This window comes from Notamacropus eugenii, chromosome 3, assembly GCF_028372415.1.
Source record: "Notamacropus eugenii isolate mMacEug1 chromosome 3, mMacEug1.pri_v2, whole genome shotgun sequence".
In the NCBI taxonomy this organism is placed as follows: Eukaryota; Metazoa; Chordata; class Mammalia; order Diprotodontia; family Macropodidae; genus Notamacropus; species Notamacropus eugenii.
Window position 1 is genome coordinate 478531806 of NC_092874.1, and position 110548 is coordinate 478642353.

The 110548-nt window shown below is 48.9% G+C and overlaps 1 protein-coding gene and 1 long non-coding RNA gene across 4 annotated transcripts; one reads left to right on the forward strand and one right to left on the reverse strand.

Moving 5' to 3' along the window:
* Positions 1-3262: 3262 nt before the first annotated feature.
* Positions 3263-91683, reverse strand: BICD2 (BICD cargo adaptor 2). 3 transcript variants are annotated; one of them, XM_072599069.1, is made up of 8 exons: positions 91014-91683; positions 31504-31716; positions 18926-19078; positions 17119-17577; positions 15177-16199; positions 12660-12811; positions 8317-8507; positions 3263-5519 (listed from the first exon to the last, which is right to left on the reverse strand). In XM_072599069.1, the coding sequence occupies exons 1-8, from the start codon at positions 91251-91253 to the stop codon at positions 5509-5511; spliced, it is 2442 nt and encodes an 813-aa protein (XP_072455170.1). In that variant the 5' UTR covers positions 91254-91683; the 3' UTR covers positions 3263-5508. The 3 variants fall into 3 exon arrangements, with proteins under 3 accessions (XP_072455170.1, XP_072455169.1, XP_072455168.1); XM_072599068.1 differs by having other exon boundaries at positions 8297-8507; XM_072599067.1 differs by having other exon boundaries at positions 3263-8507.
* Positions 83390-89033, forward strand: LOC140497738 (uncharacterized). The gene is made up of 3 exons (XR_011964835.1): positions 83390-84016; positions 87241-87363; positions 88655-89033. It is a non-coding gene; the product is annotated as an uncharacterized lncRNA (long non-coding RNA).
* Positions 91684-110548: the final 18865 nt, after the last annotated feature.

Here is a 110548-nt window from a genome sequence, read left to right on the forward strand (position 1 = left end):
ACAGAAAGAGCTCTGGAGTCTGAACGCAGATCGAAGCAGACTATTTTCACTTTGTTTTTTCTTTCTTACAGGTTTTCCCTTTTGCTCTGATTCTTTTACAACATGACTAATGTGGAAATGTTTAATATGATTGTACATGTATAGCTTATATCGGATTGCTTGTCTTGGGGAGGTGGAAAGCTGATAAGGCAGGGAGGAAGAAAAAAGTTCAGAATTCAAAATCTTATGGGGTGAATGTTGAAAACTACAAAAAAAATTTTAAAAAGAAAGAAAAGGTTGTTGGCTTTGGCAACTAAATAACCTTGGAGGGAACAGTTTTGGTGGATTAATAAGGTCTGAAGTTAGATTGTGAGAGGTTGAGAAGAGAGAAGGTATAGGGAGCAATTGTAGATGACCTTTTTGAAGAGTTTAGTTTAAAAAGGGCAGGTGAGAAATAGGATGATAGTTAAATAGGGATGGAAGGGTCAAGGGAGGGTTTTTTTCAGGATAGAGAAGATATGGGCATGTTGTAGGCAGTGGGAATGAGCCAGTACAGATACAGAGACTGAAGTTAAGGGAAAGTGTGGGGGGACGACAGAGGGGGCAATCTGTTGGAACTCGGATAAAGTGAGAGAACTTGGGTCCGTGAAGAACTCAACCTTGGACAGGAAGAAGGCCACCTCATCCTGGGAGACAGGGGTGAAGAAAAATGTCGCAGAAGTCATCTGAGTGATAAATGTGGAAGAGGGGAGTAGAGGGGGCTCATGGCAAATGGTCTCAACTTTTTTTCTGTAAAATACGAGGCAAGGTTCTCAGCCAAGAAAGTGGGGGCAGGGAGAGCCATGGGAGGTTTGAGGAGAGATGAGAAGGTTTGGAACAGCCTCTGTGGAGAGTGTGAGAGTGAGCCAATAAGGAAGGCATAGCAGGATTGCCTTGTAGCAGTGAGGGCCCACTTGAGGTTGAACAACATATACTTGTAGTAGACCCAGTCAGAACAACTGCATGATTTTCTCCACTTTTGTTCAATGTACCTGTGTAGAAGCTAAGGTGGTGAATGGTAGGAGTGATCCAAGGCTGAGGTGATATGAAGGGATTTCAGAACTCTCGAACATTTGTGGGTGATGGCAAGATCAAGGGTAGATCTTTGTGCATGGCTGACGTGGTGTGAAGGAGTGGTTTATGGGAGATCAGTAAGTTGAGGAACTTAGTGGTTAGTGTATTTGAGAGAGGATTACTACACATGCTGAAGTTCCCTAGTATGAGGGCAGGCTTTGGGGAGGAGAGAAAATTTTGTAAGTCAGGTAGCAAACTCATAGAGGAAGGAAAGTGACCTGGGGTTCTGGAGAGAACTACAGACGTTGTGATTGGGTGGCAGATAGGAAGAGTGTGAATCTCACAGGAAGAGATTACTAAGTGATGGAGGAAGAGGGATGTGGCCATGGGGAGCAAGGAATACTGCAACTTCCCACCCTGGACCAAGGAGCTGAGGAGAATGAGTGAAGGCACAGTCAATACTGGAAAGTCAGGGCTGTCACCAGGGGGAACAGCCTACAGGGTAGACCAACACACATGTATATGTATGTATACATATGTATGTACAAGAGGCAGTTAGAAGTGAGGAGGAAAGGGATTTCAAGCATGAGGAATGGGAATACGGACCAAGTTGTGAATGGCTGTCAATGGCAGGAGAGTTCTTCCTATTTGACCTTGCAGCTAATAAGGAATGATTGGAGTTTACTGAGCAGGGGAGAGATTTGGTAAGATGTTAACTTTAGGAAAATCATTTTGACAGTTGTGTAGACCAGTGGTGTCCAACTCATTGAAACAGATGCTTGCACTCTGCAAGATGGTTCATCCTTTGTTCCTGAAGAGGACCAAGGACATGAGGAGGTGATGTCTCAAAGTGAAGTGGATTTAAGTGAGGCAGGGCTGTGCAAAGGCATCAGCCTCATTCTCCTCTAGAGTCATCAGAGTCCAGTAGCAAGGCATAGGTTAGGACTCCCAGATGCAATGGGAGACCTTGGTCATTTTAAACTAAGATCTTTCCCAGGTTTCTGTCTGAGACAACACCCATTCAGTGAAAAAAAGGCTAGGCAAGAATTGAGGGAAAAGATGGCCTAGTTTGCCTTCACAAAAGATTCAGTCTGGGAGGGGAAGACCCTAAAAGTTTCTCATACTCTGCATATTGACTTAGAAAACCACAAATGAACATTATCTATATTGGATTGTAGGGCACCCAGGTGTTACAGTGGATAGAACAGCAGGCCTGAAGTCAGGAAGACTCCTTCCTGAGTTCAAATCTGGCCTTAGACACTTATTAGCTGTGTGACCCAGGGTAAGTCATAGAACCTTGCTTGCCTCAGTGTCCTTACCTATAAATTGAGCTGGAGAAGGAAATGGGAAACCACTTCAGCATCTTTGCCAAGAAAACCTCAAATGCAGTCATGACGTGTTGGCCACACCTGAACAATAACACGTTGGATTGTATTTTTATTTGTTAAACACTTCCCAATTTTATTTTCATCTGGTTCAGGGTGCATTCTACATCTCTGGTGTCAGAAGAGGGTTGGAGTGGGGGAAGACTTAGGAGGAGACTAATGAATGAGGCAGCTACTGCAGGAGGCCAGGAAAGGAGAGGGGAGCAAAACGAACAGACATGAGAAAAGACAAGCACGAAGTCTTGTGGGGAGAGAGACAAATGGTGAAGGAGCTTGGTGGATCTGGGTCCCTGAGGACGGTGCTGCCCTTGGCAGTAACAGGGAAGTTGGGAAGGAGGACCCATTTGTTGAGAAAGATGCTTGGGACATGTGGAGTTGGAGATGCCTAAAGAATGTCCATTCTGAAACGTCCGATAGGCAGTTGGTGATGACCGTGTGGAGGCCTGGGAAGAAAACGGATATAAAAGCCAAGTGCAAAAGTAAAACATTTTTTAAAATTGGGGTAGGAATGTCTGGTTTACTTCTGCATTCTCCTGGGTACTGGCTCTCTTTTTAAAGAATGGATTTTCTTTTTTCTTCCGGTGTCTTCCTTACCCCATCACTTGGGTCTGTGGGCTCACTGGGAGGTTCTCCACTTACTGCTGATATCACCCTCTGTCTATCTCTTTTCAACCTGTGCAACTCTCAGGCATAAGTTTCCTAGGTGCTTCATAGAGAACCATCAGGAAAACGGGGCTGGTGGATGGACCATTAGGACTAGATAATCTCTCGCTTGCATCTCCACATGCAAAGACTCCTAAAACCACACTGCCCACAGGTCCTTAACAAAAGAGAAGCAAGACACGTTTTAATCTTTAAAAAAATTTTTATTATCAATAACTGCCAATGTGACTCTCTTTACACAGGCCGGCTGTTTCCTATAAATAATGGTTTTGGATTAATTTAAAAGTCATACTTTTGTACCCCCTAGACAATGGAGAGTTACCCAATCATGAAAATTCTACTCGTAAGAGTTCTCGTCCTCATTCTTTCTCTTCCTCTCTCCAAAGAATGAGGACGTTTTTACCTCTTTGGGTCTGTGTAAAGGTTCCTTGGCAGGAGTACATGCATATGACTTTAAAATAAGGACCAATAATCCACCGCTAAGGGTAATGCACAGAGAACAGAATACAGTACGCAGACATTATTTCAAATAAATACCCACATAGAGACAGATGAAGTTATTTTAAATGCAACAATATTTCTTATAAATCAATACTGTAACAGAAGGTGAGAATAGAGAAGCCCCCACATCGAGGAATAATAAATGTTTATTCCAGCAAACAGAACTCATGTGTTCCTGCCATTTATATTATTACTATTTATTATTATAATTTGTACTTTTTTGAGGAAAAAATATGTGTTCTTTTTCCTCCCGAAGTACCAATTTAGTCATTCACACTCGCCTCCACAGCAGCCCCGGGGACTTTGGGTGACGGCCTTTTCTCCCTGCTTCTGGTTCCTGAAATTACAATGATTAGATACCACATGCAAGAGAAGGTATTAATGTCCTGCTTTCACATTCACAAAGAATACTAATGGTTAAACCATGCCCACTGCTGCTGCCACAGAAAGCGAACATAATATCTACCGCTAACACCCATGGGTGCTGCCACCAGAAATGGCCTCCTTCCTTTGCACAGCTTGCTTCTCTGTTCAGTAAAAGTCCATTTGGTTCCCCAAGTGTATTCAACGTTCTGTGTTTGCTTTTCTTTCTCGAGCCCTGAATTTGCCAGGATCTGCCTGGTAAAGTATCACTGACTAACAGAATTTTGCACAATTTCTCATCTCTCGTGGGATACGAAGAGACCCATTTCCAAAGCCCAATGAGCTGGGGCGCTGGCTTTACTTGTTTATTGCTCCACTTCTTTCCAATTCCCAACCAGCTCGTCCCGGTTCCTTTTTTTCGAGACTAAACTATATCCTAGGATTCTCCCTCAAATTAGCAAAGGCACTACTGGCAACAATGAATAACAAAAAGGCGTTGAAATTGAACACCCTAGAATGGACAACTTTAGAATTTTTCTTTCTAAATGTACCACAATTTGGCACAACAAACAAAGAGGTAACGAAACAATTCCAATTTGGAATTTCACTGGTACAGTTGTAGAAAATTCTGTTAATCAGCCATGCTTCCCAACCTCCTCCAGTCCAGAATCTCTGGAATTCGCAGGTAATACTACTGCTTTCATCGCTTTCATTTGATTTTTCAAGTGCCTATTACTGTTTTAACCAGAGCGAAGTCAAGTTTTCTTCTTGTTACATTGAACTATTCCTAAGAATAATAATACAATATGAAAAAACCCCAGAATTTGAATACCCTGGATTTCTTAATGAACATGGCAGTTAAAAATCAGTCATTTAAAACATAAACCATAACATTTCATAATTAAAAAAGGCTGCTGGAGCACAGCATGTAACAGTTTAGCAGAGCTACCCCCTCAGAGCTGGGGCTCTCATCTAAACAGAGTCTAGAGCAAAAATAACCCCCAAAAGTTGACAAATTTCTGCAACATGCCTCTGGAGAAATCAATAAGGACAAATGCATGATGGAGACCCACTGTGCGCACAGACCATTGCATTTTATAGATCTTTTCTACATGAGGAATTAAGGAAGCTAATACAATATCAAAATATCAAAAGTGCACAGGCTTAACAATCAGATAAGCAAGGAATATAGGTAACAACCAAAAAAAGGCTTCCCCCGCCATGGGGCCCTCCCTACCCCTCAGCCTTGTCTGAACATTTCTAGCAGACTCATTGTTGGTTTGAAGGCAGTTTCTTCAGCACTTGTAACAAATTTTTCCTGCAGTAACATCAGCACATGAGGTGTGCAGATTTTCTCTTTCCAACCCAGGATATGCGATTTTGAAAATGAGTGCAGGTAGCAATATTCATGACAAAAAGAAAAAAAGAGAGAGTGGAAATTTGGGATTTCGTCCATTCCTTTGGGCAACCAGAGCTCCCTGGGCTGGTTTAGCCACCACCAGGAGCAGTTTAAGAAAGTTGCAATTTGACCGAGGGCATTGAAGGTCAATTCCGTCTCCAGGTACTACTCTACAGCTGAAAATGGGGGGGAAAATGAAATTGTGTTAGAAAAAAACAGGTTACTCATCCCATTCAGAGACTTGACATCTTAATACTGACAGCACTGCTGAGAGCTACAGAGCAGGTTAGTGGGGTGGCGAGAGAGGACCCAAGTGTTGGTCTGTTAGGGGGGCAGCCCCTGAGCTGGGGGGGCAGGGGTAGGGGAGTTGCCCAAGCACTGGAAGCCAAGAGGGCCAGGGAGAACAGTGCTGGGGCATTTGCTGAAAAAAGATTTCTTACAAGTACTGAATGGAGAGGCTGGAGGAAGGGGAAGAAGCATCAGAAGAGTTTATCAGTGAAGCTAAACGGTCTCTGGAAAAACATGCAGGAAGTGTGGGTCATGCGGGCCAACGCCGAAATCCAGCTGATAGGAGCCTGCTCGTGGAGGTAGGTGATGGCTGAAGAAATTTCCCATGTTAAAAATCCACAAAGAGCCAAGTAAGGAGAGGCTAAGATTGGACGCAGACCAAGCCCAGGAGAAAAGAGCGAAGAACGTACAAGCCCCGTAGTCTTTCACAGAGCATCATCTACATGTGCAGCTACACTAGCAGGATAGATTCACTTTTTCACAACTGTGACACATACTACCTCCATTTTGGACCCAAATATAAACATTCGGTCACTACTTTGAGAAATGGTGGAGGCTGGAGACAATCTGAAAGGTTTTGTTTTTTAACCTATCACAGGGCATGGAAACATCATCTTGAGTCCTCTGATAACACTGATCCCTTTTTAGAAAAATCTCAAGGACTCTGAAAGCCCCCCAGGCAGCAAGTCTTATCTCCTGAAATTTGTCCCTGTACCACTAGGCTGCCCCTTAGGGACAGAGGCCCTCTCAGATTGGGTGCAGGTGGGAGCAGCTTCCTGCCCCAAAGGGAAATGCACCGCGGTGCATGGAACAAGGAGCCAGTGGCCACTGGAAGATCTACTATGCAAGAAGGAGGAGAAAAATAGAGGCTGACTGGGGCCACGGTGGCAGGGCATAGAGAGGGGAATTGGTACAGTGGCAGAATTGGTACATTTGCTTCTAAAGCAACATAAGCTGCTCATTAGCCAAATTGAAGTCCTAATTCATGAAAATGGGCACTTATAGGAGACAGAACATATATGTATATATATGCTGAGCTTTCTCAGTCTTTTTTTTCTGGCCTCAGCTATTTTCCAAGAAGAATTTAGTTATTGAAAAAAGAAAAACCAAGACAAAGCCCCCCACTTCTCCAATGTGCTTGTCCTAATATCAGCCTTGAAAACCACATGGGCGATTTTCATTCTTCAGCATGTTCCAGATGTAAAAAAAGAACAGGGCTCCACATAGAAAAGGAAGGGAGGGGTGTCAGGCACTTTTTGTCAAAGAAAAGTCAAACCATGTGCCTCTTCTGCCACAACAATCCCCCAGGCCCCAGCACAGAAGCAGCAGCTTCCAGTGTGCCTTCCGTCCTTGTCCTCGACCCTCTTCCACATCCCTTCAGGCACCAGTCCTAGATGGCCTTTTGTTTGGTTTTGGTTCTTGGGAAATTGGACTCAAATGTCTAAAAGTCTGAGTCACCAGAGTTCTCCAATGGGCTGACAGCCTTGGGAAGGAGTCAGCATCAGCAGGATGAATTGGTCTAATGTCCTGGGCCTACAGCTCTCTCTGCTTGCATAATCAATGCGTGCGCGCGCGCGCGCGCGTGCGTGCGTGCGTGCGTGCGTGCGTGTGTGTTTTAAAGAATTCCTTCTTCCACAGCTTAGAAAACCTGCTCCATGTGTGTGTTCAGGTAAAGTTGAGCAAGGATGGTCACACAGGGATCTCGCATACATTCCTACCCACACTGACCTAACTAAGCTCATGTGTGGATGGCCTATGGACACAGCATTTCTTTCCCTAAATACCACATGCTGCAAGAGACTACCTAAGGCTGGCCCAAGAGCCACTTTGTCAGGTGAGAGACTACACGTCAATACACACCTTACTATCTTACGTCATATTCCCGAGTGGGGTCAAATTGCATAACTCTTATAATATATGTGTATATATAACATGAAATGTGCAAGTTTGGGAGAATCAATCTACCTCCCACCCACCTCCTGGAAACTGAGTCAAGCCTCTTTCCCTCCAATGACTTTTATTGCCAGTGGCCCAACTTCTACTAAATAGGCAAGTCAGGAATCTATTTTTAAATGCAGGCCACAGTCTTCTGTGACAAAAGTCTGATTTTCCATGCTGTCCTACCATAATTTCTGGGACCACCTCCTCATCTCCAGTCTGCCTGTTGGTTTGAAAAGGAGGCTGGGAAATGTGGTGTGTGCTTAACGCAGCCCAGGAAGGGGCGGAGGTCACGTTTGTGCTCTACAGACTACAGCTAATGCACCCAACGTATACAGATTCGAGGACACGCTCCCTGTAATAGAAAAGAAAAAACAGGACCCCCTCTATCCGTCTTCATGGTGGAAGGGGTCCAGTCCCCACTACAATAACCGTGCAACTAGTGACATCCCCTTTACGCATGAATTGCTTATCGTCAAGACCAGCATAATGCAACGTGTATGATGCGGTTGGTAAGGACAAACTAGCGATAGCCTCCATCACTGAGACATTAGTGGGGCATTAAGCAGAAAACAAAGACAGCGGACGGTTAGATGTGCATCCTATCCCACGCAACTTCCCAAGAGCCTCCCTAGTCACAGTAAATCTTATACTTCTCGCTGCAGAACACCTGGCTGCCAAGCACGGCCCCCTCGGGCCTGTCTGCACAGGACCGCAGGTGACTTACACTGGGGGTGTTGGCCTTGCCTTTGGAGGCTGATTTGGTGCGGCCCCTCTTTGCCTGCTCATGGTCGAGCTCCAGATGCTCCAGTCGCTGCGTCAGGGCCAGCTTCTGCTGGATGGCCATACGGAGCAGGGAGTTCAGGGTTTTCTTCTCGTCCTCGGCGGCTGCAAGCTGACGCTGCATCTCGTCCAGCTGGGTGACGTACTCATCACATCTGCAATGACAAGGGACCAGAAGAGCCTTAAAAACGGGCCACTGCTGCCCACAGAGAATTCCCTGAGAGTCCAGCAGGTGAGAAGCCTGAGCTAGGAAGGTCCAAGGGTTAGCTCATGACATAGTGCTCAGTGGGAGTGGCCAGGCCTCCTACATCCCTCTTATACAGCTAATAAGGAAGCAAGCCCTCTGACCCCTAATCCATGATTCCTTTCCTCAATCCTTTACGGGTGGAAAGGCCGTTAACACTGGGTGTAGATGCTTTCTAAAGGTGGGCCTTGCCAGTCACAAGATTCTGGAGTTCTCTGAATCACAGAATCTGAGAGTTGAAAGGGATCCCAGTAGCCTCTAATACTGCCCATATATGAAGGAAACTCCCAGATAAATGGTCATCCAATTTCTGCTTGGAGCCAGGTAGGTGGTGTAACCAGAAAGACGAGTTCAAATCCAGCCCCAGTCACTTAACTAACTTTGTGACTCTAGGCAAGCCACTAACTTTTAACTTCAAACTTGCCTCAGTCTCCTCATCTGTAAAATGGGAATTACAGCAGTTAGCTCTCAGGGTTATAGAGAGGATAGAATGAGATGAAGCATTTCTTTTTTGCAAACCTTAACGTATTAGGTAAATGTTGGCAACTATGACTGTTATTGGAGACCTTCCAGGGGAACCTACCAGCCCTTGGGGCCATTCCCCTCTAGGGTGGCTCTAAGGTTGAGAAGCCTCCTAAGCACCAGGCTAGTTTCCTGTTCATAAAACATTCTCAGGTTCCCAGGCCCCACTCAGGGTGTTTAAAACAGCATGATCCCGACGATGACCACTGGGGGTGGGGACGGGGACACAAAACCCAGCTGTGTGGTCAACAAAGGGTCAGCACAGACTGGTTTTTCCAAAGTCCGGTCTCACTGAGTTCCTATTCTTTGATGTTAACCTAGTGCTTCTAAGGGCTTAGAGGGCTATAGATGGAGAAGGTCGCCCAGGATCAGAGGATCATAGATCCAGGGAAGGAAGGAAGGCAGGTGTCTGAGGCTCAGAGACCTCAAAGGCAGTCAGTCAATGAGGCAGGATTTGATCCCAGGTCTTCCCGATGCCAAGTCCAGTGGCTCTATCCACTCTATAACGTGTTCAAAGTCATATGAGTAAGTCAGTCTTGGGAAGACACAGTCCATAACACCACTTCACTTTTCATTTCTTAGGAAACTCATCATGCTTCCAAATGTTGCCACAACCGGCCTGTAAGAAAGGCACGCAGTACAAGTATGTCATCAATTATCCCCATTTTACAGATGAGAAAAGAGTCTCAGAAAAGCTGAAGTTTTCTGAGGCCTCCTGACTCCAAGTCCAGTGCCTCTTCCTAAGGGTTGAGCCGAGAGAGTGCCTTCGCAGGGGGTTTCCATGGAATGTTTACTTGTTCTCCTAGGTCAGAGGGGATGACCTCTTCTTATAATCCTTCACAAAAGTGGTTTCTGATTGCGAGTCCCAATCTGGAAGCTAATTTAACTAATCCATGTGTCTGTTAAGATGGGAGAAGTCCAATGGTAATTAAAATGCCTTCCCTGTATCTATTGCATATGTGTATGTATGTCTATGTCAAGGGTGGACAACCCAGAGAACAATTAACCTTGTGGATACACCACTTTGTGACACCTCTTAAGCTACTGTCTTAAATTGCTATCTGCAATACTCATATGTCTTTTGTCCCAAATTAGACAGATGACTTTCCAAGTACTGTAACTATGCCTGGTTTATGTTTCTTTGCATTAACCAGTCTAGTCCTAGGAACATGTTGAGAAAACACTGAAACCAAATCAGAGAAGGACCTGCTGTTGGCCATGATGTTTCATTTAGAAAATGAATGGTTTCTAAAGGTCCTTGCAGGCCCAGCGCTTCATGAGACCGCAAGTCTATGGATCCTAGCTCCAACACTTCCTAGCTGTGTGATCAATGTCAGGTTATTTAGCAAGTTACCTAGAGTCAGATGACCTGAGTTCAAATCCTGCCTCCTCTCACTGACTTCCTGGTTCCTGAGTTGGACTCCATTATCCCAAAGATCCCTGCCAGCTTAGACTTAGGATTCAGCGATCCAAATAAATACCACGAACATTCATCTGTTAAAAGAAACTTCCAGATATCTGTGAGCATTGGACTCCAAATAGCTTCTGCTTACAATGGATGGCCAAGGAATGCAGACTGAGCTCTGAGGTGGAGAGGCCCGTTATGGCAGAAGGAAGGCCTCAGAGAGGCTCCCAGGGAGTCTGCAATCAACAACATTGGCATCTTTTCTGCAGTTTCTACAGAAGATCCTTTTGTACCCTAAGAGCCACTCACCTCAGAATTTCCATTCCGGCCCCATTGCCAGCATCAGACATAACATGAGGTGTAAGAAACATCTCGGCAGCAGGAAATCCCAGCCCGGTTCGACCTACATCTGCTGACCCACATCCAGGCCCCGGCAGCTGAGCTCACTAGGATTCACGCTGCATTCCAAACCTAATTAGAGGCCTTTGCCACCTTGTGAAATCCCAGGACAGGGCTTTCCCTTGTGGCAGATCACAAGGAGAAAGGGCCTCCTCTGGTTCTGAGCTCTGACTCCCCTCCCTGCCTTCCCCTTGCTTGTGTTACAGATGATGGGATCACCTGATGCTCCAAGCAGGAAAGCTTTCCCCTTGGACCTGCCTCAATAACTGGAATGTGAGAACAGGATTAAAAAAGAAATCCCTAAATACTCTCACCTTGGCACCAGATGGTGAGAATGTTTCTTTTGGACCTTTCCCTTGCCCACCTCCCTCCTCCCATCTGCTGACATCTAGTCTCCTGGGGCACCCTGATTTGCCTTAGGAAGGCCCAAGGCTCTCAAGTCATCCAGAGGAGGCACCCAGGCCCTGGCTTCCCTCCTTCCCATAGTGTTGCTAAAACCCCTGTCACTGGTGGCTGGAAGCAGCAACCATGGCCATGGGGCAGGGATAAAGGGCACCATCCCAGGAAGCTCTCCGCTCTACAGCTTGAGAGGCCTGTTCCTGTTCCTCTAGGGAGCTGTTTGTCCATGAGAAGCAGACAGGCTGGATGCCAGGTGTGGTCCCCAAGCTCTGGGGCATCACCACCTGTCTCAGCCACTTGTTGAAGTAAATTTATGTGGCAGAAAAAAGGCAAGCTCTTTGGGGCAGGTAGAGCAGCCCATTTCCCGAGGTGTCCTCCTTAGGGTCTCCCCACGGAGGTGACATCATTTCACCCCAGAAGACCAGGCCAGAATCTAACTTTTCTCTTCAGACTGATGGTCGGACGGCTTCCTGTGTTACTGCTTATAGGGACAGAAGAGAGGAAGAGAGCCTGAGGACCAGGCTCCTCTTGAAGAAAAGTCAGGCAAGCAAAGATCAGCTTCTTCCCTGGCAATGACTAGACATAGCTCATGAGCCAACTGTTGCCTGACCAAATGCTCTGGGAAAATACACTCCCAACTGAGCTGTGCATGGGCCTTCCAGACCTACAACTGGAACTGCCTCACGGATGGTGAGATTGTGCTTTGAAGTTCACACACACATGCGCGCACATGCACACATACACATGCACACATACACACGCGCATGCACACACACACACACAGATGCACACACATATGCACACATACACACATGCACGCACCCCACCACTGGCCAGGCGGCCCCCTTCTTTTGAATGGCACAGAGGAATTGGAATCAGACTTCAAATCCTCGCACTTTCGCAGTCTCAGTTTTCGTCTTCTGTAAAATGGGATAATAACAGCCACTTCACAGGGTTTGGTGAAGATCAGCCAAGTTAACGTACGCAGAATGCTTTGGAAGCCCCAGAGCGCTGTATAGACACGGCTGCTGGGATGACTTATGGTTTCTCTGTTGATAAACAAGAGCAGTGACCTCTCTCGAGGCCTTGGCATTTAGAGAGTAATTTCCTCAGAGCTGCCTGGGAAGATCAAGGGTGCAAGTCTACTGTCTCCATTTCACAGATAAGGAAACCAAGACTCAGAAAGGAGTGGCTTATCTCAGGCATCAGCAGAGCTGGGATTGGAGCCTGGCTACAAGCGCCTCACTCCCACACCCAATGTCTCAAGATTCAAATGAGCCTTGTATGTGAGGCCCAGGACCACTCCAGGGTGGAGGGGAGGGGAGAAGAGGAAGTTACCTGGTAGCAAACATGGCCCGCAGAGAAGAGAAGGTTGCGGCGTCCTCCTTGAGGGCTTTCAGCTCATTGCGGAGTTTCATCATGGTCTCCGTCACCATGGCCTTCTCATTCTCGTATTTGCTCTTCAGGTTGGCTAGGGCTACTTCAGCTGTCTGGGGACGACCGAGGGGAGGAGAGATATGGATAAGTGATGGGCCTGTGGCCCTAGGAAAGTCGGATGTCTCTTGTTTGCTCCTCCCCACCAGGCAGAACCCTCACTAGGCAGCAGGTACCTCATCCTCCCCAACCTGAGTGGCCCAGATCAAGGTCCCAAACTCACAGCACCTCAGAGCCAGGAGGGATCCAGCTAGGGTCATTCCCACCCCACCCTTGGAAGAGCCCTCCTTACAAGCTGCCCTGAGGTGGGATCACCCAAGCCTCTGCTCAACAGCCTCCAGTGAGGGCAGAACTTTGAGTGGGAAGCCTGCTTCTCCAGGAATGCTAAGACAGGTCGGAGAAAGGACTTTAATGCCAGGAAATCTCTGGGGGAGGCAGGGGGAGTGTGAGTGTGTGAGTGTGTGAGTGTGTGTGTGCGCGCGTGTGTGTGTGTGCTTAGTCTGCCTTGGTGAGGCTCTCCTGAATACCTCAGTTTCTATGGCAGTGGATCCCCTGCCAGTGAGGCCAGGAGCAGCCAACCTGAGATTCCTCTCCCTGTTTCTCTCACAAACTACAAGTCTTCTTTCCACCCAGGCTTTGAAGACCAAGCAAACAAGGATTTGTTGGGCATGGAGCTGCCAGCCAGTTGGAATCAATGGCTCTGTTGTCCTCAGGATTTCCAGTTACCCACTCCTGCTTCTTCTGATGGCACCCCTGGCCTCAGGATCATGGGGCCACTGAGATGGGGGACCCTACAGGCCACTGTGTTATCCAACCCTCTCATTCCATAGAAGCAAAGTGAGGCCCAAAGATGAAAGTTTCATAGGGCCTCCTGGTCCAACCTTCTCACTGAGGCCCAGGGAGATGAAGGGATTTGCTCCAAGTCCCCCAGGAGTTTCAGAGGCCAGGTGTGACGGTGGGCCCTCTGCCTGTGGTGCTACCCTGAGTGCTCTCTTGGTTATATACTCCAAAAGCCACACTTACCTTGCCTGTGCCTTATTCAAGATGCCTTACTTTTATACACTTTATTTATTAGGGGAAGGGAGTAACAAGTTTAGATATAAAAGGACAAAAGTGGTCACCAGCAGGTGGTGCCCATGCTAATATCCCATCACATTGGTCTGGATTCCCCGCCATGATTCCTCTGGTTCTTGGCATGCCAAGTTCAAGCATCCATGGCTCTCTACCATACAAGAGAGCCTGGGCTCCCTTTTGGCTTAACCTTCTCAGACCCAGAATCACTCTATCAAGAAGGCAAGAATCCTAGCCCTTTATGTTTCACCGAGGAGTCTCGAGTTCCACTGTGCCATCCCATCTGTCTATACTGGCCTTCAGTCTCCACCATCCAGGTCTTGGAAACCAGATCCTTACCGATCACCATGTTGTCTCTTCCTCCCCTAACCAATAGAATGGGGACTCCTAGAGGGCCAGGAGCAGGGCACCATGCTCTTCTCTGTATAGCCCCAGCCCTTCCTAGGTACTTACAAATGTCTGCCCAATTTAACTGAAGGAGGGTTTATCCATTTCCCCATTACTCTCAAACACTTTCCCTCACCCCCTGGGGAAGACAAAACATTCTCCACAGTGACGACAGACATCAGGTTCTTCAATGTGTGTATTTAAAAGTAGACTTGTGCCCAGCACACACTAGGCCCTTAACAAATATGTGTTGGTTAGTTAAGAGCAGCAAAGAACTAGAAATAAGATAGACAGATGTCACATCAGCTGGAAATCAACAAACAAAAGGCTGCGTGCGGATGCCCAGGGATGCTCCTGTGCTGTGAGACAAGACGAATGAGGAGCATGGGAAGAGGCCTGGTGCCTCCTCAAGATGAGGTGCCAAGGCTCTGCTCCACTGCAATCTTCTGTTACATGGAGAGGGGCTTGAAAAGGGACCCAAAAGACGGCCCATTTATCCCCCATGAACCCCTCAGTAGATGCATTTTAGGAGGCTTTGAATGATAGGGGGACAGAGAAGACAGAAGGCATGGCACACGTCATGGTGACAATGGCATTGGGCACTGAGCACCTGGGGCCTGGGGGGGTTGGGGAGGAGCCCAAAAGAAGAAAGGGAAACTGAGGCAAACTCCTTTAGCTCCATCATTCTTACTCCTTACCATGCCATGACCCAGCATTCCCTTTCCCAAGCAGCAAAGACTGGCCATGTTGGTGCTTTGAGGGGAGAGAGCCTGAGCACCCTCAGCAAGGGAAGAGAAAAGCCTTTCTCTAGACCACTCTGAGTGGGTCTGGGTGCCAAAGATGCCCAGAGTCACCCTTCAAAAGGCAGCTATTTACAGAGACCAGTTCTGGTCCTATCAAGTCTCCTGAGGCATGAGCATCTGTCAGAGTTGCAAGTGCCTCTTGCCCAGCCCCAGTCCTTACCTGCTTGTTGGCCTTCAGCACAGTCCTCAGAGTGGCAATCTGCTCCCTCTTGGTGCTCAGCAGAGACTTCAGCTTTAGAATCTCCTCCATCAGGGCCTCCTTGTCTTTGTCTGCAGCTGGCCCCAGCTCCTGTGTAGCCACACGCTGGCGAGAGAGCTCCACTGTGCGGTCCACGGCCGCCTGCAGATGCTTGATCTGGTCCCGGATTATGGCGATCAGGTTGTAAATGTTCATGGGCTCCTTGCGGGGGTCTGCCACAGGGGATGGCAAGGAGGAGCTAGGAGAGGGCGAGCTGTCACCACTCCCATTCTCCGCCTTACTCAAGTCGATGGCCAGGAGCCCCTTGGACAGCAGGATGGGTGAGCGCCTGCCTCTGCCCTCGGGGCTGGTGCGTCCACCACCCTTGCCCTCCTTGTAGTAATCCAGCATCACCCTGTTGGGTGTCTCATTGTTGCACATGCAGACATGGTGGTAAAGGTTGGCCAGCTCCTCACTGAAAGTCACCAGCTCATCCTGCGCCACGCTCAGGCTGCCTTGTGTCTCCCCAGCCACATCGCTCACCTTCTTCAGCTCCTTCTCCAGCCTGGCCACATGCTCTCGGTCCAGCCGGCTGGCCTTCTCCAGCAGCGCGATCTTCTCTGCCAGGGCTCGGCCTTCAGTCTCGTAGCGGCCCTTTTCCTCTGCGTACCTGGATGTGCACTCCTCGTAGCGGCCCTTCAGGGTCTTCAGTTCCTCCCGGAGGTCGCCCATCTCTGCCACGGCCACCTTGTACTTACACTCCAGGATCTCGGGACCGTTGATGTCCACCTCATAGTAGTCGCCGTCTTCATGGCTGTCACGCTCCTTCTCATTGTCCAGGGCCGACTGGCGCTCCTTGCTGACCTGCAGCCTCTTCATGGCCGTGAGGTTCTCAGTGAGGCGGCTGACCTTCTCGTGTTGTTCAGACAGGGCTCCACGAGTGGACTCAAGCTGCTTCTGTGACTCCTGCAGTGTTGACAACAGCGTCATCTTTTCTCGCTCCATCTGAAAAAGCACAAAATGGGACCGTGATTCTGTGTTGGCCATTTGTCTGGTCTCACAGGCACAAGGTGCACAGTCAGTCAGTGGGCCCCAGACAACCAACGGTCCCATTTCTACCTCAGAAGCAACACAATGGAACTTCAGACACAGGGCCCACGAGCCTTCCCATGTGCCACCAAAAATAACATCAAGCGGATGTTCAGAGTACTTCATGAAGGACCCACCCATCTACTGGGGCCCCTTGGTAAGCTTCCCCATCCTATCCACTGGGAGACCTGGAGCTAAGCAGACCTAGAGTAGCTATCTGTATGGTGCACTGCCTTTGTAGAACATCTCCCTGGGAGGTGTGGGCCAAAGGGACATTCACTTGGTGCTAATCGAGTAGTCACAGGGCATATCATCACTTTTATTTCATAAGCTGGAAAACCCAGGTCTACAAAAATTCAGTAAATGTGACTTTAAGTCACTCATCATTCCAGTGGCAGTGACCCTGGGCTCCCCAAACCCCCACAAAGGTTGGGGCACTACACTGACCAAGGGTGACCTCAGGTCACTGAGAGTGAGGCATGCTGCCTCTGAGAGGTGGTGAGCTACAGGTGTGGAACAAGGCATACATCGTCAGATTTGTTTTTCTGTTATGTTACAGAAGAGGGTTTTCCTGGTGATGGCGATGACATTGGGGAGGGTGGGGAGTCATCTGAAACGATGGGGTTTTATTTCACAAGTACAATTAATTCACATTGCTGGCTTTCTCAAATTTAAAAAGAAAAGAATGCTAAAAATAAAAAATGATCTCTTTAAAAAAGAGGGAGCGATTGATGATTTTAACCCCCTGCTAAGCCAACATGGAACAAGGAAGCCTCAAGGGGCGGGTGAGGAGGGCTGGGATGTGGGGGGGCCCATGCAAGGGAGGCCCCCTCACCTGCACCAGCTGCTGCTTCAGTTTCTGGATCTCCGAGATGTTGAGTTCACTCAGCAGGTCCGACACCAGGCTGGGTGCCGGCGGGAAGCCCTCCTCCTTCTTGGGTGTGGACGTCTTGTTGCTGTCACAGGCCGCCATCTTGTGCAGGCCACTGTGCTCGAAGCCATTGACCACGACATCGTCATTATTGGGCTCGGCCGCCTCGTCGCTGAACTTGAGGCCGTCCAGGGAGAAGCTGAGGTGGCCGCTGTACATGGAGTCATTGATGTTCATGTAGTGGGACAGCTCCTTCCGAAGGTTGTTCTTCTGTTCTCGCTCAGTCTTCAGCGTCTCCAGGGACTCCTCCAGCTGGCGCTCAGAGATTTCCTTGAGGCGGATCGCGTCCTCCAGCTGGCTGTTCAGATACTCCGTTTCCTCTTCCAGCCTTTTGATCTCATGTTTGAGGCCTTCAAACTCCACCTGGGAAGGAGAGCACACAAAAAATATCATGTCAGACCCAGAAGCCCAGATACCTCCCCTGGGCCTCTGGGGTCCCCTCCTCCTACCGAGGGCATCCCGACACCAAATGCCTCGTGGGCCAGGCCCCTTAGAACTGAGGGAGAAAGCCAGGTAAAGGCCAGCTGGGGGTCAGCATGGCCATTCTGAGTGAGAGTCCTGACATGGCAGAGACAGGAGTAAGCCCTGAGGCCCTGGTGGGCACCAGCCTGGCTTTGTCCCTGGCTCTTCTGGGAATCCTTGTGGGTAGAGTCTGGACTTAGTTTTATGTGTATGTGGGAGCTTTCAGTAGGAAGTGAGTTTCTCAATGGCAGGCCTTGGGTTCTACTAGAGACAGCCAAAGATTCAGAGATAGGGGTGTGAATGGGAGAGAGAATTCATGTAGCAGACGGGTCAGTGTGTAAGGAAGCAGGAAGCTGGGAGCCCACCCTCCCAGGCTGGGGCAAGCCCTGGAGCCATTTCCTCCCAGGCTGGGGGACTCTGCAAACATGCTGTATAGTGCTGCAGCTTAGCTGGGTGTCATGCTGACCAGCAGGCAGTGGCTCTGAACCGCAGAGTCCTGGGGGTCGGGCCTCAGGGGCCTTTCCGTCCACCCAGCCCTGGGATCTTTAGCCTTGTCCTGAATCTCCAGTGAGGGTTATTTTAGTCGTTGCTATGCTGTCACTAGTTTTTCTCCTGACCTCTAGCTCATCCTCCTTCTCTGCAGTTTCTGCCCTGTGTTTCTGGCTCTGTTCTCTGGGACCAAGCAGAATATAAAAGTCCTCCAGATGGGAGAGCCACCCTTGAGAGGTGGGTGTCCCCTGCCGCTCCCCACCTTGGAGGCCTTCAAAAAGGACCTGGGCAACCAAGGTAAAACGAATTCCCTCCATAATGTCCTATGAGATGGCGTGGGCCAGGGGTAGGGAACCTGTGGCCTCGAGGGCACATGTTGCTCTCTAGGTCCTCAAGTGTGGCCTGACTGAACCCAAACTCCACAGAACCAATTTGTTTGGATCTGTTTGTATGCACTAGGGCAATCACCTCTCTTAACCTGGACACTATGCCTCTGTGAAACTTGTGGTCTACTAAAACCCCCAGATCTTTTTCATCTATCTGTTGTCTGGCCATGCCTCCCCAGGCTTATCCTGGTGAAGCTGATTTTTTGGATACACATACAGGACTTTACTTTTGTCTCTCAGATTTCTTCTAATTAAGGTTTGGCCCCATATTCTAGCCTGGTCGTTTTCTGGCCTGCCAGTGGAGGGAGGGACAGCAGGCCAAGTTTCCCTCCATGAGGGCCAGTCCGTCTGGCAGACTTCCTTCTGCTACTTACTTGGTTTTGCTTCAAGATGGACACTTGTTTCTGGAGGCAGATGTTCTCCTCCTCCAGCTCAGTGTAGTCCTGCAGCAGGCGGGCTTCTCTGAACTTGTACTCCTTAATGTCGTCCCGCAAACGCGCCCTCTGGACCTCCACGTTCTGGTTGATCTATTAGGGAATCAGTAGCACAAGCAGGTTACCGAGAGTCCAGTGTCCTCCCCAGCCCCTGCTTTGGAGGGGCTCTGGTCATATGTTGCCTCATGGAGGGGAGGGGAGGGTGGTAAAGCTGAATATATGCTTTGTATACGTTAAGGGCTCATTAAAGGTAACTAGTTCAAATGACCAGGCTGAAAAAAAGAAAAAAGGCATCACAAAATATTTTAAAAAGCAAACCTTGTGATCTAACCTTTCGGCCCCATCATCTGCCAGGACCCCGCCCCACCCTGTTCCCCTGCCCCAGCAGCCTGAGCAGCCAATGCCTGGGTGACAAATCTGCCCTGATCTGATGCATAAACACAACACTGTCTAAAAGCATAACGCTTCTCATTTATCCATCAGTCAAAAGTTATGTGGCCATTTAAGGTCTGCAAACGCTTCTGCTATGGTGCCTTCACATTCATCTCACTGTGACACCGCTGGATCCCTGACCCTGGGAGTTTGGCTTCAGCTGGCAATCCCAGTGATCTGAGTTACCCGAGTCTGCAATCCTCTGAGTCATCCTCTGCTAGCTCCTGCCTCCCCTCACCCCACTCAGCCAGCTGCCAAAGCTCCTTGGTTCTCTAGGCCTCCATCTCCCCCTCCCTCCCCACTTTCCACAGAGCCACAAGTCTCATTTAGGCCCCATCCTTCATAGCCTTATCTTAGTAGCCTCTTCAATGAAGACAGGTCATGTCAATCCCAAGTCTTGTATTCTTTCCAACTCGACCTTTCCTGGCACATGCTTCTCCTCTTACCCCTTAAACATGGAGTCGGTCAGTCCTTGACTCCCTCTGTCCTATGTCCACTCTCCCTCGGAGGGCTCTTCCTGTTCCATGGATTCAGCTATCACAGGGTCTATGCAGATAACTCCCCAATGCACATGGCCACTCCTGATCCCCTCAGAAAACTGCCAGAAGCCCCCACGCATCTCAGCCTCAGCATGTCCATACTGGAATTCATCACCTTTCTCCTTAATCTCTTTGTTAATAACCCGATCTGCCCTTGTCCCAGACACTCAAACTCGACAAGGGTGGCCTTGTAAGTTGTCTCTAACACATTCTTGTCCATTCTACAAACTGGCCTTTGGCCAAGCTGACGGGCAAGGTGATGCCTGCCTTCCTTGCTCCTGCCCCATTCTAGCCTGGTTCCCTAGGAATATGGCTTTTCCCTTATTGTGTAAAATTTAAGCTCTAGAGACCAGGTCTATTGGCACCTTCAACAGCTGGCATATTCCACATGTCAACAGCACATCAACTTTAAAAATACCTACTATGTGTCAAGGCCCGATGCTAAGAACTTGGGGGAGGAGTTTATAATCTGGTGGTGGGGTCTACACAGAGAACTAGATCAGAGTGAGTCTGGGAAGGACAATGGAGAGGTCTTCTGTCCAGAGCCGGTCTAGGCAACACCTCCTCTAGGAAGTCTGTCTTGACTCTTTCCTCCCAAGCCCCCCAAGCCTCCTCCCCCAATAAATATCCCACCTTACCTTCTTCCAATCTCTTCTGAGCACTTAATAAAAGTATAGAATTCTAGGGCTAAGAGGGATCACATTTTACAGATAAGGAAACTGAGGCTGTGAGAGAAGAGACTTGCCCAAGGTTACAACAAAAGCTAGTGCTTGGTAGAGACGGGGCTCAGAATCATCCTAAGTTATAGCCAGTGATAAGCCAACGTTGTCACAGATCCTCTGAATTTCGATATTCTGGTTGATCTGGGCAAATGGTGGCCCACAATGGACAAGGCTGGGGTCCCAGCCCATGCAGGGGGCTCAGGTTCAATAGGCTCCTTCCTCCCCTTCAATCCTGACACTTTGATATACCTTCTCCCCTTCCCCCACTCCCCCTGAAGCATCACAATGGTCTTCTGGGCCTCTTAATCTCCAGCCTTTCCTTTCTTACCCATCTGGTGCCAGCCTCCTAGCCCTAGCTTCCCTCTCACCAATCCATTCTTCAAACACTGTCCATATCCAGCATTGAATCTTTGCTGGCTCGTCACTGCGGGACCCAGGCCATACTCCTTTACCTGAATCTACAGGTGCTTTGTGACCCCAGCACTCAGTATGTGCCTGGCACATAGGACAACTTACTAAATGCCTGTGGACTATCTGTGAGGAGTCACAACAACCTGGCAGAGAGGCTCTCTGTATGTGTCAGTAACAAAAGGAGCCTGCAGTTGGAAGTGTTCTCTAGCTGACAAAGGGCTCCATCTCTACGACATTGTTTGTTTGGCCTCATTTTCTGAATGGAATGATCCCATTTTTCTTGGAGCCTCTAGAAACTGTCTCATTGAATCAGCCACATAAGCTCAAGGCCAAGGATGGGCATGCACAGGAGCTGCCATCTTGGGGGAGCAGGTACATGCAGTCAGCATCACCTGCTGGACTCTCCTGGGTACAGATGATGGGTCGGTCTCTTCCCTGGGAAATGCCTCAGAGTCCCTCACTTAGCCCAAGGCGTGGCTGCTGGCACAGGGGGATGAGCTGGGGCTACTGAGAAGCCCCGAGATGGGCAGCTCCTCCCACGATGGTGCACTGGGCCGTCATGTCAGACCCAGGCCAACCTCTGGAGGGGCAGACTGGCTGACCCTCTGAGGGCTCCCTTCTACATACTCCTTGTAGAGATGACAAATGAACACTTTTAAAACCTAGACTGGAAAGCCAAGCCAACACTGCTAGCCAAGGCTCAGCTCTCTGCTGGGTCATCAGGCTAGAGCTGGGAGGGATCCATCTTACAGGGGAAGAAAGCTGAGGCCTGGAGAGGTCCCGTGACTTGCCCAAGCTCACACAGGGAGTACAAGGGACAAAGCAGGAAGACTCACACCCAAGTCCCTTGCCTCCAGTTCCAGGGTGCCCCACTGCCTCTCTTTATATAACACAAGAAAACTCAGAAATGGTAGGAGAGAAAGTGAGCTCATCTTGTGCCCCAAGCCATGGTGGGAAGTCTGTCACCTCTCTGTCTCTGGCAGCACATGAAGGCCCCACTTGTCCTTCAAGGCTCAGCTCAGGATGCCTCACCCCCGCCCCCCCCACTTCGCTCCCTCCTGTGGGGGCACCAGTCAGAGCCTGGAAATAACTGGAGCTGGGAGGAACCCAGCTCCGGCCATATCCCACCTCTTGGCTCCTTTCCTTTCTCCAGAGGCCCAGGTTTCTCTCCTCTCTGCACCCTATGCACTGGGGCTTGGGGTCAACAACAACTTTCTACAGTGCTCTAAGGTGTGCAAAGCGCTTGCTGGCTATCCCACCAGAGATGGCGACTAGCTGAGCTTCAGAGTCCTACATGTGTCCCACAGGCCATGTGCCCCAGAGGCTGTGTGCCCGACAGGCCGTGTGAGGCCACCTTACAGCTATTACCCCATTTGGCCCTCACAACGCTGGGAGGGAGGTGCTGTCATTAATTCTGTTTTGGAGATGAGGAAACTGAGGCTAGGAGTAGTTAACTGACTAGGCTTGGATCACACAGGTAGTAAGTGTCCAAAGCAGGATTTGGCTTCCAAGTCTGGTGCTTTACCATGGGGGCTGCATGGAGGTGAAAGGAGGGCCCAGGATGGGCATGGCCTGGAATGGGAGGCCCCTAGGGCTTCTGGGGCTCCCTGGGTCATCACACGGCCTTGGGGGCAGACAGGAGCTATGGGGCAGTGAGGCAGGATGTGGTTAAGGCAGGAGAGATCTGCAAGTGCCCAGGCACCCGGCCTGGCAGCAGAAGTCCCGGCTGCTTCCCCACAGGCCGTCTATATGGCCTGCCAAGGGAGGAAAGAACTGGGAGACAAAGGACGGGATGGAAACCCTGCACTGACCAGAGAACGAGTCCCAGACAGGCTCCTCTTTCCCCAAGGGAGGGCCCGACATGCTTTCCCCTTGTGAGGTCACAGCCCCAGCCTCTGCTGCCACTACAGCCACCATCCTGCAAAGCAGAACACGGATCTGAGCAGATGGGCAGCAAATCAGGGCTGGTTGGGGCAACAAGACACAGCATCTGCTGGGCCCTAAGCAGAGCCAGTCAGGAGGGGCTGGGCTGAGTGGCTCCCCAGCCTGGGAAAGACCAGACAGACATAATGGCCTGCCTCTGGGTCTGAATGTGGGAGCCTCTGGTCCATATTCCAGCCTATAAAATAGAGGTAGATATGGGGCGTGAAGAAACCTTGAGGTGATCTAGCTCAACCCCTTCATTTTGCAGGTGAAGGAAGAAACTGAAGTGTCATGACTTGCCCAAGATCGCACAGGTTCAGGGCCAAAGGTGGGATCTGTGTTCTGGCGTCACACGTGCACATCTGCTTAAAGCCTGCTTTTCTCAAATGATAAAGATGGGTCTGAGAAAGGCACCCAGAGGAAGAGAAGAGGTTCTTGGGAGGAGAGGTCAGAAAGTAAGCCATGTCTTCTCACCAAGTGGTGGGAACCCACAAGGGAAGGAGGCTGCCTCCACAGCCACACATATCATCCAAGCAGCTGCCTCAGGCTCCTTCCCTAGCAAGGGTGACCAATCCACCCACCTTGGCACAGTTCTGCCCACTCTGCAGCTGGGCAGGAAGCCTGCCCTCTGCTGTGTCTCTAATTGATCCCGAGTGTACCATGTCTGCCTCAGACTGTGAGATCTTGGAGGGCAGGGGCCATCCTTGGCCTTTCTCTGTATCCCTGGTGGTTAGCACAGTTCCTGGCACAGGCAGTAGGCACTTAGTGTTTACTGTTATTTAGACCCAGCTCTCCTGGCTCTTAGTGTGAGAAGGCACCTCAAGGACCAGCTAGTCCAGGTGTCTCCATTTACAGATGAGGAAACTGAGGCCCAGAGGGGCAAAGAGATCACCCTTGACCTCCACTGCTCAAGGCTAGCCTGACTGCCAGGTTGAGAACCAACATGGAAAGGAAAACACCAGCAGGACCCCAACACCTCAGCCCCACCCTCCCCACTAACACACCTGCTCATTTCATGACCTGTCAGACACTGGGGGGAGGGGGACTTGGCTATGAGCCAGAACAAACCCAGCTTTGGTGGTGGCTTCCAAATGAGCATCTCATTAAAAGTTTACTGTTTGACCAAGATTTCAGTTTTCCCCTTTAACTCTAATAAAGGTGTTGGGCCTTAAGGAGGTGAAGAAGCCGGTGACCTCATTTTCTACTGTTTCTGGCTTCTGGGCTCAGGGTCAGAGGCAGTGCTAACACTCACAAGGGAAGCTGGCTTGAAGGACAGTGGGTGACACCATCTTCCACAGGCCCTAGGGTGGGACCTTGTCGTCAGCCAGTGGTAGTCCAGAGCCTTCCCTGTGTCCCCAGACACTCCTCTAAATGCTTCTGTCTACTCCCAGTCCCAATTGGAGAACTCCTGACAGATGAAAACAGGCTTAAACCACCTCTGCCAAGTCTGAAATACAGGCGTGGGTGGGGGGGACTTTGCTTGAATGGCTGTTCAGATGAGATTTGCATGATTAAATTAAAGACTTTAGCAAAGGTTTTATTTGTTTAGCTCATAAGATCCTGGACATACAACAGGTTCAGCCCCTCTCCTCCCATCCCTGCTTACCACCAGGGGCAGGTGGCCTGCAGTATAAGCTGCCCTTGGTCCTCAGAGGACAGGGATGGAACCAGAAGCCTCTGCTCCACTGAAGTGGAATCCACGGGGCCCTTGGATAACATGGTTCTGTCTTTCCTTCCTTCTACACGCCAGGCCCATGTATCCTTTGTCTGGGGATTACTCTGGCCTGTGTCTACCCTAGGGGGGAAATATAACCAAGAGGCAGCAGGTCCAGTGAGTTGAGCCACCTCAGGCACTCTGTGACCTTGGGACCTCAGCTCCCTCTTCTACGAGGGAGGTGGACCAGATGGTCTCCAAGGTCCCTGCCAGCTCTGAGCGGGTTGGAGCCCCACACACAGGGTTGTTGTGCTGGGCACCCTTGGCGGGGGGGGGGGGGGGGAGTCCCTTATAGGAAACAGGTGAGCAAGGACCCTCCAGAAGCCACAGTTTAGCAGGAGAGACAGAAACCAAGGGAAAGGCAAATGCCATCCAGGGGCTAGAATCTGCTGTAGCAGAGGGGCCACCACACAGTAGGGCTGGAGAACCTGGGGGGAGGGGGAGGAGAACAGTCGCTGGGACCTCAGGGGTTTAGAAGGACTGCAGGCATAGGCCACAAGCTGGACCAGGAGGTCCAGATGGGGGACAATGGCTAAGCTCAGATCCCACCAAGGCTGTTCACTCCTTCTGGTAAACGGAGGCCCGGACTAACCTGTGAGTCCCTTCCTAGGCAGTCTGTGACTCTAGTTATAGCAGTGGAGCCTAAGGCTGGAAGGGTGATATGGGTCAGATGGCAGCTGGCCCTGAATGGTAACCATCAGAACTTGCTTCTCCAAGCACCAGAGGTTCATGTGCTGGGGGGAACACGTAGTGATGTGCACATGTGTGCATTGCGGCAGGGGTAGGGTGTAGGGCAGAAGGTAGTGATGAAGAGAAATTAGCTGGGAAGGAGGCTGGGTTCTGCCAGGATCATTTTGGCATCTGTCTTCAGAAGGTCTCCATGGAAAAACTATCAAGTGTGACCTTCCTAGCTAACCACAGGAGTCATGGTAGAAATGCGGAGTGGCCAAGGCCACAGGAAGTTTGGTTTTAGACACGTGCAGTCTGAAAAGTGAGAAGGCAGCCAGGGTATGCCTGGCAGCTGGAAACCTGGTCCCAGAGATCTGGGCATCAGTGCCAGGATGAATGCAGCATGCAGGAGCTTGGACAGATGAGAGAGACCCTGAGTCTGGGGAGGGGAGGGTGTCCAGAACTGTCTCTGAGAACCAGTGCCATGATGGTGGCTGAGTATCAGTGAGCAGGACAGCTGGTCAGCTCTAGACGGGCAGGCTGAGGAATGGTTTTGACGGGCACATCTGGGGAGAAGGCAGCATGGGGAGGTGCTGTCAGGACCCAATGCACCATGATAAAGCACGGGCAACCTGAGAGGAGCTGGGCTGGCAGAGATGCTAGGCTTGCCTTGACATGGGGCCTCCAGCCCCTCTGGAAGCCCCCGAGGCAGACAAAGCATAGCTCTGCCCCATTTCCAATCATCCCTCCACAGAGCTGGGCCTGCCCAGGTCAGGGGGCTCCCCTTTGCCTCCAGCATCAAACACAGAGCCCTGGGTACCTCTCCCAGCTTCCTGCACATTCCTCCCCATGAGCCCCTGGCCTCTGCTTCCTATCCTCCCCATGTGACATCCCTTCTCCCCTCCTGAGCCTCCTCTCCCCCCACCTCCACCTCTTAGCTCCTGAGGTCTATCCTGACCCTCCCCACGCTGACAAGTTCTTCCCTCAGCCCCAGGTTGCTGGATCTTATTTATGAGTGTCTATGTTGATGTCTGCTCCGTGGCCCTGTCCTTACAGGCCTCTCTCTACCTGGTATACAGCGATTGATGACAGTGGAATGAATCTCCTCAGGGTGCCCTTGAATAGACTCTAAGTCTCAGCTCACCTGTAAAATGAAGGACTGTTAAGTTTCCCTGGGGACCTGGCACATAGTAGGTGCTTAACTGATGCTTGCTGGCTGAACAAATGGATAAATGAAAGGGACCTCCCTTCTCGTGGCATCGGTCGGTGAGGGATGCTCCAGCTGGGGACCTTTCAGTGCTAGCCAGGCTCTGGCCTTTCCCTTCTCCCAGACCCACCCACCTGCCCGCTGCAGAGCTGGAGCCTGGAATCTGCCAACACACAAGATGGCCCCCAGATCTGGGCCAACTCATGACTAAAATCAGCATTTCCATTTCTGTTTTCTCTTCCAGGTAATCAAGTCTTGGGATGTAATGCTTCTGTCTCAAAATCTAAAAACAAAAGCCAGCCATGGCTCCTGGATGAGGGTGAGGTCAGGGCCATAGCCAACAGCCCAGGCTGCAGCCTGAGGGGAAAGGCAAGGGGAATCAGCATTTACTAAGTGCCTACTACAAATAGGACCTCATCTGATCCTCACAATAACCTTGAGAGGGAACTGCTGATATTATTCCTATTTTACAGTTGAGTAAACTGAGGTCAAGTGACTTGCCCAGGGGCACACAGCTACTTACTAAGTGTCTGAGGCAGGACTTCTGCTCAAGAAGCCCACTGCCAACCACTATACCTGCCCTGAGGGCCAGTATAGTGGTTGGCAGAATACCACCCCCTCCCTGTGTTACCATTTCATTTAAAAGCACCTTAAGACCTTGCTGGAGAGTGGAGACACAGGGTACCTACACCCCAACTTCTCCAGAATCTGAGGGGGTATCATGCTTGGCTCCCAGAAGGGCAGAGTCCTCGGTCCAGAGCTCCTGCTGGGGGGAGGGGGCAGGTCTGATCCTTACTAAACAGATCCCAAGGCCCCCTGGCTCCCCACAAAACAGGTATCCCAGCAACAGAACTGGAGAATGCGAACTTGGAAGTGCCTTCCAAGACTGCCTGACCCGAGCTGACCCCAAACAACAGTCCCCTCAGCAACCAGCCCCCAATGCTTTCTGAGGGAGGTCCACCAGAGTGGGCTGCATCTGCCCCTAGGAGCCCGGCATCTGCCAGTTATTAGCTCCAGGGACCGGACCTGGGATTTACCTGAGTGTAGACAGGTCCCAGGTGAGCAGGCTGACACCTGCATTGCAGTTCCTGGAGCCGTGAGGACTGAGGTCCTTCCTTAGAGTCACATCACACAGACAAGCCCTGAGTTTGAATTCCACCAGAGTCACCTTGGGCAGAACACCAAATCTCATAGCCTCACTTTTCCCAGTGGCAAGATGGGGGTAACAATGGTACCTATTTCAACAGGGCTGTGAGGATCGATTTTTCCTCCAAGTGCTTTGTAATCCTGCAAGTGCCACAGGTGGCTCAGGGGAGTCAGAAGGAAACAAGTTCAAATCTAACAGTACAACTTATTAGCTGAGTGATCCTGGGTGAGTCATGTAGCCTGCCTGGCTCTGTTTCCTCATCTGTAAAATGGGGATCCTAGCACCAACCTCCCAGAGTTGCAGTGGAATGTGCTCAGCACAGCACCTGGCACAGAGCAGGCACTTCATGGGGAAAACGGCTGGTAGCTGGAGCACTCGTGAGATAGTGTCTACGAGGCACTTTTCAAGCCTGAAATGGTTCCTCCCTGAGCCTTACTCAGCTGAGCACCTGCCCCCGGAGGCCTTTCCACAACAGGATTTCAGGTCTCATCAGGCATGCCCTGATCTGATGTCTCAGCACGCCAGGCCCCAGAAAGCCGGTGCCAGCTGGGCGCTGCCTCTCAACACTGGCTCTCCTGCTCAGACACTGCCCGTCTGGCTCCAGTCAAGGCCCGGGGGAGGAAAGAGGAGGGGGGAGCTCGGAGAGCACCCTCCGTGCTGGTGATATTTCCTTGCCATGGGGCCTTTGCAGAGCTCAAGCAAGGCTGGCCAGGACATGTCTCCAAAGGACAAGCCTGTTCTGCAGCTGGTGATGGGGATTAAGGAAATAAACCAAAAGGGGGGGGGGGCGGTCCTGTGGAACCAGAGGCCATGTGTCAGATGGATGCAGGGGCAAAGGGCATGTGTCGGTGCTGAGGGAGAGAGGGAGGGAGAGAGAGGGAGAGGGAGAGAGGGAGAGAGAGAGGGGGAGAGAGAGAGAGAGAGAGAGAGAGAGAGAGAGAGAGAGAGAGAGAGAGAGAGAGAGAGAGAGAGAGAAGAGGAGCGGGGGGAGGGGGAAGAGGAGTCAGACAGACAGACAGACACACACAGAGAGAGGTGGGGGTGGGGTGCTGGCTCATCTCCTGAGAGGCCAGAAAAGTCTGTTGCTGTCCCTTCATGTGCCCCTCCCCACCAGACTCGGGATTGCACAGGGCAGGGATGACTAGATGCCAGGGCTGGCAGCTGCCCGGGCCTCCCTGTGTTCACTGTAGGACACATGAAGTCATGTATCACTGGAGGATGCTGCTGGGAGGCCTGCCCCTGTGGCTTCACTGAGAGAGGAGGGTGGCTAGGTCAGCCACCCAACACCCAACTGGACTCCAAGTGCTGGGACTAACCTCTGACCTCCTCCTGGAGGGCCAAGATTCTTGGTAAAAGGCTAGCCCTGGCCAGGAGGTCCAGGAGGAAGGGGTGGGGGTGGGGAGTTGGAGAAAACAAGTCTAGTGCGGAGAGAAGTGGCAGAGAGAGATGGGGCAATGGGGGGGCAGGTGGTTCAGCGATGGAGGAGAGGCACGAGCCTCCCCTTCCTCAGGGGCCTCTGAGATGAGGAGAGAATGTGGATCTGCGGAGAAGTCTCAGGAAGCCATCAGATCAGAAGGCCAGGGGGCCCTGAGGAAAGGTATTCCACATCCAACCTCTGAGGAGGGACACTTGCTCCAGAGAGCAAGAGCTGCCTAGAACTCTGAGGAGTAGATGTCACAAGCAGGATTCGAACCCAGGCCTTCTTCACTCTGAGGCCAGCTTTCTGTCCACTAGGCCACACATTCCTACCCCCATCACACTGGCCTGTTTGCTGCTCTGTACGCAAGATGCTCCTTATCTCCTGCCCCCACATATTTGCTCTCACAGTCCCCCATGCCTGAAATGCCCTTCCTCTTTTCTCCTGCCTCCTAGTTTCCTTCCAGATTCAGCTCAGGTGCCCTCCCTCCCCTAATTCTCCAGGAGGACTTTCCTGGTCCCCTGAGGCTGAGGTTCCTCCTTCCATCTCCTCTGAGCTCCTCCTTTTTTGTGTTGTTGGTGCCTAGCATGGTGCCTGGCACCCTGAGCACTAACAAAGGCTCAGGACAGTAGTGTCAGAATAGTGTCCCTGACAAAAAGAGAACTACTTCCGTAAACAAATGCCACGGACATGTGGATTCTAATTCTGCGTTGCATCCTTACTGGCTAAGTGACTCTGGATGCTAACTATCTGTATGACCTTGGGTGAGTCACTGAATTCCATCTGTAAATGAGAGAGGGAGGGAGCTTGGCTTCTGCTGGCCCTTCCAGCCATAAATCTGAGAGCCTAGGATCAGAAATCTGGCACTGGTGGAGGAGGAGCAGGGGACCACTGCTGGTCTCTGGCTGGCACTGATGTACCAGAATGTCCCAGGAAGGCATCAGTAACTGGAGATGCCGAAGCCAGGATGTCTGCCTGGGTCATGTCTGGTGTTATTACAAGGGATGGTTATTTCTTAGTTATCTCCTATAGCCTTCCCCACCCTCTGTCCTCCGTAGGTCCTGGGTCAGCGAGTGGATGGGGCCCAGGCCCCTCCGGTCCTCCAAAGGATGAGGGTGGGGGAGGGGGGCAGTTTCCTCAGTCATTAACTTCCTAAGCCCCAGGTCTAGACTCACCCATGGTTCATAAAATAGACTCCTAGATCCAGAAAAGATCTTTGAGATCACCCAGCCCACCCCAGCAAACTGTGGGTGGGGAAACTGAGGCTTGGGGGGGGTCCCCTGTATAGCCAGAGGTGGAGCAGGCCCCCAACCCCAGATCCTCCTACTCTCCCCCTAAATCAGTTTTATTTGCCAGCTTCTCTGAGATGGTGCCCATGGGGGCCGAGGTCAGTCTGCCTGTCTGTTCTCCTCAATGGCTGGGTATTCACGGCCACCTGGAAGGCCTAGCAAATCCAGGACCTCAGCTCAGTTGTGGAGAGGGGTCACACCTGCCCCCAGAGGACAAATGAGCCTTTCCTGAAATCCAGGCAAAGCCCCTGTTTCCCAGAATCCCTTTCTCTCATGTGAGCTGGCCCCTTGTCATGGCCCAATGGCATAATTTTATGACAATTCCAGAGGAAAACTGAAGGAGCAGATTTAGAGTGTGGAGAGAGCTCTGAAGCCCCTAGGCCAACACCCCTTTGTTCTACAGACAGGGGCATGGGGCTGGCACTTGTTCCAAGTCACGCAGCTTGGAAGCCTCAAGTAGGATCTGAACCCAGGTTTTCCTGCCTCCAGGGCCAGAGCTTTCTTCACAGCCCCCTAGCTGCTTTTGAACCCAAGTGTCTACCCTGGGAATGTTCCTCCCCCACACCATGGGCCTGGGATTTCTCTTGTGTAACCCCCTAGGGGACATCTCATCTCATCAATCCATGGCTCCCCGATCCTGCTGCCCCCAGAGATGGGTACCTGTACCATTCCCCTCGGAGATGAACCCAGAATGCCTACCTGAGTAGGCTCAGATCAGTGCCAACCACCAACCTCTGTACATTTGGGATTCTAGTCACTTTGGCTGGAGAGATCCTGCCTCTTCCTCTACCCAAGAGGCAGCCAGGGTGGGCCCAAGGGGGAAGAGGAGCACGAGGCCATGCTCAGGGCACCTCCAGATCCATGGTTCTAAAACCTCCCTTTATCTGGTCACCCTCTCCTCACAAACATTCAGAAGCTCCTAGCTGCTGAACAGGCTTGGCGGGGCAAGCCTGGGTCTCTCCTCTCCTTCCCTGCCAGTCTCCTATTCAGAGGGTTAAGGCCCGGACTCTTTCTGAGGTGCCCGCCCCCTCAGCCCTGGGGGGCTCACCTCCTTCAGCTCTTGGGCCACAGAATTCAGCCTCTCATTCTCTGACTGCGTGTTGGTCAGGACGTTGCGCAGCTGTTTCAGCTCTGTCTGCAGCTCCAGGACCTTGCGCACGTAGTACTCCTCCTTGGTGGCTGACTCCTGGATGAGGGTCTCCTCGCGGCTCTCACCATCTGCAGCTACCTTCTTGTGATTGGTGTGAGCTTGTCCAAAGGCCTGCAGAGACAGAGGAGATAGACCCTGAGCAGAAGGTCAAAAACAGTGGGAGAGCCGCAGGACCTTGACCCCTTGGCCCCACGGTGGCTCTCCCCTCACATGGAAAGCAGGTGAATGTATAAGAACATATACAGTAGGTACAACAATAAAGTTTAGGGGTGGGAGTGGGAAGCCAAGTGTTCCAAGAAGTGATATTCCAGGCCAAGGAGCAGCCTATCCCAAGACTGAAAGACATCCCAGAAGACAGTCTGGCTGGATTCTGGAGGGCCATGAGACAAGACCAGGGAGGGAGGCTGTGGGGGAGGCCTCAATGCCCAGCAGAGGATCTGCATGTGATCAGAGGAAGCCACAGAGTCTGTGGAGCAGGATAGTGACATGGTCAGACCTGATCAGGTGGACGGGGAAGGAGAATAGACTCGAGAGAAGTGGTGGCCCCCACCCACCCCAAGAGCCCTCTCCAGTTACAAGGAAAACTAGGTAAGTGAAACCAAGGGTCTCAAGGATTACCAGGACAGCATCCCATACCTGGAGTTCCCCTGCTGTCTTCAAAGAGGAAGTGGTGGGCTCTTTGTCTGTCTCCAAGGCCAAGGCTGGCCAGTATAATCATCCTGAACCCCACTTCCTTTTCCTAGCCTGGCCTCATCCTCCTCCCTACACTTCCTCTTCCACGTCCCATGACTAGCCTACACCCGGTCAGTATCTTGACCCAGGAAGGGGGCCGGGGCCCTCTGAGACTCAACCTCAGCTCCCCTAGTGAACACCCTTCAGGAAAGGGGCCTCACCCCAGGCTGGGGGGACAGGTTTAGTGAGGGACCCAAAAAGTGCTCAGCCCTAGGATTAAGGAAGGCTGATTATGTTGGACACACTCACTCAACACTTGACTTCCTTTGGAAAGGATTAAGGCCCAAAGAGGAAATCATTTTGAAGGAGGGTCTTGACCCACAAAAGGGGCAAGTTTCAGCCACTTGTTTCTAAAGGGAAAAACTAGGATCTTACTTTTGTGTTTACTTTTTAAAAATAAGAATAGGGAAAAGATGATCTAATGAATACAACAGCTAATTTTTGTTAATGGACCTCATTTCTGCATCATTTTAAAGGAAGTGCTTTGGAAGGTGGAACCGAGTGAGCGGCAAGGCGGAAGGAAAGAAGAGGCAGAGAGTATGGTCCACCCAGCAGACAAGGGCTGGTGGGGACATGTCACAGAGGCCGCCGCATTTAGACAGGAGGTGATCCAAGGGGCCCTCTGGAGAACAGTGCCTGCAGGGGGCAGGAGGCCACAGCCTGGTCTACTGAAGGGATTGTGCGTGCTACTGAAAATTCATTTCTGTTTTATCTTCTTTGTCCACATTGTCAGCCCTCAAGAGAACACCAGCGCCTAATGGGTATGGGCTGCTTCTCCCCAGGGCTTGGTTTTAATAAATGCTGTAGAACTGAAGGATACCCCCAGAACAGACCACAAATGACTTCCTCCTAAAACGGGAAGTGAGATGGCAAAGCAGATTTAACCCACACAATTCAGCAGGACACTGTCTATGGCTAAAGACTCCACTACTCTCATTTCCTTAGAGCAAGGGCTCTGGCCTGGTTATTACATATTATTATGTGATATGACAGATGGACAACTATTTCAATAAAATTCTGAGAAGAGTACGGCCATGCTCCCCCAGACTGCTGCTAAAAGGAGCCCTGCCACAGAAAAGGCGAAGACCCCTTGCCCCTTGTGTTCCCTCTTTTATGCATTTACACTAACCTTGGGGGGCCGGAGCTCTTCCTGGCTCCTTCACCAACCATTACCCCCAAGTTTAGAAAAAAACGAAGCAAGCAGATTTGACTTGGGTGCTCTCCCGTCCCCTTCACTGTCTTCTACCTTCTACCTCATAGCCCAGGCCCTTGTCCATGCTCTGTTCCCATGCAGCCTTCACAGAATTTCAGAGGAGCAGCCATCATCACCCTGGTCCAATCAGCACTGAACAATGAAATGCCCTCTGTGGCATCCAACAACAGCATCCCCACCACCATTTACGTACCACTTACTGTATGCCAGGCACTGTGCTAAGTGCTTCACAAAAATGATCTCATTTGCTCTTCACAACAGCTGTAGGGAGTAGATGTCATCATCATTTCCATTTTACAGGCGAGGAAACTGAGGCAAACAGAGGTTTAGTGACTTGATCAGTCACACTAGCTGGTGTCTGAGGTCCGATGCCAATGAGCATCATCCAGCTCTGGGGCAGCTCCAATTGGAAGGTCAACCTAATCTGCCTCTCTCTATACCCCCCCTTAAAGTTCCTGGGTTTGCCCTCTGGAGGCAAGAAGAACAATGCTCTCTCCCACAGGGCAGCCTTTCAAACACTTGATGGGAACCAGCCTATCCCCCCACCCCCCAGGTGTAGCCTCCAGTCCAGTCACTAAGGCCAGAGAAGGAACTCATTTCAATCCAGGGATTTGGCCATAAAAGGGTCCAGTTTCTGGCTACTTGTTCCTTAAGCAAGAAGCAAAAAAAGTCCTCTGCCTTCTCTCTACAGTGGGCCAGTGGCTTCTTAAAACGCAGCATCAGAACTAATCCCAATGAGAATGGCTCATCATAGCTAATGTTTGACAGTGTTACCAGGTGTGCAGAGGGCAGCAAGGTGGCACCACAGTGCAGAGGGTGCTGGGCCTGGAGTCAGGAAGACGCATCTCCTGAGTTCAAATCTGGCCTCCTACTGGCTATGTGACCCTGGGCAGGTCACTTCACCTGGTTTGTCTCAGTTTCCTCATCTGTAAAATGAGTTGGAGAGGGAAACATAAAACCAGTTCTCTGCCATCTCTGAATCAGCCAAGTGCACCATTAATACTTCATCCAAGCCATAGACACAAGCACGGAATGGAATGCGAGTGAGAGGCTCAAAGCTAGGTGGCCACAGATATCCTCCCCTCGAACTGAACGAACTCAAAGAGACTGTCCCACCAACCCTATTTCTCCATCTCAGCTCCAAGGACATCATGAAAATAATGCCAATGCCTTTGATAAAATCCAGTCTTTGGAATTCCTGCCAATCAGAATGCAAACCAGAGGCAGAGAGTCTTGGGAAGGGCCAAAATATCGATCTGGGTTTTCAAATCAGTCCTAATGAGAGGGAGGGCAGAGATTTCAGTACCTACGCCTACTCTGGCCCTCCCATTTTCATTTCAGAAGCAACTGGCACATCAGGACTGACCCCACTGGAGCTGCCACACAGGCACAGGGGTCAAAAAGGATGAGGGGACCAGCTTGACCAGGGTCACCGAGTCCCAGCTCCCACTGTCATCCGCCAAGAAGCATATTGTAAGTGTCTACTTTATGCCAGGCAAAAATAAGAGGACCTATTCCTAACAAGCTTCCGTTCTACTGGGGAGACAATATGTACACATATAAACAAAGGATCTACCAGGCAAAAGTCACAGAGAAGGAGTCAGGAAACGTTTCCTGGGGAAGCACTGAAGGAAAACAAAGGATCTTAACAAGCTGATGGGAGGGTGTGCATTCAAGGGATGGGGGATGGCCAGTGCCAAAGCACAATCAGGAAATGGGGAGCTTGGCATGGCAAGAAGGCCAGGGCCCTTCTGACCTGGGTCATCAGAGGGTCAAGGTTCCATGCCCATCTCAGGTTCTAGATGAAAATTCTCTTGGGCAATGGTTAGTGGAGTCTTGGGGACACGGAACACAAGGGTCATGTTTTGTCAACCATCAGAAAGAAGGATCACTTGAGGTCCATGTGTCTGATTCCTTTCCTGCCCTTGGAACTAGTAGCTACATCTGATTTCTAATCCATTTGGTTTCCAGTCAATCCAATCACCATTTTTCCTTGAGGGCAAGGATTGTTTCATCTTTTGTATGAGATGATTGAGATTCATTCTGATGAGTGTCCTTTAATAAATGTGTTGATTGATTGATCCGGCCTGCTACACTCAAGGCACAGAGGATACAAATACAAGTGAATCCATTCCAATTTTCTTGGGAGGGAGGTGAGGACAATTCAGTACAACCACAGAACTTAATCTCCAGGCTCTGTCCAAAGCTTGGGGTAGGGGGGGCGGGGCATGGTGCATGACCAGGGAGCTCCTGTGGTCATTTGCTAACCCATCAAGGCTTCATTTCCAAAGGCCCTTCCCACCAAGTCAGTGAAAACAGAACCTTTTTCCAACATAGGCCATAGAACATTCCTCAACACCACAGACAGGCCTTCCACCAGACTGGCATCTTAGGGATAACTGGGCTCAGGCCAACTCTGCAATGGTCCTGGCTTGGGAGTCTGAGGCCTCTGACACCGCATGACTCAATCAAGTCCCTTCACTGGCCCTCAATCTCCTCACCTGTAACATGAGGAGGTGGGACTAGTTGGTCCCTGACATCCCTTCCTGGTCTCCATCTTTGACTGTCCTGAGGCTCAAGGACTTCACAACTGGGGATGGGTGGGTGGGAATTTAGGGTATGAAGTTCTCTTATGAGGTCCACAAATAACTGTGGACCTCACAAGGAATGTTCCAATGCAAGAGAGTCAAGAAAGAGTTAGCCGAATGACCTCTCCATGTTAGAAAGTGACCACAAAGACCTGACAAGGCTCCTCAGTTTTCAGAGGAATGTCACAGGACCCTGACATGCCTAGAAGGACTCTCTCTCAGAGGATCCTGCCAGACTTCAGTTACCATCTGACTCATGGATCTTCATCTTCTGCTGACTGGAGTCAATGGGGCCGAGGGCACCAACAGCCTATCCAGGAACAACTCCAGAGGGGATGTTTCTGAAGCAGGAAGCTTTCTAGAGGCTTTCCATGACACAAGGTGGGATCAGAGACTTTGATCTTTCTGCCTGAGGTAGAGGCTGGAGAGGCAGGGGAGATGATCAGGTATTCTAGGGGCCTGAGACAAGAGGACCCCAGGATTCAGAGCTGGAAGGGACGAATCCCTCACTTTATATCCTTCGATCTCAAGGTCATACAGGACCCATCCAAACATGGACCTTAAACAACACTGTATCCTTCCCTCAGAAGGTAGAGGGCAGAAAAAAAAAAAAACCTGTCAAGAAAGAGTTTTCTGGTGGTTTGGCTTCCAGACACAAGAGGAGCTGACCCAACTCAGTGATGCTCGGTGTCCAATGCCGTTCCTGGACTGTGGGGTCTGGGCTCTCCCAGCCAATGGCAGCCTCCTGGGGCTGCAAATACTCCCAGATGTGTGTGTTTGGGTTGGAGTGGAGGGGTAAGGGTAGGCAGGGTACCTCAAAGGAATGGAGGATGCTGGCTGGTAGTCCTCTTAATTAGTTAGTAACCAGCTGCAGGCCAGTCAGCTCTTTTGGGAACATGCAAGTGGCACCAGCCCCTCCTTAGGGAATAGCCCTAAGGAAGCGTCAGGAGAGCAACCTGTCCTGAACACGCCTCTCAGGCTGCAAGACCAGAATCGTCCCCATTGGTCTCCTCCCTCTTACAGTAATGTTAAGACATCAAAAACACCCTGGGTCCTGGGGGTGGAGAAAACCAGGGAGTCCATTCAGTGTGATCACCCAGATACAGTTTCTTTCATTCACTCAGCAAACATTCATTGAGGGTTTACTGTGTGGAAGACACTGTGTTAGACACGGATGTCTAAGAAACCCTTAGAAACCAACTGGGGAAAATGAGGATGGTTGGAAACCTAATAGGAAGAGGACGCAATAAGGGTCTGGCCCACAAGAGCCTTGTTAGGAGGGGGACAGGATGAGCAGAGAGCTCCAAGGGGCCTCAGGCTTATCAGGGCCTAAGTCACAGGATCTGGCATTCGAGCTAAAAGCCACCTGAGAGGTTAATCAAGTCCAATCTCCTTGTTCTACAGATAAACATATTGAGGTGTGGAAAAATTAAGGATCCCACAGTTAAAGCCAGAGCCAGGATCCCAACTATCACCCACCAACTCCAAAGCCTGTTGATCTGTAGCCCAGAGTCTCCCACACAGAACTACTGGGGGAAATGAATGTTTGCTGTTGACTTCCCAGCATAGTGCATGAAGAATGCTGAGAATAACAGGTCTTTGTCACGAGAGGCCCCAGTTCAAATCTCAGCTAGGTTACTTGCCACGTGGGTGACTGTCTGGCAAACCCTTGAGCTTGTGGGGCCTCGATCCAGCTCTAAATCTATAATCCCACAAGCTGGCTGATTGGCTTTGGGAGAAGAAGCAAATTCAAAGCAATTCAGCACTCACTGCAGAGCACAGGGTTAGGTGCCAGGAGAGGGTCCCTGCTGGCAGGGAATGGGAGACTGAGGCAGGTGACCAAGACGCAAAATACAACACAGAAAGGGAGCTGGCTTTGGAAGCCTAATCCCAGCACTCCTTGTGCACTGGGGGACCTTGACTCTGCTTGAGTCTCAGTTTCCTCATCTGTAAAATGCATTGGGTAGACTAAATGACCTCAGGGGTCCCTTTTGCCTGCCTGATGATGTAAAGTCAATCAGTCCCTTTCAGGCAGAGGGGACACTGAAATCAGACAGGAAATCCCTGGACCCAGAGGACAGGGACAGAGAGAAGTCCAGACTCTGGGGAGGGTGGGCAATGATAAGAGGGGAGTAATAGGAGATAAGGTTGCAAAGGTGGGATGGTGCCAGACTGCCAGCAGCCTTAGATGTCAGGAGTGAACTTGATTCATGAGGCTACGGGGAGCCACCGAAGACTCCTGAGGAATGACATGACCAGCTCCACTCAGGGCGGACCCCATAACATCAGCCTTCAGAGGACAGCAGGGCCAGAGTTGGATTCAATCAAACAGTCTTTAACTAAGAGGAATTCTTTTCAAGCTGCCCCTCCCAGATGAGTCTGGATTCCAAAGTGAAGCCCTGCTCTTGGTAATCCTCTAATTACCCTCCCCAGACAGCCACACATCAGAGAAAAGTGGGCTGGGAAGTGTGTTCACTTCACACACCCTCATTAAAGGGGGGGAGTCATTCTTTATCCCTCCCACAGAGGCCTTCTAAGATTTCACTTGTTGGGGAAAACAGGAAGACATTATGTTGACAAAATGTGAAAGGTCCTAAAATGGTGGCCAAGCCCACTTCCCACCTTATGGGGGCAGCAGCTTGACCTGGCACCCTTCACGGAAGCCACCTTTGTTCTGCCCTATTTCCTCCAGACCATGTCATCCTTGTTGGTCTGATCAGCCCCAGGCAGACACACTGTAACTGTCTCTGACAAAGTGACGTCCCTTTGGTCCTCTGAGAACCAAGGCCAGCAGCCATACACCACATCTCCACACATCCTTTCTCGTAGCTGTCTCCTCTCCCAGTGGGCCATCATCTTAGTTCAAACTCCTGGTATAGCCTTCTGAATGCCTCTGGTCTTTCCCCTCTCCCAACCATCTGGGACTCAGTCAAGCAGCACTTCTTAAGCACCTCAAAAGTCCCTGTGCTAGAACAGTTGTGACCATGCCTTGCTTCATATTACATTCTAATACAAGGAAGTGCTGGATTTGATAGGAAGCCCAGCCCTGACACTATGCAGATCAGTTCCTTTCTCTGTACCTATGAAATGAAGGAGTTGAGCTCGAGGACCTCCCAGCTCCCAAATGTAACAGTTGTTTACCACTGAACCCAGGCCCACAGAGTCACATTTATCAAAAGGGCAGGGTGGTCAGCCACTCCAGTGGTCTCTGCACAAGGTCCCCAAGTTCATGCCAAACCCTCCTGTCTCCATCTGCAGGTGTATGCTGGCAAATGGAATGACTGAGGTCAAAACCAAACACGCAACAATCAAAGTTTGAAAAAGACAGGCACAGAAGTCTCCAGAGCAGTGCCTACAACTGAAAGGGGGGCAGGTAGGCACGGCACTGCAGTGGGTTTGTGGCTGAACCATTGGGTCTTCTCATCTGAAAAATGGGAACTACAACCTCTCCCTCCTCACCGAGGGGATAAAGGGCTTTGCCAGTTTCAAAGCACAATGGAAGCGTGCCCTATTGTTGTCATCACTTGTGGGTCCTTGACAGCTGATGGTGAACAACTCCCCAAGGAACCCAAGGCTGGCTGGGATTCAAAGAGGGCCAGGGAAACAGGGCAGGAATGAGGATCCTCTTGGGACAGCATCCCAGCACAATGCTCCAAGGGTGGAGAAGAAACAGGGGAGCACTCCCCTGCCCCAAGGGGTCACCCCCAGCCCCATGCCACCATGTTCCTCTGCCACCTCTACCCAAGCTCCAATGAGGCTTCAACAACAGAAGACTATGGGGGAAGGGCCATGACAACAAAATGTCCCTGCTGAGCAACTTGCCCGTTGCCATGACAACCCTGCCTGTCTCCCTGAGTTCCCAGATGGTTGCCAGGAGGATGGACTGCCTGTGCCCAGCTGAAGACAGGAGAATTTCTCAGCATTTTTTGTGGAGGGAAATCTAGGATCACCCAAAGAAGAGAAGGCTGTGGTTCCGAGGTGTGAGCTGGAGTCTCCTCAGCTGGCTCAGCTGCAGGGTCATCAGCAGGCACCAAGCCTGCCACGTCCCAAGGAAGGTGGTCCCCGGAGGGAGGCTGCTCCTTGAAGCCGAGCACCAACGACAGGTGGCCACAGAGAGGGTCGAGCACTGGCCAGCTTAGCATCCCAAGAAACACATTCCCAGAGCCTGATGCCCAGGCCTTTGCTTGGCTTCAAAACCCAGTTTAACTTCATAGGCCTATCCTAAGCACCTACTATGTGCTAAGCTCTGTGTTGGGTGATGGGAAAACAAAATAAAAAATGAATAGTCCCTGTCCTGGGGGCTTATATTCTAACCAGGAAGAGTGTGTCAGAGGATAAACAAACACAAACTATACACTCAGTATATTCTGTGTGTGAGTGGGGGTGGGGATGAGGGAGATTAAAAAGATCTCACTGGGGCAGCATTAGAGTTGAGCTCAGCGAAGTGCCTGGCACACAGTAGGAACTCACTACATGCTGCCTGCCTGACTGTAACTGTGTATGTGCCTGGTAGGGAAGGGGAGACTGAAGCTCCCGCACTGGTATGTCTACAATCTTCATTTCTATTTTCTTCAAGTGGAGCTGTTCTCATAGCCCTCTATGAATGCCTTCCTGGTGAGATCTTTGGGGTATATGCAACAGGCACCAGACCCTCGAGGCGGGACATCCTTGGTCACCTAATGAAATGTATTTATTTTACTGATTAAGAAACTTGGGCCCAGAAGTGAGAAGAACTTGCCCAAGGTCACTTGGCTAGTAAGCTCTGAGCTGAGCTCAGAATGCAGGCTCTCCTAAGTCCTTCCTTCCTACATAGATATCAAAGGCTGGACAAAGCTGCCTTCAGGCCTCAAGGGCCACACGGAGCTGAGGGTCCAGAGTTTGTACAGGAGCTAAGAGGCCTGGCTGGAGGCCTAGATTAGATCAGGCAGCCATTGAGAACACTGGCAGCATCTCGGCATTTAATTATGCCCAGACATTTATATTCCTTTCAAAATACAGAGACTGATTGGCAATTGTTTACGTTCAGTTATTTCACTAAAGAGTTGATCCATTTCTTGGCAATTGACCACCAAGGTTTGCTAGACCTTGAGAACACAGCGAGGACACCTTGCGATTGATGGTGAAACAAAGGCCCTTGAGTGCCCCAAACTCAGTCTAGGAGGCATCAGCAAACACTGCTGGCAGACATGCCATCTCTTGTACACAAACATCCTCCATTATAAACAGATGAGTGTGATGCAAACGCAGCAACAGATGCCAACCCATGTCAAGGTAAAGAGTTGTTGTGTTTGTCCTTCGTTGCCATCAGAGGAATGATGACATGACTTGCATTTGACTTTGTTTTGAGTGAGGGAGGTCTGTGCAGGTCACCAGCTTCACTTCTCCTCAAGAGCCATCTGAATCCAGTGACCAGATATTCATCGGGATGACTGGGGATGACCCAGGATGCACTTCGAGGCCTTGGCCCCTTTAGGCCAAGGTCTAAGCAGGCACAGACTTAGGATGAGACCCCCCCCATTCATTGAATAGGTCTGTTTAAGAAGTAATCAGGGGATGGCCCCTTTAATGAGGCAAAGGCAAATATCTAAATCATCATAATAACATCTAAATCAGGCTGGAAGGGCTAACGACTCTTCAGCCAGGAGGGTCCAACACCCTTAGGCAGGGCCAGAGCGAGGCAGCTTTAAGGTTTTGGGAAGGGAAGCGAAGGAAAAAGGGTAAAGACGAGTATTTTAATGGCGAGACACTGATGCTTGGGCGGGGCAGAGGGAAGGGAGCCCCACCCCCACACTTGATTATCTCTGAGCCCCAGAACAGCCCCTGGAATCCAGTGCTGGGAAGCCATACGTGCCACTCACCCATTTTACAAACAAGCAAATAGAGACTGAGAGACTTGTGGACATATTGGAGCTCCCAGAAGTTGTAAGGCAACTGGCTTGGACTTGAACGCTGGTCCTCTCAAGCCCATGCAGGCACAGAGGGGTGGGGCTGGGGGGCTGAGCTCCAGAAGGAGCAGTTGCTTTTGGAGAGGAAGCTTGCCACTCCAGGCAAGCCACTCCAGGAGTGGGCACCAGGTACAAAGTCCAGACTCATTCAGAGACACAGCCAGAACGCACCAGTCCCAGACTCGCATCATTCGACTGCCTTCTCACATCCCTATGCACCACGGAGCATGAAGAAATCAGGGGAAGCCCTGCGGGCTGTTCCATGTGGCACACCAAGGGGGTGGGGTAAGTGGGCAAAGAGCCCAGCGAGGCAGAGGCAGAGGAAGAAGGGGGAGGGTGCAAGCCCTTCACAGAGCAAATTACATGAAGACCCAAGTCAACAGAGAATGTTGGAGCTGGAGGACATGGACTTAAACTGACTTCACCATTTCTTACCTCCATGACCTTGGCAAGAAATTCCCTGTCTGGTCCTCAGTTTCCCCATCTTTCAAATGAGTGGGGCAGGGCCAGATGGCCTTGGAGGTTCTGTTTGTCCCTGAATTTTTGAACCCTCAGAGACCACCAAGCCTAACTCCCTTGTTTTATAGATGAACGACGAAGGTTCAGAGAGGGTCTGTCCAAGGTGGCACTGGTAGGAAGTGGCAGCCGTGGACCACAAATTCCGAGGAGGCTTTTTTCTATACTGCCACCCCTTGAATAAAGCCATTGGCTACCCTATGAGCAAGTTATTCACCTGAGCTAGAGGGAAGCCTCCAATGACTGTGGACCCTGGCACCAGTGGTGGCCAATGAGATCCTAGGAGTTTGCCCAATAGCTGGGCTTTCTATCACCCCTGAATTTCCTGTGTGCCTTCAGCCTAGCTACGATGCTCACAAACCTCAGTCCAAATAGGGGCCAGGATTGGAGTAAATTCTGTGACCCAAAAGTAATCCACATGCCAACGCAGCTCATAGCCACAGGCCAGGAAGAGAGGTGGAGCAGGAAGCCAGCCCCCACCACACCAAGCAGAAACCAAAGGCCCCCTCTCCAGAAAAGGGGGAGGAGCCCAGGCTAGAGGCCAGTAAGTCCAGCCATATATCCAATGTGCAAAATGAACCTGGGGGTTTGTTTTAAAAGCCTGACAAGCATTTTCCAGAACCCATGATGTGTCAGGGCCCAGTGCTTTGAAAATAGCATTTATCTGGAATTCAAGGCAGACTCAAACCTAAGAAAGAACCCTCTGCCTACTACCACCCTGAAGCTGAAATTCAGTTCCCATCAATGGGGTGAGTCCTCCAAGGCTGAAAGGAGGGAGGGGCAACCTTCTACTCTCCAAACCAGGGTCATTAATGAGCATTTGGCTTTGCAGGTCATCTTTTCAGGACATGTGCGTCTTTTCTCTCTGTCTCTCTCTGTCTCTTTCTCTCTCTCACTTTCCACAACAGGAGCTTCCAGAAAGTTTCAGATCCATACCGCTTCTGCACAACCTCCCAAATGTCCTCATCTGACATGTAGCTGGGAGTACAAGGCCTTCCTCTGCTGAGGCCAACATGCCTTGGGTCAAGCTCCAGCAGGAAAAGGAGTCTGCCTTTGGAATTTCTGACCTGCACCCTGTGGTGGAAAGAAGTGACTTGGAGACAGGAGGGATGCGGCTTCCAATCCTGCTCTGGACACTGAGCCAGCTGGGTGACCCTTTGGCTTAAATCAAGACAAGAAATCCCTCAACTGTTTGAAAAAGAGAATCCCAATCAAAGTGGGAGAAAGCTGATGTTCCACATCTGGGAAAGCTGCTGCAATCCTGTTCTCATGCTGGCTGAGTCATCACATGGCCATGGACCTACTGTTCCAGCCAGATTCTCGGGGGCTCCCTGCACACGCCAGAAGGGCCTGGGTCCTGCTCGCATCGGAGGCCCAGCTTCTTCTCCTGCTTGCTCATCAGAACTCTCACTGGGTGACTTTAAACCTCAGCATCCCCCCCCCCCCCAGCTTTCTCTCAAACAGTGCCCCTTCATGCCCAGGCCAGCTGTCCCACTAAGCTACCTGGCATGAACAACCACTGACAGAGAAGGAAGCAGCAACAAAAACAGGTCAAGTGAGACCAGCAGCCGCTGGGAGAGGCCTCCCTGCCGGGGCCCCTGCCTTTTCCCCTCACCATCCATACTCATTCTGTCTTCTTGGATTTTTGTCTTTATCCAGCACCCACTATCTGAGGCACCCATGGTGAAGAGCCTGCCGTGACCTACAACGCAAAGCAGGAGAAGAGAGGGACACCACCTTGTCTGACCAGACCATGCTCAGGAATCTCTCCTCAACTTCCCTGACAAGCATGATGGGGAGGTCACCATCCCACCAGGCAACCCATTCTAATTTCAGAAAGCCTGAGAGTTCATGAGGCTCGGTGATTAGGGGGTGCGCTCAGTGGATCCAGGCAGCCAATGGGGTGGCTGGTAAGAGCTGGTGCACCGGCTGCAAAAGCGGCTGCATCTGTGAAGACATAGTCTTCCAGGTGAATGATCAGTGCTAGTCTTTCCAAGGTTAGTGCTAATCTTTCCAAGGCTGTCACACCAGGCTGGCTCCTAACAGAATGAGGAAAGGGGAAGGATGTGTCGCTGGATCACCCCACTGGCTGACATCTCCAATACTCTCCAGCAGTGCTCTCAGGGTCCCCTTTTCTCAGACAGGATCCCATAGGCAAGGCCTTCTCCCCTACTCTGCATCTAGCAAATCCCCGAGCTGCCCTGGCGGTCACCTCAAGGCCCTGGCCTCTGCACTTTCCAAAGTGACCTTAGTTAACCAAATCAAGGTACATAAGATAAGGAGGGAGATGTGTGAGAGCCTGAAGGTTTAGAAAGGTCTTTATATAAATTATCTTATTGAAGACACACCACAACCCTGTGATATAAACGCTATTTATTATTATCCCCATTTTACAGTAGAGGAAACTGAGACTCAGAGAGCGAAAGGACTTGCCCAAGGCCACACCACACAGCTGCTAAGTCCTGGAAAAAGGACTAGAGTTCAGATTTTCTCCTGACTGTGTGCACCTGGAACCAGGGGAAAGCTGAGGCCAGCTGGCCCAACCCCTTCATTTTAAAGATGAGGAAACAAGCCCAGGGAGATGACCTACCCAGACGGGGAGATTCCATGGGATGGGGCTGAGCCCTTCCCTCCCAGGAAGGGGCCTTCTGGAGACAACACCCCCATGCTGGTGGCTCGCAAAGGACAAAAGGGGACAAGGGATACTGCTGTGATATTTGTGCAGGCAGGACTTTCAAACATTACCTTGTGGGCAGATGCAGGTCCCACCAAGTCCTATCTCCTCAGCCCCAAAGGAGCTCTTTTGATCTTCCAAAACAGACTTCATCAGTCAGAAGGCATCCCAGGGAGGGACTTCTTGCAGGGTCTATGGGACGGAGCCTTGTCGGCCCTTCTTCTGTTACATCTCCTGGGCCACCCCAGCACCCTAAAGGAGCAGGCCCACTCTGCCCCTCCCCCAGCATCCACGCTCCTGGGGCGGCACAACATCACATACCATAGACCACTGCTCCAGCTAGTCACGGAGCCCAGGAGCCAGTCTGATAAAGTAGCATTTCCTCTTCTCTGGGAAGAGGGGTCAGCCAGCTAGCAGCTTCCCCTCTGTCCCTGAGAACCACAGATCAGAGACAAGTAGAAGAGGTCCCTGGAATCACCTGGCACACAGCAGGCACTTAATAAATGACCCCCTTCATTGTGCAGAGGGAGAAGCCAGGGCTCTGAGAAGGGAGAGACTTGGCCAAACCACACGCTGAACTGGCATGGAGAGTGTATGCCAGAGGAGGGGCCCTCTAGGGACACTGAGGACAAAAAGGAGGGAGAAAAGATCCATGGATTTGTGCATCAGGTGACCTCTGAGAGGGAGCTCATGGCAGGTCCAAGACTCTGCAGAGATACTGCAGAAGGGCCAAGTAGGGACTCTCGCCAGAAGACTGGTAGTTGAGGAGGGGAGGTGATAAGGACCGAGAGTCCAAGGGAGAATTATCCAGGATTACAGAGACCCGGATGCGTGTGCAGATACCTGTGAAGGAGCCAGTGATGAGGGAGAGTCTGGAGATGTATGCAAGGCTAGGAAGGAAGAAGAGGGAAGGGAAAAGAGCTCGGAGGAGCAGATAGGATCCAAGACTAGACAGAGGGAGGCATTAGGAGGCACAGAACAGAGGGAGCCCAAGGCAGTGCTCTCAATCTCCTGAGGCCAGGAGGAGACTGGCTTGTCAGTCATAACCATGGGCTTGGGGCTTAGGAGGAAGACACAAAGGGAGACCCAGAGAGAAGGATAAAAGCAGCTGCCTGGCACAGGAGGGGGAAACCATTCCATTGCCAAATGGTCAAACAAGATGGGGTGCATGGAAATACTGAAATGTTACTGCGCTTTAAGAAAACGAGCATGATGAGGATGGAAGCATGGGAAGATCTGTGCAAACTGATGTAGAACCAGGAAAATAATCTACATAAGGCCTGGGAGACCAACAGGGATAACTGTGATAAACAAGGCTCGGAGGAAGAGCTGAGTGAGGATGCCGCCCCGCCACAGCTGGGGGGCTGTGAGCTGGCTGTCCTGCACACGTGGCCTCAGGCGCTTAACTGTCCCCCCTCACCTCCCATACACACTTCAGACTGAGGAAAGAAAGTGATGCTGAATCCCTAAGACATAAATGGGAGTTAGCACCATTAGCTTCTCTGCATTTTGTCTTACTGCCCTGCCCTCAATCTCTAAGAGAAGGCAAGGCCCCTAGGCCTTGACTGGGACTGGCTTTTGTCATGGTGTCCTCAGTGCTTAGCACCTACCATGCATGCAGTAGGCACTAAATAAATGCTCATCACCATATGCTTCTGGACCCCAAAGCCCCACAATGTTTGAATCCTGCCTCTGAGGACGATGAGGGTGAATCACTGGACCTCGCTGAATCTCAGTTTCCTTGTTTGTAAAATGAGGATACAGCCACTTTCACCACTGTTCATGGTCAGCTGCGGTGAGAAAGTAACTTTGAAAAGCTCAAAGCTCTGTAGGAAAGGAACTATGGGCAAATCAGGGTCAAACGAGGGCCCACAGGAACTGTGTCTACAGCCCAGCCCAGCCCAGCCCAGCCCACATCGAGCTGATTTCTTCTGCACTAAAACGATCACAAGCTTGGATCCAAAGAACAGCTAGGATGGGGTGGGGAACCGGTGGACTCAAGGCCACATGTGGCCCTCTAAGTCCTCACCCCTAAGACTCCTCCTAAACTTCTTTGCAGAGGCCAGGTTTTTTTTTTTTCATGTGTTGACTGGTTTTGCTAAAATTTTTTCTCCTATTAAAAAAATATCCTCTGCAATAAGGAATTGTTCTCTGGGACCAGAGAGTAAGGGAAAGGGTACAGATATCAAAACAAACTATCAATTAAAAATGAGTGAAAAAGAATAGGGTTGGAGAATTGGAGCTGGGGGGTCCCCAGAGGCCACTTTATGGGTGCGGAGAATTCTCACGTGCCATGGCTGAGGCCTCATGGCTGGGAAGTGGTAGCTAGGTTCCTGGCCTGGGCCTCCCCAAGAACAAGGCTCTGGGCAGCATGGGGAATAAATGCTGAAACTGACAGGATTTGAGTTCTGATTATCCTGTCCCACACTCTAGTGGCTTATGGCCATTGGTGGACCCCGACCTTCCACAGAGCAGGATGGCTCTGCTCAGGCGGCCTCTGGCCCAGGCTGTCATTCCAGCTGACTCCTGTCCATCCCCTTACCCAGCCCCACTCCAGGTATTGCACAGGGGTGCAGTGGGGGGTGCGATGGGGAGTCCATGTGCTCCCGCTCACCCTAGGAAAGCATTCTGGCTGCAAAAGGAAAGGAGCTAGGACCAAGGGAGGCTGCACTGATCTGGCTGGAAGCTGAGGATGGAAGGGCTGGCCAAGGAGGAAATCCCCCAAACCCACAGCTTCCCCTTCAGGCTGGCAGTGGCGGGGAAGGCCAGATGCTGGGCTGCCAAGCAGGAGGGCCTGGGTTCAGATTCTGCTGGATAATTTACAAGCAGGTTCACTTGACCTGTGAGCTGTAAAAACACAGGTGACAATGCTACTTAGGCTCAGATAACAGGGTTGTTGTAGAGAAAGTGCTTTGCAAACCTTACAGTGACCTAGAAATCCAGTGCTCATTATGTGTGAAGGGGATAGTAGAGACCCCAGGTGGGGCTCATCTTTCCCCTTCCTCTTGCCCAGTCCTCACAAGTCCAGCCTCTGGGCCTCTGGGAGCAGAGAGCTGAAATGGGGTATCAGATTTCAGAGCTTATTCCTAGGATCATTGCTGGGGGGGGGTGGTGGTGGTGGTGGTGGTGGTGGTGGTGGTGGTGGTGAAAGATGAGCCAAGGGAGGGGGAAGCCCAGAGGCAGACCACCAGCCTGAGGGTGTGGACCACGATGGAAGAAACATGGATTCGGGAGAAACTAGAAAACCAACAAACAGAAGGAGGGAGAAAGAAGGGAGGGATGGCAGGGAGACATGTGGTTTTGCATGAAAGGAGGAACTAGAGTTTATTGAAAAAATGCTGGAAGCTCCTGACATTAAGAGGGGATCAAGAGGCAGTGTGGGCATCGGTGAGAACAAGGAAGTCTATATGTCAACTCTCCCATTTTCCTTATGTGATTTAACCTCTCGGGTTCTCAGTTTACTCAGTTGTAAAATGAGTAGATTGGATTCAATGGTGGTCCTTTCTAGCTCTGAAGACATAAGGTTTTTGCTGTTGGTCAGTGGCTTGGTCCTATCTGCCTCTTCCAGACCTTATGGCCCAGAGCCTGCCACACCCTTCTGACCTCCACTATCTCTCCAAGTCTGTCCAAGTTCATGTCCCTTGTTTTCACGACCCTATCTATCCTTCTCATCCTCTGCTGGTCCCTTTGGCCTTCAATCTTTCCCAATGTCAGCATCTTTTCCAATTCTTCTCCTTATGTGGCCAAAGTATTTCAGCTTCAGTATCTGACCTTCCAGTAAGTAGTCTGAGTTAATTTCTTTAAGTATTGACTGGTCTGATCTCCTTGCCATCCAAGGGACTCTCGAAAGTCTTCTCCAGAATCATAATTGGAAAGCATCGACTCAGCTCTCCTTACAATCCATTCTCACAGCCGTATAACATTACTGGAAAACCCCAGCTTTGACTAGATGGCCCTCTTTCCTGGCAGGCGACGTCTCTGCTTTTTGGTCTGCTGTCCAGATTTGCCGGAGCTTTCCTTCAAAGGGACAAGTGTTTTCTAATTTCACAGCTACGGTCACTGTCTACAGTGACCTTGGAGCCCAAGAATATAAAATCTGTTGCTGCTTCCCTTTCCTCTCCTCTATTTGGAGGAAGTGATGGGCCCAGCTGCCATGATCTTATCTTGGTTTTTTGATGTTAAGCTTCAAGTCAGCTTGATGAAACTCTCATCATCATCATCCTCACTTTGTGCCATCAGACTGGCATTGTCCGCAAGTCTGAGACTGTTGCCATTTCTCCTGGCAACCTTGGTTCTGGCTCTGGATTTCCCCAGCTTGGTATTTTGTATGTGAGCCTAGGGAGGGCCCAAATGATCCAATCAGGCTCTTAGAAGTTTGTGCCTAGACTCAAGGGCCACTCAACCCAGACTCAAGTCCCTGCCCTGGCACAGTGCCAGACATACAGTCGGTACTTAATAAACCATAGTGAGTAAAAGTGATTCCAAGATTAAAGATGCCCAGGCAGGTTGGCCAACCACACCAAGATGTGCTCTGAGCACTGCACAGATCCATGGGACACAAGACTGTTAACAGACACCTCCCACAAGGAAGCTCACAGCAGACCATGCCCCTCCCCCCCAGTTGCTGGTAAGCCATTTCTTTCCCATCTTTATTTTACATGTTTAAAACCAACCAACCACCTAACCCACCACCCATTCTACCTTGTTTTTCTGGGCCCAGCCACTATTCTAGCCTACTCAGGTCCTTGAAATCTTGCTTCTGTCCTACAGAATTACTACCCATCCCTCCTACCTTGAGCCAGCCATAAACTTCCTAAAAAACATCCTCCCTTGACAACTTCCAACAAGTCCAGAAGCACAGTTGGAAGGGACATTGGCAGCCATCTGGTGCAGCCCATACCTGAAAGCACTCCCCCACTTCAATATGGCCAAAGGAAGAGGGAGCATGCCCAGCCTCCACCTCCCAGTGTCTACATATGTGTATCTGGATGGGGGGAGGGGCACATGGAACATGCACACTGGTCTTTGGAATCCGAGGGTTCAATATCAGAACTGCTATTTTCTGCCAGTGTGGTATTGGACAAGTGATTTAACTCTGGACCTCAGTTTCCTCTTCTATAAAATAAAGAGGGGGAGACTCAATAACCTCTAAACTCCATTCCATCTTGAAGTCAGTGATCCCACAGGGACTCAGAATCACACTTTGAGGCAAACCAGTTGAGACTGCCCTCCAGGTTCAGAGGTCAGGTAGTATAATACCAACAAAGATCAATGCTCTAGGGGTGTGTGTGTGTGTGTGTGTGTGTGTGTGTGTGTGTGTGTGTGTGTGTGTGTGTGTCTGTGTGTCTGTGTGTGTGTGTGTGTGTGTGTCTGTGTGTCTGTGTGTCTCTGTGACTCCTTTTCTTGTCCACAAGAATCCAGAGGGAGGTTTTGTAAAGGGCCTTGTAGAAATCAAGATACATGATGGCTAATGACCAATATACATGCTTGCTGAAAACAAAAACAAAACCAAGGCTAATTTTGTGGAGCTTGTTTTTTTGAACCCATGCCAGGTCCTAGTGATCACCACTTTCTCTTCTAAGTGGGTACAAATCATCTTCTAGACATTTTGCAGAAGATATTTCTTCACATCATTAGTTTCTATCTTTACTCTCCTCCAATTTGGGGATGCCACCCTCTGACCATGATTTCCGCAGAGACTAACAGTGACTCTTCAGACCTATCTGTAAGGTTCTCCTGTGCCCTGATAGGTAATGTACTCATAAAAGTGAGGTCCTTCCTTGTTATTAGCTCCTGGAGTACCTGTAGCTTTTAGACCTTCCCCTCTTCCCCATCTTCCAGCTTGATTCTCCTTGGTAGATGAGCTAAGCACAGTAGGAGCTGTCTTGCTCAGCTTTCCTGGTGTCACCTGTGAGTGTTACACTCCCTGCCCCCAAGCCCTGGGCCTTGGGCCCATCCTTAGAATCTCCTCATGCTTTATTTTTCCCCTGGCACCATCTGTCCTGACAACATCCTTGCAGGTTCTTGCCATTCCTTGTATTTCTCCCTGGCTGGAAGCCCCTCCCTAAAGTCACCCCGTTTCTCCGGGTACCTCCCCCTTTCTTCCCATCATTTGTGATCATGGTGACTGAATTTTATTTTTTTAGAGCCTCCCAGCCCTCAAGGTATGTTCTTCCAAATGGCGATGGGATCACACCATTCTTTTCTTTTTGAAATCTGTTTTCCTAAAACCAAAAACATGTCTGACTATGCCCAAAGTGCCGTTTTATGTCATGAGGAACTTAAGGATGACATAGGGACCTTCTTCAGGAGTCACGTCATTTCTAGTCATTTAACCAGTTCCTTTTCTGTGGCTCAGCTCCTTCCTCAGACTCTCAAAGAGATGAAATCGTCAGGTAGCACGCTACCATGAATTACCTACTTGTCCAATCAGACACAGTCTAAAGATAGAATAAATTCAATAAAGTGTTTAACACTCTTTCAATGGGCTGGAGAAATGGAGGTCTGAATAGTTAGCAGAAAGTAGAGAGGAGTGGGAGTTGGCCGACTGGCTAAAGAGTGGTGATTAATGACTGGGTGTCAATGTCGAGAACAGAAAGGGCCATTAGAGGAGATCTAGTTCACTTCCTTTTGAAGATGAGCAAATGGAAGTCTGTGTAGAAATACCTCACTCATAGAGACAGTAAGTGGCAAAGCCAGGATTTGAACCCAACTCTTCTGGGTAACACTCTTTCCACTGTACCATGTGATTTCCTGAATTCATGTGTCAATGTCTTGGATGAAGGTAGAAATAGCACATCTGTTTCCAGATGACAAAAAACTTGAAGGGACAGCTAATACTCTGAATGACAAATGACATCCCAAAAGATCTGAACTGGCAAAAATGATGGGTCAGGTCTATTATTTATTTTCACTAATCTTCGATTTCCTTTGGAATCCCATGTATTTTATTGTATCCATTTAAAAAGATGATTCTGACTAGAGGTCAGTAGACTTCCTCAGACCATCAGAGTATTCCAAGACAAAACCAGTTATAAATGTCTGGCCTGCAGAATGAAAGTTGTCCATCACCACTATGAAGGCAGCATAGAGGACAGAAGAAAGGCTTTCCAGCCTCAGTAAAGCTCCTGTTCCCTCCTGTAATATGGTGGTAACATTTGTATTGCCTATTCCACAAGGTATTTTATAAACCATAAAGCATTCTACTGGTAAGCTCTTTACCGAATCCATTATCTTTTATCAGAAATGTATCATCCATAGGCTCCATCTGGCCAGGCAGTTTATAATATGCTCCCATTTCCATTCTATTTTCTCTTGTCCTTCCTTAGCTAAAGGCTCTCCACCATGCTTCCATTCTAAGGGGAATGGATTGCCACATAGGTCCACTCCTCTCCTTGGTGTATGATCCGAGCTCCTGCTACTCAATCAGCTTTTAAAACAGACAGCCCTTCCACTACTGCATTCTAATCACCATTTCTTTCTCACCACATATCAATGACACCTACGAGATGGGACTTGAATTCCAATCTTCCACTGACCTCAGTCCTGTGGTCACTTTCTTTACTGAGACAGATGACAGCAGACCCAATACTAAGTTCACATTGTATGGTATCTCCATCCTATGCTTTGGCAGACAGATGTTGGAGACCATCAGTAGAATTCCCATCCACTTCCCTGTTCTTTCCATTTTCAGAATCTATTTCTGGGCACCTTCTTCACTGATCAGGCTGTGTCACGCCTGCTATCCTATAAAGAGCTCATTCTGCCATTTTATCTGGGCACTCTCCTCATATTTCTTGATCAGGCTGGCAAATCTCCTGCTGAGCACACTCTGTCCAGTCCTCATGAGATATGTTCCATCCCTTGGCAGGATCCAAATATTCTCATACTGCAAGCCATGATTCTGAAACTCCACTTTCTATACCCCTTATGCAGATGGCTGCTCACTCCCCACCATCCTGCCCTCCTTTCCAAAAGAAATGAGGGCCTGTGTATAATGGATAGATTCAGGGTTGGGGGCCTTGACTTCCAAACCTGGCTTTCCCTCCTGTACCTGGTGTGACCTCATCTATAAAATGGTGGCAGTGGTGTGTGTGTGTGTGTGTGTGTGTGTGTGTGTGTGTGTGTATGTGTGTGTGTGTGTGTGTGTGTGTGTGTGTGTGTGTGTGGTTGGAGTAAATGATCTCTAAGTTCTCTTCAAGCTGAGTCCCGGACCCACAGCTAGGAGAAGGGTTTAATGCCATTATCTGTGCCGCCAGCTCTCAGTTTCCTGCCTAGGATCTTTGTGTCCCCAGAGTTGCCTCTAGGCTCCCTCTGGCTGCATCATTCCTTCTCCACCCAAATGAAGGCAGGAAAGCTGCCCTTGAGACAGGGTCCATTTTAGAATGAGGGGACAGAAGTGGAATCCACTTGACCCTGGTGACTCATCACCTCTTTCCTCCTTCTCTCCCTACCTGCTTATCTCCTAGTCTTGCCAGTTTGCAGGCCATCTTCCTTGATAAGAATGAGAATTCACAGAAATCAAGTAATTCTGGTTTGGTTGTCACTTGGAGGCAAACATCACACCAGCGGTCCTAAGTCATGTTCCTAGCTGTTCAGAGATCTCAGCTTTAACAAGTAAAAGCAACACAAGGACCATATCCTCCCTCATTTTATAGATGAGAACTGAGGCCCAGACAACTCTGCCAAGGTCACATGCACCGTAGGAAGGACTGGGTTGTTTATTTGGGAAATACTGTTTTGAGTGTATGTCATTCCAGTCACTGTGCAAGGCTCATCCAGCCTTTAGTCTACTGTACCACCCAGGTGGGCAAAGCCTCAGCTTGTTTTCAATCTTGTTCTTCCTGACAGGGCCCAGAATGGGGAGGATTATGATCAGGACTCGCTCTGGCAAAGCAAGGTTCTTCATGATCTCTGAGGGAGAGCCACGTTCCTAAGCTTCAGCCAGCCTTGTCCATCTGCCAGCCCCTGGATGAGGAACGGGTGTGGACAGGGAGCAGGGAGTTCCCATCATGTCCTGGGGCTGTGTGTGCATGTGTTTAGAAGATGGCTCCCTGGTCTGTGTTTAGCCAAGAGCGCCTTTCCTCTCAGTAGAGAGAACAGCCCAATCAGAAGTGTGTCACTGAATACAACAACAATGAAAAAACAATACCCAATGATGAACTAAAAGCCAGAGAGCCCATGAGGAGACAGGGACAAAGCTAGCTGGAGTTAACCACAAATGGTTTGGAGCTTAGGGCTTTTGGGTCTTGTTTTGGTTTCTAACTAAGTTTTAAAATCAAGACACAAGGTCATACAGACAGTAAGTGGCAAAGCCAGAATTTGAACCCACCACCACCAAGGATGGCTGGGAAGCCACATGATCCAGGGGAACAGGGGTTGGATTTGGATCAAGAAGACCTATGTTCTGATCCTACTTCTACCCCTTACTATGCGACTGTGTGCAAGCCTCTGCTTCCTCACTTATAAAACAAGAGGGTTGAACTAAAGGGCCTCCCCATCTGGCCCTATACTCCTATGAGGCTTGGCTTGGTTGCTCATCACCTCTGAGATCACAGCTTTTCTTCCCCCTTGGGCCTCAGTTTCCACCTTGGTTAGGTGAGTGGGTCAAACTTGATGTCCATGAGGGTCACCCTTTCAGCCCTCACTATGGGCCTCCAAGGCAGCTTCCAAGGTTCAGATTCTATGACTCAACAGAGGAACAGTGGCTCTTCTTTCCCACAGCCAATGGATTCTCTTTGGAACCTAGGGAACTCTTCAGGCCTAGGGAATACCAGTGCACGAGAGCCAGGAATTGCCCTTTTTGTGGAGCATCACAGTATTCAGAACTAGAAAGAATGTCCTGTTTGTGACTCGGGCAAGTTCTTCCGGATCCATAGACAGTAGTCATGGAGGCTCTCATTCCAAAGAACTGTCTTGACATGGGCCAGGCACCCTGGAATCCAGCAGTGTGGAGGGGAGGAGAGGAGACTCCTCCAGTAGGAGTTTTCCTTCTGATTCTTCCTTCAAACCATTGGGGCCATCTCAAAGTTCCCACACAATTTAAGATATTGGGATGAGCCCTAGCATCGTAATTAGTTGAGAAAGAGTTCCAGGAAGTGTTTCATTAATATGTCTGAAACTCGTTAGCTTCCTTTGTTCAAATCCTCCTGCCGCCTCCTAGTCTGTACTGTGTCCTTGCCAAAACCCACGGGCCTGTTCTGCCCCTGAGCATCCTGGGAGTCACCCTGCAGAGATGCCAAGGCCAACGAATGCAAGAGTCTGCTAGTTCTGACCGTTCTTGAGAATCAACCTTGCTCCAGGCCCAGCCTTTTCGAGGAACCCCTTATCTAGCTCAGAATGGACTTTAGGCACTGCTTCGACAAGGAATGTGCCTTGGAGAGAGATCAAGGTGGTTTAAGAACAAAGATCTGGGGGCTGGTATTTCCTTTACTTATTTGCAAGGTAAATTTGGGTTGGCCAATAGGGAGGGGGCCATCAGGGAGAATGACAGCTTGTCTGGGGGGAGCTCCTTAATCTTCCATAGCAAACCAGAAGTGGGAGATGCCAGGCTCCAAGTTGCTCTCCTATGGAAATTTTCTAGTCTAAGAGCATTTCTAATCAACCAATAAGTTTTTATTAAGTACCTACTATGTGGCAGGCACGGTATTGGGTGTTGAGACACAAAGAGGCAAAAGGTTGACCTTTGTCCTCAAGGAGCTCACAGGATAATGGGGAGAACAAGTAAATATGTACAAACAAGATATATAACTGAAATGTAGGAAAATAATGAACAGAGGGAAGGTGCTAGAATTGAGACAGGTGGGAAGGCTTCCAGTAAGAGGGGGCATTCTAGTTGGGACTTAACCTGTCCATCTGCATGAGGAAGGGCAGCTTACAAATCCTAAAGCTTTTTAGAGAACTAAAGAGAGTCTGGTTTGGCTGAAGGGGGTCCTGTAAACAGAGCTGCAGAAAGGTAGCACAAATGGGGAGAGTGGAGAGACTTGAAGGTTGAGCTAAGTAATTTGGCCTTTGACTTAAGGATGGCAGGGAGCCTGAAGGTTCTTGAGCAGAGGAACCAAATTCATTGGGCAGGATGGAGCCGAGGGGGAGGGGCAGAGACAGGAAGGAGAGAGACTCAGGTAGGCCCAGAGGTGAGCATCATTGTCCCCCCACCCCCAACCCCCATGTGTGCTCACAGGCTTTATCTGCTCCAAAGCCTTTCCTGTCCATGACTACTCCAAGAGAGGGGCTCACTGCCCAGTGAACCGTCTGAGTGTCTGGGGAGGGCGTCTTTGTTTGCCTCATGCAAAACAGGAAGAGGGCCTGCCTTCCTTCCCCTCCTGGCTGGCTCTTGGCCACCCTCCCACCCCCCCCCACCCCAAAGCATTCTCTAATGCTTCCAGGGTGACTCCTAGGACAGGACATGACTGTGGCGCTGCTCAGGCAGGGGCAGTATCCCAGCTCTGGGGCCCTGGCCTCCGGGCAAACTGACCCTTGTCCTCAAACACCCTTCAGCTCCCCCAGCTGTTATCACAGGCAGAAGGCTAAGTGGGAAGATGCCTCCAGAGTCAGGAGGCAAAGACTACACTTCTACTGTTACAGAAAAGCGGGCCCAGGGCTTTGCTTCTTTCTATACTTGGACTTAAGGGTTCAGAATTTGCTGAATGAAAGAAGGCAAGGCTGGAGGAAGGGAGTGAAGGACACATCTCACCCGGCCAGTAATCCTGGACCCGGCTCACAGACTCGCTAGGGCTGCCCCTTGGGTTGCACCGCCCCCCCCCCCCCGGGGGCTCACCAGCAGCCTGAGCCACAAAGGCCCCTTCAGATTTTGGCTCGGCTTCTCCACGTGGCCCCAGTGTGGACTGACAATCATTAGTCTAAGCCCAGGCTTTGCCAGCAAGAGAATGCTCAGATCCGAGTGTGGGCACCAGGAGTCAGGACACACCGATGCAGCTGAGGAAACAAACAAGCCTTTTCCTAAGAACCAGAACAAGATCTGGTCTGTTTCGCACACCAGTCTACAAAGCCCTGTGCTCTACTTGTGAGGTACACCAGACAGACATCACTCTCCCCATTTCACAGAGATGGAAAGTGAGGCTTAGCAGTAAAGGAGCAGAGCCAGTGTTTCACCATGATACAAACAAAACCGATATGACAGAAGACAAGATGGCAGAGGGGAGAGAGGGAGGACATCCAAGTCAAGAAGACCTGGGTTCCAATTCTGCCTGATATCCTGCAGCTGTGGGACCCAGGACCTAGCAACCCAGATGGCTTCTCAAGACTATGAGTTAGGCAGGAGGAGCAGATGTGCCCAGATAAGTTGGGTGTCCGGTATTGAGCTTCAAATGCCAAACTAATGAATCTGACCTTTTGCCTTGTGGTAAGAGGGATCCATTGAAGGTTCCTGGGCAGAGGAATGGAAGGATCAAAGCTGTGCTTTAGGTAGATTAGGGGCCCTTCAGGGGTTGCTCCCTCCATGAATACAGTCATGGGTCTGACCGTGATAACAGCTGCTTCTTCCACAAAGAAGCACCACAGAGACACTGAGTCACGTGAGGGCGGTACTGGGGGGAGGGGGTTTACAATGGCCTTGTTTTACAGATAAGGAAACTGAGGCTGAGAGACGTGAACTGGCCTACCCAGGGTCACGTATCAGAGGTGGCCTCTGACCCCCATCTCCTCTTTCCAGAGGCTGGCGCCAATGCAGCTTTGTCATTCCTTCCTCCCACTACACGTCATGGGGGCGACACAAGCCTCCATCCCTGACCCCACAGCGACCACAGGGATGGAAGCTAGGAGGTCTATGTATCAACTGCAGTCTGGAGCAGACTCACCCCTGCATTTTCTCAAAACATCCTCTGCTTACCATGCCCGAGATCTGAGCTGCAACGGACACCAGCCCCCTTCCCACTCTGCGGCTCATTCCTCACATCTGGTCTGATCATGCCACTCTGTGGCTCAAAAACCTATGGAGTCTCCCTATTACCTCTGTAGGGGAAAGGGGCTGACTCTGACTGCACTGGCCTTGGAGACCCCCCTGGGTGAGGAAACCCCTTCTACTAATGCTGCAAAATGCTCTGGATTAAATGACCAGAACGCATCAGAAGTGGGACTTCCAGGCCACATTCCCATGGCCTTTAGGGTGCAATGCAAAGTTCTCCCCTCCACGTTATGTTCCATGGTCTAGACAAATGTGGGCCTAGTGCGCTTGCTTGTTACTTGGTGCCCTCTCTCCTGCTTTTGTGTGCATGCTGCCCACCCTCAATCCCTGCTCTAGGGATGCCTGGGCCCCTTCGACACCTCTGGAGGGAGGCCTTTTCTGCCCACCTGTTCCTCTCCCGGGATCAACTCCTAGAGGGCCAACCCTGCTGTTACGAGACCTGGCATGCAGTCGGTGCTTAATAAATGCTTGCTGAATTCCCAGAGCCAACAGAGCTTCCAGCTCTATAGAATGCACCTGCTCCCTCTTGTGCTAAAGCTGCATTATCTTTGTTGTGTGTTTGTCCTTCGTTGCTGAAGAAGACCATGCCATCAGAGGAATAATGACATGACTTGCGCTTGACTTTCAGTGAGGGAAGGCTGTGCAGGTCACCAGCCTCACTTCTCCTCCAGAGCCATCTGAATCCAGTGACCAGATATTCCTCAGGATGACTGGAGATGACCCAAGATGAGGCAGCTGAGGTTAAGTGATTTGCCCAAGGTCACACAGCTAGTGAGTGTCAAGTGTCTGAGGTGAGATTTGAACTCAGGTCCTCCTGACTCCTGCACTGGTTCTCTATCCATTGCACCACCGAGCTGCCCCTATCTTTGTTGTAGTTTTTACAATGATCATCTCCCACAAGACCACCAACACCTTCCCTGTTTCTACAGTCCTTCGTGTATATTGTCAGCAAGAAAATGATCATTTGGCAAGTTCCCGCTGAGGGATGGTCCTGCCAAGATGAGAACCCTTGGGCAGCATGGGTCTCACTACCTTTGAGAAACAGTGCATGCACAGCCAGAGCCCAGGGCCCCAGAGTCTGGAGCTCCAGCTGTGACTTTCCCAAGGCTTTCCTTCTTATCCACAAAACTTGGAGCCACAGAACCCTTTAAGGGTCAGTCACAGAGCTAGAGGATGGAAGGGGCATCAGAAGCCCAGAGACATGGCTGAGGTCACACAGGTAACATGGGAGGTAAACTTTGAAGTAGGGTTCCTGGGGCTGCCATCTTCCCTAATCCATTTCCCAGAGGAGGCAGCTGTGAGTCTGGGGATCCCCTCTGCTCACTCTGGCACAAATGGGATGGGAACCTGACTCCCAGGCTGGCATTCTTTCCCTTCCCCTAGGACCTCACGTTCCACCATATGTCTAGGTTTGGAATCGGAGGGTCTGGGTTCCAATTCAGGCTCTGCTAGTGATTCCCTCTGTGGCCTTGGGCAAGTACCACCCTTTCTGGCTTTCATCTTCTCATTTGGAAAGAAGACAGTTGACCAAAGGCCCCTGAGGTTCTTTTCAGTCACATTTAAGGTCCTTATGAGGTGGACAAGATGGTGCAAGGTTTACTGTCCCTATGAGCAAAGGAAGAAACTGAGGATTTGAGGTGTTGTAATTTGTCCCAAGACCCAGCTAATACATGGCAGAGCTGGGGCTCAAATCCAAGCCTTCTGACTGCTGCATGTCTTTGTAGAAGACTTTGTGTCTCTGGGCCTCAGTTTCCTCATTTGCAAAATGATGACTTTGGCCTGGATGACCTGGATTCCATGCTGAGGTGGTCATGCCCCTTCCCAGTCAACCTCGTACCCCAGCCTGGTGGAATAACGGACACTCTCTGCTGAGCTCTGACAATAGCCTATGTCTCCTTGTAGAGGGTTTACGCAGGCCCCTCTGGGAGTCTCCCTCTTTGGGGGGACGTTTGGGGCCATGCTGCTGGTGAAGTCCTTGCTGGCTGGGACCGCTGCCAGGGAAATGGACACCAACAGAAAGTTCCCCTGTTCAGGGTCTGAGTCATGTGGCTGTGGCTGCATCCAGGCCTGCTTCTCCTTCCCCCTTCCAGCCCCAGCAGCTCATTCAGATGAGGTCATGGGCTCACAGACAATGTTCTCTCGAGAAGCAGGAAGGAGCAGCCCTGGTGACTGAGGGGGCCCAGAGTAGGCTCAGGAACCAGTCCCAGCCACACACCCTTCAGACACCCACTAGCTGCCCTCCCCTCCCCAAGGTGCTGGCTAATGAGGGAGGGTAAAAGCACCCCAGACTGGGCTCTGGACACAGCTGGCTCCCCCCAGCCTGTCTTCTTCACACACAGAGGTGACACCATGTTGCCGAGGGCTTTGGAGAAGTCCCTATGTGAAAGTCCCCAAAGAGGCCTGTGGATTCTCTGGCTGAGGCAAAATCACTCAAGGGCGACATGTGTGATGCAGGGATCTGGCCCAGGCTAAACCTGCCAGGCCACCTAGGCCCAGGGTTCGAGATCCCCAGGATTTCATCCCCTCCCAAGGGTTTTTGTTTCTGCTTTGTTTTCTCTGAGTGCAGTGGTTCCTCTAACTAGACACAAGGGTGGGGTCTGTTTGGTTTTTAGGGAAGTTCAATATTTTGGCATTCAAGGAGATGTCATTTCATTCCTTAGGGAGCTCCCATAACCCCCTCCCTCCCACCCTCAACCTCTTCTAAGTCACTGAATAATTCATTGTCCTTTAGCCACCTGGGAATGGCCTTTCCAGAGTTCACTGTCATCATTCACAGAGAGGAAGGCAACAGAGTCATCTAGGTCAACCCCTGCCATTTTACAGATAAGGAAACTGAGGCCAAGAGCAGTAATCACCCATCTTATATACAAAGCCACATCACAACAGGGTTCTATTGTGTATAAACTGGATGTGTGTGCACTTGCATGATTTGAATCTGCCCACACATGCTTCCCTAAATCTGGTTTCCTTTAAGACTAAAATGGCCACACTCATGGGTTCATCAGTTCCATAAGCAAGCAACAAGCTTGATTTCAACCTCACCTTTTCCAGACAGTGGGGCACAAAGACCAAAAGCAGTTCTGACCTTGAGGGATTTACAACCAGACCCACAGATGGCAGGTGTAGACAGAGGGACATGTGAATGATGCAGAGTGATGGGGGTGGAGGGGCAAGAGGAGCAGCTCTGGGAATTGGCAAAGGCTTCTGGTGGAAAAAGGGACATATGCTGAGCCACAAAGGACCCCAGGGATTTTAAGGGACAGACATGAGCAGAGAATGCCTTCTAGGGATAGAGGACACAGCCAGAGTTAAGGCACTCAGGCAGGAAGTGGACTGTGCTTTACAAGAATCTCTAAGGAGAGACAACAGTTGGCCCAAACACAGCTTGGTCGGACCACAGGGGGCAGCTAGGAGGGGCAGTGCACAGAGCACTAGGCCCAGAGCCCCAAGACCTGGCTTTAAATATGGCTTCAGACACTGGCCATATGGCCATGGCCAAGTCACTTTTACCTCTTCCTATCTCAGCTTCCTCTTCTGTAGAATAGGGATAAGAAGAGCCCCTATCTCCCAGGGTGGTTGTGAGGATGAAGCTACATTTGCAAATCTTCATGTGGTATATAAATGTTGGTGTTATTATTATTTATTAAGGGCCATGTTGTGGTGGGATGAGTCACTGGTTACTAGATAAAGAATGACCACCGAGAGTGCCACCATCTTCTATGAAGAAATCTGGCCCAGCTCTCCAAGTGCACCAGAGAACACCTGATTCCCAGTGGTTTCCAAACCAGGAAGAGCTCTGGGGCTGTCAGTGAAGCTATGCTGCCGGGACTGGCCTCCATTTTTGATTCTTTATGGAACTGCTCTTAGCCCTTGGTCCAGAAATCAAATTCACAGGATGGCTGGCCCTTCTTCTGCCCTGAAACCCGAACATGCAGCCATCATTCTGTGGCATCTGAGTGATGGATTTCCTAGAATGGGCTGTCGTCTCTTCTCTTCAGGTGGAGCTTCCTGACTTTTAGATCATAGGATGGCGACTGAGGGATTTGGGTTAGAGGTTTGTGTTGATCATTTCTAGTGACGAGGAGAACCAGAAGGTGCTGAATACCACGAAACAAAAGGCTTCTCTTAGGACAGGAGAAGTCTGAGGCTGTCACTGGCAAGAGGCAGCATGGAATACTGCAAAGAACACGATTTGGAATCACAGCAGCCACCGCCAGGAGCTGCTCTGGACAACAGAAGGAACAGTGAGAGGTGTTGAAGGCAGAGGGCTTCTGTTCAGGGCTTGACTCAAGGAACAGGAGTTACCCAGGCTTTGAGCACTCCCCATATGGAGCCCCCTTTGGCCCATGTATGCCCTCTCCACTGCGGGGTGGGGTTGGGGTGGGGAATCTGCAGGAGATGCTACTCAGTTCTGGCAGAGAAGCTTTGCTATTTCATTTGCTTTGATCTGCTTGCTTTCTGGGTGGTCTGTCTGCCTTAAAACCACTGGTGGGGGCTCATGAGCTGTGGCTTAGATTAGACACTGACCCAAAGCATATCTTGAACCAGGCATGAATTTCAGGGGCCAAGCCACATTTGGGGCACTGCCTCAGGCAGTGGAGTGGTGATTTGTCAGAAGACCTGGGTCTATTCTTGTCCCTTACTCCCTGGGCTCCACTTTTCTCATCTGTAAAATGAGGATGGGTGCTGGGCTAGATGATCTAAAAGCCAGAAAGCTCCACCTAAAGAGAAGATGGCCCTTTCTAGGAGCTCTGTCACTCAGATGCTGCAGTGTTGGTTGTGTTCTGAGAGGCTGACTGCGACCCCGCATTATGACCTGTGTTCAGGTTTCAGGGCAGCAGAGAGGCAGCCATCCCATTAAATCAATTTCTGGGCCAAAGCCTCAGAGGAGTTCCATAAAGAATCTAAAATGAAGGCTAACCACCCCCTCTTCCTCCAACGTGGCTTTGGCCTCTCTCTACCCGGGGATGAAAATGGGTGGGTGTGATAGCTGGGAATTCTTAACAGCCCCAAACAGAACCGGATCAGGCCCTGAGGCCCCAAGCTGATAGCTAAACCTTTACCAGTACATCCCTGTAGTGTGACCATGAACAAGTCACTGAATTTCTCCATGCCTCAGTTTCCTCAACTGTAAAATGAGTTGGGTTTGATGGTCTCTAAGACCCTTTCTATGATCCTGTGAGCTATAAATAGCCCTCTCCCCCATATGATTATGGGATTTCAGAAGCTCAGAGCTGTGAGGGGTCTCAGGGATATCCAGCTGAATCCTTACATGAATGAGGATCCCTAGCTGTGATGTAAACAACCACAGGCAGTGAGAGGTAAAGATTTTCCCTCTTTAATAGGCCTCAGGTGGAACCCATCAAGGAAAGCTTGATTAGGGGAGGCTTGTTTTGTAGGAAGGGCTTTTGTTAATTTCTAATTAATTTTTAGACTCTGGGTCATGGGGGTCCTGCCCTCCAGCTCTGAAAAGGGTATATATACTCTGAGGTGAGGTTTAACTTTGGGGGCTTACTCTTTGGAAGAAGGTTTGTGTGCCAGATGAGACTCTGGGTTGCTAAAGAGCTCCTCTCCCCTTCCCCCAGCTTTGAAAACCCAGAGTTGGTGCTTCTCTCTCTGGTAACTATGTATGTATGCAATGGTCAGACAGAAGCCCTGTCGGTTGGTCCTTATTTCTCTGCTTGTATTCTCTGTGTTGGTGAATGTAATTAAAGAAGATTGTGAAAACCTCCAAAGTTGCTTTCCTTTTAGAAAAACAGATCTAAGAACCTGTGCTAGCAGGCCATCCTGGATGTGTCAGGGTGCTTGCTGCTACACTAGGTGTTCAAAAGACCTGGCCTGCTTTTTCTAGAGGGCTCACCTGTAAAATGGGCATGACCATCCTTATTCTAGGAGTTTCTGAGGGCTTTGGAATTGGGTCTAGTCTTTGCTCTGTCACTGACTCTGTCAGCTCCCCCCCATGAATGCTCCCAGAGTCATCAGTAAATATGTAGTGTGTGTGCATGCGTGCATGTGTGCGTGTGTGTGTGTGAGTGTCTGTGTGTGTGGTCTAACTGGAGGGTTTCTAGCTCCAGCTCAGGCAGCTTGGGCTTATACTTTCTTGGAGGTCTTATCACCCTTCCAACTGGGACATTTTGTGACTCCCCCGCACACACTCTGGACAATCTGGGTCCTATCTCCTGAGCCTCAGACTCTTCTCTGCCCCCAAAACCACTCACTCCCCACTGCCAGCCTGAAATTCTAACAACCAGAGATCCATTTGGATTAATGAGATCCTTTCTTAAATCGAGATAAATGATTAATGCTCATCAGAGAATAAGCTAAATTGGAGAGTTTTTCCAAGGATTTGGAGGAAGAAAGGAGCAGAAGGGGAGATGAAGTCTTGCCTTCAGACGATAGACAGCAGGCCTGAGTGGAGCTTGAAGTGGTATGAGGGTACCGAGTCTCCAGGGAGAAAACAGACCCTTCACCAGAGGCCAGAGCAGCCCAGTCCTCCCCGCTCCATTCAGAGAGCAGATGGAAGGCTCACTCACCCCTTTAGAAAACAGAGCCCCACAGAGAGGGGAGTTGAACCTGTCAGATGTAACCCACCCCACAATCCTGCCCCAGGACTCCAGATACAACCAACCTCTTCCAGATTGAATTCATCCCCTCCAGCGGAGTTCAGGTCTCCAGTGATGGATGATACACTCAAGGACTTTTCAATAAAAGGGAGATAGTTTAACAGTGATTTGCTTGAGATTGGGAGTCAGAGAATCTGAATTTGAATTCTAACTGACCCTCTCTGTTCCTTTGATCCTGGGCAGAATCCCTCTGGGCTCAAAGCCCTATCTGTAAACATGGAGTAGCTGGGCTCTGACCTAAGAGCATGTGGTGATCCCATTTCTTCCTAGACCTGGGCAGCGGCCTCCCTGGGCCCTGGGCAGCCTCAGCTGTGGCGCCCTGACTCTACCCACAGAGCACTACCCTGGGCAGTGTCCCAGATCTATAAACTGTAATTCATCCCCAGATCCTGGCCTGAGGGAGGGATTTACAATGAATTTGGCACTATTTAGAAAAGCTTAGCCCTGATTGCCCTGGGCCAAAGCCCCTCCTGGCATTGGTCACCCACATCAGAGAAGATCAGATCTGCCCAGCAAGCAAGGGCAGGACAGGGAGCCTGGCAGTGAGAGTGAGAAGCCAACGATTCTTCCAGGGCACAGCTGTGAAGACCTGCATCCATATTCACAAGGATACAACCCCCCTATTCAGTAGTCCACAGATCAGGCAAGAGGGAGGAGCCCCTCCCAAAGGGAAGGGCCCTTCCTGACAGCTGGGCATCCACACTGGCCCTAGGGAATGTGCTGAGGGCGGCAGCAGAAGTCCAGGCCAGGGCGAGGGGAGGGAGCCAGCTGAGACTCAGCTGGACCACAGACATTCCAAATCCCAGTCCTGCCCCAAGCCCCCGCACATCCCAATCCTCCTTCTGCCCCTTCTTCCAGCCTATCCTCAATGGAAGAGAATGGGAGCAAGGACAGCGAACATTCCAGACTGCTCTATGGCGGCTCTTGGTGGCAACACCTTATTCTACGTCCCAACCACCAAGAGAGGGAAGCGCTGCAGGCAATATTACACTTATGTTACAGGCCAAGAAACGGAGGCATGGAAAGATAAAGTGACTTCCCCATGAACACACAGCCAGTAACAGAGGCAGCATCTGAACTCAAGTCTCCCAGGCTCCAGATCTGCAAGGATCACATACTGAAAGCAGCCCAGAGACATTAGTCCAACCCTTTATTTACAGATAAAGGAATGGAGGCATAAAGAGGTGAAGCGACTTCCCCAGGGTCACTCAGCTGGCTCAGTGCCCCCAACCTATGCCAGGATCTCTCACCATCCTTGGGCCACAAAAGGACTGTTTCTAGGATGGGAAGGGGGGAGAAGAAAGAAGGGAAGCAGGGAGAACTGAGGAGGGGAGGAGGAGGGAGGGAGAGGGGAGGGAGGAAAAGAGAGGATATGGGGGAGCAAGGGGGGCAAAGAGAGATGGGAAGGAGAGAGGAAGGGAAAGAGATGGAGAGTTTCCAGAGCCTCCCTCTTCTTCCCCCCACCCCACTGGAGTTCTGTTTAAGTCCTTGAGAAAATCTTAAATCAGGTAACAGGGAAATTCAGGAGGGAAAAAATCATGACAGAGTGATCATATTGGAAAATTCACCTCCATCAGGGAGAAACCAAGTTTCCAAAGTCCCCAGCTGCAAACCAGCATAATGGGAGAAAAGTATGTTCAGGCATCCGGAAGTGGGGAGAAAGAGCTGACCAGAAGCAGACATCGTCCCCTCTCCCTGACCCCAGGGAGTTCAAGTCCCTTCTGCCCCAGACTGGCTGAGTGACCCTGAGTGGGTCTATTCATTGTCCCTCCTAGCAACTCCTCCAACAAGACTTGCTCATGGCCTTCCAAGTGTTCCCTTCTTTGGGCCAAATGTCCCGAGTTCTTTCAACTGTTCCTCCCAGGACATGGTTTTGTGTTCCCTCAACATTTCAGACATCTGCTCCAATTTGGCCATATCCTTCCTAAACGGAAGTGATTCATTCACCTGGCAAGATAAGGTAGCAGACACTGAGGTCCTTTGTCGAGCTGACCTGCCAGGCATCCAAACTCTGATGGGCTGGCCATGTTGTCTATACGCCAAATAGATGCCTCAATGACCATTTTATGGAGAACTCACACAAGGCAGATGCTCACATGGAGGTCAGCAGAAGCGATACAAGGGCACCCTCAAGGTCTCTCTGATGGTGAGACGTGGGAGACCCTGGCACAGGACCACCCAGCATGGCAGGCCCACATCAGAGAAGGGGCTGTGCTCTATGAGCAAAGCAGAATTGCAGCAGCTCAAAAGAAACATAACACGCACACATTTAGATATCTTCATTCCAAATGTGCAAATGGACGCTCTGTGCTCAACCTGTGGTAGAACCCTCCAAGCTGGCGTTGGCTTGATCAGCCACAGTTGGATACACTATACCATGGCCCTGACATAGTGATGGCATTTTGGTCCTCTTCGAGAATGAGATAACCACCAACCCTGGTCCAATCCTGTCACCCGAAAGGCAATTCAGCAGTCAGGACTGGTCTGATCACAGGGGAGACCCAGGGGGACTTTCCCCTCCCTTGTTCTGTATAAAGAATACATGACATATGTGTGTGTTTGTCCTTCATTGCCTAAGATCATGACATCAGAGAAATGATGACATGACTTGCACTTGACTTTGTTTTGAGTGAAGGAGGGCTGTGCAGGTCACCAGCCTCACTTCTCCTCCAGAGGTATCTGAATCCAGTGACCAGATATTCATTGGGATGACTGGAGATGACCCAGAATGAGGCAATTGGGATTAAGTGACTTGCCCAAGGTCATATAGCTAGTGAGTGTCAAGTGTCTGAGGCGAGATTTGAACTCCGGTCCTCTTGACTGCTGCACTGGCGCTCCATCCACTGCACCACGTAGCTGCCCCCATACAGAATACATGATGGTCAAAGTGGAAAACCAAATTTGTTTTGAACAAAAGCGTCCTTCAGTGCCTGGTCAGCGTGAGTCTTCAGGCCAGAGGAGAGAACAACCGACATTTACAGAGACACTAAAGTTTACAACAAACAAACACTTCACGGATATCATCACACAGAAGGCTCCCAACAAGGAGGGGGCAGCCACTGCTTTGATAGAGCTCTGGACTTCAATCTCGGTTCAGATCCTAATTTAGACACTTACAAACTGGGTGACCCTGGGGACTTAACCTCGCAGCCTCAGTTTCCTCATCTACAAAATGAAGGATTTGGCCTACAGAGCCTTTTCAGTCTCTCCCTACTACTCTGCTCTACATCTCTGAAGCAGACCTGGCCATTATTATCCCCTAATTTTTGGATCACAAAAACAGGGCTGAGAGCCGCCATGTGGTCCAAGGTCATGATGTCAGAGTAGGGCTGGACTCAGCTCTTCAGGATGCAAAGCACAGCCTCTCTAGAGCTGAAGAGCTCTTTGGCTCATCTTGTCTACTTGCCTCTTTGATGGGATCTGAAAGTGAGAGGGTGACAATGGGTGACGATGGCGGCTCAATGCAACCTCTCTATGGAAGCCCGGGGCACTTGGGCTTCTCTATAGGGACTGCTCACCCCTAACAGTCTCCTGACTTTGTCATACCCAGAGCTGGGGTCTGAAAGCCAGGGGTGCTCTCCAACTGGAGGAGCCCCGCAGGCAGTTCCGCCCAGCCAGCAGGTGCTGGTGGGAGAGCAGGAGTGTAGCCAGGGTTTGCTGTACCCCAGCTTGGTGACTGTCTCTGCCACATGAGGCTATACAATTAGTCATTTAGAAAGTTCCACAGCTGATCTCACAGCCTGCAAGGTCCAACAACAGGCGATTCAGAGGGGGAACACAGTCCAGCACTGAGAATCCCAGGGCATGCTGGCCTCAACATCTCTTCCTCCAAAACCCCTCTAAATTTCTTATTAATACCACCCTTTTACATAAAGCTTGACAACTTATAAATGATTTCCTCACAACAACCCTGCGAGATCCCAGTTCAGGTATTATGACCCGGAGTCACACACTTGTGTAACTGGCAAAGCCCTGGTATCGGAGGGCCTGGGTTCAAATCTCACCTCTGACCTGTGACCTTGGGCAAATCCTAGAACCTCCCTGACCTTCTGTTTCTTTATCTGCAAAATGAGGACTGGGAGAGCCTCTAAGGTTCCTTCCAGCATGGCGCTTCACAGCCTGAGCACATGCCTGGGTTTTAAAAGCCCAACTAACTCCAATATGTCCCAGTTCATTCCAAAGGACAGTGTGGGCAGGAAATTCATCCATCCGTCCGTCCATCCATCCAGTCAGCAATGTCAATAGATCAGTCAAAAAAAAATCAAAGGACTTTCTGATTGCCTTTGACTTTGTCAGCTCAGTGCGGGGCAAAGAACCACAGAAGCATAAAAGACCTGGGTGTTCCCTTCAGTCAGGAGACCTGGGAAGAGTCAGTCCCAGCTCTGCCGTTAGCTGTGTGACCTTGTATAAATCACTTCATCCCAGAGCCCTTCATTTCAAGAATGGGAATAATATACTTTCACTGCCTATATGTCCGGGTTATTGGGAGGAAAGTGCTTTGGAAACTATCCGGCACTGCAGAAATTCATTCATTCCCTCCCTCCCTCATTCATGGAGCATTAAGAGCCTGCACACGCTAAGGGAGAAGCACAGTGCTAATTGGTGAGAATACGAAACACAGAACTCCTATTCCACTAAAAGAATCAGCCATGTACACACAGGGACGTACACCCAGGGCTGATGGGAGGAAGGGGTGGGAGTATCTCACATTTCATGCAACAAGACGAAGTTCATGCAGGCTTCTGCATTCAAGGCCTCTCCCACACAGTCTATACCTTGTAAACAGTAAACGGTAACTGGCTTCTCTTTTGGCCAGCAACCCTGAGGATCTTCCCCTCCCACTTTGATTTTCTTTTCTTTTCTTTTTTAATTAAAGGGGCCATCCCTTGATTCACTTCTTAAAGAGATCTATTCACTGAATGGGCATTACCTCACTCAAAGTGAAAACCTGAAAAGACCTTAGCCTAACAGGGCCTGGGTCTCCCATTGCATCCTGGGCCATTTCCAGTCATCCTGATGAATATCTGGGTCACTGGACCTGATGGCCCTGGAGGAGAAAGTGAGGCTGGTGACCTTGCCCAGCCCTCCCTCTCTTAAATCCAAGTCAACTGCAAGTCATGTCATCATTCCCTGATGTCATGGTCCTCTTGGAGAACCAAGGACAAACACAATCCTTGTATTTCCCACGGGCCTCCTTGCCATCTGCCTCCATTTGCACTCCACTTCCTTCCCCCCTTTGTTTTGTCTTCCTTCCCTGTGCCTCTTCTCTTGTTGCCCCCTCCATCTCCATTTATTGAAGTCAGCCCATTCGTGCAAGACATAACTTGTCTGCCACTTCCCCCACAAAGCCTTCATCAAGCTCAGATCCAAGAGCTCGAATAGCTAGTTGGGGAAAGACAGCTTAAGGGAAAAGGCACGGCAGGACAGGGCTGGTCCACCCAAAGGACCAGAAGGGCTTTAAGGGGAGGGGGGAGAAGAGGGATTAAAAGGGCAGGCACTGGTTTGAATGCTGCCGGTTCAACTTACTAAGTGACCAGCCTTAGGCAAGTCACTTAGTCCTTGACCCTTGGGGCTAGATATCCCATCTTCTTAAGGAAGCCTTTCTCAGTCCCTGGAGCAGGGGGTGGACTGCCAGACCTTGAATCAGGAAGACCAGAGTTCAAATCTGGCCTCAGACACTTACCAGTTGTATAACCCCAGATGAGTCACTTAACCTTATTTGCCTCAGTTTCCTCATCTATAAAATGAGCTGGAGACGGAAAAGGCAAACTGCTCCAATGTCTCTGCCCAGAAAACCCCAAATGGAGTCACAGAGAGTTTGACACAAGTGAAACAATTTAACCTCAGGGAATTCCCTCTAAGATGGCCTCCAATTTATTCGGTATATCTTATCTGTCCATAGTTGTCAGTTTGCAGTCTTCTCCACTGGAATGTAAGCTCCTTGAAGGCAGACTTTTTCCCTTTCTTTGTGTCCCCAGCACTTAGCACAGTGTACACGGTAGGTGTTATTGATGACCTGACTTCAACACTCTGGGCAGGACGAGCTCTAGGGAAGGTGCCATCTTGCATTGGAGAGGGAGCTGTAAACCTCTACTAATGAAACTCCAAGTCTAGTCCCTGTCCTCTGCCCCATTCCTACCAGTACCACTGGCACTGCATGAACCTGTCAGTCTTTCATTCATGATCTGAGACAGAGAGTCAGGTAGAAGTGACCCTCCCCAAACTCTTCCAGTTTAGCTGGAAAGATACCCCCACAGAACTGCTGGTGAACACTGTGTAGCTGCATGTGATCTCTGGGGCATTGAAAGGCATATAGGTGGAAGCCTGGCACTATTCACAATGTGACAAAACAACCCAAGGAGCCTCAGAGTTCTAAATAAGAATCCCCTTCCTCATCACACCCTCCATACCTGGCCATTCAGCCTTTGCCCAAAGCTCTCCAGGGATGGGCACTTACTGCAGCTGGAGTCCATTCCCAAGACTTAAAATACTTCTGGTATTCCTGGCTCTTCCCTCTCTCTGGAGCCAAGTAGAAGAGCCCAATTACTAGTCCCTCTTCCATGAAAGGGCTTTTCAACTACTTGGAGGCAGCTATCACAAGTTCCTCCAATTCAATCAATCAACTGAGATTTATTGAGTACTTACTATGTGCTAAGTGCAAAGGATACAAACAAACACAGTCCTCCCTGCAGGGAGCTTACAATGTAAGGGATAAGACAACACAGAAAAGGAAGCTGAAAGGAGAGGAGGAAGACAGGAGGTACCAGGTATGGGGCCATGATAGGGTTTTCCAAAGAAAGTCAAAATCAGCATAGTTGGCAGGAAATAGAGTGGGAGGTAGAAACCTGTGCTGAACACCTCCTCCTTAACTGGAGGCCCAGTCACAGCATTCAGTCAGAGGGACAAAGGGGACAGATGAGAGAAGCAGGTAGATTCAGTCCTGAAGCCTAATGGGATTTCCCAACGATGAATATCCTGACAAAGGAAAGCATGCTGGAGAGAGGTCTAGAGAAGTCCAAAAGAGGTGGAGCTGTTGAGAGGAAAAACTGGGCAGTCTCCTTTTTCCCATGTTCCTTCATTTTACCCAGGCTGCCACAATCTCTGATGCCCTCACCACCCTGCACGTCATCTTCTGGGCACTCTCTGACTCATTGATTTTCTTCCTAAAATATGGCTCCTAAAACCAAAAAAGACTCCAACATAACAAGCATTTATTTAACACCTAACATATTCCAGGCACTCAGGATAAAAAAAAAAAAAGGCAGCAGCTCCTTCCCTCTCCCTTAAAGAGTTTTCTATTCCAAGTGTGCTCTAAATGGGTGGAGTACCTAGCAGCATCACAGCCCTGGATACTATAGCTCCCCCTTAAAGTAGCCCAAGATCAAAGCAGCTTTAAAAAAAATGTTTTACTGCCAGTCTACCCTGTGAAATCCCACTGAGTCTATAACACACTAAAAATGCCAGCTCTTTTTCACAGGAACAATCATTAATACAAGCATGGCCGACTTGGGTTAGATCACATTCCTTAAGGAGAGCTTATTTTCTTATCTCAATAAAAAGGGGATTCATTGGTGGGTTCCCCTCTGAGTGGTCTGGGAACTCCTGAGAAGGCTGCTGACAACTGGCCAAGAGCTAAATATTTTTCATGGTTCCTTAAGCAGCAAATAATTGTCCAGTTGTTACAAATTCATTTTTCTTCCCATGTTTGAAGCATTATAGTTTTGTCTTTGCAGAGATTCAAAATCACCACGTTCACACACACAACAGATTTTGGTGTTTGTTCAGCACTCTAACCCGTTCCTGGTGAAACACAATGTGTTCTTGTTTCTTGATCCATCAAATTGTTTTCAAACCACCAGAAGAGTTCACTATCTGAGCACAAACTGATTCCCAATAGATGGTCAGACGCATGTACATGTCCTCACGTGCACTCTGTTCACTGCTCCAAGTGAGTTCCCTCATTCCAACATCCTCTTCAGCTGGGTAATCACATGACCAAGATGCTATGAATGTTTCTTTTCTAACTGCATATGCTGTTTTTGTATTTTACAATTACAGTTTTAATTTAGAGTTTTGGGGGGCAAAAGTCATCATTATAGTTATTACAAGCACTTAAGGAAGAAATCTAAAATAATGAGTTAACAGTGGCAGTTCCCTTTTTTTGGAAAGGGGTTTGAAGAACAAGAAACATTGGGAACCACTGGCCTCGATGACCTCTAAGACCTCTTAAATATCTAATATCCTGATCTGTAAATGCTATGAGGCATTGTTAGTTACCTTTTATTTTATTTTACCATATATGTAAATGGGTATGTCCAAGTATGAGATATGCACATGCAGGATAGTGTACAGACAGCTGGCCTCAAGTCTGCCTTGGACATATAATGGCTCTGTGACCCTGGGTAAGTAACAAACACTCTGTGGCCCGCCTGGCAATGCTTTACATTGGAGCATGGATGGAAGATCTGCTTCTTCATCAGGAAACTCAAATCCATCTCTTACCTCTCCAAATTGGACAGATGGTCAGAGTGTCAAGGACAGGGACCTCCTTATCCCTTTTTGTGTCCCTAGCACAGAAGACATATTCAAGAAGTGTCTGGGGAGGGGGGGTCAATATTAAAACCCTTGAGACCATCGTTGGAGATGGGGGCAGCCACAGTGGGTTTCATGATGGAATTTATGGGCCCTCAGAGAAAATCAGTGAGAAGAGAATGTTCCAAATAAGTAGCAACATAGTAAAGGCAAGATGATGTTTGTGTGTTGTCTCAGCCCTTAGAATGTAAGCTCCTTGCAGGCAGGGCCTCCTTTCTGACTTTTCTTTGTATCCTCAGTGCTTAGCCCAGTGCTTGGTGCTCAAACCCTTAACAAATACTAGTTGACTGACAAAGTATTAGTATAGAAAGAAACCTCTGAGATCCATCTTATGCAAGCTCTTCATGCCCCAGATGAGAAAACCCTTCAGAAAGGGGAAGAGGCTTGCTCCAAGACACTCGGCTCCAAGCAAGGGGTGGGGGAATCCAACCCTGGTCATCTGACACAAGTTCAGTGCCCTTCCTGCCAAAATACTGTGATCCATCCAACTGTTTTAATGAATCCCTGGGTCTCTAAGGCAGGAATGAAAATGGTGTGTGTGGAAATACAGGCTATGCTGACTAGAACAGGTGGAGAATAGTGGGAAACAGAGTTGGGCAACAAGGTAGAGCTAGTTAATTGGGATGGGATGAGGGGGAGGACCCAGAACACAAGGATAAGACATTCAGATTTGATCTGATAAGCAAGACGTCACCATTATGAATTCACAAGCAGGGAAGGGCTATGAATGCAAGCAGTGTTTAAGAAGATAACTCTCAAAGCAGTACACAGGATGAGGAGGCCCAGCACAATGGGGGTGAGCTAAGGAGGTGAATCAGCGTTCCAAAGGCAACTCAATCAGAATCACTGGCCAACTGAGCCTGGGGATGAGGGAGGCATGAAGACCATTCTAAAGTTCTGGGAGAACTGATGGATGATCAAGTTGGGAAGGGGAGACTGATTAAGTGGAAAGGATCAGTTTAGACAAACTGAGTCAATCAGCAGAGAAATCTAGTACACTTTGGTTCTGGGAGAACTGAAAACACAGGACTGGCCTAGAGTCTGGGCAGGCAGGACTGGGTGGACCATTTGTCGAGTCATTTACAGAGCGATTTCCATCAGAATGTCAGCAGACTCCCATCCCAGTCCTTGGCAGAGGTGACAGGGTGGGTCCATGGGTGTGGATATTTAGGGAAGGGATTATTTTTTTTTTTAATGTATAGCTCAGCTTTGTTTTTTTCCCCCTTAATCTTTTGTTTGTAGGGGAAAGGTTATTAGGAAAGGGAAGGAGGCAGGGGGAAATTAAGGGGATAGAAAAACAACAATAACATTCATAGTTTAAAAACTATCAGCTTTCTGAGGGCAGGGACGGAAGCTCTTTGTGCGCTCACACCCACAGTGTCACGCAGGAGACTGAGGTTAAGACCAAAATCAAAATTGCAACTACTGAGTGCAAAAAGCACTTAAGAGCCCAGAAGGTCCGTAACTCTGTGGTCTAAACGTTCCCAAGGGTGGATGGAAACCAACTGTGGAGCCAAGAATGGCGCCAGGCAAGTCACAATAGGCAAATGCATTCGAGGCTACTTCTCTGAAGAGTTCTCTCCTCTGCCTCTTCACTCCTTGGTGTGTGTGTGGGCCACTCTGATCAGACACCAAGCATTTTCTATATGCCAAGTGCAGTGCTAAGCTCCAGGACTGCCCTAGGAGCTTACAATCTAACGGAGACTAAAAGATGTACATTAGATAGGCAGGGACAGAGCCCATACAAGGCAGCCTCAGAGGGCAAGCAGCAGCAGAGGAGAGGACATCTAGGAAAGACAGCATCTGAGTGGACGTCGATGGCAGGCAGACTCCCGTGTACCTCAGTCCTGTTCTATATTACTCCCTTATATGTATCTTCACTTCCAGGCCAAGAGGCCTGAGAGTTCTCCCCAAACATTCCACCTCCTACGCCCACACAGGTAAATAAATGCATTCTTTCCTTCCAAGCCCAGATTCGGGGTTGGGGGGAGGGTGTCCCCCTGCAGACTAACAGTTCTGAATCTCCTGCCCTGACCCAGTGATTTTTCCTCTCTTCAAGCAAGCAAATACAAAGCATACTTAAAAAATCAACCTCTTTCTGCAGATGTTGGCCCCACACCCACCCTGGAATATCCGCTCACAGACACTCTGGGTGTTGGAAGTTTCTAGCTTTTTACCTCCCAGCACTTGCTAAGTACTTGCTAATTTGAACTAAATGTACACTTCTACAGGGAGAGAAGAGAAAGGGAGGAAGGCTGGATGGATTAGGAGACTCCCTTTCTGGTCTAATTTCTAAGACTGTGCTAAGTGATGAGAGCAGAAGACAAGCGAAAGGAAGGAAGAAGGACTCCTCTTATACCTTGCGCCCTCCAGGCCAGAATTCACCAGAACTAGTATAAACCAGCCCTGACAGCTCGCATCCAGCCAGGGAGGGCTATGGGAATGATGTGCTTCAGCCTGGCCTTTCAGCTGGGATGCAGTCCCATGAGCTGGCCTGTGGGTTGACTGGCTACAATTGTTTTCACTAAAAGAGAGACAACGGCCAAATTAAGCAGCAACCCAGAAAGCATCTGGCCTTTGGCAAAAGCCACAACCAGTCCTCAGCAGACATTCTTTATCTCCCAAGCACTCAGAGACTCTTCATTTTGGGGTTACTTGGGGTGCCGAGCCCCACGTGGACTACATCTTGATTTGGAAGGGACCTTATGTTCTGCAGGCCCAAGTCAGTACAGGATAAGGTTCAGTGTGAAATGGTCTGGATGAACGTCTGTTGGTCAACCAAGGCCCAGTTAGGCAAGACAAGACAGTCTCATCACCAGGTGGGCAGATAGCAATGGATCTTTTGCTTGCAACAATTATGACAATTGAAGATTGCTTACTGAGTCATAAAGGAACTACAATTCCCATGGGTAGAATGCCTACTCATACCCATGAAACATGAAGCCCTGAAATATTAACTAGTAAGAGGTGCATCTTACACATAGGGTAACTCCCATTACCAGGCCAGGCTAGATGGGAGCTGCCCCCAGTGAGGACTGCTCAGATCCCAGCCCAACCTCAAGGATCTGACCTTTCATCTTTAAGTTAATTCAATTCAAAAGCACTGTTGCGCTGGAGATATGAAGACAAAGACAAAATGAGATAGTTCCTGCCCTCAAGAAGCTTATGTCCTGCGGGGGGGGGGGGGGGGGGGGGGGGGGGGGAGAAGAGAGGAAGAAAGACAAGGTGTCCTTTCTATATAACAGGAGGAGGAAGCCAGAGGGACCATGGAAAGGTAGGAAAGGATGGGACAGAGCCGGCAATGGCTAGGGAGGGATGAGGTAGGAGGCAGTGGCCTAGAGAGGAAGCTTCTGCCAAGGCTGCCAAAAGGTCAGAGTAAACAGGTGTGAGTAGAACTGGGGCTCGTAGGAGGACCAGAGCTAAGAGAATGGGCACCACTGGAGGTTGGCATCCAAAGGCATTGCTTCCTGTCAATGGAGGGGCTATGGCAGATGGTGTCTGCCGTTCCTAGTGAAAGCCAAGGATTCCTGGACCCTCCTTGCTTCAATGCCAAAGTCACCCACAGACAGATTCTAATTCCAAAGTGGCTGCCCTAGCTGGCCCGGGGCCTGTTGACTCCAAATCTATGCTCCTGTGTTTCTCTGCAGAGTTTCTGAGTTCATTCTGAAAAGGCTTGAACAATGAATTCTCCTCAGTGTGTGCTAGGGACCAAGGCAACACCCTCCCCTGCCCATGAGAAAGGGCACTGGGGAGGGAGTCTGGAGACCTGGAGTCCTGGCTTAGCCAGCCACAGGGCATGGGGCATCAGGCAGCTCCTATGTGCCTCAGTCAGAGGCAAGAGAACTTGGCAAGTGTCCTGAGTTCAAATCTGGCCTCACTCACTAGATGTGTGACCCTGGGCAAGTCACTTAACTCTGTTTGGCCCAGTTTCCTCATCTATAAAATGGACTAGAGAAGGAAATGGCCAACCACTCCAGCATCCCTGCCAAGAAAATCCCAAATGGGGTCACGAGTCAGACATGACTGAAAAACAAGGCATCCTGGGAACAAAAGGAAGCCTTACACAGACACATGGTCACAGGACAGGAGGAGTGAGGAATGTGGAGTTTGAGATCCTGAGGCTGAATCTCAGCTCTGCCATTTACTAACCAGGGGATGGAACAAGTCGGTTCTCTGCTTCCTCATCTGTAAAAGGAGAGGGCTGGACTAGACTATTCCTAGTCTAAATGTGGGATCCTCTGCCTGCCAGCCTGCTGAGAGGTGCTGATCAGGGAAGGTGCACACAACAAAGGCAAGCAGCAGTGCCCTGGGCCTAGACCTAGCCAGCCCTGGCCAGCCTTCTCCACCTGCAGCCCTGCCTGGAGCTGGGTAGCCTCAGGAACAGACCAGGGACTTGAAGGAAGAGCCCAGGGAGCCATGGGGTAGGGAGGGGAGGCCCTTCCTAGCCCTCAACCATCCAGAACAAGAGCTTCTCTGCGCCCCCCTCCCCCCCCATGGCTTTGGGAAACCTGCCGCCAAGCTCCCCAGAGGGACTGCTCCAAAGGACCCAGACTTGTCATTTTAAAAGAACAATCCTGGATTGCAAATTCCAGATCTGCTAGCTTCAGCACTCACCAGCTGTGGGACCAAGAGCAAGTTATTTAACTTCTGAGGCATGCTGTGCTCATCTGTAAGATGGGCTACTCTTAGTCAGGGCGAGGCAGAAGAGCTGTGGCCCAATTTTCCAGATTCACAAGCATGAGTGCCCAGGAAAATCCAGGGATGGACCACGTGCCTCATATGTCATCTCCATAATTAGCCCCATCAGGGCCATCTAGGCCTGCTCAGCTCTCCTGGTTAGCAGTCTTCCGACCAGGACCTTGAGGAGATAGCTTCACATTTTGGCCCCCAGCTGGGTCTCTAGGCCCCAGACCACTAACTGCCCCACAGCTACTGGCTGAGGGTGGGAGGGGAAGGTGGGTGAAGAGAGGCTACCCAATGCGTTCTCATGGCTGGAAATAATGCCAAGTATCCTTGCAAGGCCAGGCATGGGCCATGAAGAGAAAAAAACCACATTTCTATGCCCTTTTACATCTGCAAAGCACTATACACATGCTCTCTTACTTGGTCCTTCTAATAATCCCATGTACCTTCGTGGTACATTTTGTGGATGAGGCTAAGTGCCATGCCTGCAGTTCCATGGTAAGTGTCTGAGGGAGGATTCCAACTCAGGTCTTCCTGACTTTCCTCACTGCCCCACCAGTTTGCCTCTGTGTCATTCACTAATCACTATCTCTCACCTCATGCCTCACCTGTACAGCAATGGCTTACCTAGGCACAAGTCAGCACATTCGAGGTCAAAAAGAAATAACTCAGCCCAAGTTTCACTTTCTGCAGATCTGGGAATGTGAGCTGGAGGGTGGATGACTCTGAAGAGTCTTGAGGAGGAGACCTAGGGAACACCTTGCTCTGGGGTGCTCTCCCTACCAGGCTTGCCAGCCTTCCTTCTGCTGAGTGCTCGATCTGGGGATGCAAAGCATCACCAGGAGATGGAACCTTCAAGAAAGACAGGCCTGGGACTACAGGATTCACAGACCCATGAGTGACCTTAGTGACGAGCTCCAAACCAAAGTGGCCCAGGACCAATGGGGTCAGGAACGAGGCAGAGGCATCCAGGTCATGTCACATCTGGGTGTTTGGGGAGGGCAGATTTATACCATGTGCCTACAATCTCAATGCTGCCTGGCAAGGACTGACTGGCTGTGTCCTCTCTGTCTCTTCTGTAACTACTTGGATATCTGGGTCCCCATCCCTTCAAGCTCACTGTCCCTCGGCCCTTCCCCCCACATCACCTCTGATGTCTAAGTCCTCTAAATGAATTCTGCTGGGCCCCCTCACAAATCTTTTGTAAGGTCTCTTGTGTCTGTTGGGAGAAAATCTGTCTCTGGAGGAGAAATCCGGGTCTCTCCCCACCTACCCCCTCCCCCAATCCTTCCTCTTGGGAGGCAGCAGGCCATGAGCCCAAGGTCAGGGGTGGGGTCCAGCCTCCTTTTTGGGCAGAAGGTTTTGCTGCATCAACACAAGCACTAATGATACAGAGGAGCCTGTGGGAGGGGTAAGAAGGGGAATCTTGGGTTTCAAAGACAACAAAGCTCCTGATGCCAATCTACCTCAGGAAGTGTAGACAGGGAGCTGCAGCTTGGCACTGGCTTGGCAGAGGGCTCTGCTCACCAAGGCCCAGGGACTTGGCTTTGGCACTGGCTCCAAATCTATGCTAAAACAGTGTGCCCTCCAGAACCAGCCCTGCCACTGGGCTGGGTTACCAGCCAGCTGCAGCAAATGTGCCTCCACTGCCTAAGGCTTACAAATCTCTGGGCTCTAAGACCATGGCAGCTGGAAAGCCTAAAGAAAGTTTGGAGGAAGAATGCCTCTTCAAATTCTGTTCCCAGGCTCAGGCCAGGCTTCCCGCAGCTGCCCTCTTCCAGGGAGTGTTGAGGGCATCTGAATTTTAGAGCTGGAAATGGTGCAAACCCCTCATCTGGCAGTTAGAGGGACTGCGACTCAGTCAGATCGCCTAGCTCCTAGGGCCATTTTCACCACAGTACTGCCATAGCAGGGCAGCTGGGTGGTACAGTGGTTAGAGCACTGGGCCTGGAGGCAGGAAGACCAGAGTCAAAATTTGATCTCAGATACTTACTAGCTTAAGTAAGCAAGTTACTTAACCCTTGCCTAAAACCTTTGCATAAAAGTGGAGAAGGAAATGGCAAATCATTCCAGTGTCTTTGCCAAGAAACGCCCCCAGACAATTGGTCCCCAGGGTCACAAAGCCTTGGATATGACTGAACAGCAAAGGAACAAGACTGTGTTGTCTCTAGCTGGCATGTTCAACCACCCTGAGCTAACTACCAAAACATCTCAAAGCTCAAAGGGAGCTCAAAAAGACTCCAGTCTAATGCCCTCCTAATTTTCCCAAGGTCACATTCAATTTAGTGGCAGAGCTGAACCCTACGTCTAGGTCAGCAGCCCCCCAGACTAGGGTGCTTTCCATTAGGCTCCCCAGCCCTTCTCTAGCCACAAATACCCCCACCCCCACAGGCACCCATTCCTAATCTAGAGCTTCAGGCCCTCTTACCACCCTGCCCTACACCAACAGCTTAGGGGTGGGGGCAGGCCCTCGGTTCCTCTTAGATTAACACAAGTATCAGCTCAGAAAGGAATAGGGGCTGACCCCATTAAGTTAATTAATATCAGGAATTTCCAGATGAGGAAACTCCTCCACTACACCAAAGTAGGTTGGCAGCTTTTCTGTAACCCCAGTCTTTGAGGGTGGCTTGGGATCTACTCCACTATGGCTGCCTCTGAATCAACACAGGACAGAGCCAAGTTCTATGGTTCTGTGAAAGGGAACTCAGCTCATAGACTGCCTCTTCACCTCTGCCCTGAATGTGACTGCTGGCCAGAAGGGGAAACCCAGTTCATCACATGAGGACTTGGGACTTTCTAAAGGGAAGCCCAAGTGGCCAGGCTGGGGGGGTTCTCACATCCAGATATGCTCACATTGCTACCAAGGAACCACCAACCACACCTAGCAGTCATTCTGTGCCCAGGGTGTGAACCTAGAATGGGCCCATCCCAAAGCACAGAAAGCTGACTCTCCCAGCCTAGCAACTTCATGGCAATGATGACAAGGTCTTTGCAATGGGGACATCATCTATTCAGTACCACTTATTAGAAAGAGTGCCAAGGTTATAAAGGAGAAGCCCTGACCTTCCCAGCACCAGTCCCAAGGCCACTTCTGCTCCTCACACAACACATCAGGCCAGAGCCGAGAATGAGGGGATGGAGTCCTGGAGTCTCCCCCCACCTCCATGCTCCTGACCTCTGTGTCCTTGTTTGGGCCTCGGTTTCCTCAGCTGCAAAATGAGGAGGCTAGGCTGGGTGGTCTCCGAGATCCTTTCAGATCTAGCTCTGTGCTGCTAGGACTGGGGAGCCTGGCCAAGTCTAATTACTAGGAGCCTAAAGAAAATTGGAGTGGGGGTGGGGATTACAATGTTCACTGTCTCAGCATTGGAGGCTAGTTGAACACTCTCCAGCCTGGGCCTGAATAGCTTTGGAAGCCCACCAGATGAAGCCAGAGGGCATAGACTTCCCATGAGAATGCCCTGTTCCTCTTTCCTCCTCACCAGCTCCAGAATGGTCCCTGGAACTTCACGTAAACTGAGGCCAGGAAGAGGCAGGGCTTCCTCCAGCCCCAGAGGGAATACATGTCCTCAGGGACTCCTAGGACCAAACACTATAGTCCCACACTCAGCCTCTGGCTGAGGGTCTTCATCCCAACAAAGAACATATCTCCCTCTGACAGCCCCAAGGGCTTTCCCATCCAAGATCAGTCTCTGCCTTCAGCTCCTAGAGGAGCATAGGTTGACAGCCATGAGTGAACTTGGAGGCCACCAAATTGAACTGTCTCATTTTACAGATGAGGAAACAGAGGTCATCCCAGGAGGCTGAGGGTCCCCTAATTTCAGACCCAAGGTTCCTTTCATAGCACCAGGCTGCCTCCCTCTTCCTATCCCCTGAGGTGACCTAAAGGACACTGAGGATGCCAAGGGTCTGGGTTAGAAAGGTGGGTGACTCTGGGTCAGTCACCTGACCTCATCTGCCAAGTGAAAGGGATATTTTCGATGACATCTGAGGTCTCTCCAACCTCATTGCTCAAGTTAGTACAATAGTTATTTAATGACACAAGCAAGCATTTGATTGGTGCGGAGCTGGGGAGTGCCCTGAGGTGCAGTCCTGGGCCCTGCTGCCTTCTTGGAGGGCCAAAGCCACCCGAACTAAAAAGAGCTCCATTTCAAAGCCTGTGGCTGGGGACAGGATGAGGTCAGAGCAGTGAGGGACTCCCCACTGCTAGGAAGGATCCCCAAGACAAGTCAGTGACCCCAGTCACTGCTTCACCTCCCAAATATGAAATACAAAGCAAGGCATCTATGGAAGATACTTGGAACGGGGGCATTTGCTCAGTCAGGAAATCAAGTGAATTTCCTCTAAAATTGTCCCAACCACCTTCCTCCCACACCTCAGGATGGTGGCCACATTGTCATCAGGCCCTAAAGGGTTCCAATGACCAGTGAGTTGGGGTGATGCTGTACTAGCTGATCTCCAAAGCTCCCTCTCCATCAAAAACCCATGATTCAAGGATCCTCTGGGACAGACCACTGAGTGCACCGATCAGAAGAGAGGCCACTCCCTGTACGAAGAGATCTCTAGCCTTCTAAGGATCTGTCATGGTGCCCCCCCACAGCACCCTTCCCCGGAGGCTCTTGTCTGTCTCTTTCTATGAATCTTCTACAAGGAGGTCACCCCTCGGGCTGGGGATCCTTCCTCTAAATCCACAAACACTGCTTGGATACCAGTGGGGCTTGACCTGGCCCCCATGCCTGGTCTCTAGCTTTCAGAGGATATCCTTTATCCCTGAGCTGCCACACACCTGCCCAGTGTGGCCTGAACCAGATTCTAATGGAATTGGCAAGATATTAAAGAAAAGAAGAAATGGAGCAGACAGCCAACGATGCTAAGTCATTCTGCAGCTCACGGGGATGCTGACATACAGACTTGTTGGGACCGCCATTTCTGGGTGAGTTTCACTGGTAGAGGCAACTTTCAGGATGTTTCAGACGCTCTTCCCGGCCAGCACTCCACTCACTAACCATGCTGCATTAAAAATTAACAAAATGACCATATTAACCATATTATTTATTATGATAGTTTAAAAATGATTTTTTTCATGTTTTTTTCCTTATCAGAGAGATTTTTTTTCATCCTTATCACTATTCTGGGATGCTCTGGAAAGCTCAGAGTCATCTGGAGTCCAAATTTGGCCTCTGTCACTGTCACTACTAAGGAACCTATGACTTCACTTTTCTGGGCCTCATTTTCCCAATCTGTAAAATCAAAGGGTTGGCCCAGAGGCATCCCCTAGGACCCACTGAGAACTGTCACTGTCATCCTCTCTGAGCACACTCCAAGAGACTGTCACACATAGAGGGACAAAGGGAGTATGGGTCATCTTCAATCCAGTCTGGTAATCAGATTTTAATGGGGCTGATCAGGATGACTAAATCTGGAAAGCTGAAACTAGAGACCAGGATTCCAAGGCCGAATGAATAACCAAGTGTGGAGGCCACAACAGCTCTGCGAAGAGCCTTGGCAGGCTCCCCTCATTCCTTAGCCTGAAGCCTCCCAGTGTGAGGAGGGTCACGCCAAGCGACAGGTTTGGTGCCATGCCTGGCATGCTGGGCATGCCTCAGAAGGAGACGGCTGTCATTCCTACCATATTAGCACAAGAGAATTCTAGAATTGAGAACTCAGGTTATTACAGTGAGCTGGGGCCCACATTCTAGGTCCTTCAACCACACCCTCATCTGTAAGAAGATAGTCTGGCAGCTGAGCCTTAGAACTTCAAAGGCTGCCCAGTGCCACCAACTCCCCGCCCCAGAACCTAGAGGCCACCTTCTCTTAAGACTGGTGTTCTAGCTGTGCCCAGGGACTGTGCTGTAATGGAAAGAACACTGACTTGGGACCCAAGTTCAAATCCCAGCTCAGCTACTTACTACCTGTAAGACCTTAGGTTAGTCATTTCCCCATTCTGGGTTTCAGTTTTATTCATCTGTAAAATGGGGTAGTGTGGGGTAGGGAGAGAGATTAAATGGCTGTTGGAGGGGGGAGCATTTCCAAATCCAGATCTATGATTCTCTGGCTGAAAAAATGTAAGACCCTCCTGGCAACTAAGCTCCTGGTGAGAAATGAGAACTGGACATTCCTCAGAAGACGGACAGTTCAAAGTCATCCATGCGCTGCCAAGGAAGAACATAGTCCATGGATCCCAGCCTTGTGAGGCAGGCTGGGGGGAGAATAGGTCTCCTGGGCCAGTGGTGGGCTCTCTGCTTTTGAAGGTTCCTGGATGGCTCCGCCTGAGGTTGGCTTCTGCTTTCACATCCTGTGACTCATCCCCTACTCTCCCCTCCCTGGTCAGTTGAGTCTCTAGAAGCTGAGATCAGCTGGGAAGGAGGCTGGCAGGCAGAGCATGGGGCCAAGCTGATGTCAAGTTCCAGAACCCCCCTCCCCCAACTCTAGCTCTACATGGCAGGTTCCTGTCCAAGTTTCCACTGAGCTCCGGGCCAATGGGGGGGTGGGGGCTTGCCACAGAGAGCACATCCTTCCCAGGCAGGATCTCTTTAGCAACACAACAAACCGAGCTCCCTGAGCACAAAGGGAACAGATCAGGGCTACAAGGAGATTCTGAAATCACCATGGCCAAATCAAAGCAGCTGGGTGTAAATCTGACCTCATAATAACTGATGAGGGAAGATGAGAGGGATTGAAAGGTGTGGTAGAGGGGGGAGCAAATAGCCCTGTGAGGGAGGGACCACTAGTATTTGTAATACATTTTACAGATGAGGAAACTAATGCTCAGAGAGGTGAGGTCACATAGTTATGAGCTTCTCGAGTCCAAGTCCAGCATCCTAGCCACATCACAAGTGCTAGGTGAGGCTCAGAGGTCAGGGTAGCACCACCTCCTGTACTCACAGTTATTAATGAGACGCCTCTCACACTGTGAGGGGAAGGACAGGATTTTCTCTCTCTGTTCTCAAAAGTAAATGAATCATATAATAAAGAAATGAATTACATAACAGAAAGAAGCCCTGGGCTCTGATAACATCCCTGCCACCTCCATCACCAGCCTCTCCTCCTCCCATTAGCATTTTCTTCACAACAAACACAGAAAAGGTAGAGAGCACAAGCACTGGGATACCCATTTTACAAGTAAGAAAAAGCTCAAAGACATTGTGACTTGGACAAGGTCATGTAGGGAACAGAAACAAAATTCCAAACCTTGGTCATGGCCAACAGCCAACACACAGGTTACAGTTTGCAAAACATTGTATCTATTAGATCACGCAAGTCTCACAACAATCCTGCAAGATAGGTTCAATAGTATGGGTACCAAGCCCATTTCACAGACAGGTAAACAGGCTACAAAATGAAGTCATTTGCCCAAGGTCATATAGCTAAGAAAGATCTGCCCCCCCCAGTTGTGTAAGGCTTCAAGGTGTGGCCCCATGGCAGTTCTGTCTGTCACCTCTCTAGGTTTGGCTCTCCACACTTAAGAGATGGGGAGGAGAGGTTTCTAGACCTCCCACCCTGGGCTTTGACAGCTGATCTGCACAACTGCATTTGCCTGCTCTCATACAAGTAGCTCTGCAGTGTTTAAACATAATGGGGGAAATCAAGGCTGACTTCAGGGACCTGTGAGACCAGCCTTGGACCCCTTATTACCAATGTGGCCCCCTCATGGCTTTGTTATGGAAGAGAATGGACTGGGAGTCAAGACCTGGACTTCAGTCTAAGCTCTAGCGCAAAGCTGCCAGGACCCTGGACAGGGTCCTTCACCTGGGCAATGCTGAACCATGATATGAAGACAATATATGCACTGCCTGCCCAATGAGGGGCTTGTAAAGCAATTGCTTTGTACGTCCTAACACAATTAAATATGAGCTCCAATTCTCATTGGCATCCCCAACATAGCCATGGGGGGCAGAGGGTAGAATGCTGGACCTGGAGTAGGGAAACCCGAGTTCAAATCCCACTCTGGATGCATGGTAACTGAGTGACTCCAGAGAAGTCATTTAACATCTGTCTGCCTCAATTTCTTCATTTGTAAAATAGGAATAATAGCACTTTCCTCCCAAAGTTGTGAGGATCAAATGAGGTGATCTGTGTAAAGCCCTTCGCAAACTGTAAGGCAGCCTAGAAATACAAACTATTAGTATTATTAGAAAGATAAGGCAAAAGAGGAGGGATGCAATCATGTAAAGCCTGTTAAGCTATTTTAGGTGTTCAAACAGAGGTTATTAGCTGAAGAAGTGGTGTACCCCTCCAATGCTCTGTGGGGTGAGCTCCAGGCTAGAAAACAGTTTGGAATCATGACCCCAAAGTGACTCAACCATCTTTGGCCCAGGGATGCATATGCCACATGTAGACCAAAGAAAGAGACAAAAGTCCACGTGTCCCAAAATATTAATAGGGGCTCCTCCTTTTAATTTTTATAGTAGCAAAAACTGGAGATCAAGTGGGTATTCAGGAATTGGGGGATGGCTAAAAGAAACAAGGACATGTGAATAGGATAGAAATACTCTTGGGCCATAAGAAACAGACATGAAGAATTCAGAGAAACTTGAGAGGATTTGAGTGAACTGATGCGGGGCGAAACAGGCGGATGTGGGAGAACCACAGATGGCAAAGGCAGTGCCAGAAAGGAGAACAACACCGGAAAGATCTCCCAACTCTGATCCATGTAATGAGCCTAATAGGGGCTTCACAAATCCTTGGTTAGTGACCAGTTCTGACTTCAGCACCAGAGTGCTGGTGACACACACCTGCCCAGTCTCTACAGACCTGTGGGGGTAGAGGGGGGCAGAACTCAGAAAGCACGTTCAGACATGAGTCATGCCTTGACTTATTTTGTTTGCTCAAACTTACCTCATGTAACTCTTCTACTGGGAGAGGGGGGAGGAAATGCAATGGGAAACTCTTTTCTTAAAGAGTATCAATAAACCTCCCCTGCTGGAAAGAAAAGACAGGTTAGAGATCTGTCTCCTCAGTCACCTCTCTGAGGACGATGACTTTCAAATTATACCCATGATGGTAATTTAGGAGTTCAGTCAAGTTTAGTGTAGGATGAGGTCCAGGGGAAGCCTGCACACCCTACCAGAGGTGGGCAAGGTGAGTTTCTTAGCAACTCCTGGAGCCAGGGGAGTGCTCTCACTGCGCACCATCTTCTGCCCTGGTCAGCCAAATCTGTGATCTGCGACCAGTTCTCAAGGAAGGATGATGAATCTGGAGCCCACCCAGAGGACAGTGAGTGATCCAGGAACTCTTCTGGGACAGGAAGATCAGCTGAGTGAATTAAGCAAGGTTAGTCTGGGGATGGGGCAAGCTGCCGTAGGTGTCGGAAGGGCGGTCCTACTGAAGAGGGTAGTCTTACTCTGGAGCAAAGGTGGAAAGTATAGGAAGGCATATTTTGGATCATTTGAATTAAATGCATCAACTGTGTACCAGGCTGGGTGGACTACAGAGCCAGAAAGGAGCCAGTCCCTGCCCTCAAGGAGCTGACTTTCCAATGGGAGGGACTCACAGGATCCTTATCTATCCAAAGTAAGACAGGGCACGATTGCTCCAGTTTTACAGATTAGGAAGCAGAGGCTCAAAGAGCCCTTCCACAGTAGGAAGAAGGACCCAGATAATCAGAACTAGCCCCAAAATGCATGGGCATGCCTTGCAAGGCAGAGAGTTCTGGATGATCAAAGGATTATAAATCAGACTTGCTCCGATTCCCACAGGAAGTAGACAGCAGAGGGAGGATGGGAACCCTCACCCATGGCCTCTAAAGCCCCATGCCCTTTCCAGTCCCAGGGTATCTTGCTCCTCTGCCAGGGCAGGAGGGGGCAGTGGAAAGAGAGGCCTTCAAAGGCTCCTTAGACCATCTCTCGCTCTAGTATACAAAGACTACAAATAGAGAAGGAATAAACACACTAGGCTGAACCTGCATTGAGGAAACAGCCCCTTACAGTGCTCAGCACTGTCTAGGCACAGGGAAGTGAGGGAATGAGAGCACAAAGTGGTTGCTGTACTCAGAAGTTCCTCCTGTGTTTGGGATGACCGAGTGCATGCCCAAGCAGCCTAAAAACAAAGTCTCAGTGGGGTAGCCCAGGTCATAAACCCTGGGAGAGTGTGGAGATGGGAGGGGGGAGAGGGCTGTGTGGTCTGTCACAGAGGAGGAGAAGGAAAGGAGCAAGAGGGAACAAGGGTCTAGCCTGGGGAATCTTCCAAGGAAGGACGGACTAACTAAAGGGCCATGGCAGGGTTTAGAAGTGATGAAATAATAACAAGTATGTGTATCACTTTAAAATTTGGAAAGTACTTTATAAATATTATCTCATTTGGTCCTCACAACAACCCTGGGAGGGAAGTACCACCATCATCCCCATTTTACAGATGAAGAAACTAAGGCAGGCAGAAGACTATCTGGCCCAGGTTTACAGGGCTAGTAGGCATCCGGGGTCCGATTTGGCCTCAGATGTTCCTGACTCTAGGTCAAGAGTTTGGTCCACTGTTACCCAAGTATTTCAGGATGACTTAATCCCAAATCAAGTCTAGAATTACCCATAGAACCCTGAGCTAGATTCCAGAAGTCTCCTTCCCCTAGGAGAGCTCCATTCACCAGGTGAGATGAATTCAGTGGCTCCGAACCATGAACATTCCAGAGAATTGAAATGCCTTAACAAGACTGAGAATTCAGCATAAATGAGCCTCCAAGTTCTTCCCTCCCCAAGAGACCTTCTTGATCAGCTGCACAAAAATTAAGATGGAGGCAGAGATGGAGCAGAATCCAACAAGAATAGAAAATAATTTTGAGTCATTTTCTTCCATCATAGTAAAAGCTTTGCACACTTGTGCCTTTCTTTGTATCCCCGGAGCCTTGTGCAGGGTCTGACACTTTGTAAGGATTTAATAAATGTTGTATAATTGAAAACTGTTCTCTAGGGAAGGAGGTGGGATGAAAAGAAAATAAAACGTTCATTTAATTGAAAAATAATTTTAAAAAAACAAAGTGAAATAATAAAGTTAGTGTGTTTACAAGGGAAAAAAATAACCATGTTAAAAAAAAGTCAGGTCAAGTGTTTAGTTTGGGGTCATGTTCATTGTAGGCCATCTGATTCTCTCCACGCGTCTGAGACAAAGGCACAGAGTATGTAGTAACGGGTAGAGAGAAGACCTCGTTCCTCCTCTAATATAGTCGAGAGGTACACAGATGGTGATATTAGTTAAGAGTGGGGTTTTTTTAATCTGGGAATTCCTTATCAATACTGTTTATCTGACTTGTTATTTCCTTGGTTGGGGGAGCGCTCAGAGAAGAGGACCCCTTCCAACCAAGCTGGTCAGCATCAGCTCTGCAGTTTCTTAGTGCCTACAGCACCGAGAGGTTAAGACAGCCAATCCGGGGAAGTGGGATTTGAATGCAGGTCTTCCTGATTCCAAGGGCAGTAACTCTCTATCCACTAACACCAAACTGATTTATTATATGTGATATATTATTGTTTAAATAGCACTTTTCATACATTATCTCCTTTGATCTTCAAGTGAATTCATTCCTATCATCCCCATTTTACAGAAAAAGAAACTGAGGCTCAGGCAGGCAAAAAGACAGACTCAGAGTATAACACTGCTAGTGTCAGAAACGGTCTCAGAACTCGGGTTTCCAGAAAGCTTTTTAATTACATAAGAATGCCTCTCTCAATTTGATCTCAATAGCCCGTTCTGGGCCTCCACAGAGGATCAGTCACCAAGTAGTGCTGGGGCTTCCCTCCACCAACCCTCCCTCTGGGAAGGTTTCCCACAGGACATCTGTACCTTGCAAGGATTCCGTTCCCAGGGTCCCTTTGCTGTCAGGTTCCTCTGACTCCTCCTCCCCTAGAGGGTTGAAAAGAGGGAGGGTACCCAGCCAGAGCAGCCTGCTTGAATCAGTCAGGGGAGAGACTTCCCAGGAAGACAGACACCTGGGGTGGAGGTGGGGGAGGGAGAAGGGAGGGAGATGGTTCTGCTTCTCCCCTCCCCCCATATGAATCTGCCCTATGCACCAGATCTCCTAGTCACATCCACACATCTTCACTCCCTCAGGTTCTTCAAGAGGGCTTAAAGCTGTTGGGTAGAACCCAGGCATGGCATTACATAACCAATCCAGTGACCTATGTCTGACTCTAAAGAGGATGCTGGACACTCCATCATTCCCATACATAAATGCTCCTAAAGATCATCAGTAGCCCACTTTCTGTAGATATCTCTGGACACCTGGGCCAGGGTATCAGTCTGGAAAGAGGGAAGTCTGGTCAACGGTATTTTTAGCCTCTGCCTATGACTGGCATTCTAGATGCTGCTGCTCGGATGGATGGATCTCTCTGTTTCGCACACACACACACACAGACACACACACACTCCTAAGCAGACCCTGATGTCCCAGGAGATGATTCAGCCACTGTCTTCCTGTGGGCCAAGACCCCAGCCAAGAAGACGCTCCAGTGCCCCGGCTGAGCGAGGCCAGCCAGATCTCCCTTTTGGCCAGGGGCACTTAATGAAGTCAACCAGCTCCAGGGTGCAGATCCACCTACGGACCATCAGCTCGCAAGGCACACACAAAGGCCATAACAGCTGCTGGGGCTGGGAGGGACCTGCCAAACAGTTGTGCCCCTTCCCCTCGCCAGTCGAAGGTCCTTCTCTTTTCCTCTTGTTCATTAATCTCTCCCCGTTAAGGACCTTCGACACTGCCCAGACGAGCCAGGCTGGCACGGAGGGTGCCACGGACCGACCCACGCACCCCGGCTAGAGGGCGGCCGGAGGATGGGGAGAGGAGCCGGGAGGGGCTGACCGCCCTCCGCAGCCCCCGCCCACGCTCCCCTCCCTCGGGGAAGGGCCGGCGGCACCGCAACGCGGCGGGCACCCCGCGGCGTGCGCACTGACAGGCCGGGAGGGAGGGCGGGCCCGGCGGCGGGCCCGGCGGGCTCACTCACCTCCTTGAGCTGCTCCATCTCGCTGCGGATGGTCTCGTACTCCAGCTCCAGCTCCTCGTACTGCAGCTTCAGCTGCTGCTTCTCCTCCAGCACCACGAGCCCGTACTCGGCCGCCTGGATCTTCTCGCGGGTGGTCTCGCCCAGCTCGTGGAAGAGCCGCTTGACCTCGGCCCGCAGCCACTCGGGCTGCGACTCCATCACCAGCTTGGCGTACTCCTCCTCCTCCATGGCCCCCGCCATGGTCCGGGACGCCCGGGGGTGCTGCTGCGGGGGCGGCCGGGGGGAGCTGGCTGCGCTGCGCCGGGCGGTGCCGGGCCGGTGCCCGCCTGCCTGCCTGCCTGCCCGGTGCCCGCCCGCCTGCCTGTCCGCCGGGCGGCTCTCAGCGGCGGCAGCCACGGCGGCCGCCCATGCCGGCCTCGCCTCGCTGGGGCTGGAGGAGCCTCACACCATGCTGGCCCCGCCGGCCTCCTCGGGCCCGGCCCTGCCCTGGCTCCGCTCCGGCGCCGGTCCTGCGGGCCCTCCTCGCCCGGGAGCGCCGCCGCGTCTGCCCAGAGGGAGCGTCGAGCCGCCGGTCCCGCCCCGAGCGCGGCGAGGCGAGGCCAGGCGAGGCGAGGCGAGCAGACGCGAGGCGCTGCGAGGAGCTCGGCTCCGCTCCAGTCCCCTCCCGTCTCCGGCCGGCCTCGGAGAACTACAAGGCCCAGGAGGCTCCCTCGGCCCCGCCCAGGCCCACCCACCTCCTCCTGGAGGCCCGCCCCTTTCCTTGGCCCGCCCCCCTGCCCGCCGCTCCCGATTGGTCCCCGAGAGCCTCGAGGAAGAACGCCGACCTCCTTCGGAACGCCGGCGCGCCTGACGTCATCCGCACGATACATTGTATCCCTCCCCGCTTCCCACTTCCGGTCTGAAGAGCCCGGCCGGCCCGAGCCCGGTACCCGCAGCTGTTGGCCTTTTTTGAAAGGAAAGGAGGGCGGGGCGAGAAGGAACACGCCCCTGCTGTCTGGTGATTGACCGCTGACGTAGCTCCTGTGTCTGCCCTTCATCCAGTAGGGTCCGAGCTCCGGGAGTAACGGTCCGAAAACGCCCCTGGGGCGGGAGGCTGCGGAGCGGGGCTAGACGCTGCTCGGGGGTCCACCTGGACGGTCGGGGCGCGTGCGCTGCGCACCTGCGTGCGGCTCTCCTAGCGTAGGTGCTCGGGCTGTCGGGCCGCTCCCCGCGGTCCTGACCCGGGACACTAGGAGCGTCCTGCGGGGAGCACTGGGCCTGGCCCTGTGCGACCATCCTCCCTTTCCTCATCGGTGAATGGGGCTGGCAGCTTTACCTTGCCCGGTGGAGGCTCCCGTAGGATCGTTTTACCGATGAGCAAACCGAGGTTCGATTCAAACGCACTGTAGGTGGCAGGACCAAGATTTGAATCCATACCTATACATACATACATACATATATATATACACGTGTGTGTATGTGCATGTGTACAATATGTGTATTGTAAACGAAAACAGTGAAGCACCTGCTATATGCTGTGCAGGTCAGCTCCTACAGTTCTTTCCACTTGCAGCCCAGCACCTGGCTGCCTTGGGGACTTTAAGTCAATTACTCACATGTGCTCAGGACCTGCACACATACAAGCTAAGTCAACGTACCAGGTGCTGTGCTAAGTCCTATGCATACCAAGAAAGGTGAAAAAACAAACAAAAACTACCCCCCCCCCCAAAAAAAAAACCCAAACAAAAACCAATCCACAGTCCTTTCCTCCAGGAACTCACAGTCCAATGGGAGAAACGGACAACCGGTACATTCAAGATATATGCCATCCATTGGGTGAAGGACAAGGGAGGGACAGCTGGGGAATCAGAGGAGCCCGATATAGGTGTCGCTTGACCTCTCTGAGCCTGAGTTTCCTTTTCTATAAAATAAAGGGGTTTGAATTACAAGTGACCACTAATGTCTCTCACTGTTCTAGAGCCTATGAATTCCAAAGGAGAGTGTTTGCCACTAAGTACTTCAACCTTTTTAGAAAGATAACACAAATTAGCCAATAAATCGAAGGCAATCTAGTATGCCACAGAATCCCCACTAGAGAGTCAGATTCTACCTCCGATATTTACTACCTCAGTATCTTCTGGTGATTTGCTCCAGGCCTCAGTTTCCTGCTCTATTAAATTGGCACATGGCACCAGATGATCTGATATGTCACTTTCAGCTCTGTGATCCTGGTCATGTGGAGCAGTGTGAGGGCTCAACAAGTAGACCTCAGACAGGAAGGGACCTCAGAGACCACTCTTCATTTTAGAGATAAAGAATTGAGACCTAGGAGGAGCTGCCTATGGTCATGAAGGTAGCAGGCCTCAGCATGGTCCCCTAGCTGCAGAGCCAGTGTCCTTTCCACGGACATTACTAAGGCTCAGACCTTGGGTCTACCACCCCAGCCCAATCTTCAGCAAGGCCCTGACCCCAAGTCTTGCCACACTCATGGCTTTTGCCAAGATTTGCCTTGGCTTCCATTTTTATCCCATTCTTCCATCTTGTTTCTACTCAAGCCAAGTCTCTGAATAACCCTTGCCTATGTGTTTCTATCTATCTCCCACTTTGTAGTCAGAGACAAAAGTCCATCATGGGCTTTATGTATCACAGCTTTGTCTTGCCACTTCAACTTCAACCATCCCCACTGCCCTTCTTCCCTTATCCTTGCCCTTCTAAATGTCCAGCGGGGTTACCACTAACATTGAAAATTTCAAGAGGCTCCAACAGTTCATTGGAAAATGGTCCAACTAAGAATGACAACTCAACAAAATTAGTAAGCCTTTGGGACTTTTGACTGGGACTCCTTGGTAGGTGTGAACATCCCCAAAGGCAGTGAACACCATCATAGGAGTGATTAGCAGACCTGCAATATGCCAGGGACTGTTTTGACTGGAGGTCAGAACAAAAATGAAAGTCTCCCTCATCAAGGATCTCCCTTTGGACCATAGGTTTAAAACTGGGATTTGGTCCTTAGGGCCTATCTAGTCTAAACCTCTTATTTTGCAGAAGAAACTAGAAATGTTGAGTGACTTTTCCTAGATCACATGGATGACAGAGGAAGGATTCTGGCTGAGGCCCTCTGGACTGCCTCAGGCCAAACACATCGCTCTCTCCACATGACCCTTTTTCCTCCTCATTCATACTAGATGACGGCATTTGGAAAGCTCCCAATACTCCCTTCTACCACCTGGTACAGGGCAGTGCCAGGAAATCTCCAGTAGACCTGGCCTGACAGCTTCTTCCCAGAAGAAGGGATGATCTGAAGAGACATTTGTTAAGAGCTCAGTGATCCCCATAGCTCCCATATCTTGGGACTCTGAGACCTGTAAACCCCAGGCAATAGGAGTACCTTGGCTAGAATCATATGATTGCATACTCAATGACTTGGACAATACTTGTGTCTACACTGGCATAGAACTGGGACTGTTGATATCAGACTCAGAGAGACAAATCTATTGGAGGAGAAGGCTAAAGCCCTTATAAATGGTACCTTCTGCCAAACCAGTGCCAAGATGCAGCTTCCCTTGTCTACACTTCCTGAGGTTGATTGGCATCAGGAGCCTTGTTGTCTTTGAAGCCCAAGTCTCCCCTTCTTACCCCTCCCATAGGCTCCTCTTTGTCATTAGTGCTTGTGTTGATGTAGCAAAACCATGTTACAAAAAACCATCCTGGCTTCCCCACACCCCTGACCTTGAGCTCATGGTCTACCAAACCTGGCTGTCTTGTCTACATCTTATAAAGTAGATTGGCATCAGGAGCCCTTGCTGACTTGGAAACTCAACGCCTCCCTTAGGCACCTCTTTATCATTAGCGGTTGTGCTGACATAGCAAAACTCCTCATGACAAAACATGGCTGTTCCCCACCCGCCCTGGCCTTGGCCTCATTTCTTGTTGCTGCTACCACCTGAGAAAGAGAGAGAGGAAGGGAAGAGGGGGCATGGATTCCTTTCCCCCCATCCCTGCCCCACTCAGGCTTTCTTCCATAGCTTCCTGCCTTTCCTGCCTTAGGCTTATGTGTCCCTCCCCACAGGTTAAAAGACCTTGTAAAAGAACTTTTTTGAGAGGGTAAAAGAGAAGAATTAGAGAGAAAAAGAAAAGGCCTCATCTCCAGCTGGACTGTTGGAGGAATGGCAATCTGACAGGTTCAGAGAAGACGAAAGAGGAATCAGGTGGAGGGAGGAGAAGATGAGTTTGCTGTATGCATTTTCAGCTGAAGGTAAGGGGTGGTGGAGAGAATTTATCTGGAGATTCTAGCTGACTGGCAGCCCAGAAGAAATCACCAAGGGATATGACTGTATGGCATTATGCAAGTACAGCTCTGATCCTTCAGAGTCTTCATTTAAAGTGAGGTTGGGCTAGTACTTTCCTAGGTTCCTTTGTCATCATTCTCAGCCTGTCACTGGGTACCTCCCCTGCCCCCAACTCCATGGCCTGAGTTCAGTTGCAGAGAGTCAGAGATATCAGAGATATGGTCACATAACATAAAATATCTTTGCTTGGACACTCTCTTTGGTGCAGTCCATGGCATGGCTCTGGATGGACCCCTATAAGACTCTCCATCACTGGGGAACACAGACCTATCATAAGCTCCTAGTTTCCTCTGAGAGAGTTAGGACACAGAACAAATACAGAAGGGAATACAAAGGAACACTGGGCCACTGTAAGCTATTTATTCTTACATATTAGCTGTGTGATCCTGGGGAAGTCACTTCACCCTGTTTACCTCAGTTTATTTGTCTGCAAAATGAGATGGAGAAGGAAATGGCAAAGCACTCCAGTATCTTTGCCAAGAAAACTCCAGATGGGGTGACAAAGAGTCAGACATTACTGAAACATGACTGAACAATAAATTTCCCCTCGCGCTACCCCATAAGTCTCCCAAAGGGAGAGCCATTCATGGGCCAGCTTGCCATTCATGCTGTAGTGCTAACAACAGCACTAACTATCCAAATACACAGTAGTGAGGTATCACAGTGGGGAAAGCATCAGGCCTGGAGCTAGGAAGACCTGAGTTCTAAACGGACTTCCCTGATATTTTCTGACTGTGTGATCCTGGGCAAGACTCTGTTTGCCTTGTTTCTTCATCTGTAAAGTGGAGGTCATGATGACGCAATCTCCCAGAGCTGTGAGGCTCAAGTGAGATAATATTTATAAAGTGCTTAGCACAGTGCTTGGCACGCAGGAGGCACTCTAAAAATATTAGCTATTATTGTTAAATATAGTTTTATTTTTTCTGGTTCCAATGCGCTCAGATTTGGGTGTTCATCTTTGTTGGATGTCCTCAGCTGTGGCCTCTTGTCCTCCTAGCCCACTGTTAACCTCATTCTATATTCAAAGCGACAGATACTATCCCTGAGGTGCTGGCGCATCCAGCTCAGTGACAGCTCCTTGGAGACAGAAGCAGCTGCCCTGGCAGTTGGCACTGAATGACACAACGTTAGGAACAATTACAAGGCTTTCAAAAATGATGGAGCCCAAAGCTGACTCGCTCTTCCCAAGCTGGGGTTGGGAGGTTGGAAGAGCTTCTGGTACAGATGTGTCAGGGGCCACGACCTCTGACTCCTGGGGTCCCACTCTATTTGCCATAAGCACACATAGGAGAAGAGGGCAGGGCCCCAGAGGTGTTGACAGGGACAGAAGAGTCACTGACTATGTGATACAGTGTCATCGCTGCCCAACCCAGTGATGTGTGCAGGGCTTGAAGACTGCCACAGGTTTGTAGTACTGCACACAGTATGACACTCATACTGGGGACCCACACAACACAAGAGAACACCATTGTGGACTCACAGAAAGCCAGTCAGGTAGCTTGGCTCACTTACTCATCTTCCTGTCCTGGTGCTAGATGCTCTACCCTGGGTTAGCTCTGCCCTCATACTGGGCTACAAGACAATCCAAGCAATTGAGAGTGGCTGATAGGCCCCTCAGAGTCAGGCTTCTTCTGCCTTTCTTCCTCAGATTAATTACTTGGCTTTGATGATCATTGTAGGAACATGGGTGGGACTAGGAGAATTTGGAGTTAGAGCTAATCATTTCCCAGCGCGCTGAGCAGATTTCCACAGCAGGCACAGCTGGAAATTCAATTAAAAATGGTAAACAACTAGCCTAGGGTTAGATGGGCCAAACCAGACAGAACACCATGGTTTTTTTTTGGGTCTCCTGGGAATTCTCAAGTATTAGGTCAGACATCTGCCAGAGCCAATTTGTGGCTGTTTGGAGGATGAGACACGTATCCTTCACTATTGGTAATGATGTCCTCCTCCTCCTTCTCATCTGAGAGCTTCATTTAGTGATGCTTCCTGATTCTGTCCTCTGAGGCATCCTCACCCAGCCCCATAGGGCTCCTAACCAACCAAGAAATTCCACAGGTGAAAATCCTGAAAAACCGTTTCATGACTATCTTTTGTTCTAACCTCACCTAGATTTCCCCATATTCCTCTCCTTCTCCATTGCCAGAGATTTTTTTATAACAGAATTTTTTTAAGAAAAATAAATTCTGAAAATGCTATCAAAATATTTTTAAAAATCTGATATTTTCGGTCATGGTTTGCATCCATTATCCCCACCCCCACCAAAGGGGGGGCGCTTGGAGGTGTTTTCTCCTAGGTTTTCTTGGGGGCCGTTTGGTTCCTCATGACTTTGCAACATTCATGTTTCAGTTGCTCTGTGGGTACTGTCCTGTCCATGGACATTGTTGCGGTGCTGGTATGTATTTTATTGTATGTATTGCTTTCCTATTCATTTTGTATCCATTTGGGTAAGTTGTTTCTTTTTTCTTTTAATGTTCTTTAAACATTTATTTTTGGTTATGTTTGAGTTCCTGGTTGTCTCCCTTCCTTTCTCCCAACGCATCCCTAGAGAAAGTTATTTATTTTTATTAGTTGTCAATATATCTTAGATGCCAAACTGTCATCAGAGGTCCCCCCCACCCAGTCAATCATCTTAATAATAGCTGGCATTTGTATAACATGGTAACTTGCAAAGAACTTCACATTTTATTTGGTTCTCACAACAATCCTGGGAGGTATGTGCAATTGTTATCCTATTTTACAGATGAGGGAACTGCGGCTCAGAGAGGGTAAGAGACTTGGCCCAGGTGACCCAATTTATAGGTGTCTGAAATGGTATTTAAACCCAAATTTTCCTGATGTCAAGTCCAGTGCCCACTAGCTGCCTCTCTCAATCTTCTTCACTCTATGAGCTGGTCTGGAACAGGAGTAAAGTAAGACCTGTTGTTAACCTCTTGAGGCAGGATGTTTCCAGTCAGGGAGACAAGAGTGTTTGAACTATGGGGAAAGCAAAATCATAGAATTGGAAGACCTCAGCAGCTATATGGTCCATCTCGAATGCCAGAACATTCTCAACAAATGATCACCCCATGCCTATTACCAATAGCCCTGATAAGGGGGCCAGTCCCCTTCCCCCATGGAGGCTGCCCTTACACAGTGTCACCAAATGTAACTGGAAGGGGCCTCATCTCAGAAGTCAGTGAGTTCAACCCTTGCCTGGAAAAGAATCTCCCCTAAAATATGGCCAACGAGTGGCCACCCAGTCCTTGCTGGAAGCCCTGCAGTAAGATTCCTTTGAGGCTGGTCAAGCCCCTTGGGGATTGCTCCAATTGTTACCATCGTGTTTCCTAACATGGAGCCTGCTTTTGCCTTTCTGCAACATCCACCATTGCTCCTGATTATGTTGTCTGGGGACAAACAGAACAAGTGGGATCCATCTCCAGCATGACAGCCCTCCAAATGTTTAAATATAGTTATGACATCACCCCCTAAGTCATCTCTTTCTCAAGAAGAAACTACCTCTGTTTCTGACCTTCATCCTCATATGGCAAGAACTCAGGGCTCATTGCCACCTCAGCGCCCTCTTCTGGTCACTCTCCAGATCAGTGTGCTTCCTAACATGCTGCCCAGAACCAAGCCTGAAGGTCTATCTAAACATGGTCTGGGTAGGGGACCCTACAGTGGGACTTTCATCTGCTTGTTCCTGAGAGCTAGGCCTTTTTTAGCCCAGTCCCAAGACACTGAAGCTTTCTTCTTTTCAAAAAAGAAACCACATTCTGTATCCCAAAGAGATTTTTAAAAAGGAGAAAGGACCTATTTATACAAAAATATCTATACCAGCTCTTTTTGTGGTGATAAAGAATTGGAAATTGAGATCAGTTGGTGAATGGTTGAATAAGTTGTGATATATGATTCCGATGGAATGCTATCGTGCTATAAGAAATCATGAGGAGATTGATTTTAGGAAAACCTGGAAACACTTACATGAACTGATGCAAAGTGAAGTGAGCAGAACCAGGAGAACGTTGTATACAGTAACAGCAATACTTGACAACGATTGGCCATGAATGACTTAATTATTCTCAGCAATACAATGGTTCAAGACAACTCCAAAGATCATGATGAAAAATGCTGTCCCCCTCCAGAGAAAGAACTGATGGAGTCTGAATGCAGATCAAAGCAGACTATTTTTCACTTTATTTTTTGTGTGTTTCCTTTTTCTTTCAGTCTGTATCTTCTTTCACAATATGACTAATATGGAAATTAAAAAAAAGAAATCACATATTTTGGCTCCATCCTGATGTGACTGATTCACAATGAGCTTGCTTACAATTCATTGCAATTACCATATTTTTTTCAAGGGGTTGTTTCCCCATCTTGTTCTTGTGAAGTCAATCTTTGGAACCTGAATTTAAGAATTTACATTTAATTACATTCTTTTTCAAATTTATTTTTCAATTCTAAAACCAAACACACACACACACATATTTATATATACAGCAGAAGAGAAAAGAGAATTCTACATGAAACAATGAATCTTCATTTCACAAGACTTGCTTTTAAAAAAAGTGCATAATAAATACCACATGTTAATTTCAAAACTCCTGCTTCTCTGTTTTTCCTTCTTAATTTCTTTCTATTCTCTTCCGTGCATTTGAAAATGTTTCAACGGTCCTCTTTTTTTTTTTTGTATCACTATTGTTAACCTCCCTCCCACTTCCCCAATTAATTTAGAGAGAAAAAAACCCTCAAAACAAGCCAAAGAAAAGGAAACTTTACAGTACAGTCTTTGCACCTTTCATACATCCAATACCTTCCTTTCAGAAGATGGGAACACACTTCACCACGGGTTCTTTGGAGACATTGTTGGCCATTACTTTGATCAGAGTCCTTCAGTCTTTCAAAGCTGTTTTTCTTTCCCAAGGTATTGTTCTAGTATAAATTATCTGACTGTTTCTGTTCCCTTCACTTTGTCAATTCACATGACCCAGAATTCTTTGTTCTCTCTTGTTATTTCTTATGGCACAATAATGTTCCATTACCACAATTTCTTCAGCCATTCCACAGTTGCCTGAGGCAATGGAAAGCACTCCTCAGATTCTTGCTCTTTTCTTCCTGCCTTCCTTTTAATCTCCACTCAAGGGTCAAAAAGTTAGCTCTGCATATCACTATTCCCTCTCCATACTGTCCTCCCTTTTAACCCTGTCCCCATCCCCACTTTCTTGCTTTTTTCACTGAACTCAGTATGTTCAATCCTGCACCCCTTCCCCCGTGTTTGTATATTTTCATGTACCCCAATGATAAGAAATTGCTGCCTTTCTACATGAGTGCATTCGTTCTGTTAGGCTCCCTTCTCTTCCCTCCCCCCTCAAACCCTCAGAACAGAACCCATCTCTCCCCAGCACCTCTCTCTCCTTTTTTATTTAACTCCCTCAATACACTTTGAAGAAATTAAAATTCTGAAGGGACCCTTTTTTATTCTCTGCCATTAGAAGAGTAACATTAGATTTTCATTCAGTTCTTTCCAGTTGCTCACAGAAATTCACCTTTCTCAGTTTCTCTGGATTCATGTTGGTATTTCAAAGTTCCTACTCAACTCTGGCATTTTCATCAGAAATACTTGAAAGTCTCCTATTTCACCAAAGTCTCATTTCCCTCCTCTAGGATTTTATTTGGGGCAAGTTATTGTTGGTTACAAGACTGTTTTTTGTCTGCTGAAAAATTCTTTCCCAAAATTTCCTGTTGTGTTCAGTAGAAGCTGTCAGGTCTTGTGTGATCCTGACTACAGCCTTGGTTATTTGGATGCTTTCTTTCAGGATGCCTTCATTTTTTTTTTTTTTTATGAAGGTGCCCTAGATTTTGGCTGACATTCCTGGAATCTTTCTTTCTTTCTTTCTTACTTTCTTTCTTTCCTTCTTTCTCTCTTTCTTTCTTTCCTTATTTCTTTCCTTCTTTCTTTCTTTCTTTCTTTCTTCCTTCCTTTCTTTCTTTTTTTCCTTTCTTTCTTCCTTCCTTCCTTTCTTCTTTCCTTCCTTTCTTCCTTCCTTTTTTTTGTTCTTTTCAAGAGGAATAATGGATTCTTTCTATTTTGCTTTGTCCTTTGATCTTAATAAACTGAGGTTATTTTGATTTATGATTTCTTGAAATATAGTCTTCAGGCCTTAAAAAATACTGTTCAGGGTGACTAATGAATTTTAATTTATTTTTTCTTGACATATTTTCTGTGTCAGTTGCTTTAGAAATTTTATGTTTTCTTCATTTTTTCAATCCTTTGATTTTGTTCTGCTATTTCTTGCTGTCTCATTTTGTTCATTTCTGTTCAATTTATTCTAGCTTTCAGGGATTTTGTTACATGGATAAGATGTACTACTTTCTTTTCTAAGCTACTTAATCTCCTTGCATTTCTTTCCTCAAAAGCTTCAGTTTTTTTAATCTTTTGCTTGATTTCTTCTAGGTATTTATATAGTCCCTTGTGGAAAGCCCATTATTCCTTTGAGTCTCTTTGCAATTGTTAAAGCTTGCAATAATTTTTGATACTTGTTGGTATTCTCTTTAGTTTATTAATCTTGGTAAATTTGTTCCCACACTGGAACTCTGTGCCAGGATTAGGCTCTGCCCATGCTGCACTTTCACTTGGAGTGGTCAGCCCTGTTCAGTCTTGCCCTGAGTCTCCTGGGTTCCTGTACTGTCAGTCACTTCCTGAGTCAGAGCATTCTTGGATATTTGAGCTTCAGAGTGCTGGCTCTTTAGGGCTCTCTCTGCTATCTCAGGATATGATGCTTGGGGACTCCAAGCCTCTGGGCCTGGGCTGTTCTGATCTTAGTACTAGTTGGCATGGTGCTGGTTAGTAGCTTGCTAGGCAATGTCCCCTTGTTCTTTCAAGGACTCCATGTTGGAGCTTGCTGATGGCCCTGGACCATTCTCAGGGGAGCCCTGTGATACCATCTTGTAGGCTATGTGTGTCCCACCTCTGACAGTTGTACTGGTGGCAAGTCTCCTACTGTCTGTGGATTTTTCGTTGGCTTTTTTTTGCTGTTCTGGGGTAGCAGATTTCCTTGCTGTACTTTCTTATGGGTTTTCTTAATCAGGCTGACACAGGCAAACTGGGCAGCGATGTCCCAATCAGGCAGCAGTCCTGGCTCTTTCAATGACATTTTATCTTATTTGATTTGGCCCAATGTATCTGTCAAGATCTTTTTGGATCTTGCCTCTGCCCTCCATTGTGTGAGCTCTCCCTCCCTCCCAAAGGGAGCTTTGTGTCATCTGCAAATTTGATAAGAAGGAAATCAACTGCTTTATCCAAGTCATGGATAAAAACGTGAAACAGTACAGGGCTGGTGTAGGGCTACTCTTTGGTGACCATCAAACCATTAATGACAAATCCTTGGGCTCTGCCATTCACCCAGCTCCCAAACTATCTGACTGTACTATTGTCAGGCCTGAGTCATTGAACTGTCTGCCAGCAAGCCGCAAACAACCTGCAAAGTGTCCCTCCCCTCCCCATTAAAATGTAATTTGGAAATGTTAAGCAAAATAAATAAAAAATAATTCAGCATTGTTAACTGACTTCCCAGATGCATATAAGACCTAGAGGGATTCATTTCTATTTGAGTTTTAAAAACACCACATAGTCCACATCTCTCTATAATTTTTGCAAATAATATCATGAAAGTCTGTCAAGTCTAGTGGAAATAGCTTTGATTTTGGGGTCAGAGGATCTTTCAAATCAAAGCTCTGTTCCTTGCTGCTTGAGCAAGCCATTCAGTCTCTGTAGAGCTCAGTGTCTTTATGTGAAAGTGAGCTAGTAGCCTCAATAATCTTTTTAAAAATTAATTTATTTGTTTTCAGTTTTCAACAATCACTTCCATATGTTTTCAATTTTCTCCCCTCCCTCCTCCCTCCTTCTCCCAGATGGCATGTAATCTTCTATGGGTTCTATACCTACGTTCTTATTAAACAAATTTTCACATTAGTCATGTTGCAAAGAAACATAAAATGAATGGGAGAAACCATGAGAAAAATCAAACCAAACCAAAACATAACAAAAGAGAAAATAGTCTGCTTTATTCTGAGTTCTAATTCTATACTTCTTTCTCTGGATGTAGATGGCACTTTGCATCAAGAGTCTTTTGAAAACTCAATAATCTTTAAGGTTCTTTTAGCCTGAAATCAATAATTCTATCATGATCTAGGTGGCACAGTAGATAGAGCACTGGACCTAATGTCAGACAGACCTGAGTTCAAATCCAGCATTAGACGCTTCCTATTTGTGTGACCCTAGGCAGGTCACTTAATCTCTGTTGGCCTCAGTTTCCTCATCTGAAAAATGGAATAATAATAGCTCCTATCTCTCAGGGTTGTTATAAGGATCAAATGAGATGCTATTTGTGAAGTGCTTTGCAAACCTTAAGGCACTATAATATAATATGCTTTGTGTACAATAATATATAATAATAGCATTATTATTACTATGACAAAAGATTTTCCTAATATAAAGATAATCTACATCTAAAGCATTTCTCTGAGAACTTAGTAAGCTTATTTTAAAAATGGCATCAAGGTTAATGCAACATGACTTGACCTCGATGGAGCCATGTTGACTCGTCAATATTTCCACTTCCTACATCTTCAGGAACACATTCTAGGCTATGTAACTAACCTTGGTGCTGGAGAAGAAGGGAGGAAATGGGCCTCCTTCCTTTCACGGATGAGGTGGAAAACAATGTCCATAGCACATTAGTCAGGTGTTGATTGCTTTATTTTTTTTAATGTTTTCTTTTTCTTTCCATTAGTAATGGAGGTGTGGTGTATGGCCAGAGTGCTTCATATAGTGTCTTCATGTGGAGAATGTCAGGATCTGCCTCCAGGAGATGATGTAATTGTGATGATGTAAGGTAAGAAGAATGCCTTGGAGAGACAGACAGTGGAGCATGAGTAGATACTCTGGACCTGGTTTCAGCTGGCTATTCACATGTTGACAAAGGAACTTTTTTGTTTAGCTGTGGAGGTTTTCAAAAAAACCTGTCACCTTCAACTATTGGCTTTATCTTGTTTTCCTCTTAGGGACCTCAGTGACTGCTTTGCTCCTGGTTTCTGGTGAAGAGAGTGGAGTCTCTGACCTTGGGAGTTTTGAAAAGAGTAAGCCACAGGAATCTTGGGAATCTGGATTGAGCCCAGGTTTCTTAGCCAGAGCAGCATTAATGCCTCAGGGAACAAGGAACAATCTTTAGGATTTCCTTTAGTGTGCCTACCTGGTGGAAACTTATCTGAGGACTCATCTGGCAGAGATTTTGCCTTTTGACATGAACTGGGTGGAACTATTGCTATACAGAAATTGTGGAGCCGATGAGCATCCAAGCTTATGAAAACAGAGAAGAAAACTCCCCCCTCCCTCACCCTCCCAAGGTATCTAATTATTCTGAAGATGCATTACAGCAGCCTTGCCCTGGAATAGTGTGGCCAGAGCACACACACCAATTGTGTTGTAGGGGAAGGTCCACAGAAGGAAGTCATGTGGGTATTATCATGTTAAATTTAATAATCCTTTAGAAAATCCAAGTGATACATGGTATTTACTTTCATTATTCATATTCCTCTTTATGTATAGGAATATTCATGTTTGTTGACCTTTATGAATTCTATAATCTTTTAAGAAACCAGTTTTCAAAAATACCAGAAAATTAAATAAGGGTAGCAAGCATGGGAGGGGATAGAGGAGAAGAACAGGGGAGAAGTGATGATGGATAAATCTGGAAATTTTGTAAAGTCATTTCAGTCATATCCCATTCGCCATGACCCCATCGTGGGGTTTTCTACTGAGAAAAGATGAGTCCTCAGTAGAAAGATACTGGGGTGGTTTGCCATTTCCTTCTTCAGCTTATTTTACAGAGGAGGAAACTGAGGTAAACAGGGCTGAGTGACTTGCCCAAGGTCACATAACTGGTAAGTACCTGAGGCCAGATTTGAACTTAGGAAGAGAAAATCTTCCTGACTCCAAGCCTGGGACTCTACGTGCTATGGCACTACCTAACTGTCCACTATAGCTGTCCACTAATGCTTTCATCGAACTTAGCTTTTCCAATCACCCTCAATTATTCTGAAATTTAACCCTCTTACATTGTTCTTATAGAGATTCTTCCTGGGAGTTTGTCCAGGAAAGGGAGAAAAAACACAGATCAATAACTTGAGGGAATGGGGAAATCAAGTCAAAACTTTATTTTCTAATGGAGAAGTCTTGAATTAATATGAAAACAATATGGAAAGAGCAAGGAAAGGCAGAGATTGAAAAATGAGAAAATAGTGATTACTGAGGCAAGTCTTCAGAGGAGATGGAGGGAATGAGAACAAGGTCCTGAGGAGAGGAGTTGGTCTTGACAAGGAGAATGGAGAAAGTAGAGAGGAGAGGTGATGTACGTGCTTGTGACACATGGGAGAGGAGAGAAGAGGGAGCCCTTATAGGAGATCTTATAAATATAGTAGTGGAAAAGTTATTTACATGTTTCCTTCTCTCTTCAAGGGCAGTGTGCATGTGTTGGGGTCTTTTGTTTGTTTGTTTTTCTTTGTAACTCCAGCACCTGACATACAGTAAATACTTAACAAATTCTTCCTGATTAATTTTTAATTTTGAAGTTCTTTAGGACTTAGGATACGATCAATTTTTATAAACATACTGTCCATATTTGAATTTTAACAAGGAACTGAGCATTTGCTCTCTCTCTCTCTCTCTCTCTCTTTCTCTCTCTCTCTCTCTCACACACACACACACACATACACACACACACACATACATGCACATACACAACACAAATAGACTGGGATCCCAGAGTATAATTCATTTTCCCCTTTTAGGTTTCTATGGTTTGCCCCTGAGAGTTCCATGGTCTTTTTTTCTAATGTATTAGCTCAAGGATTCATTCTTATCTCCAGTGTCTCATCCACTAGTGATTAGCACTCTAGCTTCATTTAAACAGTTAACGTCAATTAGCTTTTACAAAGAGATATTTACTGTGAAGGTAGATGAAGAAGAGAAGCACAAGTATTTCCCCTCAGCACTATGGAGTATAATCTTCCTTTTATCATCTTGGTCCTTGAGGAGAGTAGGCTCAAACATAAAGAAGTTTCTACGTAGTGTTTGTCCCCAGTGGGCCATAGTTAATGGATCCCTGTTACTCTCTCTAGGCTACCCTTGATTGAAGTTGGGTCAGAAAGGTCTCTCAGGACTTTGGTCCTTCCTATCTGGGCTATCCATAAAATACACATGGACTCTATTTTTCAGACCTTTGACCTTTTGAAATTTACAAGGTTGAGCTGTCCCCAATACTCCTTCACCTACATGCAAGAAGAAATGACATCACAGCATTAAAAGCAACAGTCGATCATGTGCTCACAGATCTCTTCATGGTGGCCCAGGTGTGGAGAGGAAAGCCTGGGGCTTCTTCCCCTGTTAGAGGCTTGCAGCTTCCTTTGCCTCCAATTTGAACACCGCTAGGTAGAGAAATAGGTTGACCAGAAGAGTTGGCTAGGGTGTCTTATTCCAAAAGAGCAATAATATTTTGCTATGGTGGTGGCAGCAGCAGAAGCAATAGATAACAGCTGTTCTGGAGTAAGTAGGTGACACTCGTAAACCAGGACCAGGCAGACATTTGAGCTGGTTGCAGTAGAGTGATAGATCAGTTCCTCTCCCCTCTCCACTCACATCATTGAAAACCTGTATCTTTCTGTTTTAGGTAGCCAATTTGGGCTCATTGCCATTTTACTTATTCTATAACCCATTTTCCTTTTATAGGTGATTTCAGTTCATTAATGTTAAAAGTCACCATTGATTTTTCTTCTGTCATACTAAGCTATGACTTTTTGTTTTGTCAGTAGAATGTAAGATCTACATCATTTCCTTTAGGTTAGTAAAACCCTGGTCTTGCATATACATAATCACTCCTGCTGACATTCACAAATAACTTTAGGCACAATTTACAAACACACCTAGTTCTTTACAAACAAATTAGGCATTTATGCAAGTTTCTAAACCCAGTTTCCAGAGTAGTTCGATTGCCACTTTGTTTTTTTTTAATTTACAACTTCCCATAACCATACACCCCCTCCCCCCTTTTCTTTATGCATTGAGACACTCCAACACACACCCATAACACCAACCCAGTTTCTAGTGTAGGGTGTGGGGGCAAAGCCCATTTGAAACTTTGTTTCAGAATTGAATCATCATCTTGAATGTCCTATATACAAATGGTTGTGGGTACAATATTTATAATGGTTTATTAAATGTTTATAAAGTGCTTTGAACCTTGAGTGGCTCACCCATTCAGTGACTAGTCACACACTGTGTAAGGTGTGTGCCTTTCAGACTTGGATTGACTAGTGTCAAGGATGCCTGAATTGTCTTTATTTCTCTAGGAAGTGTGAAGAAATTCTTCCACCAACTTGATGATTACAAGCTCAGCCACACCTGCAGTGACCTTCAAAAGCCAGGGTGGGTTTGGAGATGAGTAATCTCTGGGGTTTGAGAACAGTCAGCTCTGAAGGACGACCCTCACAGCTGAGAGAAAATCCCTCTTTGTCTTTTCCCTGATTCATATTGTGGAATATGGGAGATGTGGGGAGATGTGTGGGAGAGGATTTCTCTCCCCTTTCCTGGCAGTGGTGTTTTAGGGCGGAGCTATAGAATGCCGTAACTCATCAGAGAGCAGTCCTAGCATATTTTAGCTCAACTTTTGCGTCCTTTGATCTTATTCTGGGAAATTTCCTTAAGAACTCACTGAAAAGGGGTATTTAGCGTCATTCTTTCTTCACATTAAAATGACAGAATCTATTAAATGTCAATGCTTGCTGTGAGGGTACATATACAAAGTTTTATTGTATTTAGGTAAATGGAAGACAGTATTGATAATGAGGTCACTAGATACTGTTGACCTGAAAACTTTGTTAAGAAAAGGCAACAGGCTAAATGCATACATTTTATGATTTAATTAATTAATCAATTCCCTATTAAAGACAACCCTAACATAATGCATTATGGAGCCAGAAATGTTCTGGCTACCCAGTGCAGAAATCTTCTGGCTTATATACATTTTGCCGTGAGAAAGAAACTCTCCTAATTAAGCAAACCATAAATTCAGTAAGACTGGACAATTAACAAAGCAATGTTGGTCAGGCCTTGGGATTTCAGGCTGGGTAAGCATATGTCTCGGTGATAAGGAAAGAAACCCCACCACTAGTAAGTGGCAGGCTTCCTCCCCTAAACAGATAATTGACATAGAAAAGGGTAAACAATGTTCAATAGAAATTACGACCTAAGATGTCTATATTTTCTTTACCATTAATATGCCATAACATAGTATGTGTCTACAGATAATAAGATTCAAAGGAAAGTCTCATTATTCAAGATATAGTGTCTTAGGTTAAAGGTCTCCTTAAGGAGTGTAGAGTCGGCCTTGGCTGGCTTTTGCTGACATAGGAAAGGCATTCTCTGAGTTTACTTCAGAGAGAACAAAGAGACTATTCCAAAATTTTATATTAAACATTATCAATACACACAAGTCTTCAGTACTAAATGACTTGCTCTAGTAGTTTCCCACTCCATTCCTCCCAAAGATTCCCTGCCATGTCTGGTAGTCTATGCCTTCTCTTCTATTAAAGTCACCCAGAATTATGGCCTAATGTCATTTTAAGTTGAAGAGACAGGATGTGAGAGTGACAAAAGTGATGTAAGGGACAGAGTGTTGGACTAATCACAGACTTATCCTCTCCAAGCTAAATATTCCCATTCAACAGAAGTGGTGGCCCCAAGGCAAGATGTTGACAAGAAGACTTCATGTTAACAGATTAGAGTGCTTCTCCAAGTGGGAACGATTCATTGCTAACTTGGAGGGAAAGGTGAGCCAACACATGGTTGGCAACAGTGGAGCAGAAAAGGAGTGGGCAGCTTTCCAAGTTTTGGTGTACAGCACCACATGTACTCATCAGGGCCAGGACACTCACAAACACCAGGACTGGTTTAACAAAAATGATGGGAAAATTCAGAAGGCGCTAAGTGAAAAAATGGGAACTTTATAAAATTTACCAGCAGGATAGTTCATTCATCTCTAAGAAACCAGTGTTTAACTCCATCAAAGGTAAAGTGCAAGTGAAACTTAGAAAGATGTAGGATGCCTGACTTAGTAAGAAGGGAGATGAAATTCAGTTTTATGCTGTTAGTAACAATCCAAAGCACTTTTATGATGCCCTGAAGGCTATTTATGCCAAAGACCTGTGGTGCATCTCAGCTACTCAGTACTGATGGAACCACATTAATTATGAAGACATGATCCTGGAGAGATGGGCTGAACACTTCTAGAGTGTTATCAACAGACATGTCATCAATCAATGCTGAAGCCATTGACTGTATATCTCAAGTTGAAGTCAATCACTCTCTAACCAAACTTCCAACTAAAGAAGTTTTGAATGCCATTGGGCTCCTCTTGCATGGCAAAGCACCTGGTGCTGATTCTATTCCAGCTGAGATTTACAAGGCAGGGAGTCCACAGCTCACACAAAAGCTGACTCAGATTTTCTGGGTTATATGGCAAGAGGATGTTGTTCCCATGAGTTGAAGGATGCTTCCACTATCCATCTCTATAAATGTAAAGGAAATAGATTGTCCTATGATATTCACAGGAGGGGTCTCTCTCTTAGTCATTGCTGGCAAGTTTCTTGCCAGAGTCCTCTTTAATAGGCTAATCTTTCATCTGGAAGATGGTCATCTACCTTAGAGCCAGCGTAGTTTCAGAAAGGGCCAAGGAATAGTTGATAAGGTGTTTGATAACTCCAGGAGATATGCCAGGAGTAGAACAAATGTCTGTATACATATGTTAATCTGATCAAGGCCTTTGATATACTCAGTCATGAGGGCTTGTGGAAAATGATGGCAAAACTGGGCTGCCCAGAGAAGTTCATCAGTATTGTTTGTCAGTTTCATGATGTTATCCTTGCCCGGGTTCTGGGTAATGGATGATGCTTTCATGTTTTCCCAGTCACAAATGGAGTGAAGCAAGGCTGTGTGCTTGCTCTCATGTTTTTTAGTGCTGTTGTTAGATGCCTTTAATAAGGATGAAAATGGCATTGAGGTTAACTACCACACTGATGCTAAATTAACTTGAAAAGTCTGCAAGACAAAAAGAGTTGACAACTGACCCAGGAAGAGCCACTGACTCTGTGGGCTCTAAGTAATGAGGAGAAATA

Excerpts from the sequence above, each read along its gene's own strand:
- BICD2 (XM_072599067.1), bottom strand. The coding sequence starts at position 91,253 with ATGGCGGGGGCCATGGAGGAGGAGGAGTACGCCAAGCTGGTGATGGAG. Across the intron at positions 19,079-31,503 it reads TGGCCCAAGAGCTGAAGGAG|ATCAACCAGAACGTGGAGGT; the intron begins GTGAGCCCCCCA and ends ATTCCCTAATAG. Across the intron at positions 8,508-12,659 it reads CGGGCCATGTTTGCTACCAG|ATGTGATGAGTACGTCACCC; the intron begins GTAACTTCCTCT and ends TTGTCATTGCAG.